At 37.8% G+C, this 144,179-nt stretch overlaps 2 protein-coding genes across 3 annotated transcripts in view; one reads left to right on the top strand and one right to left on the bottom strand.

Moving 5' to 3' along the window:
- The window catches only part of EYS (eyes shut homolog), a 1,642,163-nt gene extending 1,606,425 nt beyond the window's left edge, over nt 1-35,738 (top strand). The window contains exons 40-41 of the mRNA XM_029223300.1: nt 29,301-29,462; nt 34,549-35,738. Coding sequence (XP_029079133.1) covers nt 29,301-29,462; nt 34,549-35,738 — 1,352 coding nt within the window. The remainder of the gene's footprint in view (nt 1-29,300; nt 29,463-34,548) is intronic.
- A 5,194-nt stretch (nt 35,739-40,932) lies between these two features.
- Nucleotides 40,933-133,144, bottom strand: PHF3 (PHD finger protein 3). Of its 2 annotated transcripts, none has more exons than XM_029223615.1 (15): nt 132,804-133,144; nt 92,670-92,831; nt 83,034-84,786; nt 77,097-77,406; nt 74,347-74,527; nt 71,366-71,513; nt 71,127-71,283; nt 69,797-69,913; nt 53,371-53,502; nt 52,346-52,481; nt 50,394-50,589; nt 49,738-49,885; nt 47,473-47,562; nt 45,281-45,476; nt 40,933-45,058 (listed from the first exon to the last, which is right to left on the bottom strand). In XM_029223615.1, exons 1-15 carry the CDS (start codon nt 133,096-133,098, stop codon nt 42,939-42,941), a joined length of 6,141 nt encoding a protein of 2,046 aa, XP_029079448.1. In that variant the 5' UTR covers nt 133,099-133,144; the 3' UTR covers nt 40,933-42,938. The 2 variants fall into 2 exon arrangements, with proteins under 2 accessions (XP_029079448.1, XP_029079447.1); XM_029223614.1 differs by having other exon boundaries at nt 74,347-74,530; nt 132,804-133,142.
- Nucleotides 133,145-144,179: the final 11,035 nt, after the last annotated feature.

Raw genomic sequence — 144,179 nt, 5'->3', positions numbered from 1 at the left:
ATTCAAGCTAATGGCGAAGTTCAATTCTCCAAGTGTTCCCGACACGTGGGATGCCTTCCTGCCGAGTCGTGGTTTTCCTAATAGTAGAGAAATGGGTCCATAGCACTGTAGAGGGCAATTTCAGGGATCATTACTGTTTGCCTTTTTCAGATGCTCATTTTCAGGTGCATTTAACCAGGCAGGTAAATACAGCAGGTAATGTGCAAGCTTTCTTCATAGAAAAAAAAAAAAACCTTAAGTCTTTATTTCCCCACTTTCAATTCCACCATGATAATTAATAAGGATGTAGTTACATGTGTACTAGATCCTCTACAATTTTATAATACTTATAAAAGGTAAAAAATAAATAAGCACTAGCTACGATTTTCAGGAACACACGTTTTAATTCTTTAGTCTTCTGTTTGTGCTCTTCCATACAACCTGATAAATCGTAAGTAAAAGAGTGCATGGGTTATATATAACAATTCTAACTAAGGTTTATGTGAACGTTAAGCTTTTTGAATATCTAAAGGAATAGACTCTACTAGAAACTTAGTAGAAATATACACACACAACTGTCGTTTCCTAACCTTGGACTTTGAGGAAGGAACTTACTTTTCCTGAACATCAAGCTTCTCATGTGTGAAAAGAATATGTTTTTAAGTCTCTGTTTTAGAGGAATTTGGGACCGAAGTCCAGGGAGAGTCCATTCTCCTTTTCAAGCCCTAAGTTAATAATTAAAACTGTTTACAAGGTAGTGAGTGAAAGGTAAAAGCTCTAAGAGACAGATTCAGAGGTTTTTCTTCAACAAAGTCCTTTTTATTTTCTATTCAAGATAACATTAAGTAACAAACAAAAGCCCTCAACACAGTGGATTTTCAGCTCTCGACTGCTAAAGATTTCTCCCTTGAAATGTTTTACATATTGAGCCATGTTCCCCATCTTAGGAAGGCAGACAAAAAAAAAGGTTTGCTTACAATCAATTTCTACAGACAGGACTTGGTGGCTTCTTCCCCTGAGGCAGGTCTGCCCACACCCTCTTTTTATCTGAGGTGATTGACAGTGATGGAATCCAACCACAAACTTTACTTTCTAATTTGAGGAACTGAGAGACAGGCTCCCTCTAGTTTCTAATAGAACCAACTAAAATCCTCATGACCATAGTGGAAGATATAAAGATTGCAAGATATTTCATTATTTCATTCCTTCTTTTGTTAAAAATCTATATAATTTATCCTAAGAAAAATAGGAAAGCAAACTTTCCTGTACCATCCTAACCAAGGAATATCACAAGGCAAATGGTCAAGAAAGCCCTGTGGTCTCAATGACAGAACTGTCTAAGATTCCAAGCCGCCCTTATAAAAGTCATGATGAGGGGTCAGTGACACAAAGAGGCCAGCACAGAACCTGGCACATAACAAGTACTCCTTAAATACGAACCCCTCTTACAGAGGAAGGAAAAGTGTTAGATTAGACTTGTACTAAATGCAAGTTATGTCCACATAGGTATTTTTATCATCTCTTTTTTTTAAATATGGATTTTTTAAAACAGATTCTTAAGCTAAGATATTTTAAACCTCCTATTTTAAAAAGACAATAGTTTTTATTATATAAAGATGTAAAAAATATTTCAAGCTATCATGATCAATGTAGTAGATGTTAACTTTTCCAAATGACCAAATAAGATTTTTTTAAAAACAAAATACACATTATCTATAGAAGTATAGCAGATTATTAAGTTTTTTAAAAAGTATTTATTGAGAAATCACTCAGGCAATATGGACAGATCCAAAACATGATAAGGTAGGGTCCCTCCTTTCAAAGAACTAATAATTTAGATAGAGACCAGACAAAAGTCTGTGAAAATTAAAGTATATAATTTAAATAACAGTTCAGGGAAAAGAGTAAAACATATCCCAGAGTATTGAATTCTTTAACGGCTCGACAAATGACAGTACCTGCGTAACTTCTGGCTAGTGGGGCCTGAAAAGCTCTTAGAAAGTAATGGAATTAATAGCATTGCTGCAGGTTACACATGAGAGCTGTTAAGAGAGTAACTCCTAAGAGTTCTCATCACAAGGAGAAAATAGTTTTTCCTTTTATTTTGTGTCTGTATGAGATGATGCATGTTCACTAACTTTACTGTGGTCATCATCTCATGATGTATGTAAGTCAAATCAACAGGCTGTACACCGTAAAGTTATATACTGCTGTATGTCTGGTATATCTCAATAAAACTGGAAGAAAAAAATCTCAAAAAGAAAAAAGCAGTGAAATTAGATTAGGTGTTAAAAAAATGGGTAAGTTTTGGATAGACTCATACAGGATGGTGAGGTAGCCGTCCTAAGAGTGAAAACTACTTCAGCAAACCATGGGGGAGATGGAAAGGTGCACTTGGAAATGTGAGTAAACATCTTTATCTGAAAAGGAAATGTATGCCAGGTAAGGTGTAAATTATTAAAATACCTCTGAGAATAGAAGAGACCAATGTAAGGCACACTAAATTAAAAACTCATCAGGACTTGCTTACTGGTCTGGGTGTGTCTTTCACATAGATGGTGTTCAGTTAACACTTGTGAAGTAAGTGATGATTATTCAAGGTTTAAAACCTGAATGACACACGCATGTAATCAATGTTGTCTTCCAGACCTGCTGTAAATGAGCCTGAGGGAAGGACAAAGAAGACAAAACAAGGCGAGTCTAAATCATTTCACAACACACAACTGAATGTAAAATTAGCTTTGGGTTTCTTGGAAGTTGAAGTGAATCATAAAATACAACAGACTGCTACTTAATTATTGCCTAATTAAAGAAAGCATACCAGCCCTCACATCAAGGACAGAGAACCGTGCCCTGGCACTGAACTGTAATAAAAATGTATTGAGCATGATCCATTTTTTAGAAAAATAAAATTAAATAGCATAATAAATAATTTGATGACAATCAAATTATAATTTGATGACAATTTTCTAGAAAATGAAATGGCATTATGTATATGGTCATTTTTTATACTGACACAACAAAGGCTATGGGCATAATATTAGGTCATAGCTCTGTAAAGATAATTATGTCAAATTACCTTTGAAAAGTAGATTTCTATTGATCTGACATGTTACTGGGGCAATAGTCAGTTGTCTTGAGAGATAATTATTTATTTTCATTAGACCATTACTCTTGGATATCAGTTGTGTCGGTCAAGTTTCTGATGGTCAAAGCATAGCAAAAAATGAAAATTAAGACCCCTGTAGAAGTCCAGATATCCTGGCTATTAATTGAAAGGATCATTACATGTTTTGTTTTCCCGATTTATAAGTGACAAAATTGATGTTTTACCATGAAAATTAAAAAGTTTAACTTAGCATCTGTTACCTTATATGTGTGCGCTGTTTACTGCCAGAACTCTCACTAATATAATAAGTATCATTTTGCCTACCTGACAGAATTCATATGAGGTAAGTACTCAAAGGAAATTACCAGGGACTTCCCTGGTGGTCCAGTGGTGGAGACACCATGCTTCCATTATAACGGGCACGCGTCCGATCCGTGGTCGGGGAACAAAGATGCTGCATGCTGCCTGGTGCGGCCAAAAATTTAAAAAAAAAGAAAAAGAAAAAATAATTTAAAAAATAGTGTTATCAGTAAATTAACATAATCTACAAAAAAAAAGGAATCACCAAATTTCTTTATCATAAAACAATCATGTGATTTTATAGAACACAATTTTTTTGACAATGATGGCAGATACACTTTATTTTCACTTCAGTACAAAATTATGTTTAAGAATCAATGTATCGTTGTGGTTTTGAACCAATATCAAACCTCTGACCCAATAACAAACAAGACAAACTTCTGGAGGCAGACCTAACCATTTTTTCACTCTGAGTTAAGAACTGGCTAATGTTGACAGGGCAGGTCATGGAAAGAGCTTATATGGTGATAGGAATCTCAGTGGGAGCTGCAGCTCGAAACAACTTATACTGATTCCCAGGAAAATAATACAGGGTTCACTGTAGTTCACTCAGTCTGTAGTTCTCCCCGCAAGTTTCCATTGACTTCCTATATTTCCTCCCCAGCTAACTCACTCTCCAAAAGATTAGGCTGCTACCCTGTCCAATCATCTTCTATCATCTCTACACTGAATTTACTATGTCACTGTTTTAGATGATAACTTCCCCATTTGGGGGCTAGCATTTATGGGGAACTTAATTGGAAGAACACTTAATTTTTAAGCAACACTCTATCTTGATGGGTCTTCAAAGATCATTTGAACAAAATAACCACCCAAATAATTAAATGAGTTAAGTAATTAGAGTTGTTCGGCATTATCCATCTGGGTGCTAAAGAAAGTCTGCCCAAAGGAATGACTTTATTTTTTCAGTAATTGATACTTAGCCATCTCTTCTGTTAGCAACTAGCCAACAGATTCAATTGCTGGATCCCAACCCCCCCCCCCCCAGTAGACTATGATAATAAACCAGCAAAGAGCAAGGATGTTTAGCTTCATTTTTGCTGCATTGACAATGTATGTACTTAGTTAATCTAAAATTTGTCCAACTGTTTAACTTGGAATCGAGAGGTAATCACATAGTTAAGGATGGAAAAAAAAAGTTACGTCTATCCATTAGATTCTCATTAAGTATTTACAAGCTAAGGAGCTACAGTGAAATTATATGCACTATCCATAGACCTGAATGCAAATAACAGATTAATAAATGCCACAAAAAGTCTCAAATTATTCTCATCTCTTTTTCTTGACTGACTGACTAGAACATAACTGTGGTACAGTAGGAGAGCTGTGGCTAAAGTCAAGATTATTGCATTAAAGTCATGAAATCGAGAGCATAGCTGGAGAGCCCTAAACTCAGCACATTTGCTGAGAACAAAGCAGACGTGCATCCATGAGGGCAACAATTTAACCTCATAGGCTTATAACATGTGGAGATAGAGAACTATGTATTTATTGAATAGACTATGCTTTGAGTCCATCATGAGAAACAACACTCTGGAAATTAGTAATCTATTTTAGAAAGCTTGAGTTCTACCACTGAGAACAGAAACATTTGGTAGCAAACCACTTCAATGGGACTTGCTCAACTTAAAGTGATTTAAGAAGTGTGCTGAAATAAGCAGTTACTGCATCCAGGGTAGAGAGGTGATGAAATTTTTAATGCTTGAGGGGAATCTTGCAGAGCTTTAGGTTTTAAGAAAATCTGTGCTTTAAAAGCAGAGATGTGGGTCAGCAAGATGGCAAACTAGGAAGCTACAGGCTGTCCTTCCCCTACAGAGACACCAAGTTAACAACACATGGACAATGATACCTCTGTGAGAACTCCGGAGAGCATTTGAGAAGCTACCGCACCCAGGTCATAATTGTGGAGGGAATTTTGCATCCAAATAAAGACTGATTCAGGCTAGAATAATCAAAGGATGTTAAATCTAGGGACAGTTTTGATGAATGTAGATATACATGGCTTAAAGTGTCTCCCATAAACTGCATATGAATTGCAAGGAAGAAAAAAATGCCATATTTATACAGCAGAATAGCATACAGTGGAAAAAAATAAGTCAACACCTTGACAAAGGTGAGCAAAATTGATTTCACCAGTGAGGGACAGACATGTGCCTCCATGTGTGATGCTCTGAGAAGAACACATCGCCTGTGAAACACCTCAGCCAAGAATGCATACCCTAAATCTGCTTAGAATGAAATATCAGTCAAACCCAAAATGATGAGCATTTCTTTCAAATAAAAAGAGGGAAGAAAAGATCCTTCAAAAACGTCAGTGTCATGAAAGACAATGAAGACTGTGGAAATGTTCTAGGTTAAAATACATTAAAGAAATATGACAACTCAATGCAACATCTGAGTCATATGAGATTTCATACTCTAGGGTAAAATATTATTGGATCAACAGAAAAAATTGAAATATTAATACTAGGTAAGATGAAAGGATGGTATTAATATTAAATTTATTAAAGGTGATAACTGTACTGTGGTTATATATATGAGAATATCTCTAAGTTGTTAGGTGCAAAGAGCCATGATGTATGGAACAAATTATTGAGAAAAAGTATCATGTAGACAGATAGCTAGACAGCACTAGATAAAGGGTAAGAAAATTAACAAAAGATGAATCTGGGTACAATATGCTTTGTACTCATTTTATTTTTTTAATTTTCTATGCATTTTAACTTATTTCCAAATAAAAGGGTAAAATTAACTAATTTTTAAAAGATTGTATGCAATAATTTGATGACTGGTAATTCTATTCTCCTAGATTGGTTTAATACCTTGCCTATAAATACATTTAGGACCCCAGATTCTTTGCAAATAATCATTTAAAAATTTTAGAATATTTTCTCCCAGAGGAAGAAAAGAATGTACAAAATTAAAGATCCTTCATCATAGCTGATGCTACCATGTATCATGGGTTTGTTTTTAATGTTTTTATCCATTTATAGTAAACAAGAATAAGGTACTGTTTGTCTTCAGAATATTGACACTAAATGCATTAGACGTTTTCTTCTTGCTGTTTTTTAGTTTAGCAGAGACTATTGCATTTAATTATAACATGACAGTTTGTACTTTTGAATATGAAATGTTTCTTATTAACACTCTTATTAACTTAACCTTGTAAAAAAAATCTTTTTTTAATTCACTAGGCCCCAAGCTGACCTTTGACATAACTAACCCATAGGCATTAACCAGATGTAAAAACACCATGACCCTTTCTCTTACTACTAGGTTCTACTCTATCTCAGAGAGGCCACCCCAACCGTAGTAGAGAACTCTCTCAGAGTGAAAGAATTCCAAGTCCAACCAATAGCTAGCTTATTTCAAAATACCTTTACTGTATGGAACTTCTATGTATCACTGTACAATTAGGGAAATTGATGGTGCCCCTGTTATCACTGATCAATTAAGAGATTAGAACTACTACTCTAGAAAGACAGTCCTAGAGATATATTTTGTAAACACAACTTTGCCTGAACATGAACAATTGTGATTAAATCAAAAATACTACATGTATTGATATTACATGAAACTTAAGACTATTCTTTTTTTCTGCTGATCTTTGTAAACTCCCTGTATCAATCATGTTAGGCTAGGTTATGATGCAATAACAAACAATCCCCAAATCTCAGTGGTTTAACAAACAAAAATATATTTCTTCCTCATGGAATGTGTCAGCAAGGTGGCTTTTCTCAGACTAGTTACTCAGGGACCCAGGTGGATAGAATCTCTTCCTTGACTGATGCTTCTACTACAATCACTGAGTCTAAGAAAAGGTAATACAGCGACTCATGCCCTGGTTCTGACAGAAGTGATACACGTCACTTCTGCTCACATTTCATTGGTCTGAGCAAATGACAAGGTCACTTCTAACCTCAAAAAGAGCAGGAAAATGCAATCTTATAATGTGATGAAAAGGAGAGGAAAACTGAAATGTTAGATAAGTAGCCTTAATGACTACCCCACTCCCATATCCCAATAATAAAGACCAGGAGATTATCAGACAAGAATATCTTACAAAAGAAATAAGGAAGAGGACTTTTTAGCCCTTTAAGTACCTTTCAAACTTTTTAACCATGGTGGTTAAAAAAGTAAATAAAAACCAAGACCATGTATCCTAAAATGTTTAATGATCTCTTCATAGAAACTGTCTTGAATTTCCTAAGTTTCAACTATGGGGTCCTTAACATAAGTCTTCATGGATCATGAGCATTATGGAGAGTCACTCAGAGACTGTCGATGCCAAACTGCACAGAGAAACACTTAACAGAGACACTGGAAACAAAGTAAAATTGGAACAGAAGCACAGGCCTCCCAAGGACCACACACTCAAACACCACATACAACTAGTGGATTATGTCCTGCATTAGGTTTCCATTCGCTACATCTACGTCTTTATTCCTGTCCTGCCCCTAAGTTCATCAGAACCACTTTTGTTACATTCCATATATATGTGTCAGCATATGGTATTCGTTTTTCTCTTTCTGACTTACTTCACTCTGTATGACAGACTCTAGGTCTCTCCACCTCACTACAAATAACTCAATTTCGTTTCTTTTAATGGCTGAGCAATATTCCATTGTATATACATGCAACATCTTCTTTATCCATTCATCTGTTGGTGGGCATTTAGGTTGCTTCCATGTCCTGGCTATTGTAAATAGAGCTGCAATGAACATTTTGGTACATGACTCTTTTTGAATTTCGGTTTTCTCAGGGAATAAGCCGAGGAGTGGTATTGCTGGGTTATATGGTAGTTCTATTTTTAGATTCTAAGGAACCTCCATACTGTTCTCCATAGTGGCTGTATCAATTTACATTCCCACCAACAGTGCAAGAGAGCTCCCTTTTCTCCACATCCTCCAGCATTTATTATTTGTAGGTTGTTTTTTTTTGGTTACATTGGGTCTTCGTTGCTGCGCACGGGCTTTCTCTAGTTGCAGCAGGTGGGGGTTACTCTTCATTGCAGTGCACAAGCTTCTTATTGCAGTGGCTTCTCTTGTTGTGGAGCACAGGCTCTAGGTGCGTGGGCTTCAGTAGTTGTGGCACGTGGACTCAGTAGTTGTGGCTTGTGGGTTCTAGAGCGCAAGGTCCGTAGTTGTGGCACACGAGCTTAGTTGCGTTGTGGCACGTGGGATCATCCCGGACCAGGGCTCGAACCCGTGTCCCCTGCATTGGAAGGCAGGTTCTTAATCACTGTGCCACCAGAGAAGCCCTATAGATTTTTTGATGATGGCCATTCTGACCAGTATGAGGTGACCTTGTTATAGCTTTGATTTGCATTTCTCTAATGATTAGTGATTTTGAACATCCTTTCCTGTGCTTTGTTTGTTTGTTTGTTGTTTGTTTTTTGTGGTACACGGGCCTCTCACTGCTGTGGCCTCTCCCATTGCAGAGCACAGGCTCCAGATGCGCAGGCTCAGCGGTCATGGCTCACGGGCCCAGCCTCTCCGTGGCATGTGGGATCTTCCCGGACCAGGGCATGAACCCGTGTCCCCTGTATCGGCAGACGGACTCTCAACAACTGCGCCACCAGGGAAGCCCCTTTCCTGTGTTTGATGGCAGTCTGTATATCTTCTTCAGAGAAATGTCTATTCAGGTCTTCTGGCCATTTTTGAATTGGGTTTGTTTTTTTTTTTTGATATTGACCTGCATGACCTGGTTATATATTTGGGAGATTAATCCTTTGTCAGTTGTTCATTAGCAAATACTTTCTCCCATTCTGAGGGTTGTGTTTTAGTCTTGTTTATGGTTTCCTTTGTTGTTCAAAAGATTTTAAGTTTCATTAAGTCCCATTTGTTTATTTTTGTTTTTATTTCCATTTTTCTAGGAGGTGGGTCAAAAAGGATCTTTCTGTGATTGATGGCATAAAGTATTCTGCCTATATTTTCATCTAAGAGTTTTATAGTGTCTGGTCTTAGATTTAGGACTTTAATCCATTTTCAGTTTATTTTTGTGTGTGGTCTTAGGAACTGTTCTAATTTCACTCTTTTACATATAGCTGTCCAGTTTTCCCAGCACCACTTATTGAAGAGACTATCTTTTCTCCATTGTATATTCTTGCTTCCTTTATCAAAGATAAGGTGATGATATGTGTGTGGGTTTATCTCTGGGCTTTCTAACCTGTTCCATTGATCTATATTTCTCTTTTTGTGCCAGTACCATACTGTCTTGATTACTGTACCTTTGTAGTATAGTCTGAAGTCAGGGAGCCTGATTCCTCCAGCTCCATTTTTCTTTCTCAAGATTGCTTTCACTATTCGGGGTATTTTGTGTTTTCATACAAATTGTGACATTTTTTGTTCTAGTTTTGTGAAAAATGCCATTGGTAGTTTGATAGGCATTGCATTGAATCTATAGATTGCTTTGGGTAGTATAATCACTTTCACAGTGTTGATTCTTCCAATCCAAGAACATGGTATATCTCTCCATCTGTTTGTATCATCTTCAATTTCTTTTACCAGTGCCTTATAGTTTTCTGCATACAGGTCTTTTGTCTCCTTAGGTAGGTTTATTCCTAGGTACCTTATTCTTTTTGTTGCAATGGTAAATAGGGAGTGTTTCCATAATTTCTCTTTCAGATATTTCATCATTTGTGTATAGGAATGTGTGAGATTTCTGTGAATTAATTTTGTATTCTGCTACTTTACTAAATTCATTGATTAGCTCTAGCAGTTTTCTGGTAGCATCTTTAGGATTCTCTATGTATAGTATCATGTCATCTGCAAACAGTGAGAGTTTTATTTCTTCTTTTCTAATTTGGATTCCTTTTATTTCTTTTTCTTCTCTGATTACTGTGGCAAAAACTTCCAGAGCTATGTTGAATAATAGTGGTGAGAGTGGACAGACTTTTCTTGTTCCTGATCTTAGAGGAAATGGTTTCAGTTTTTCACCATTGAGAATGATATTGGCTCTGGGTTTGTCATATATTCTTATCTTGAGGTAAGTTTCCTCTATGCCTACTTTCTGGAGAGCTTTTATCATAAATGGGTGTTGAATTTTGTCAAAAGCTTTTTCTGCATCTATTGAGATTATTATATGGTTTTTATCCTTCAATTTTTTAATATGGTGTATCACATTGATTGATTTGGATATATTGAAGAATCCTTGCATTCTTCGGATAAAACCTATTTGATCGTGGTGTATGATCCTTTTAATGTGCTGTTGGATTCTATTTGCTAGTATTTTGTTGAGGATTTTTGCATCTATGTTCATCAGTGATATTGGCCTGTAGTTTTCCCTTTTTGTAACATCTTTGTCTGGTTTTGGTATCAGGGTGATGGTGTCCACGTAGAATGTGTTTGGGACTGTTGCTCCCTCTGCTATATTTTGGAAGAGTTTGAGAAGGATAGGTGTTAGCTCTTCTCTAAATGTTTGATAGAATTCGCCTGTGAAGCCATCTGGTCCTGGGCTTTTGTTTGTTGGAAGATTTTTAATCACAGTTTCAATTTCAGTGCTTGTGATTTGTCTGTTTATATTTCCTATTTCTTCCTGGTTCAGGCTTGGAATGTTGTGATTTTCTAAGAATTTGTCCATTTCTTCCAGGTTGTCCATTTTATTGCCATATATTTGCTTGTAGTAATCCCTCATGATCTTTTGTATTTCTGCAGTGTCAGTTGTTACTTCTCCTCTTTCATTTATAATTCTATTGATTTGAGTCTTCTCCCTTTTTTTCTTGATGAGTCTGGTTGATGGTTTATCAGTTTGGTTTATCTTCTCAAAGAACCAGCTTTTATTTTTATTGATCTTTGCTATTGTTTCCTTCATTTCTTTTTCATTTATTTCTGATCTGATCTTTATGATTTCTTTCCTTCTGATAACTTTGTGGGGTTCTTGTTCTTATTTGTCTAATTGCTTTAGGTTTAAGGTTAGGTTGTTTATTTGAGATGTTTCTTGTTTCTTGAGGTAGGATGGGATTGCTATAAACTTCCCTCTTAGAACTGCTTTTGCTGCATCCCATAGGTTTTGGGCCATCATGTTTTCATTGTCATTTGTTTCTAGGCATTTTTTGATTTCTTCTTTGATTTCTTCAGTGATCTCTTGGTTATTTAGTCACATAATGTTTAGCCTCCATGTGTTTCTAATTTTTACATTTGTTTTCATGTAATTGATATCTAGTCTCATACTGTTGTGGTCAGAAAAGATACTTGATACAATTTCAATTTTCTTAAATTTACTGAGCCTTGATTTGTGACCTAAGATATCATCTATCCTGGAGAATGTTCCACGAGCACTTGAGAATAAAGTGTATTCTGTTGTTTTTGGAAGGAATGTCCTATAAATATCAATTAAGTCCATCATGTCTAATGTGTCATTTAAAGCTTGTGTTTCCTTATTTATTTTCGTTTTGGATGGTCTGTCCATTGGTGAAAGTGCAGTGTTAAAATCCTTTACTATTATTTTGTTACTGTCGATTTCCCCTTTTATGGCTTTAGCATTTGCCTTATGTATTGAGGTTCTCCTATGGTGGGTGTAAATAAATATTTACAATTGTTATATCTTCTTCTTGGATTAATCCTTTGATCATTATGTAGTGTCCTTTTTGTCTCTTGTAATAGTCTTTATATTAAAGCCTATATTGTCTGATATGAGAGTTGCTACTCCAGCTTTCTTTTGATTTCCATTTGCATGGAATATCTTTTTCCTTCCCCTCACTTTCAGCTTATATGTGTCTCTAGGTCTGAAGTGGGTCTCTTATAGACAGCATACATATGGGTCTTGTTTTTGTATCCATTCAGCCAGTCTATGTCTTTTGGTTGGAGCACTAAATCCAGTTACATTTCAGGTAATTATCTATATGTATGTTCCTATTACCATTTTCTTAATTGTTTTGGGGTTTTTTTTGTAGGTCTTTTCCTTCTCTTGTGTTTCCCACCTAGAGAAGTTCCTTTAGCATTTGTTGTAAAGCTGGTTTGGTGGTGCTGAATTCTCTTAACTTTTGCTTGTCTGTAAAGGTCTTAATTTATCTTTCAAATCTGAATGAGATGCTTTCTGGGTAGAGTGATCTTGGTTGTAGGATTTTCCCTTTCATCACTTTAAATATGTCCTGCCACTCCCTCTGGCCTGAAGAGCTTCTGCTGAAAGATCAGCTGTTAACTTTATGGGGATTCCTTTGTATGTTATTTGTTGCTTTTCCCTTGTTGTTTTTAATATTTTTTCTTTGTATTTAATTTCTGATAATTTGATTAATATGTGTCTTGGCATGTTTCTCCTTGGATTTATCCTGTATGGGACTCTCTGTGCTTCCTGGACTTGATTTACTATTTCCTTCCCCAAGTTAGGGAAGTTTTCAACTATAATCTCTTCAAATATTTTCTCAGACCCTTTCTTTCTCTCTTCTTCTTCTGGAATCCCTATAATTCAAATGTTGGTGCATTTAATGTTGTCCCAGAAGTCTCTGAGACTGTGCTCACTTCTTTTCATGCTTTATTCTTTATTCTGCTCTGTGGTAGCTTTTTCCACTATTTTATCTTCCAGGTCACTTATCTGTTCTTCTGCCTCAGTTATTCTGCTATTGATTCCTTCTAGAGAATTTTTAATGTCATCTATTTTGTTGTTTATGATTGTTTGTTTGCTCTTTCGTTCTTCTAGGTCCTTGTTAAATGTTTCTTGTATTTTCTCCGTTCTATTTCCAAGATTTTGGATCATCTTTGCTATCATTACTCCGGATTCTTTTTCAGGTAGACTGCCTATTTCCTCTTCACTTGTTTGGTCTGTTTGTTTTTTACCTTGCTCCTTCATCTGCTGCATATTTCTCTTTCTTCCTGTTTTGTTTAACTTACTGTGTTTGGGGTTTCCTTTTTGCCAGATGCAGATTCGTGCTTCCCATTGTTTTTTGTGTCTGCCCCCTGTGGGTGATGTTGGTTCAGTGGCTTGTGTAGGCTTCCTGGTGGAGGAGATTGGTGCCTGTGTTCTGGTGGGTGGGGCTGGATCTTATTTTTCTGGTGGGCAGGATCACATCCGGTCATGTGTTTTGGGGTGTCTGTGAACTTAGTATGATTTTAGGCAGCCTCTCTGCTAATGGGCTGGGTTGTGTTCCTGTCTTGCTAGTTTTTTGGCATGGGGCATCCCCTACCAGAGCTTGTTGGCTGTTGGACGTAGCTGGGTCTTTGTGTTGAGACAGAGATCTCTGGGAGAGCTCTCACTAATTGATATTACATGGAGTTGGGAGGTCTCTGGTGGTCCAACGTCTTGGACTCAGCTCTCCCACTTCGGAGGTTCAGGGCCAGCACCCGGGCAGAGCACCAAGACCCTGTCAGCCACACAGCTCAGAAGAAAATGTAGAAAAAAAGAAATAAATAAATATATTTTTTTAATTTTAAAAAATTATTAAAATAAATAAAAAAGAAGAGAGCAACAAAACCAATAAACAAATCCACCAGCAATAACAAGTGCTTAGAACTAAACTAAGATAGACATAAAAATTAGAAACAAATCAGTCACAGACAGCAAGTCTACAGTTGCTCCCAAAGTCCACCACCTCAGTTTTGGGACAATTCGTTGTCTATTCAGGTATTCCACCGATGCAGATACATCAGTTGATTGTGGGAATTTAATCCGCTGCTCCTGATGCTGCATGGAGAGATTTCCCTTTCTCTTCATTGTTCGCACAGCTCCTGGGGTTCAGCTTTTGTTTTAGCCCCAGCTCTGCACGTAGGTCACCCTCAGGCATCTGTTCTTCGCTCAGACAGGACGGGGTTAAAGCAGCAGCTAATTAGGGGGCTCTTGCTCCTTCAGGCCAGGGGGAGGGAGGGGTATGGTAGTCATAATTGGAATGGGGGTGAGCCTGCAGTGATAGAGACCAGTGTGACGCTGCAACAGCCTGAGGTGTGCCATGTGCTCTCCCAGGGAAGTTGTCTCTGGATCATGGGACCCTGGCAGTGGCGGGCTGCACAGGCTCCTGGAGGGGTGTGGATAGTGACCTGTGCTTGCACAGAGTCTTCTTGGTGGTGGCAGCAGTAGCGTTAGCATTTCGTGCCCATCTCTGGGGTCCGAGCTGGCAGCTGTGGCTCACTCCCATTTCTGGAGTTCATTTAGGTGGTGCTCTGCCTTCTGTGGGCACATGGGGAAGGAATCCCCTCTTTTCACGCACCTGGAAACAATGGTCTCTTGCCTTTAAGCAGGTCAAGATGTTTTCCTGCACTCCCTCTCGGCTAGCTGTGGTGCACCAACCCCTTCAGGCTGTGTTAGTGCAGCCAACCCCAGTCCTCTCCCTGGGATCCGACCTCCAAAACCCGAGCCTCAGCTCCCAGCCCCGCCTGCCCCAGTGGGTGAGCAGAGAAGCCTCTCGGGCTGGTGAGTGCTGGTCAGCACCGATGCTCTGTGCAGGAATCTCTCCGCTTTGCCCTCCGCACCCCTGTGGCTGCGCTCTCCTCCGCGGCTCCGAAGCTTCCTCCCTCCGCCACCCGCAGTCTCTGCCCACAAAGGGGCTTCCCAGTGTGTGGAAACCCTTCCTCCTTCACAGCTCCCTCCCAGCAGTGCAGGTCCCATCCCTATTCTTTTGTCTCTGTTTTTCCTTTTTTCTTTTTCCCTACCCAGGTACGTGGGGAGTTTCTTTGTCTTTTGGGAAGTCTGAGGTCTTCTGCCAGCGTTCAGTAGGTGTTCTGTAGGAGTTGTTCCACATGTAGATGTATTTCTAATGTATTTTTCGGGAGGAAGCTGATCTCCACATCTTACTCTGCCGTCTTGAAGGTCCCCCGCTACATACTATTTCTTTTTCTTGCCTTATGGTAGTGACTAAAGTCATGTTTAATCCTGAAGAGAAGTGATAACTGTGGGCACACGTCTCGTTCTTCATCTTAAAGAGGATGCTTTTAACATTTCAGGATTAATTATGGTTAACTGTTTGCTATAGGTATTTGGTAGATACCCTTTACTAGGAAACAAAATGCTAGTCCTAATTTGTTAAGAGTTTTCATCATTAATTGGATGTTGAATTTTATCAAGTATTCTTGGATCAAATGAGATAATCATATGATTTTTCTCCTTTAATATGGTCAATTATGTTGGTTGATTTCCTAATGATAAATTAAACTTGGAGCCCTGAGATAAACTCAATTTGGTTATGACATATCTTTTTTACACAGAGTTGGATTCTGTTTGATAGAATTCTATGGCTATGTGTACAAGGGAGATCACTCTATAATTTTCTTTTCTCATACTGATCTTCACAGGGTTGTACATCAATCTTATTCTATACTCAAAATATGAATCATAGAGTATTATCTCTTTCTATATATGTGGAAGAGTTTGTGTAAGATGGTAATTATTTTTTTAAAATAATTTGTAGAACTTGCTAATATAATCATCTTGGCCTGGTGTGTCCTTGTAGGAAATTTTTGATAACTGATACAATTGCTTTTATTCTTATAGGAATATCCATGTATTTTTTTAAATTTCTCCTTAATTCCATTTTTATAAGTTGTAATTCTTTAGGAATTCATTGATTTCTCTTAGATCTTCAAATTTATTGCTACAAAGTTGCCCATTAGAACCTCTGATTATCTTTTTAATATCTGCAGCATTTAATTTATAGTATAATTTATTTTTTCCTTGAAGAGTTGAATGCTGAAGACTGGGTTTAGCAAGTTTGACAAATACCCTGAAGGCAAAATCTGGCTTTATCATCGTATTTATTTAGCTTCTATTTCCCTTTTTTCACTTTGTTTTTTTTTTGTTCGGTCTTGGTTTTGTTTGTTTTGCCTCTGAGTGTTCTTTCTTTCCTGATCATCAATTTATTTAGAAAGATGTTTTAAAATAATTTCTCCAACATTTCTAGTTATTGACTAAAGTCAACAATTAGATTTATTTTAAAGAAACCCTCTGACAGGTATTAGCATAAAGCATTAAAAACTATAGAAGAGGGCTTCCCTGGTGGTGCAGTGGTTGAGAGTCCACCTGTCGATGTAGGGGACACGGGTTCGTGTCCTGGTCTGGGAAGATCCCACATGCCGTGGAGCGGCTGGGCCCGTGAGCCATGGCCTCTGAGCCTGCGTGTGCTGAGCCTGTGCTGCGCAATGGGAGAGGCCACAACAGTGAGAGGCCCGCGTACCGCAAAAAAAAAAAAAAAAAAACTATAAAAGAGAGTTAAGAGTGCTGTGATAGGACACTGCAAATGGGAACACAACTATTTGGGTCCCCAGATTTGAGAAGACAATACTGCTGGAACTTGATCAGAGGTTTTGATGGTGGGGGAGGAACACCGATAAAGGAAAAGGTCTGTCCGCAGCAGTACAAGTGCACCAACTTGTAACCCACCCATCCGCACTCCCATTAGAGGTTAGGAAAAGTCCATGTTTTCCAGTAACTCATACAAACTCTTTCTGACAATGAATCATTTTTAGGAGACTTTACTAATCAATGTAGGTTAATTAAGAGTAAAACACCAACACCCCTCTTTTTGGATAAAGAATTGAGGTTCTCAAACAAAAAAAGGGACTTCCCTGGTGGTCCAGTGGCTCTGTGATTCAAATGCAGGGAGCAGGTGTTTGATCCCTGATTGGGGAACTAATATCCCATGTGCCTGATCCCAGGTGCCGTGTGGTGTGCCCCCCCCCCCCAAAAAAAAGAATTGAGGCTCTGGCCAACGGCCTCAGGGCTGGTCAGTGGGAGGGGCAGTTTCAGAAGGGATAGTTTTCTGAGATAAATAATAGCTAAAAATTCAGATGACTTCCAAATTACACAAGTTTCACTCTTGACCATCACTTTTATGGCCTTATTTATTATAAACAGGACCCCCAAAGAAACGATTAATATTTATATTTACCACTGTTTAACAACCGTGGCATTGAGTGGCACCAGACCAGTGGAATCTTGTGAAAAAGAAAGCAGAATGGGCTGATTAGTGAGGTGGAAACACTTGGACTGTAGTGAGGCACTATCTGATTTAGGGAATCCATAGGTTTCTAAAACAAGCAATATTTTAGTTTTATAAGAAACTGCAAAGCTATTTTCTAGAGTGTCTGTGCCATTTTACCTTCTCATCAGCATGTGTGAGAGATCACGTTTCTCCACATTCTCACCAGCATTTTCTGTTGTCATTATTTTTTTTTAACTTTAGTTTTTCCGGTAGGTGTATAGTGACATTTTATTGTCCATAAACTCTTTTTAGACTTTTGGGTATCCATGACACCTATTGTTTTCAGTTTTGAGGCCTCAGCTGAAACTCTTAGACAGCAGGAAACGTAGCACTGAGAAGTTTCCTGGATTACTTATCTCAAAGAAAGTCAGGCAGACAAGTTTACCTACTAATCAAGCCTCCGAGTTGTCAGATGGAAGGGCAGGGCAGAATCTGTGGGCCGGGTGATATTTTCTAATTGGATTGGTCTGCTAGTTTTGTGCCTATTTGTCTCCCAAGTTGTATATCCCCAAATTCAGCATGGGAAAGTGGAGGAGGCTGCAATTAAAAATACTAGAAGAGTCATTTTTACTAAAGATTTTAGAAGACATTGAGGTTTGAAGAAGTACTGATTGGATACTCTTGAAACAAGCATAGAATAAAAAGGAAGAGACATCTCCAACACTTCTGCAGAAAAGCCAGCAGTTGAGCTCCAGCCATGATGGAGGAGGTCCCCAACAGGAAGGTTTTCTGGAGCAGGTGAAAGCCACTGGCTGCCGGCTGAGGCAGCTCTCATGGGCGGAGGGGGGGGGTGGTGGTGGTGGTATGAACAGATCTGAAAGGCATTAGGAGCAGCAAACTTTGTCAACACGTCACCATTTTCTTACTTCAGGTTTTGAAAGCGGTAAGATGCTCTCAAATAGCACCCATCAAAGAGGGAAATATGAAAATGCCTGAATTATGAATACAGTATATTTCAGCAGCTGCTTTTTTCTTTTTCATTATATTTATTTTCCTTATATCCATACTCTGTGTCTTGCTTAGGTTCAAGCATACTTTAATTTTAATTTGTCAGTTGTCTTTGAATTACCATGGACCTGGGCACATATTACCATTTTTTAATATCAAGTTCAGTTTTAAAGGGAAAAAAAGAACACCATGTCTCTCCTTGTCTTGCTATTCTAATGAGAGTGAACATATTACCCACTGAATCAGAACACTTTGAAGTCCTATTTATGGCTTCTACCTGTCTCCGTGGGCAGACCCACTCACATCTAAAAGGCATCAAAACTTTTAGTACTCTACTTGAGCTGTAAAAATTTAATGTACAAAATCATCGTAATTCAGCACTAAAAGGTATCAACTATCTATTCATGGTTTCAAAAAAGCACAGTCATTTAAAAGTAGATCTTCATCTGTCTTATCTATTTAGATAGATCCATCCCTTATCTAAGAACACAGGGCATTGAAATTCTTGAGCACACAGCTTTCAGTTACAAGAATTTCAAGCCAGTGGGAGAAGTGGGAGGTGCGAGCCTATGTGCAGCACCTCAAGTGAGATATTTTGAAAACAAAAAAGGCAAGGCCTCATATTAACATCCAAAATATGAATTTTAACCTAATTAGGATTATGCTTTATTATAAACACTTATCTTTTTTGGAATTTTTGTGGTTCTGAAAGTGCTGAAAAATTTCCTATAATCTTCAGCACCAATAATCAGTGGGTTAAGAAATTTACTTTCTAATTCTTAAAGTAAACATAGTACCATAAAAAGCCAATGTTAAATACTCTTTAAGTGGATATTATGGTGCAAAATGCAGATTCCCATTCCCCTTTCAAAATGAAGGTACTCACTACCTCAACTGCTGGGAAAATTGCCTGCACGTGGCTTAAAGCTGAGTCCCTCCCCAAGACTGAAGGGAGCTGCCTTGTCCACCCTAGCGACAGCCTGAATCTAATGACTATTTGATGTGTAGGCAATGGGGAGAGAGGTGCCTGAAAGGCCTGGCCACCATGCCTCAATGTGAAGTAACTCTGAAGGGTCATCCCAGCTCCAGAGATCTCATGAAATCAGCTGCCAACTTCTCTCTCCTGCTGCCTTCACCCTCTCACAGGTGTTGTTTCCAAGAGCATTCTCCAATAAAACTCCTGTACACAAATCTCCACCTCGGAGTCTGTTTCCTAGGAAACCCACTCAAGCGAAAATGATGCAGGAACTAGCTTGAAGGGGCCCCAACTGGTCAAATGAGTAAGAGTTTGAGAAACAAATTAATTATAATTAATTAATTATATTAATTATAATATTAATGGATTAATACCCACTGAATAAAAATAATGAGACTATACTAATATAAAGGAAGGAAGGAAGGGGGGAGGAAGGAAGGAGGGGAGGAAGGGAGGAAGGGAGGGGGAAGGAAAGAGAGAAGGAAAGAGGAGAGATCTTCCTTAGACTTACTTATTAGTAGAATTTCAATTAATAACTGCAAAAGGAATGTTACAAATAGAGAATCAACATGTGGCAACAATCTCTGGAATGCTGATTCCAGCTGGAGTTGTCAGTGAAGGTGGTGGTTGGCTGAGGAACAGGGTATTGATAAAATCTTGGAATACCTTCCCACAAAATACAAATTAATTGCAAATGGAAATTGAGAATTTAAAGTGAAGAAACCTGGCAAAGACAAATATGTGCAGGCAATCAAAATTAGCATTACCAGTAAAAAGGGGGGTCTACATTGTGTACCTCTTCATGTGCACAGCATCATTTTTTGTTATTTCTGCAAAGATTACATGATCTGAATCCGGTCATGCAGAAACATCAGATGAATCTAAGTGGACAATTATCCTAAGAATGTAAGACCTTTTAAAATCTAAGGATGCAAGACCTAGAAAACAGATAAGAACAGAGAAACTGTTCCAGATTGAAGGACTCTGAAGAGACATGACAACCAAGTGCAACACATATTCCTGGAGGGTATCCTGGATCAGCACGGAAATAGCCACTGTTGGGACAGTTGATGACATTTGAATTGAGTCTGTAAGTTGGATGGTAGTATTGTACCAATGTTGATTTCCTGGGTTTTTTTTTTTTGGTTTTTTTTTTTTTCAAAGAGTGTGTTTTTTTTTTTTTTTTTAGATGTTGGGGGTAGGAGTTTAGTAATTTATTTATTTATTTTTGCTGCGCTGGGTCTTCATCTCTGTGCGAGGGCTTTCTCCAGTTGTGGCAAGCGGGGGCCACTCTTCATCGCGGTGCGCGGGCCTCTCACTATCGCGGCATCTCCTGTTGTGGAGCACAGGCTCCAGACGCGCAGGCTCAATAGTTGTGGCTCACGGGCCCAGTTGCTCCGCGGCATGTGGGATCCTCCCAGACCAGGGCTCGAACCCGTGTCCCCTGCATCGGCAGGCAGACTCCCAACCACTGCGCCACCAGGGAAGCCCGATTTCCTGGTTTTGAGGTTTGTGTGCTAATTATATGAGAGAATATCCTTGTTTGGGGAAAATAATCACTGGAATATTTAGAAAGGACGGGGCATCACATCTTTAGATTGCTCTTAAAAGTTTCAGAAAAAAGACTAATAATGATAAATGGTGTGTGTGTGTAACAGAGAAGAAAAAAATTCAATAAAATAGAAACAACTGCAGAATATGGGTGAAGGAGATATAGGAGTTCTTTTTATTATGGCCACTTTTCCATAAGTTTACAATTATTTCAAAATAAATTATTAAAAGTTATTTTCCTTTTTGTTTTCATTATATAACTGGGTTTTTTAAAAAAATTCTTTTTTAGCACTTTCAGCACTTTAAGTGTCCTTGTTTCTATTGGACGAAATGATCTTTTAAACACCTCAAAAACAAGCTCAGACACAGCAAATGTGGTATACACTAAAAAAACCCACAAAAACAAAAGCCTCAGAGGTGAAGATTAAACTAATCAGCATAAGGCCTAGTGCCACCTGCTACTGACAGGGTTAGCTTGTTTTTCCTCTGAACCATAGCTTTGTACAAATCTATGCATGTGGATGTAATATCATTCCTTGGATAGTTATTGAGACTTGTCTTATGGCCCAGGGTATAGTAAATAGTTGTAAGCGTTTCACATGTTTTTTTACAAGAACGTGCAGTGGGAAGTGCTGTGTTCTTCCCATTCATTATATCAAACTAGTTGATTGTGCTGTTTAAATCTTCTATATTTCTTACTGATTTCTGTCACTTGACTCATTAACTACTGTTGATTACTGAATTCCAGATCATATCTCAGCCTAGTCAACTACCACCTTGAAAGTTTAAAAGTCATCTCAGCTGTCCTGAGCTCTACATCTTCTCCAAATGATTTGCTCCTCCCACAGTCCCCATCATTTTGGTTAACGGCAACATCATCCTTCCAGTTTCTCAGGGTAAAAAGCTTGCAGTTATCCTTGATTCCTCTTCTTTCTTCCCATGTGTAATCTTTCAGCAAATCTTGTCAACTCTAACCTTAAAAGAGATTTGAAATCTAACCACTTCTCACTACTTCCACTCTACTTCTCTGATCCAAGCCACCATCATCTCATACCAGTATTATTGTAATCACTTCTTTGACAGGGAGACCCCTATTTTCACCCTTGCTTTTGTCACTTTCAGTGCAGCAACCAAAGTGATATGGTTAAACTTAAGTCAAGTCGTGGCACTCCTCTGTTCAAAACTTGCCAGTGATTTCCAATTTCATTCTGTCTAAGCCAAAGTCTTTATGATGGACTTTAGGGCCATCCATGTATAGACAATTTCCTATGGATCTCTCAGGTTTCTGCACAATTTTTGAGCACAGGCACTGCTGCTTTTGTTTCGGATTATCTTTTCCAGTATGTTTATGTAAAAAACATCCTTGGAAGATAGAGATACTGCCTTCCTTCAGAGCACCACAGCATGCTCACTGCCCATTATAAAAAATTTGTGTCTCTGACCTCAGATTTCCTCTCTAAGTAAACAAAATTTCTGACACTCTGGCTATTGCTAATACTGTGAGCAATAAATTGTCCTTTGTTTCTGACCCAGGAGTTTCGTGTTTTCTGCTATCATCCATGAAAATTTGGCACACTAACTTATTAACCTGCCAGCAGATAAAATCTCAGATACTTCACAGTTCTTTACAATGTGATCTGGTCCCCATAACCCCTATGACCTTCTCCCTTAAAACTCTCCTCTTCTTTATTGCCCTTCAGTCACACCGACTCCTTCCTGTTCCTTGATCATGGCAAGAGCCCTCCACGGGGCCTTGCCCTTGTTATTCCCTCCCTCCCCAGTGATCCTCATAGGCCTCTCCTTGAGGCTTTTATTCTAATATCACTTTCCTTGAGCCTACATGCACATCCCCTAATTTTTCTTTCTAGGGTGTATCAACATCTAGCATATTACATATTTATTTAGTTTGCTCAATATCTCTACCCACAAAGATGAAAGCACCAGGAATTTTTGTTTGTTTGTTTTACTGTTAACACCTCTGACAGTCAGCCAAAATCCTTTTAAGTCTACTTCTGGGAACCTAGTGGAAGTCTTAGCACAAACATTTGCCTATGGTGCGATAAGGAGGGTTGTCAGTGGTTAGCAAGTCTAGAAGATGGAAATCAGGAAGTATTACATTTATGGTTCAAAATACATGTGGAATACCTTCACCATAAACTGATGATTTTCAGGAGTTAGTAGGCATACAAGAAATAATTGGAAATTACTCAATGACTCAGCAGCTGGTATGGCCCTGTCAATTTTCCCCTTCGCTCTCTTTTAATCCGTAAAAGAAACAGTTGAGTCATAGAGAACTTAGGTATTTTTCCTGTTCTACTCCCTCCTTGAAGCCTGGTAAATAAAAACATACCTCTTTTTAAATATCTCACACCAATATTTTGAATGTGTGCCATTATTAGAAAATTTACTTCTCCCAGTACTTTCTAAATATGATTGAATACTTAATTAAATAATAAGCTATTAGAGTCAAGCAAGTCTTCTGCATTATATAAAAAAAGAAATAAGTCTGTATTAAGTACCTTTTCAAGACATACAATGCCAGAGCTACTAATAAAATCTATTTCTTTTGATTTTTAGTTCAGTGACCTTTACATATAGTTTCTTACTCGTCACTTTTTTGGAGAAGGGCTGGTGGGGCGGTCAGTTGTCTTATCACGAGCTCACATGTGCACAGAGAATTCCTGGTTCTGGCGCTGACCCAGTATCAACAGCAGTTTCAGGAGAAACCTCCTAAGGTTTAATTTAATTTAATTTCCATAAATCAGAAGGACAGATGAAGGAAAATGCAAGTGTAGCTTACACAGAAGGGAGCCAATATATATGTTCTAAGTTGGTGGAAGGAGAAATTAAATTTAAGAATATAATGTTAATTTTTAAATGTAAATTTTAAGAAAACAGCAACAATAATAATAGTCATTACTTACATAATATTTACTATGTGCTGGGCACAGTTCCTTAAATATATTAACTCATTTAACCTTCACGACAATCCTATGAAGTACTCAGATTTTCTCCATTTGAGAGACAGAAAAACCGAATCACAGAGGGTTAAGTAAGTTGCCCAATTTCACATACCTAGTAATGGTGGATCACAAATGGAAATAAAAAACAACTATTTAATTGGAAGAAGGTGTGGATGAAAAATTAGGCAGTATTAAAAATAATTTGTAGGGCTTCCCTGGTGGCGCAGTGGTTGAGAGTCCGCCTGCCGATGCAGGGGACACGGGTTCGTGCCCCGGTCCGGAAAGATCCCACATGCCGCGGAGCGGCTCAGCCCGTGAGCCATGGCCGCTGAGCCTGCGTGTCCGGAGCCTGTGCTCCGCAACGGGAGAGGCCACAACAAGTGAGAGGCCCGCGTACCGCAAAAAATAAAATAAAATAAAATAAAGGAGACTGTAACTGTGGGATGAGTAAGGCTTTCTAAAACAAGACACGACAAGCAAAAAACATAATTTAAAAAAACAAGTAGTTTGGTGAATAAAAAATAAAACTTTTGAATAACAAAACAAACCATAAGCAAAGTCCAAAGAAAAATGAATGAGATTATGTTTGCAAAATATATAAGAAAGGATTGGTATACAGTATAAATTTTTAAAACTTCACATCCAATAGAAAAACATGCAAAAGACATGAACAGAAAAGTCACAGAAAAACCAAATGTGTGATACTCAAACAAGAAGCTCAACTTCACTTGTAATCAGCAAATTGCTAATTAAATATTAAATCCTGTATGATTGCCCCAAGTTAAAAATGTGAATAATTTCAAGTGTGGGTGGGGATATGGATATGCATACTCTGTCACCCACTGCAGACTGGAGTATAGATTGGTGCAGACAACTTTGGAGGGGACTTTCGTAGCATCTACTAACTCTAAAAATGCACTTGGACTATGACACAGAGATTCTATTTCTCACATATTTACACACGAGAAACGTTCTTACATGTTTACAGGGAGGTATAACCAAGTATGTTCACTACAGAAGTATTAGCAATAACAAAATAATTTTAAGCAACCCAAGTGTCTATCAATATGAGAGTGGTTAAAGTTAACCGGAGATAAATTACGATATATCCAGAAGTAAAAGGAGGCCAGCGTATATGGATTTTAACGAACAAGGAGGAAAGTGGACAGACAGGGCCACCATGTAGGCTGTTCACTGAACATCTCCAGGGAGCACTTTTCACATAGACTGAAATGTGAATGGCACCCCATGGAGTTGTGCAGTGTACCATCTGCATAACAATACCTGGGGGACCTGCAGATGGGGATGATGTCGGGGATTTAACAGGAAACCAAATCATACAAAGCCTCAGAGGCCATGGTAAAGAATCCACATGTTATTCTAAGTAAAATCCCTAAAGATTATAAACAGGGGAATGAATTCATGTTTTTTTTTTTTTTTTTTTTTGCGGTACGCGGGCCTCTCACTGTTGTGGCCTCTCCCGTTGCGGAGCACAGGCTCCGGACGCACAGGCTCAGCGGCCGTGGCTCACGGGTCCAGCCACTCCGCGGCATGCGGGGTCCTCCCGGACCGGGGCACGAACCCGTGTCCCCTGCATCGGCAGGCGGACTCTCGACCACTGCGCCACCAGGGAAGCCCGAATTCATGTTTTTAAAAGATTCCTCTGGCAACTATGTGAAATGAATTAGAGGGGGTTAAGAGAAGTGAAAGGTCAGCTAGGAGTGTATTGCAATGGTCTAATCAAGAGGTGATAGTGACCTCAATCTGGATAGTGGCAATGGAAATGGAAAGTTGTAGACAGACATAAATATATCATCCAGACAGGATCTGCAAGACCTGCTGATGCATTACCCTGGCAAAGGCAGAGGAAACGTTGGAGAGAGTGCAATTAGGATGACTACCAGTTTTCTGTACAGAGCCGTGAATGGATAAGGGATCCATTTACTGATCTGAGGAAGTCTGGGGGAGGAATATTTTCGAGCAGTACAATTTCAAACGTGTTAAACTTGATATGACTGAGATATCCAGGACAAGTTATCAATGAGAATGATGGCTATATGAGATTGAGCTCAGAGAAAATGTTTAGACAGATATAAATTTTAAAGGAGTTGTGATATGTTTTTTGAGCACATGGAACTAGATGAGAGATCACCAAGAGAAAGCAAAAAAGAGGGAGGAAGCTAGGAAAGCACTGAGGAATTATAAAATTTAGAGGACAGAGGCACATGCAGCCAGAGAGATAGGATGGGAAACCAGAAGAAATGGCTGAGATGTCCTTCAGTGAGGGAACTGCTAAGGAAATTATCCTATATCCATTCTATAAAATATCATGCCCACACAAATACAGTCAGTTAATCTTTGACAAAAGAGCAAAAGCAATACAATGGAAAAAAGATAGTCTTTCAAACAAGTGGTGTTGAAAAAGCTAGATATGCATATGCAAAAAATAAAAAGTCTAGATAGACACAGACATTATCCTCTTCTCAAAAATTAACTCAAAATGGATCGTATACCTAAATGTAAAATACAAAACTATAGAACTCCTAGAAGATAGGAGAAAAATCTAAATAACCTTGAGTTTGGTGATGACTTTAGATGCAACACCATAGGCAGGACCCATGAGAGAAAGAATTAAGTTGGACTTCATTAAAATTAACAACTTCTGCTTTGCAAAGGACTTTCAAAATAATGAGAAGACAAGCCACAGACTGGGAGAAAATATTTGCAAAAACATGTCTGAGAGAGGACTGTTATCCAAAATAGGCAAAGAACTTGTAAAACTCACCAACAAGAAAATGAAAAACCCAATTTAAAAGTGGGCAAAGGATCTGAACATACACCTCACTAAAGAAGATATACAGATGGAAAATAAGCATAAGCAAAATGATCCGCATCATATGTCATTAAGGAACTGCAAATTAAAACAACTGTGAGATACCACACCTACTAAAACAGCAAACATCAAAAACACTAACGACACCAAATGCTAGAAGTGGTATAGAGCAACAGGGATGCTCATGCACTGCTGGCAGGAATTCAAAATGATACAGCTACTTTGGAAGACAGTGGGCAATTTTTACAAAACTAAACATACTCTTACCAATGATCCAGCAATGACACTCCTTGGTATTTAACCAAATGAGTTAAAAACTTATCTCCACACAAAAAACCTGTGCACCGTTGTTTATAGCAGCTGTATTCATAATTGCTGAAACTTGGAAGCAATCAGGATGTCCTTAAGTCAGTGAATGGATAAATACGCTGTTGTTCTTACAGACAATGGCATATTACTCATCGCTGAAAAGAAATGAGCTATCAAGCCATGAAGACATGGAGGAACCTTAAATACCTATTACTAATTGAAAAAAGTCAACCTGAAAAGGCTACAGGCTGTATGATTCCAACTCTATGGCATGCTGGAAAAAGCAAAACTATGAGGACAATAAAAATATCAGTGGTTACCAGAGGGAGGGGAGAAGGGAAGGGTACATAAATGAAGCACAGTAGATGTTTAGGACAGTAAAACTATTCTTTATGATACTATAATGGTAGATACACGTCACTATACATTTGTCAAAATCCACAGAATGTACACTAAAGAATGAACACTAAGGTAAACGATGGACTATTTTTAACCAGGTCTATTTTTTAAAATACTGTGCAAGTATTTAAAAGAACCAATAGGCAAAACACGCTAAAGTCAAAGTTTCGTGAAGACAGATTATTGAGTAAAAAAGGCAAGTATATTATGTATAGTTTATATATAATATGGTTTCATTTATGTGAAATAAATCGGGTACTAGATATACACACACATTAATTGTATGTGCACTGAAAAACAAGGCCTGGCTATATAATACTCAATAAACTGTTAATAGTGGTTCCTGGGAATTAAGAGAAGAGAAAGAAGAATGACATTTCATCTTTTTACTTTACACTCTTCCGTATTATTTAAATGACTTATAATAAATAGGTCTTGCTTTAGTAATACTTAAAAAAATAATTTCAAAAGGACACACTTTTAAAACCTTCTCTGTATTCTTAATATAAACTTTAATTCAGTGTTTATGAAAATATGGTTCAAGTGACACCTAAGTCAGAAATACCTGGATGTTTATTAACATGTGTCTACTTCCTAGACCACATCTCAGTTTTAATAATTCAGATGCTCCAGCAATGAGGTACAGGACTTTGCATCCTTAGCAACTACCCCGGGCGATTCTAACCTCTGCCATTCTTACTTGCAATAAGTCAAAATGAATGATGTAGTTGCTTAAAAATCAGCGAATGCCTCTGGGGTAAACACTTACCAGATACCTATCAGCCTAAAAGTGAAAGACAACAGTTAGTACAGGCCTGACCCAGAGGGAGAAAAGGCAAAATAACTAGATTAATGGCTCAAGGTAAGTGGTGAACCAGCACAGACACAAGAAACACTGTCACATTATAAAATGAGAAAGAAGGAATATAGACTCCGTAAAGAGATAAAAACTGCCTAGTGTTCAGAACTTTCCTTCTTCGTCTAATAATTCCCATCTGGTCAGTTATACACAGAAGCAACAAGTAATATCTGAGGGACTATAAACCTGTATAAATGATTCTACTTCAATTCATATTGAAATGAATTTTCTCATGCTTAACCTGAAGTAAAACCCAAGAGTTAGCACCTTCTGCAGAGGTATGGTCCTAAATTAATGCCAAGTAAACTGACATTTATTTCGATTTATATAATCACTTAGGGACTTCCCTGGTGGTCCAGTGGTAAAGAATCCACCTTCCAATTCAGGAGACTCGGGTTTGATCCCTGGTCAGGGAACTAAGATCTCACATGCTGCAGGGCAACTAAGCCCACACGCCACAACTAGTGAGCTCGCGCACCTCAACGAGAGCTCGCATGCCGCAAACTACAGAGTCCATGCACTCTGGACCCCACATGCCCAGGAGTCCGCGCACCACAACTAGAGAAGCCCACAGGCCTCAACAAAGACCCCGCATGCTGCAACTAAGACCAGACGCAGCCCCCAAAAATAATAATAAAGAAAAAATTAATATATATATATAATCACTTAAAATATCTCTTGACTTGATTACACTTTATACTTTAATCAGATATATAGAAACTGAAGAATAATTCATATAGTGATGCCTTCTATCTTCCCCTATTTGAATCTTTTTTAATGTAAGCATTTTTAATGTAAGACATTCCCTAGAATCTCACATTTTTGAGATACGAGTAAGATATTCTCAGAATCTATGCATCTGAAGTCTTTCTATAATGCAACCTGGAGCAGAGGATTTGTGTCACACAGTACCAAACAAAAGGAGCACAGAAGGTTTTTTTAATTGGCCTCTAGTTAGTGGGATTAGAACAGAGTTACCAAGGTTCAATGTGTTCAGTTGGGAGCAACTCTTGGACGGTAAGTTCTTAAATGACAAAACTATGTGAATTTATTGTATTTATGAGCAACACACTTTTGAAATTCAGGTCTTTGTTTTGTTTTGTTTTTTAAGCTTTGTCTATAAGTGATCCATCTTTCAAAAGCCACGAATTATCCTGGATGTCTTTTGCTTCCTTTCCTGTTCGAAAAAAGACACATATTCAGTTGCAGTTCCAGCCTCTTACTGCAGATGGCATCCTATTCTACGTTGCCCAACGCTTAAAAGCAGAGTCAGGTAAAGTTGGCAAGATCTTTGCTGGGGAAAAAAAAAATTCTAATGAATTCCTAATAGGCTCTTAAGTGATGTGTCATAGAGTATTTTTTTAAGTCACTTAGTCTATAAAATATGTAAACATTTGATCTTTTTGTTCTATTGTCCCTGCAAATGTATGCTTTGAATTGACTCCTAAATATGAATGTTAGCAAAATAGCAAGAGCTTTGTTAGAATTACAGTTAGCAAAGTCCAAATATAGCGTATGCACAACTTTATAACAATCCCATCAAAAAAAGAGGTTGAAGCTATGCATAATAGTCCTATGTCAAAATGGACAAAATGTGCATATAAAAGGTAAAGGAAAGAAAGGCATGACTGATATATTCCCAGTAAATCCATCCACATTTATAACTCAGAAAAATTCCTTTAAGTTATTCAGTCATTTAAATAGTAAACCTGGGACCCACGTTCCAAAATAAGTTTATAAAAATGTTTTTTTAACTATAAAAATTGCATAAATTATCATAATATGAAATAAAAATATTTTAGTATGTTTCAGTTTGAAATTTTGATTTTTGAGTTTTTATTGCTAACTCTTGATTTCCATCTTCATAATATCTTTCTCCAGAACTCTGACAAAGACATTTGCCTATATAGTTACATTTCTACTGCCAAATATTTTTAAATGTTTACATTTGGCTTTTCTTTCAACTTGTTTCTCAGAAAATGAAATTTTGGTAATGATAAATAAATCAGTTTATTTTGTTTCAACAGTGAACAAAAATGATGCTCTGATTTTCACAATCTAGTATAAGGAGTTCTTTTAAAGGTGTCTCATTATGCTGCTAAATAATGAGACTCTCAGAGAATTAGACAAAAGTGGTTCCATCTCAAGGCACTGGTAAAATACTTTCAAAATAATTTCAAGGAGAAAAGATGATAATTTCAAAGGAAAAAGATAAATCTCTTAGAAGAGGTTTGTTCTCCTGAGATTTGATATTTGGTTTTAAATGTATGATTGATTTAAATCTCCCCGTGAAAATGCCAAATGGGAGAATCATGTACAAACAGAAAATTTCTATTTTTAAATCAAGAGACATTAAAAGACAATCATATTAAGTTGTATTGCTCATAAAAACTCAAGGTTAACCTTTGTATGATAAGGGCAGAAAATCAAGAGATATTCAGGACTGTGACTGGCCAAGAACGTCGTGCTATCGTTTTATAATCAGTACACTGGATAGTCATATTTATGTGTATAAAATAAAAAGCTCATTTACATTAACACACATAGGAGAGAGGGAGCACACTTTCTTACATCTAAATAGCTTTGTATTTCAGTTCATAACCGTCAAGATTTTCCTTTTTTATGCCCTTAGACACTATTAACAAAGATGAAAATAGATTAGTTTCATGTCATAACTGGTGCTGCATTTGACACTTATGTAAGGAACTCATGAAAACTTTAAAATATTAAATCTATACTCTACATTCTCAGGCTCGGATTAACCTGAAGGTAATTATCAGATGAAAGGCATAAACTTATTTATTAATAATCAGGTGGTAAAGTATGTTTCATTCATTTAAGGTTGCATAAAATACAGGTGACTGCCCCGTACTTTGACCTTCTCTAAGAGCTATGTCTGATATAAACATTAACCAAGCCTTCTAGCTGATCCTCTGCTGAGAGGAGCTATTGGTAAAAATGCCCAAACATTTAATACACAACGTCAAAACCCACAAATTTAGATATCAGCAGCCAGTTAGGTTTTCATATGTAGACAAACAAATTCTCAATTAACAAGGTTTCTGTTTCTCTTTAGAGCTTATTCATTTGAATAATTTCAAATAGTGCAAAATTTAAAACAAAATAACTTAAAAATTATCCTAGTTGATTTTAGATCTCTGATTATGGAAAGAAATTTTAAAGAGATAAACCTCGGCACTTGTTTATCTGTTTCTGCTAAATATTTAATGTCTTAAAATGAGCTTTTTTGATACAAAATCAATTTTATGTTAAGCACCAATTAATCACAGATAGCCTGAATTCATCTTGATGTGGTTACAATCCTCACAGATAAATGTGTATTGAAATAGCCTCGTCACCCACAATGTAAAGTTAAAGCATATTCAAACAACTGAACAATAAAAGAGAAATAAGACAAGAGCATACAAGCAAAGTCACGTTAAGATTAGCCTTCCCTGGCTGAAGCTATTCTCCTTGATCTTTCTTCTAGTTGTCAACTTGGCCAGTAATATTACAGATCACAGCTTCAGCTTTCCTAATCATTTTTTAGATATTTTTTATTCCAACGTAGCTCTTTATTGAGGATTATTTACTATAGAACATGCTACAAGTAGCAGGAGAAACTTCTTCCATGATCCTGTGAAAGAGGTTTGTGCCCATTTGCAGGCCATGAAGTATATTCGGAGTGTTATAAATTTTAAAACTTAATTATATTTCATTGTTCTAGGTTCTGTGGTATAAAAATGTAGATGATTCAATCTGTATTTAATTTTTTCATATATAACCTAAAATCTCATAATGCAGCTTCTCTCTTTCTTTAGGCTTAAAATGGTGTTTATGTTAGAAAATCCATGAATAAACTGAATTTCTTCCTTTTGTTGGGAAAAATTTTAAACTTATGTATATTACAGGGAAAAGATGTTTTTGTTTTTGTTTTGTTTTGCTTTCGGCCTAAAACTAGTTGTTGAGAAATACTGAGTCATCTCACCCCACAAGTATACAAAAGGAATTTCCTAATTGAACAATTAGTTATGAGCATCTTCTGTGCCAGACACTGTGCACGGTGCAGGGGATAAAATGTTGAGCCAAAGCGGCACAGATCCTATTCTCAAGAAACTTACAAGTTGGTGGGTAAGGCAGCTGTTAGTCAAATAATCACGGATGTAATGACGTAGATTATATTCACTAGAAATTCTCTATGAGGAAAATGATTAAAAACAAGACAACCGTATTTTGCATGGTCTCATACAGGTAGAAATGAGAGGTGCGTGACTTTAGAGCTGCTAGGTCTCCCAACCATCCTTGAATAGCCTGGTGTGGACCACAAAGGGGAGGAAAAATAACAGACATTGGGTGCTGGAAGGAGGTGAGACAGCGTGGACAATGCATGTAGGAGGAGAGTACCACTTGTCAAGAAACCGCCCTGGACAAGAAAAGGGAAAATTTTATTGGTTGTGAAATGTTAGGGGGAAGGGAAAATACAGTCTCAAGGAAGATTTCTACATGTTTTGCTATGTTAAACACTTTGCTGCCCTCTGGAAGGAATCTTACCTTGTAGGGCTACATTCTTTTCCCAGGCATGGAGAGTTGCATTTGCTTTTCCTCTGAATGCCTCACTGAAACTTTCATAAACATGCTGGATACTATTTGTTCAGATTTGTTCAGACATGACTATAGAGTTATAAAATGAGATAAATATTGTGAAGGAGAGAAAACTAGTGCTATTAAAGCAATAGTGGAATCAAGGAAGACTTCTCTGAGGAAGTGGCATTTGATCCGAGACCTGAAAGATGGGCAGGAGTTACCTAGAGTACGTGGAGCGGGACGGGGAAGTTTTCCAAGAAAACAACACACGCAAATGGTCTGTAAGAAAAGGGTAAACCCTAACAAGGTCAGTGCTGCTGGAGGAGAGGGGAGAGCACTCCCAGTAAGGCTGCTGGAGAGGGAGTCTCTATACCTTAAAGAATCTAGGTTCTTATCCCAACAGGGAATGCCATTAAAGGATAGCATAATGATCAGACTTTCATTTGCAAAGATCACTTGAGCTTCAGCGTAGATTAGAAAATCAACTGGAAAGCAAGAAGGGTGGAGCGGCTCTCCCAATAGATCAAGCTGGAGATGACAGTAAATTTAACTAAGGTGGCAGGAGAGAAGTGGGCAGAATGAAGGTGTTTACAACGAACCAAAATGCTAGAAAATCTGTTTGATTAGAGACCCAGGATCACACTTAAAATATTGTATCTGATCACTGGATGGATGGAGTGACTTAACTGAGTTTGGAAAGACTGAAGGAGACCAGGTGTATGGAAGGAAGTTCACAAACTGAGAGAAACACCCAAGCAGAGAGCTCATAGAGATTTGCGTACTTGTAGATAGAGCTTGCTGCCAAGAGCATGGCTGAAACTTTGGAAAGCACACCATATGAGATTTTCATAGCACCACCACTAATCGCTCTTACTTCTGTGAAGGAGAAATGTCGCTGCTCTATCAGTAAACAAAGGATGTTGCAGCCATCAAGCCACCACATTGCAGCCTCCCCAGGTGAGCCCTGGGGGGACGCAGGATGGAAACAGGATGCCCCGCATCAAGCAGTCAGCTGCTGCAGCCACACCCGACGGTGCACCCTGAGGGGACTCAGGATGAAAAAGCACAGGGCACTGGCCCCAGGTAGCTGAGGTGCATGTCAAAGGAATGATTTCAGTGAGCCCAGACTCTTGCATCTTCCCATACATAGAAAAGCACTAAATTCCTTAGCTCGAGATGTCTGGTTTTCTTTAATTAACAGTAATCTTTTGATATTCTGACCACCTGGTCTTTGTTGATTATTTCCTGTTGTCATCCGTCTCCCCGCACCCCGGCCCCGCCCCGCCTCTTCAGAGCAGTCCCTCAGAGTGATTTGAGAGTCCTGTCTCCCGGGCTTGAAGTCCTTAGTAAGTCTGCCAAATAAAACATAATTCTCAACTTGTAGGTTGTGCATTTTTTCCAGTCAACACTCCTCTTATCTTCCCCCCACCACCACCGTCTGTCAAAAACAGCATCAGTGGCTCAGAGTCAAACATCCAACTTAATTTTTACACATTCATCCTTAACTTAAACCGTTAAAGAAAAACCTCACTTTAACTTGGTACCACAATACATTCATTCAGTGTGAAATATTTACAACCAGGGAAAACATATGTGGCCAACTCCAGAGCAAAAGAATACAGGATATGTGTATGAATGTATCGATATATTTTGATCTGTAAATGGACACAAAACTCTCTAACATAACTGTGATCAAGATTTGTTATCTTTTTTCTCCAAAAAGGGGCACGTTTTTAATGAAGTGACATTTTACTGTTGCTTTTCTTTCTCCACAGGTGATTTTTTATGTATCTCTTTAGTAAACGGTTCTGTTCAACTCCGCTACAATCTTGGTGACAGAACTATCGTTCTAGAAACTCTCCAAAAAGTAACTATTAATAGAAATACTTGGCATGTGATTAAAGCAGGAAGAGATGGTGCAGGAAGCTACCTGACTTTGGATGGGATAAATGTAACAGAAAAAGCCAACGTTAAAATGAGCTCCCTGGACACAGATACCGACTTCTATATTGGAGGAGTGTCATCCTTAAATCTTGTAAATCCCATGGCAACAGGGAAAGAGCCTGTAGGTTTTCAAGGTTGTGTCCGAGAAGTTATTATAAATAATCAAGAATTACAATTAACCGAATTAGGAGCAAAAGGTGGTTCAAATGTAGGTGACTGTGATGGGACAGCCTGTGGGTACAACGTGTGCAAAAACAGGGGTGAATGTATAGTAAATGGCACAACTTTTTCTTGCAGCTGCTTACCACATTGGGCAGGAAATACATGTGACCAGTCTGTGTACTGTTTGAATAATCTTTGCCTCCACCAATCTCTATGTTTACCTGACCAATCATTTTCTTACAGTTGTTTGTGTACTTTGGGTTGGGTGGGAAGGTATTGTGAAAACAACACTTCATTTTCAACTGCAAAATTTATGGGTAATTCTTACATTAAATACACTGATCCAGATTACAGAATGAGAAATCTTCAGTTCACTACTATATCCTTAAATTTCAGTACTACTGAAACAGAAGGTTTAATCGTATGGGTAGGAAAAGCTCAAAATGAAGACAATGATTTTCTGGCAATTGGTCTCCATAATCAGACCCTGAAAATAGCAGTTAACTTAGGAGAAAGCATCTCTGTACCTATGATTTATAGCAATGGTACATTCTGTTGCAATATGTGGCACCATTTAATTATAATTCAAAATCAGACTCTTATTAAGGCCTACCTAGATGACAACCTAATTCTCTCTGAGGATACTAATCCACACAAAAAGTTTGTTGCTCTCAACTATGATGGTATTTGTTATCTGGGGGGCTTTGAATATGGCCGAAAGGTAAATATTGTTACTCAAGAGATTTTTAAAAGAAGTTTTGTTGGCAAAATTAAAGATGTATTTTTTCAAGATTCAAAAAAAATTGAGTTAATTAAATCAGAAGGATACAATGTTTATAATGGTGATGAACAAGATTAGGCTAACAAACTAGCAATTTAAATATATAAAATATGTATGTAAATATAGTTGATAGTTCTTTCTTTGGCATATTGTTTACTGGAAATCAACTGTTTACTATTACCTGAAATAGTCTAAATGTTAACACTTCTTTTTTTTTATAAGCTTATAAAATATAGCTGGAGAAAAGATTTTGGCCATTTTTCCTACATCCAATTTATCTGAGTCCTGAGTTTTCTCTCCATTAGTTCATTTAGTGTTTATTCATCTGTGAACTGTTTTTTAAATAAAGTTTAGGTGAAAATGAATTAGTGATACATACAAAGAAAAATAAGAAAAAGGCAAAAGTATTAACCAAAGGAAAAATTAAAATTATTAACAAAGGAAATATCATAGCCTATTACATGGCTCAGCTATGAATAGTTATATGATTGAAATAATGTGAAATCTGAATACAGACTTAAACCAAAAATCATTGAATGAATGTGGAGAGGCAGAGATGGGGGAAAGAAGAGTTAGCTGGTGAAAGTTAAATCCCTGTCTTCCACAGTAAGTTATCAATAGATATTATAGTGTTTTTTTTTAACTTAAAAAGATGGCATATACATGTCACTCACAAATATCCTAAGAAATGTCTAAAAGAATTGGATGCGGTTATCTCCAGAGAGCAGTGCAGACACTGTTGGGTTTTGTTTATAAATGTTGTAGAATTTCTTGACTTTTTAAGCCATGTACTTATATAACTGATCAAATTTTAAAATTAAACTGCATTTATATTTAACCATTCAAGGCTACAGGTCTCCAAACTGAGCATAAAACAGGTTCTGAATAATGTTATTGAACATTATTTTCCTGATAATATCTGTGCCATTAAAAGCATAACTTGAGAAAGTACATTTTGCCCAAACACCAGTTACTGGTGTAACTGTGAAGAGCATTTTCACCCTCCCACCGTTCAGACCGGGAGACGGTCATTGCTGCTGTTGTTACTTAACGTTTTCCGAGTTTGGCGTTTATGACAATTTTGCCACCAGGAAAGCAACTGATAACACATGACCGACATAAAGCTCTAACAGGTAGAACTGGACCGTGTGGAGGAAAAAAATCTTGGTAATAGGAGCACGTAAAGTTGAAAAGGAAAAACCTATAATTATCTATTAAATGGAGAAAAGGCTTCACACATAGGACTGATGCACAGTTTAACTTGCCAATGCTATTAACAATCAAAACCTGCCTGTACAGATTCCAGTCTATACAAAGCAGCTAGATGAACAGTTTATCACTGCAGAACTTTACGGATTTTTTTTTTTTTTGACTTGTTATTTTTGCCACTCCACTGCAATCAGAAAGCTACAAACAGTCTTGCAAAGCCCCAAAACCAAAGTTAGGAACTTTGGCATTATTCGACGGGACACAAAGTGTCCCCAGACATACTATTCCTATCAACATTAGAAAGTGTGTGAGCAAAATATAATGTAAGGTAGAACTGCAGAATGTCTATGCATCAATTCAAAGGTTTTGTTTTTTAACAGAAACTACACAAGACAACTCCATGCAAACTATGCTGAAAAACTGTGGCCTAAATTTGCTTTGGTCCATACCATTCCATTTAACTTTGGAGTTGAGATCATAATGTTCTAAAAAAATTCCTTTTGATAGTTGACTTTCAAAGATACACATTTTATGCAAAAAGGCAAGAAAGCTGTTTTAGGAAGGCTACAAAAGCTTCAAGGAAACTTTGCCTATACCACACACCCATCACATTTGGCCACATCTTCTCATAATACAGTGTGCCTTTCTTTAAAGCAGCACTTCCCAAAGTAGAGTCGAAGGACCCGAGGGCCCCTAGATATTTTCAGGGGATCCAGATTCTTCCTTTCCCAACGACAATTCTGTGTGAAGCCAGATCTTCATGTATTTCAAACAAAATGACATATTGCCAAACATTAAATGCAGAAGCAGATAAGAGAATCCAGCTGTGTCTTAAGTCAGACACACTGGAGACGTACATACATGAAAAAGACCTGTCTCTTAACTAAACTGACTTAGCTTGGAAGTTATTTTACATAAAATGTTATTACCATATAATGGGATTACTGTCAAACAAGTATTTTTACAATTAAAAAAATTGTAATTTCTAATACGCTAAATAAGGATAGACACAATCCAAAAAAACAAAAACTCTTTTAGAGGTCTCATTAACTGTTAACAGTGTAAAGGGGTCTTGAAACCAGTAAGTTTGAGAATTGTTGCTTTAAAACTGCTTCTCACAGCTGTAGTCTTACATTCAGATGTGACCACTGGCCTTTCTACACCACACTGCAAGCTCCAAGAGGTTGGAGGGTTAGGGTATTGCTCACCACTGAATTCTAAGAACCCAGCAAATGCCTGAAGAATAGGCACAAAAGAAGAAGTGAACACTGCTACCTAGAGATTCTCCTGTAAGTCAGAATGACTTGGTTAAAATATTTTTTCGCCTTAAAATCCAAAATTTCATGTGGTAAGTTACCAACATTATTTGTTTTTGCTACCCTAGTGATGATGGCGTTGAAGATTTCCTATGTGATATGCTTTTCCATCACAAAATAAAAATTGCTAAGGACCTTTCAGATCATTTTACTATAACGTCATGATGCTTCTGAAACAAAGTGTTGAATGTAAACATGAGAACATTTTTTAAAGTAAGCGGAAATACCTTAGCCAAGAGATAGAAATACTTACCTATAAAACAGTGAACTCATTTTTTTAAGACACTTCTAGCTATTGACCTAATATTTGTGTTTCAACTCACCCATTCAAGTACTCTCTTGCTCTATACATGAATTAAAATTCTTTATGAAACAGAAGCCAAAGAATCAGGGTGTTTGGCACCTTCGTAAGAGCAGTAACCAATTTTATTTGTGATTTGCCTTGGGAGACAAAAGTCAAGTGTTGACTATGTGAACTGCCTTTTGTGGTCATTGCTAAGTGGCAACCTGACCATTGTTTTACAGGGATCTGAGGAGATGGGAATAATGCAACCGGTATGTTCAAACGTTTAAACTATTTGCTTTAATAAGATCCTGTTCACCAGCAAGCTCTCACAATGCACTTAAACTTGATTTATACACAGCCGCTATTAAAAAAAACTGAGAACAGCTGTATGCAAATTCACCAGCTGACAAGTAGTTTTATGTTATCGCACATACATAAACACGTTAATAATATCCAAGTGGCTTAACTTGTCACTCCACTTTCCTATTGTTGGTATTATGTTTCTTAACTTTTAAACATTTACTATGGCCTTAGATGTTTCATAACTCCAAAAAACTTGTAACTAGGATTTGGTTCACCTACAATTTAAGCTACAATTAGCAAGTTAAGAGATATGGTAAATAATGACCCTCAAGGTTGTACATCTCAATCCCTGGAAACTGTAAATATGCTAGGTTACACAGGAAAAGGGGAATTAAGGTCATGGATGAAATTTAGGTTGCTAATCAGTGGACCTTAAGTTTATCCTGGGCTTCCCTGGTGGCGCAGTGGTTGAGACACGGGTTCGTGCCCCAGTCCGGGAAGACCCCACATGCCGCGGAGGGGCTGGGCCCGTGAGCCATGGCCGCTGAGCCTGCGCGTCCGGAGCCTGTGCTCCGCAACAGGAGGGGCCACAACAGTGAGAGGCCCGCGGACCGCAAAAAAAAAAAAAAAAAAAAAAAAAAGTTTATCCTGGATTATCTCTGTGGGTCCACCGTGCTCACAAGGGTCCTTAGAAGTGGAAGAGGAAATCAGAAGGGATGGTCAGAGACGGCAGAAAGACTCAGCCCCATGTTGCTGACTCCGAAGATGGAGGAAGGGGCCATGAGGCATGGAAGGTGGGTGGCCTCCAGAAGATGGAAAACGCACAGAAATGGGTTCTTCCCAGAGCCTCCAGAAAAGGAACGCACCCTCCGACAACACTGAGATCCCCATCAGACTTTGATCCACAGAAGCGTAAGATAAATCTGTGTGATTTCAAGCCACTAAATTTGTAATAATTTGTTACAGCAGCAATAGAAAACTAATAAAAGAGGACCGGAGAATTAGGATTTGAAACGAATATAAACTTTGCAAATCTGTACAGGAGAACCCAGACCTTTGGTTATGTCTTTGTGCTCACTCTGAGGAATGGGTGGCCCAGTGGCGTTTCAGACAGGTTGGTGTGATGGTGAGAGAAAAAGGGCTGTGAAAGGTGTGGGTAATCATCAGGCTTCTGTCCCTCTCCCATTCTCCATTCTCAGAGCACAACCACCACACATTCAGACTTCGGAGAAAAGTAGAACTGAGCTAGGATTCCAGCTCTGACAACAGCAGTCTAACCTTGTATGAGTTTTCCAACTTTTCTAAGCCCCAGTTGCCTCAGCTCTAAGGTGAGTCGTCACCTTGCAGGCTGACCGAGGTTCACATAAAGCGCTCAACATGAGGTCTGACATACGGAGTGTTCATGGAGGCTTTCTTACCGACAAAAGGATTACAAGGGGCGGACTTGGTAAGTACTGAGACACCCTGGTACATTTTACTTAACAGGTGTGTATAAACTGTCTTAAGATGGTTCTAAATATGTGAAAACATCAAACTGTTTTTAAAGAGCAAGCTTTTCTTAAAACAGGATAAACTAAAAGATGACCTTCATATAACTATTAGTTTGTGTAAGGATGGTTGGTAGGTGAAACTGAAAGAATGAGAATGGCTTTGGAGCTACTACTACTCATTTGGGAACTTTTCTCTTTTTTCTCTTTCTTTCCTCACAAGTTAAAAGCCTCAAAATACTCAATATGTCCATACCTACTCTCCACAATATTTCAGTCCCAGCGGTTAGGAAGCCTGGTTCCAGCATTTAGCAGCCTTGTAGTACCAGATGGTCATTACTAACAGAGGGCTGTATGGGATCTACCGTGATTCTACGAGATACGAAGAAAGAATTTTACATTTCCCAACAATATGTATAAAAAACTATTGGCTAAGAGGTAATCAAAAACTGACTTAAAGGCTTTCTTCAGTTGGTTAATCCATTCTTCTTGTACCTTGCAAAAGAAATCTGGTGTCTCATCAACCCTCAACCAGATAGATCAGTGAAAGCAGATTTACTGACATACATACAGTTGACCCTCCGTATCTGTGGGTTCTACATCCTTGAATTCAACCAACAGATAGGAGAAAAGAATTTCAGAAAGTTCCAAAAAGCAAAACTTGAATTTACTGTGCACCGGCAACTATTTACATATCATTTGCATCACATTTACAACTATTTACATCTCATTTACATTGTATTAGGTTTATAAAATTGCAAGTAATCTAGAGATGATTTAAAGCATACAAGAGGATGTGTGTAGGCTATATGCAAATACTATGCCCTTTTATATAAGGGACTTGAGCATCTGCGGATTTTGGTACAGGTGGGGAGTTCCTGGCACCAGTCCCCCAAAGGATACCAAGGGATTACTGTATTTGAAAATAAAAAAGCTAATTTTTATTTTGGTTTGGGGACTTTTTTTGGTAAAACCTTGAGAACAATTTCTTCATAATGGTGCAAAAGCTGACTGACCTTAGGTTTTTTTGTTGGCAGACTGACTTGTTTTCTAACAAGTCAGCTCGCAAAAGAAAAGTAGAGCAAATTTTTTAAAAAACTTTATTTGAATACAAGTCCTCTGTTTTAGAACATATATGATGATAAGTTTCAGAGGATATGGATGACAAAAAAAATGGGGGTCTCAAGTTGCTGCAAGTTAGACAAAATGGTTTGGTTTTGAATTTCCACTCATTTTCTCTCCAGTAAAAACAGCAAGGCTGAATCAGTTTCAAAACCCATTTTTAACTCTAATCTGTAGACTTTTTAGGAAAACAAACTTTATCTTCTTAATTTTGTGAAGTCATGTATATTTTTCTTCATTAATACAGGTAAGTTAAAATACTGGCTTTTCTCTCCCTCCTTTTGGTCTCAAGTGTTAGTATCATTTGGTAGCCACTGCTTTAAATTATAGCAATCAATACAGTATATGTAGTTAAGGGTGTAAATAAATTTAGGTTTGGATTAGCAACAGCCTCCCTGTGCTTTCAAGAAAAACGAGCATATGACACTGTAGTTATTTACCCCCCAAACAAATTACAGTTAATTACACGTTTTACAGAAAGATTCACAATACGTTTCTCTTAAATAAAATTTCTGTGGTCTTACAATGATTAGTCAGTGTACCAAATTTTGACGGTGTACCAGTTTTCAGAAACATACCTGCAAAGTGGGTTATAGCTGCACAGTTTTTCAGTGGCAGTTTCAAATTCTAGCCTCTTTAGAACTACACGATTTATCTCAATAGCCTATAATCTAAGATAAAGAAATCGTTTTTCTCCTCATCTTAGCCTATATGCTCTTGGCTGAGTAAGAGAAGAACAATGTCTGAAGGTATTTAAAGCCTCAAAGAAGAAATTCTTTTACTACTGAATTTCAAATCACACACACAAAATAGGTGAGAAATTCTTTTATCATATTTAGAATCAAAATATCCCTTAAAATATTTACATTGTACAGTAAAAAGGATAGCAAAACACAAGATCATGTACAAGCTTAAGTATTCAAGTTTCTGAAGAGCCAAAAAGGAAAAGGAAAACAATGGACTACCACAAAGCTGTAGTACGGTAACAAACGCCTTCAATGAGTGCAGACTAAAGCAATAAATGTACTCCTTGGGTTTCTGATTCTTGGTCAAAAACTGCTCGACTAAATGATTAATATAATCCAATTACCAAGTTGCTTGGCTTTTTGTTGCTCCTCTACAGTTTCTTTAAAAACAGTGCAATTTAAAACAAACTTACAGAGTACACGTTACTCTCAAATTAGTCATTATATAAAGGACATTCACTAGAGGCAGTAAATATATTCCATGATTAACCATATTTACCAATTAAGGAATAAAACTAAAATTTCTAAGCCTTTATTGCATATTAATAAAACAAATCTTTGAATATACAGCAATGTAAAACTTTTAAAAACATTAAATTCCTAGAACTAGGGGGGGTGGTTGGCGTGAAGAAGGGATGAAGAGCAGTGGCCCGGGGCGCTCTGCACCAACACACAGAATTTACTGTCCTGCAAACCACCAATATTAAAAATGCAAAAGAGGGCACGACCCTAGCAGGCAATCATACAAAGGTCTAAAGACACAACGTTTAACAGCTATTTCAATGTACCCCTGCTGCAGCCTGCCGGCTTCACCTTTTGCCTTTGGCTCTGTCGCTGTGGTCCCTGTCTCTGTGGTGCCTGTCTCGGTCCTTCTCGCCTTCCCTATGCTTACTCTTCTCCCGCTCTCTGTCCTTCTCCTGGTCTTCACCCTTGGGCGTGTCTGCCTTCCTGTCTACAGCCCTGCTGTCTCTGCTCGCTCTTCCGTCCACTCCTCGCTCCCCGTGCGGCGGCCGTGCCCTCTCCTGACCCTTGTGCCCTTCCTCCCTGCTCTTCCTGTCTCTGTCCTTGTCCTGGGCTCTGTCTCTGCGCCTGTGCCTTTCGGATTCCTGCTCCCACCCCTTCTCATGGCGCTCTCTTTTCAGGTGGTGCGAATCACTGTAAAATCTCTGACGATCCCCCTTACCCCTGTTAAACGGTCTATCCAGTTGCTGTTGGTCTTGCCTACCCCAAGGGTCACTATGGCGCCTTTCTGGCCTCCGAACGTCTTTAATCTGGTAAAAATTTTGCGGGCCTAGATACCGTGACGCTTGCGAGAGGGGACCCATCATACGTTGCGGTTGGCCTGTCAGATGCACGACAGGTGGCCAGGGAACCATGGGGTTCTGAGCAAAGCCAAAGCCCGGAGGGGGAAGCAACGGGGGTGGCAGATGTGGCGGGAATGCAAACATGCTTTGTGGGGGGAAGTGTGGAGGCCCCGGAAATGGAAATCCAGGAGGGCTACACTTGAGATGCTGAAGGCTGGGCTGCTGTGGCCTTACGGGTGAACAGTTTGCACTTGCTCTGGGGCTGGCGCTTCTGGAGGGGAAGCTGACGCTCTTAGCAGGAAGTTCAGATCGACGTGTGTTTCCAGCCTCAAAATGCGACGCTGCTGCCACGGATCCTCTTCGAAATGGCTGCACAGTTTCAATATTTTGCATTAGAATCTCCTCCTGTAAGGGTTTTGCTTGTTCCGTTGGAGAGGTGCGTATGTTTTCTACTGATGGCGAGTTCTGTACAGCCCCAGAATCATCACTCTGCTGAATACATGAGTTTCTCTCTACAGAAGGCAACTTGTCCTCAACACTGCTTTGTTCGGTTAACTGCTCCCTGTGTGATAGGCCGGGCAGGGGCTGCTTCTCTCCATGCCGGCAGCTATCTCCGTCCCTGCTTTCTGGAGCGGACGCCTGCTGACTCCGCCCTGCTGCCTGCCTAGGGTCCCTTTTCAGGTTGATAAACTGCGGGGCCCGTGTCGTATTAGCAGCAAGGTTTTCACTGCAACTCACGTTACCATCTACGTTTCCTTTTCCTACATTAGACCTGCAGGGAGAACTAGTATTTGAAGTCCAATTATCTTGCAAGTTATTCTCTTGATCTTGTAGCAGCTGTCTTTTTAGTGCTCTCTCTTTACTCTCCACAGTCTCCTCTTGTTTTGACTGTATCGATAAATTTGTTAGGAATGCTTCTGTAGAAACATCTGGTGGTTTACCTCTGAGACTAAGGCTTGTCAAAGGCCCAGCAGAAACAGAAGAGGCCCCCGTTCCGGACGCCTCTTCTCCTACTGAACTACCTGCCGACTCTGAAGGCTTCTCTCCTTTAACCTTCACTTCCTTGGCTTCACCATCAGTTGCTTCCACTGTATCTATCTTCTCTGCTTTCAGGTCGGCTTGCTCATTTATAAATGGAATTTCTTTAAGAGTGTTTTGTTCTGTCCCTGACTGCGCCTGTTCATATGCTTGAGCAGTAGTGCCCAAAAGGCTCTGAAGGATATCATCTACAGGAAGAGGTTTATTTGCCAATTCCAGAGTAGAAGGTTGATTTTCCCAGCCAATCAAGACCCCAGGAAGGAATCTTAAAGGTTTTGGTGGCTCCTGTTTGGTGACTTCCACTAAAGGTTCAACGACCGTTGGAGGGTCTTCCTGAAGAGTCTGCTGAGGCTTATTTCTTTGCTTGTGCAACACAGTTGTAAAAGAATTAAAAAAGTCATTTTCTTCTTCTGCTGCTTCCTCTGTGGAAACTTCTACCTTACTTTTTTTATCAGGCGGCAATGTTACTGGTACACTTTCAGGCACCTCAGCTGTGTGACCGGCACCAGCAGTGGCACCGTGCTGTCGTTTCAGTTTTTGACGAATAATTAAGCCCAACAATAGATTAGGTCTGTGCAGTTCAAGGCCTGTACAAAATCAAAAACATCAATTAATAGTCATTTTCAATCATTACAATAAAGAGTAAAATTTTGCATCTAGTTTATTACAGCCTCCTCAATGGGTGCCTGTCCGTGTCACGGCAGATCTAAAGGGCTGGGCCCCAAGAAGGAAAGCAGAGTCCGCTCTCCTGCTCCGGCCCTGCCTCTCACCTCACTTCATTCATATTCTATTCTTAAACGAATACCTACCAGGTCCATCAAAGGGCACAAGAGGGTGTGGGATTTTATCCGTGGCACCCAGAGGGATTAGGTACATGTCTTTAACCTGCTTCATGTTGTTAGCGGCCACTCCGTAGCGCTTCCTGCTGCTGAAGTATGCAAACAGCAAAGTGTAAGAAATTTGATCTTCTTCAGTCACAGGTGTGAAGCGAACCACACAAATTTCCTATTCAAGCAAATAACAAATGGTTGTTTAAAACAATAACCTGAACAGCAGCCTGGTTTTAAATACCATTCTCAATTAGTAATAATCTGTTGAATTTTACGACTGTTACCAAGTAATGTGGCTTACTACTTAAATGCAGATATGAATACTAAAAGGAAACAACTCTTAGGAAAAGATCCTGGCTGGTCCACTGGTGGATCTGTTTTATCTGAAACTGTCCCATAGAAACTGAGTCCCAAGGTAATTAATTTGTGCAAGGTGACACACCCGTCAGTGGCAGAGAAGAAATTTAAAGCCACGTCTCCTGATATCTATACTGTGTCCTCATTTCCAATGTTGTGACTTCTACAGAGGGCTGCCTATATTCTCAGCACACTGCAAATTTACAGCAGCCGCCACCAGTGCCCCACCACATACACACACACACAGAGACGCACAAATCCACAGACAATCCAAGTTAGAGGGACTGAATCTAGGGACAAAGGGGGCTGGGTGAAAGACCTCAAATACACACAGCCATAAATTCTGTAAAATCATTCGGCTTACTGAGGAACTTATCTGCTTGCCTCTGGGTTCTTGGCTTTGCTTCAGATAGAAAAGACAGTCCCAATTTGGTGTTAATTTGGTAGTGTGAAAAACGGATGCTTCTTCATGAAAAATGAAATGGGGAGAGCCACATCTACTGCAAAGCCTAAACTGATGCAAGATCCTAGAGAAGACACATGAATGAGCTGAACTATGGCTCTACCTCTTCTAAGGGGTCTGTCATCCCGAGTGTCCTCCTTTGGGGCCGACAAGTCCAGATGGAAGCACACTGGGCAGTACCAGGGGGCAGATCAAGAGCATTCCCCAAACAACCAAGAGGAATACCTCCCAATACTTTCCTATGACTTTTGCTATCATGAGAAAGTGAAACCAAGTAAATGTAGTAACTTTTTTGTACTGCTTCAAAGTTTTATTTGTATTCTAATACAGTATCAGTTTAAATTCTAAAATCTATATTGGAAAAAATATTATTTTCAGCTGAAGATTATCCATTATGGATCACTACTAATCTTACTAAAGACTTCTGATCATAAAAGATAAAAAAGTTAATGTTCGTTTATTCAAAATTTATTTTTTGAATGTCTATAATATGCTGGGTATTACCATCCTTGGAGGGAAAAATGATTTCTTCTAATGATTAAATATTCCTGTGTAGTTATGCTGAGTTAAAGAAATGATAGAAGATATAGAGAGAGAAAAGAAAAAGAGAGATATTGCTATAGAGGCTACTAATTATCTCCCAGTATCCATCCTCCTCATTTCCTCCTATTACAAAGAGAACCCTTAACTTTTAGTTGGGCACATGGCCATCCAATAGAGATCACACTTCCCAGCCTCCATAGTAGCCATATGAAGTTTATGAGTAAGCTCTTGCCAATGGAAGTTAGAAGTGAAAAGATAACTGCAAGTTCTAGGTCTTGCTTCTAGAACAACTGGACAGACATTCTTTTTTTCCCACTTGGTGCTGCTAAGTCAGCTCTGACCCTGCTTGAATGATAAGGACAACAGTCTTGCAAACAGCAAAATAACAAGACAGAGGAGCCTCATCCCTGCTCAATCGAACGGCCTGAAGCCCTGAACTACTGACCCACCTAACATAGCAGGAAAATGAACAACTTTAGGGTCTCTTTGTCCCAACAGCTTAGCCTATGCCCCAACTAAAACAAATGTCTACAATCAAAGCAAGGCAAAATTCCAGGATGAAATCTCAATACTTATTCTAAAACATTTCTTTCAAAACAGTGACAGAAATCACTGAGAGAGCATACCACAAAAGGAATGCTGTGCTTTGAGCTCTAGCAAATGGCTATAGGTCAGCGCTGTCAGGCATATTATGTAGATTTAGTACTTGCACTGGCTCCCTCCCCTGGGGACTCTGCACAAGAACTCTCAGTGGTTTACTTTTCAAATACTGTCTCACATTGGGAGAGTGAAAAAAAGTTCTCCTCACCTTGGTTCCTGAGGCTTTAATTTTTTCCACATAATCCCAAACTGTCTGAGGTGATATTCTACCACCGACTTGAATACTATCTGGTAGATCCTGTGGTAACGACATGAAGGTGATCAATGTATACAGATTATATTTATTATAATGTCTATACTTCATACAAACTTAGCTCTAAGACTAATCTGAAATAGTGATAAAAAAAAACAAGTAAGTAAGATTATAAAATGCATCAGAGAACATAATGAAGTACAGGAAGAGCAATTAGGCTTTACCTCAAATGTCAACTCCAAATGACAGATGGATGCCCAAAATACAGTTAAGAAAGAATCTGAGGTCAAGAAAAAGAAGCAGTGCAAGCATCCCACTTTGACAATCCAGGAAGAGTACAACAGATTCCAAAATATTAGGGGACACTGTTTTTCCCCTTCCACCTCCCCTTCCTTTTTTTTGGTGGTAGTGAGTTGGGGTATGCCTTTATCACTAACAGCTGGATTTCAGAAGTTATCAAGCTTAATTATAGAGTATATTTTTGCACAGAAAAGAATAACATTGTAATAATGCAAGGTTCATTATTTTTAAAGGCATAATCTTTCTGAGAACAGATGACTATACATAAAATCAATCAAGAGCTGTACAATTAAGAATATTTCAAACTTTAATCAGTATATTTGTTTTTTATGGAGAGAAAAATCATAAAAAACATAATTAATCGATATAAATTCAATTAAATTTAAATGATTAATTGCTTTATTTTATTTGGGATTTTAGTCCAAATCAAACTAAGAATAAGTAGAAAGCAGAGGTGGAGTTCTGGAAAGCAATCACACAGAAACTGGCTCAGAAAAGAGAATAATAGTTTTGTTTAAAATCAAAAGGGTCCTGTAGTTTAGGACTTAGTTATCCATTTAAAAGAAGAGTTATCTTCACCATGGACTGATCAAAGACTAAATTTCTAAACAGATTTGTTCAAAAAGAAAAGCACTGAATTTTTTTCTTATAAAATCAATGTATCTAAAATATTACTTGCCAACCAAACTATATGTAAAATGATTAAGTCGTTTATTAATCAAAAACACAACTAGACAAATAAGCTGATGGAGATTAGATAAGCAACATTACATTGAGTCAAACTAATTTCAACCTAATACAAAGAAAAGTTTATATTAGTCTTAAAAAAGAACAGGCATATATATGATTTACGTTTTATAAAATACTGAAAACCATTTTTTAAAAAACTTTTGCCTTTATGGTCAGCAGACTGAGAATGAATGGAAAAAATGATAGATATGAACATAATAGCAAAATATAATCTCAACAAAAATACAGTACACATATACTGATTTATTTTCCTTCTGCAGAAACACCGAGAAATACAAACTTTTTATTCAAAAGAGTTCAGAAAACATTGTACTTTCTCACTTATCCTAATACTATAATACTACAGCTGCTTGTTTCCCATAAATACTGCATAGTAGTCCCTTCCTATTCCCTCAGGTATAAAACCAACCAAGGGCACCACTGCAGCAACCAAGGTCATTGCTCTCAGGACTGTCAACTAACTGGCGAGTCTCAACTAGACAGCTCACTCTTGAACAACACGGGGGTTAATTAAGGGTGCCCACCCTCTGCTCAGTTGATAATCCGAGTATAACCTACAGTTGTCCCTCCGTATACACAGCTCCACACCTGAGGATTCAACCAACTGTGGGCCATGTGGTACTGTGGTTTTCACTATTGAAGAAATCCGTGTATAAGTGGACCATGCAGTTCAAAACTGTGTTGCTCAAGGGTAACTGGATGTGTATCTATATTCACAGAAATGGGCAGGTAAAGGACCCCAGTCATGAAGCTGGGGAAATTTAAGCAGTAGGGGAATTGTAAGACTTGATAACAATGAAAAACTCTCCCTGACAAGCTAACACTGAAGGCCATAAATATGTCCATCTTTTACGTAAGTCTGTACTTAAAGAAAAACTTAGATATCCACGCAGACGCTCATTAATCTTTAATTCTGACAGAGAATACATCTTGGGAAGAGTACAAGACATGTGGATTTAATACATCAGGGCACAATTTTCTACAGTTCTAAAACTCCATTCGTGGACTCATAATTCCATTAATTGAATGGTTTAAGGATCACTGTCAGTAAATATTTTTATCATGAATGAAAATTAAATATTTTAATTTTATTATGTTGTTTCTTTGCCTTGTGGCTTCAGAAACATATATGTCAACCCAGGCATAGAATGGTAGAAAAGTTCACAGTACCTCTGTCAAGTACTCAGGGGAACCAGACACTGGGTAGGCTTTGGTAACAAATTTTGCTACAGATGGCATGTTGATAAAACCTTTCCAGATGAAGTTCAATCGAGCCAGGAAGGTAGACTCAACTTCAACAGTTCCAGGCATCTCTGGACTAAAAAATGACATTAAGAAGTTTTCAGCCTAAAGATCTGCTCATGAATAAATGCATTTTCTGTTTACTCATCAATCATTTCTATTTTAGCATGTCAAGAAAACCAAAATATGTAAAGGCTATGATTAAAGAGTTTATATTTTCACTTTAATGTACTTATATTTACATAGTCATGTTTTTACAAAGTCTTTCTTCTAGGCTGTCTTGTGGACTAATATGGTCCAGAGAAATGCAAGCAATTTTTCTTTAATGACTTATCTCCTGCCTCTTGGAGCTAAAGCAATTAAGGAGAGTTTTAAAGTCAAGTCCCCACACACTCAAGTCTCTAAATTAACTTTTAGAGTCTTTTTAAAAATCTCAATTAGGGTACAGGAAGGTACAGTTACTGTCTCAAAAGAAAGGTTTCTTTCTTAAGAAACATGTCACTTTTCTAAAGTTTTTGAAGACTTCCAAGTATAATATGGCAAAGAGCTATAAAGAATAGAAATTATAACTAACAGAAAATTACCGTGGAGCAGAAGAGAATGTTGACTTCGGAGACTCTTGTTTCTCCTCTTCAAAGAATTCAGAGGCCAAAATATTTGAGGTTGAAGACAAAGCATCTGCTATACTTTCTGCTTCATTGTCTGAATGTTTACGAGATACTCCAACAACAACTTTCACTTTTTTTGGAGAAAGATCATCTACAGGTGGTGCCATTCGACCTGAAGCCAGAAAACACCAATTTATACCACTTTTGTAAACTGAAATTTCTGTAACTTCATCCATTTTCACTTCTAAAGTTATTCAGTTTCCCTGACTGCACTGTTGCATAACCATACATTTACTGGGGTAATTTGTAACTATTATCATTTCTCACAATGAGTTCTAGAACACCTCCCTTACTGATGTGAAAAATTAAAAAAAAAAGAGAATGTTAAACAACTCAGACAAGCTTTTGAAAAGGAAACATTACAACCAGAACCTAAAAATGGTTTCCTGATTCCCTATCAAACATTTTTTAAACTAAACTACAACAAATTCCAACAGTCTTGAGAGGTAACATGAGGAACTAAGTAAAAAAAATCTGTATCCCTACTTCGTGTTACATATAGCAGCAGTCCGTGACATATTCATACTACAATGCTACTTAGTTACTAAGCATGAAAAAACACTAGTAAAAGTTTAGAAAATGACATTGATTTTCTCTATAGAATCAAGAAGGAAAACTCAAACTTTATGAAAATAGGTCAAGTACAGTAGTATTTAACAAATATTTTGTGTGCTACCATTAAATTTATTGAAATATTATATTAAATATTATATTAATTATAAATATAACTTTAATCATGAAAATTAGTAGAAATTAATAGAATTAACAAAAAATTTATTAAGATTTTTCCCAGACAAAAACCTAATGAGTATACTAAAAATACTAGTAAACCATGGATAGCTTTCTTCAGGGATAACAATGTCTAAAAACACCCTGCCCTTTAAGTCTTTACCATTGTACCAACTGTGAACACACAATTTTGAGAAGATATGTCATTTTTATTATAAGAAAGCTGCCTAGTCTCTAAAACAGTGATGGAGGGCAGCATGTTAACTAACCTGAAAAATTTTTCATCTTACTGAACATATCAGTCCTTTAGCATACCACAGTAAAAAAATAAAACTCCAGAGCTACATCTCTAGAGTTTTAAAAAACTCTCGTCCTCCACCTTTACCAATAAACTGAATATAAACTTAAACTCTTGCTCGACACATCCCCATTTCTTATGCCCTAAATCCAGTCTCTAACATCTGTCAATATTACCTGAGTCTCTCAAAGCCTCCCTTTAATTAAAAGCACCTGCATCTCCCTCTTGCACTAGTGCACAAACGCCTGCCACCTAGCCTCGCTCCTTCTTCTCTCGGCTTCTTTCACCATCATCTCTACTCAAAGTCAGAGAAATCTTCATAAAATTCCAAGCTGATCATATCATTCCCCTGCTCAAATCCCTTCAATCACTACCCGCTGCTCTTAGGTAGAAGACTAAAATGTTTCATAGGGCCTACCAAAGCAGGTTTTCAGCAATTTTTATCATAATTTGCAAAGTAACATTTTATATCATGATCCATTACTTACATACACGCACACTCCACATAACCCTGTGTGTCTGTGCACACGTGTGCGTATACATGTATGTATGCACATGTGGGTCTTTTTGTTATACATAAATAACTGGAACTAAAGTCTCTCAAAATCATACTTATCTTTAACAGTGCAATTCACCGTGATACCGTGGTATTTTCTATTCTGTTTTCGTTTGTTTTTGAAATGCTAGTGAACTACTTACTAAATTGATTTCACTACTACTACTAAGTCACAATCTGACTCTGCACCAGTACTGGGAAAACAAAAACCTATTTAAATTACAATTTACAAGTATTCCCCTTTCAAAATGAAAGCAACATTTAGGAAGAAATACATCAAATTACCTATGCAAATTTTGCAGTTAAGATCAAAAAGATGTTGTCTGTGTTGATTAGTGGTATCTTTAGATAAGGAGTCAATCTCTTCTTTCTGTTTGTCAGATCCTTCTGTCTTCTCCAATGACTTATTAGCTGTAGGTTCCTAACAACAGTGAGAGTAAAAATAGGTGAACAGAAAAACTTTGGCCTCAATTATTTAAACCATCTGATATTTCATACTGATATTTTTCCAAAATCAAACTGCTCCATTCATAGGTTGTTTTTCACGATTTCTTTAAAAAATAAATGCTAGATGTTAATTATGACATAAAACAGAGCAAAAACTCAAACATTTCTCATTCTTCAAGGCCTCTAACAAGATTATTTTCTCATTGATATTTGAAAGTAAGAAAAGCTACACCTGCTCTCAAACTAGTCTGTCTTAAGAAGCACCTGCAGATTTCGAGGCCTGTGATGCAGGTGGTCTGCACACTACGTACAGAAAAACAATGCTTTAAACACGCTCAAAACAACATTAAACCAATAATATAGACAACTCTAATAAATACACAGTTTAAAAAATTCTTTTTTCTACTTTAAGAACAAGAGAAGCAGTGGCTTCTCTTGTTGCGGAGCACAGGCTCTAGGCGCGTGGGCTTCAGTAGTTGTGGCTCGTGGGCTCTAGAGCGCAGGCTCAGCACTTGTGGCTCGCAGGCTATAGAGCGCAGGTTCAGTAGTTGTGGCGCACAGGCTGAGCTGCTCTGCGGCATGTGGGATCTTCCCAGACCAGGGCTCAAACCCATGTCCCCTGCACTGGCAGGCGGATTCTTAACCACTGTCCCACCAGGGAAGTCTGCCCCCCTTTATTTTTATATTCCAAGTGAATCATTTAATGTGAGTGAGGCTCAGTTTGATATTACCATAAGTATTAACAGAAGAAAATGGTTAAATATAAACATTTTCCCTTCTATCAAAAACGGTCAAATAAATCTTTTCTGAATCTTCATGTTTTGAGCACTGTAAAACATGTTATTTTTATTATCATAATTTACCTGAATCTCCATGGCTGCTTCCTGTTCTTTCATTGGAGCATCACTCTCAATTTCTATCTCACCTTTATGAGTTATCTTGGTGATTGGTCGTCTTTCCACTTCTCTCTGTTCTTTCTCAATCATTTCTATGGTCTAATAGGACATATTTTAAAGAAAACTTCACAGTTAATCACAGATGATTTTTAACCTTTAGGTAGTCTCTCAAGCAACAAACATATACTGAGTACTTGCAAATGTCAGTTTTAAGTGCTGGCGTTTTAAGAATTAGACCTCATACGTCAGCCTGGGGAAGTTTACATGTACAGTAACTGGAGGCAGCTGAAGTGTAATCTAATTTGCAAAGTGATGAAACATGATATTTACATTTAAAATCTGCTTTCTGATCTAGTATTTCAGCAGGTGCCACAGAGAAATAACAATCAAGTTCCTCTTAGATTCCTAACTTGATGTTCTAACATCTCCCACAGCAGCAGAAATTTAGTCGAACCACAGAAACGGGCAATCCCCCCATCAGAAGGCTCCTGACGGAGCATACTCTGTGACAGGGAACAAGCTCAGCAACAAAGCATAATAAATAAGCAAGAGCAGACAGAACTAGTAAAAGGTAGCTGAGAGTGGAATGGGTTAAGGAAGGTAAAGACGGATCCGGTCATTTGTCTTGTCACTGTTAAGTGCAAATCTTCCTTTAAAGAAAGAAACCAGATACACAGCCCAAAGAAAGAAACAGCTGGTCTCCCATGCAGATGACACCTGCAGCCACAGTTTCAAAGAAGAGAGGCACATGCACATTTGGGATACGAAGCGAAAAAAGAGATGGTGATAATATTTGCAAAATACGAGAAATTATACAAGGGGAAATTAAAGAAATATGTGACTTAGTGTAATGTATCAAATTAAGGCCTCTTGCACATCAAATTAAATTTGGTAGAAGATCAACATGGAGGATTAATACTAAGATTAGGTAAATCATGTAGAGTTCATATATAAGAAACCACTATTTTCCAGAATAAAGGGCTAATACTCTAAGGCCATTGTAATAAAAACAGTGGATAATGTGGCTATCTTGTGTTCACAATAATTTGAAGTCACATAATCACCTCACCTTCAAAGATATTTCAAGTTCACAAACCCCCAATGAAAACTCTCAGGATTGGTAACTTTCAGAAGTTTTTAGTTTTAAATATGCAATACACAGAGAGAGGGGGAAGATGGCGGAAGAGTAAGACGCGGAGATCACCTTCCTCCCCACAGATACACCAGAAATACATCTACACGTGGAACAACTCCTACAGAACACCTACTGAACGCTGGCAAAAGACCTCAGACCTCCCAAAAGGCAAGAAACTCCCCACGTACCTGGATAGGGCAAAAGAAAAAAGAATAAACAGAGACAAAAGAATAGGGACAGGACCAGTACCAGTGGGAGGGAGCTATGAAGGAGGAAAGTTTTCCACACACTAGGAGCCCTTCGCGAGTGGAGACTGCGGGTGGCGGAGTGGGGACGCTGCGGAGGAGAGCGCAGCAACAGGGGTGCGGAGGGCAAAGCGGGGAGATTCCCGCACACAGGATCGGTGCCAACCGGCACTCACCAGCCCGAGAGGCTTGTCTGCTCACCCGCCGGGGTGGGCGGGGCTGGGAGCTGAGGTTCGGGCTTCGGTCGGAGCTCCGGGAGAGGACTGGGGTTGGCGGCGTGAACACAGCCTGAAGGGGGTTAGTGCGCCACGGCTAGCCGGGAGGGAGTGAGGGGAAAAGTTTGGACCTGCCGAAGAGGGAAGAGACTTTTTCTTCCCTCTTTGTTTCCTGGTGCGCGAGGAGAGGGGATGAAGAGCGCTGCTTAAAGGAGCTCCAGAGACGGGTGCGAGCCACGGCTAAAAGCGCGGACCCCAGAGACGGGCATGAGACGCTAAGGCTGCTGCTGCCGCCACCAACAAGCCTGTGTGCGAGCACAGGACACTATCCACACCTCCCTTCCTGGAGCCTGTGCAGCCCGCCACTGCCCCAGGGTCCTGGGATCCAGGGACAACTTCCCTGGAGGAACGCATGGTGCCTCAGGATGGTGCAAAGTCACGCCCACCTCTGCTGCCGCAGGCCCGCCCCGCACTCCGTGCCCCTCCCTCCCCCGGGCCTGAGTGAACCAGAGTCCCCGAATCAGCGGCTCCTTTAACCCCGTCCTGTCTGAGCGAAGAACAGACGCCCTCCGGCGACCTACACGCAGAGGCGGGACCAGATCCAAAGCTGAACTCCGGGAGCTGTGCAAACGAAGAACAGAAAGGGAAATCTCTCCCAGCAGCCTCAGAAGCAGCAGATTAAAGCTCCACAATCAACTTCATGTACCCTGCATCTGTGGAATACCTGAATAGACGAGTCATCCCAAGTTGAGGAGGTGGACTTTAAGAGCATGATTTATGATTTTTTTCCCCTTTTCCTTTTTGTGACTGTGTATGTGTATGCTTCTGTGTGAGATTTTTGTCTGTATAGCTTTGCTTTCACCATTTGTCCTAGGGTTCTATCCGTCCGATTTTTTTTTTTCTTAAAAAAATTTTTTTTTCTTAATAATTATTTTTTATTTTAATAACCTTATTTTATTTTACCTTACTTCATTTTATTTTATTTTATCCTCTTCTTTTTTTCTTCCTCTTTATTTTTACCTTTTCGCCCTTTTAATTCTGAGCCGTGTGGATGAAAGGCTCTTGGTGCTGCAGCCAGGAGTCAGTGCTGTGCCTCTGAGGTGGGAGAGCCAACTTCAGGACACTGGTCCACAAGAGACCTCCCAGCTCCACATAATATAAAATGGCGAAAATATCCCAGAGATCTGCATCTCAACACCAGCACCCAGCTTCACTCAACGACCAGCAAGCTACAGTGCTGGACAACCTATGCCAAACAACTAGCAAGACAGGAACACAACTCCACCCATTAGCAGAGAGGCTGCCTAAAATCATAATAAGTCAACAGACACCCCAAAACACACCACCAGATGTGGACCTGCCCACCAGAAAGACAAGATCCAGCCTCATCCACCAGAACACAGGCACTAGTCCCCTACACCAGGAAGCCCACACAACCCACTGAACCAACCTTAGCCACTGGGGACAGACAACAAAAAAAATGGGAACTATGAACCTGCAGCCTGCAAAAAGGAGACCCCAAACACAGTAAGATAAGCAAAATAAGAAGACAGAAAAACACACCGCAGATAAAGGAGCAAGATAAAAACCCACCAGATGTAACAAATGAAGAGGAAATAGGCAGTCTACCTAAAAAAGAATTCAGAATAATGAGAGTAAAGATGACCCAAAATCTTGGAAATAGAATAGACAAAATACAAGAAACATTTAACAAGGACCTAGAAGAACTAAAGATGAAACAAGCAACGATGAACAACACAATAAATAAAATTAAAAATACTCTAGAACGGATCAATAGCAGAATAACTGAGGCAGAAGAACGGATAAGTGACCTGGAAGATAAAATAGTGGAAATAACTACTGCAGAGCAGAATAAAGAAAAAATAACGAAGAGAACTGAGGACAGTCTCAGATACCTCTGGGACAACATTAAACGCACCAACATTCGAATTATAGGGGTCCCAGAAGAAGAAGAGAAAAAGAAAGGGACTAAGAAAATATTTGAAGAGATTATAGTTGACAACTTCCCTAATAAGAGAAAGAAAATAGTTAATCAAGTCCAGGAAGCACAGGGAGTCCCATACAGGAAAAATCCAAGGAGAAACACGCCAAGACACATATTAATCAAACTATCAAAAATTAAATACAAAGAAAACATATTAAAAGCAGCAAGGGAAAAACAACAAATAACACAGAAGGGAATCCCCATAAGGTTAACAGCTGATCTTTCAGCAGAAACTCTGCAAGCCAGAAGGGACTGGCAGGACATATTTAAAGTGATGAAGAGGAAAAACCTACAACAAAGATTACTCTACCCAGCAAGGATCTCATTCAGATTTGATGGAGAAATTAAAATGTTTACAGACAAGCAAAAGCTGAGAGAATTCAGCACCACCAAACCAGCTTTACAACAAATACTAAAAGAACTTATCTAGGCAAGAAACATAAGAGAAGGAAAAGACCCACAATAAAAAACCCAAAACAATTAAGAAAATGGAAATAGGAACATACATATCAATAATTACTTTAAATGTAAATGGATTAATGCTCCCACCAAAAGACACAGACTGGCTGAATGGATACAAAAACAAGACCCATATATATGCTGTCTATAAGAGACCCACTTCAGACCTAGAGACACATACAGACTGAAAGTAAGGGGACAGAAAAAGATATTCCGTGTAAATGGAAACCAAAAGAAAGCTGGAGTAGCAATTCTCAAATCAGACAAAATAGACTTTAAAATAAGGACTATTAGAAGAGACAAAGAAGGACACCACATAATGATCAAGGGATCGATCCAAGAAGAAGATATAACAATTGTAAATATTTATGCATGCAACATAGGAGCACCTCAATACATAAGGCAAATACAAACAGCAAGAAAAGGGGAAACTGACAGTAACACATTCATAGTAGGGGACTTTAACACCCCATTTTCACCAATGGACAGATCATCCAAAATGAAATTAAATAAGGAAACACAAGCTTTAAATGATACATTAAACAAGATGGACTTAATTGATATTTAGAATACATTCCACCCAAAAACAACAGAATACACATTTTTCACAAGTGCTCATGGAACACTCTCCAGGATAGATCATATCTTGGGGTCACAAGTCAAGCACTGCTAAATTTAAGAAAATTGAAATTGTATCAAGTATCTTTTCCGACCACAAGGCTATGATACTAGATATCAATTACAGGAAGAGATCTGTAAAAAAAACAAATACATGGAGGCTAAACAATACCCTACTTAATAACGAAGTGATCACTGAAGAAATCAAAGAGGAAACCAAAAAATACCAAGAAACAAATGACAATGGAGACCTGATGACCCAAAACCTATGGGATGCAGCAAAAGCAGTTCTATGAGGAAGTTTATAGCAATACAATCCTACCTTAAGAAACAGGAAACGTCTCGAATAAACAACCTAACCTTGCACTTAAAGCAATTAGAGAAAGAACAACAACAAAACCCCAAAGTTAGCAGAAGGAAAGGAATCATAAAGATCAGATCAGGAATAAATGAAAAAGAAGGAAACGATAGCAAAGATAAATAAAACTACAAGCTGGTTCTTTGAGAAGAGAAACAAAATTGATAAACCATTAGCCAGACTCATCAAAAAAAAGGGAGAAGACTCAAATCAATAGAATTAGAAATGAAAAAGGAGAAGTAACAACTGACACTGCAGAAATACAAAGGATCATGAGAGTTTACTACAAGCAACTCTATGCCAATAAAATGGACAACCTGGAAGAAATGGACAAACTCTTAGTAATGCACATCTTTCTGAGACTGAACCAGGAAGAAATAGAAAATATGAACAGACCAATCACAAGCACTGAAATTGAAACTGTGATTAAAAATCTTCCAACAAACAAAAGCCCAGGACCAGATGGCTTCACAGACGAATTCTATCAAACATTTGGTGAAGTGCTAACACCTATCCTTCTCAAACTCTTCCAAAATACAGCAGAGGGAGGAACACTCCCAAACTCATTCTACGAGGCCACCATCACCCTGATACCAAAATCAGACAAAGCTGTCACAAAGAAAGAAAACTACAGGCCAGTATCTATGACGAACATAGACGCAAAAATCCTCAGCAAAATACTAGCAAACATAATCCAACAGCACATTAAAAGGATCATACACCATGATCAAGTAGGGTTTATTGCAGGAATGCAAGGATTCTTCAATATACGCAAATCAATCAACGTGATACACCATATTAACAAATTGAAGGAGAAAAACCATATGATCATCTCAATAGATGCAGAGAAAACTTTCGACAAAATTCAATACCCATTTATGATAAAAACCCTGCAGAAATTAGGCACAGAGGGAACTTACCTCAACATAATAAAGGCCATATATGACTAACCCACAGCCAACATCATCCTCAACGGTGAAAAACTGAAAGCGTTTCCACTAAGATCAGGGACAAGACAAGGTTGCCCACTCTCACCACTCTTACTCAACATAGTTTTGGAATTTTTAGCCACAGCAATCAGCGAAGAAAAGGAAATAAAAGGAATACAAGTCAGAAAAGAAGAAGCAAAGCTGTCACTGTTTGCAGATGACATGATGCTATACATAGAGAATCCTAAAGATGCTACCAGAAAACTACTAGAGCTAATCAATGAATTTGGTAAAGTTGCAGGATACATAATTAATGCACAGAAATCTCTGGCATTCCTATACACTAATGATGAAAAATCTGAAAGTGAAATCAAGAAAACACTCCCCTTTACCACTGCAACAAAAAGAATAAAATATCTAGAAATAAACCAACCTAAGGAGAGAAAAGACGTGTATGCATAAAATTAAGACACTGATGAAGGAAATTAAAGATGATACAAATAGATGGAGAGATATACCATGTTCTTGGATTGGAAGAATCAACATTGTGAAAATGACTCTAGTACCCAAAGCAATCTACACATTCAATGCAATCACTATCAAACTACCACTGGCATTTTCCACAGAACTAGAAAAAAATTTCACAATATGTACGGAAACACAAAAGATCCCGAATAGCCAAAGCAATCTTGAGAACGAAAAACGGAGCTGGAGGAATCAGGCTCCCTGATTTCAGACTATACTACAAAGCTACACTAATCAAGATAGCATGGTACTGACACAAAAACAGAAATATAGATCAATGGAACAGGATAGAAAGCCCAGAGATAAACCCACGCACATATGGTCACCTTATCTTTGATAAAGGAGGCAGGAATGTACAGTGGAGGAAGGACAGCCTCTTCAATAAGTGGTGCTGGGAAAACTGGACAGGTACATGTAAAAGTATGAGATTAGATCACTCCCTAACACCATACACAAAAATAAGCTCAAAATGGATTAAAGACCTAAATGTAAGGCCAGAAACTATCAAACTCTTAGAGGAAAACATAGGCAGAACACTCTATGACATAAACCACCGCAAGGTCCTTTTTGACCCACCTCCTAGAGAAATGGAAATAAAAACAAAAATAAAAAAATGGGACCTAATGAAACTTAAAAGCTTTTGCACCGCAAAGGAAACCATAAACAAGACCAAAAGACAATGCTCAGAATGGGAAAAATATTTGCAAATGAAGCAACTGACAAAGGATTAATCTCCAAAATTTATAAGCAGGTCATGCAGCTCAATAACAAAAAAACAAACAACCCAATCCAAAAATAGGCAGAAGACCTAAATAGACATTTCTCCAAAGAAGATATACAGATTGCCAACAAACACATGAAAGAATGTTCAACATCATTAATCATTAGAGAAAGGCAAATCAAAACTACAATGAGATATCATATCACACCAGTCAGAATGGCCATCATCAAAAAATCTAGAAACAGGGCTTCCCTGGTGGCGCAATGGTTGAGAGTCCGCCTGCCCATGCAGGGTACACAGGTTCGTGCCCCGGTCCGGGAGGATCCCACATGCCACGGAGCGCCTGGGCCTGTGAGCCATGGCCGCTGAGCCTGCGCGTCCGGACCCTGTGCTCCACAACGGGAGAGGCCGCAGCAGTGAGAGGCCCGTGTACCGCAAAAAAAAAAAATGTAGAAACAATAAATGCTGGAGAGGGTGTGGAGAAAAGGGAACACTCTTGCACTGCTGCTGGGAATGTGAATTGGTACAGCCACTATGCAGAACAGTATGGAGGTTCCTGAAAAAACTACAAGTAGAACTACCATATGACCCAGCAATCCCACTACTGGGCATATGCCCTGAGTAAACCATAATTCAAAAAGCGTCATGTTCCAAAATATTCATTGCAGCTCTATTTACAATAGCCCAGAGACGGAAACAACCTAAGTGTCCATCATCGGATGAATGGATAAAGAAGATGTGGCACATATATACAATGGAATATTACTCAGCCGTAAAAAGAAACGAAATCGAGTTATTTGTAGTGAGGTGGATGGACCCAGAGTCTGTCATACAGAGCGAAGCAAGTCAGAAAGAGAAAGACAAATACCGTATGCTAACACATGTATATGGAATCTAAGAAAAAAAAATATGAATAAACTAGGGGTAAGACGGGAATAAAGACACAGACCTACTGGAGAACGGACTTGAGGATATGGGGAGGGGAAAGGGTAAGCTGTGACAAAGCGAGAGAGTGGCATGGACATATATATACACGACTAAACGTAAAATAGATAGCTAGTGGGAAGCAGCCGCATAGCAGAGGGAGATCAACTCGGTGCTTTGTGACCACCTGGATGGGTGGCATAGGGAGGGTGGGAGGGAGAGAGAGGCAAGAGGGAGGAGATATGGGAACAAATGTATATGTATAACTGATTCACTTTGTTATAAAGCAGAAACTAACACACCATTGTAAAGCAATCATACTCCAAATAAGATGTAAAAAAAAAAAAGGCCAGTGTTGAGACTCACACTAATTACAAAGGGGAAGATCACCTCCCAGGGGAAAAAAAAATAAAAAATGCAATACAGGAGACAGCTTCAAGACGGTGCAGGAGTAAGAAGTGGAGATCACCTTCCTCCTGACAAATACATCAGAAATACATCTAAACGTGGAACAAACCCTACAGAACACCTACTGAGCGCTGGCAGAAGACCTCAGACCTCCCAAAAGGCAAGAAACTCCCCACGTACCTGGGTAGGGCAAAAGAAAAAAGAAAAATCAGAGACAAAAGAATAGGGACAGGACCTGCACCAGTGGGAGGGAGCTGTGAAGGAGGAAAGTTTCCACACACTAGGAAGCCCCTTCATGGGCGGAGACTGCGGGTGGCGGAGGGGGGAGCTTCGGAGCCGCGGAGGAGAGCACAGCAACAGGGGTGCGGGGGGCAAAGTGGAGAGATTCCCACACAGAGGAGCGGTGCCGACCGGCACTCACCAGCCCGTGAAGCTTGTCTGCTCCCCTGCCGGGGTGGGCGGGGCTGGGGGCTGAGGCTCCGGCTTCGGTCGGAGCGCAGGGAGAGGACTGGGGCTGGCGGCGTGAACACAGCCTGAAGGGGTTACTGCACCACGGCTGGCCGGGAGGGAGTCCAGGAAAAGGTATGGACCTGCATAAGAGGCCAGAGACCATTATTTTGGGGTGCACGAGGAGAGGGGATACAGAGCACCACCTAAACAAGCTTCATAGACGGGCGCAGGCCGCAGCTATCAGTGCAGAGACCAGAAACGCGCATGAGACGCTAAGGCTGCTGCTGCCGCCACCAAGAAGCCTGTGTGTGAGCACAGGTCACTATCCACACCTCCCTTCCGGGAGCCTGTGCAGCCCGCCACTGCCAGGGTCCTGGGATCCAGGGACAACTACCCCGGGAGAACGCACGGCGCACCTCAGGCTGGTGCAACGTCATGCCGGCCACTGCCGCCGCAGGCTCGCCCCACATCCGTACCCCTCCCTCCCCGCGTCCGGAGTGAGCCAGAGCCCCCTAATCAGCTGTTAATTTAACCCCCTCCTGCCTGAGTGAAGAACAGATGCCCTCAGGCGACCTACACACAGAGGAGGGGCCAGATACAAAGCTGAACCCCAGGAGCTGTGCGAACAAAGAAGAGAAAGGGAAATCTCTCCCAGCAGCCTCCAGAGCAGCGGATTAAATCCCCACAATCAACTTGATGTACCTGCATCTGTGGAATACCTGATTAGACAACGAATCACCCCAAAATTGAGGCGGTGGACTTTGGGAGCAACTGTAGACTTGGGGTTGGCTTTCTGCATCTAATGTGTTACTGCTTTTATGTTTACCTTAGTTTACTATTTAGAGCTTATTATCATTGGTAGATTTAATGATTTGGTTGCTCTCTTCCTTTCTTTTTTTTATATATATATATTTTTCCCTTTTCTCCTTTCTGAGGGTCTATGTGTATGCTTCTTTGTGTGATTTTGTCTATATACCTTCACTTTTACCATTTGTCCTAGGGTTCTGTCTGTCATTTTTTTTTTAAATAAAGTTCTTAATACTTGTTATCATTGATGGATTTGTTTTAACATATGGTTGCTCTCTCTTTCTTTCGTTTTTTATTACATTTTTTTTAATCTTTAATAATATATTTTTTATTTTAATTACTTTATTTTTCTTTGTTTCTTTCTTTTTCTCCCTTTTCTACTGAGCCGTGTGGCTGACAGGTTCTTGGTGCTCCAGCTGGGTGTCAGGCTTGTGCCTCAGAGGTGGGAGAGCTGAGTTCGGGACACTGGTCCACCACAGACCTCCCAGCCCCAGGTAATATCAAACAGTGAAAGGTCTCCTAGAGATCTCCAAATCAACGCTAAGACCCAGCTGCACTCAATGACCAGCAAGCTACAGTGCTGGACACCCTACGCCAAACAACTAGCAAGACAGGAAGAAAACCCCACCCATTAGCAGAGAGGCTGCCTAAAATCATATGAAGTTCACAGACACCCCAAAACACACCACCGGACGTGGTCCGGCCCACGAGAAAGACAAGGTCCAGCCCCACCCACCAGAACATACACACTGATACCCTCCACCAGGAAGCCTACACAAGCCACAGAACCAGCCTTAACTACTGGGGACAGACACCAAAAACAACGGGAACTACGAACCTGCAGCCTGCAAAAAGGAGACCCCAAACACAGTAAGCTAAGCAAAATGAGAAGACAGAGAAACACACAGCAGATGAAGGAGCAAGATAAAAACCCACCAGACGTAACAAATGAAGAGGAAATAGGCAGTCTACCTGAAAAAGAATTCAGAGTAACGACAGTAAACAGGATCCAAAATCTTGGAAATAGAATGGAGAAAATACAAGAAACGTTTTAACAAGGACCTAGAAGAACTAAAGAGTAAACAAACAATGATGAACACCACAATAAATGAAATAGAAAATCCTCTAGAAGGAATCAATAGCAGAATAACTGAGGCAGAAGAACAGATAAGTGACCTGAAAGATAAAATAGTGTAAATAACTACTACAGAGCAGAACAAAGAAAAAAGAATGAAAAGAACTGAGGACACTCTGAGACCTCTGGGACAACATTCAACGCACAAACATTCGACTTACAGGGGTTCCAGAAGAAGAAGAGAAAAAAAACAGGGACCAAGAAAATACCTGAACAGATTACAGTTGAAAACTTCCCTAATATGGGAAAGAAAATAATCAAGATCAGAAAGTGCAGAGAGTCCCATACGGGATAAATCCAAGGAGAAACACGCCAAGACACATATTAATCAAACTATCAAAAATTAAATATAAGGAAAAAATATTAAGAGGAGCAAGGGAAAAGCAACAAATAACATACAGGAGAATCCACATAAGGTTAACAGGTGATCTTTCAGCAGAAACTCTTAAAACCAGAAGAGAATGGCAGGACATATTTAAAGTGATGAAAAAGAAAAACCCACAACCAAAGATTGCTCTACCCAGCAAGGATCTCATTCAGATTCAATGGAGAAATTAAAACCTTTACAGACAAGCAAAAGCTAAGAGAATTCAGCACCACCAAACCAGCTTTATAATAAATGCTAAAGGAACTTCTCTAGGCAGAAAACACAAGAGAAGGAAAACACCTACAATAACAAACCCAAAACTATTTAAAAAATGGTTAATAGGAACACACATATCAATAACTACCTTAAATGTAAATGGATTAAATACTCCAACTAAAAGACATACACTGCCTGAATGGATACAAAAATGAGACCTGTATATATACTGTCTACAAGAGACCCACTTCAGACCCACAGGCACATTCAGACTGAAAGTGAGGGCATGGAAAATAGTATTCCATGCAAATGGAAATCAAAAGAAAGCTGCAGTAGCAATTCTCATATCAGACAAAATAAACCTTAAAATAAAGACTATTACAAGAGACAAAGAAGGACACTACATAATAATCAAGTGATCAATCCAAGAAGATATAACAATTGTCCATATTTATGCACCCAACATAGGAACACCTCAATACATAAGGCGAATGCTAACAACAATAAAATGGGAAACTGACAGTAACACAATCATAGTAGGGGACTTTAACACCCCACTTTCATCAATGGACAGATCATCCAAAATGAAAATAAAAAAAGGAAACACAAGCTTTAAATAATATATTAAACAAGATGGACTTAACTGATATTTATAGGACACTCCATCCAAAAACAACAGAATACACTTTCTTCTCAAGTGATCATGGAACATTCTCCAGGATAGATCATACCTTGGGTCACAAATCAAGCATTGGTAAATTTAAGAAAATTAAAATCGTATCAGGTATCCAATTCGACCACAACGCTATGTGACTAGATATCAATTACAGGAAAAACTCTGTGAAAAATACAAACACATGGAGGCTAAACAATACACTACTTAATAACCAAGAGATCACTTAAGAACTCAGAGGAAATCAAAAAATACCTAGAAACAAATGAAAATGAAAACACGATGACCCAAAACCTACGGGATGCAGCAAAAGCAGTTCTAAGAGGGAAGTTTATAGCAATACAGTCCTACCTCAAGAAACAAGAAACAACTCAAATAAACAACCTAACCTTACACCTAAAGCAATCAGAGAAATACAACAAAAAAAACCCCAAAGTTAGCAGAAGGAAAGAAATCATAATCAGATCAGATATAAATGAACAAGAAATGAAGGAAACAATGGCAAAGATCAATAAAACTAAAAGCTGGTTCTTTGAGAAGATAAACAAAACTGATAAACCACTAGCCAGACTCATCAAGAAAAAAACGGAGAAGACTCACATCAACAGAATTAGAAATGAAAAAGGAGAAGTAACAACTGACACAGCAAAAATACAAAGGATCATGAGAGATTACTACAAGCAACTATATACCAATAAAATGGACAACCTGGAAGAAATGGACAAACTCTTAGTAATGCACATCTTTCTGAGACTGAACCAGGAAGAAATAGAAAATATGAACAGACCAATCACAAGCACTGAAATTGAAACTGTGATTAAATATCTTCCAACAAAGGCCCAGGACCAGATGGATTCACAGGCAAATTCCATCAAACATTTACAGAAGAGCTACCACCTATCCTTCTCAAACTCTTCCAAAATACAGCAGAGGAAGGAACACTCCCAAACTCATTCTACGAGGCCACCATCACCCTGATACCAAAACCAGACAAAGATGTGACAAAAAAAGAAACCTACAGACCAATATCACTGATGAACATAGATGCAAAAGTCCTCAACAAAATACTAGCTAACAGAATCCAGCAGCACATTAAAAAGATCAGACACCGTGATCAAATGGGTTTTATCACAGGAATGCAAAGATTCTTCAATATATGCAAATCAATCAATGTGATACACCATATTGACAAACTGAAGAGAAACCATATGATCATCTCAGTAGATGCAGAGAAAGCTTTCGACAAAATTCAACACCCATTTATGATTAAAACCCTTTAGAAAGTGGGCATAGAGGGAACTTACCTCTATGTAATAAGGGCCATATATGACTAACCCACAGCCAACATCATCCTCAATGGTGAAAAACTGAAACCATTTCCACTAAGATCAGGAACAAGACAAGGTTGCCCACTCTCACCACTATCAGTCAACATGGTTTTGGAAGTTTTAGCCACACCAATCAGAGAAGCAAAAGAAATAAAAGGAATCCAGATGGAAAAGAAGATGTAAAACTGTCACTGTTTGCAGATGGCATGATACTATACATAGACAATCCCAAAGATGCTACCAGAAAACTACGAGAGCCAATCAATGAACCTGGTAAAGTAGCAGGATACAAAATGAATGCACAGAAATCTCTTGCATTCCTGTACACTAATGATGAAAAATCTGAAAGAGAAATTAAGGAAACACTCCTATGTACCACTGCAACAAAAGGAATAATACCTAGGAACAAAAGACCTGTATGCAGAAAACTATAAGACACTGATGAAAGAAATTAAAGATGATACAAACAGATGGAGAGATATACCATATTCTTGGATTGGAAGAATCAACACTGTGAAAATGACTATACTACCAAATCAATCTACAGTTTCAATGCAATCCCTATCAAACTACCAATGGCATTTTTCACAGAACTAAAAACAAAAATTTCACAATTTGTATGGAAACACAAAAGACTCCGAATAGCCAAAGCAATCTTGAAAAAGGAAAATGGAGCTGGAGGAATCAGGCTCCCTGACTTCAGACTATACTACAAAGTAATCAAGATAAAATGGTACTGGCACTAAAACAGAAATATAGATCAATGGAACAGGATAGAAAGCCCAGAGATAAACCCACGCACATATGGTCACCTTATCTTTGATAAAGGAGGCAAGAATATACAACAGAGAAAAGACAGCCTCTTCAATAAGTGGTGCTGGGAAAACCAGACAGCTATATGTTAAAGAGTAAAATTAGAACACTTCCTAACACCGTACACAAAAATAAACTCAAAATGGATTAAAGACCTAAATGTAAGGCCAGAAACTATCAAACTCTTAGAGGAAAACATAGGCAGAACACTCTTTGACATACATCACAGCAAAATCCTTTGTGACCCACCTCCTAGAGAAATGGAAATAAAAACAAAAATAAACAAATGGGATGTAATGAAACTTAAAAGCTTTTGCACAGCAAAGGAAACCATAAACAAGATGAAAAGACAACCCTCAGAATGGGAGAAAATATTTACAAACAAAGCAACTGACAAAGAATTAATCTCCAAAATATACAAACAGCTCATGCAGGTCAATATCAAAAAAACAAACAACCCAATCCAAAAATGGACCAAAGACCTAAATTGACATTTCTCCAAAGAAGATATACAGAACCAACAAGCACATGAAAGAACGCTCAACATCACTAATCATTAGAGAAATGCAAATCAAAACTACAGCGAGGTATCACCTCGCACCAGTCAGAATGGCCATCATCAAGAAATCTAATAAATTCTGGTGAGGGTGTGGAGAAGAGGCAACCCTCTTGCACTGTTGGCAGGAATGTAAATTGATACAGCCACTATGGAGAACAGTATGGAGGTTCCTTAAAAAACTAAAAATAGAAATACCATACGACCCAGCAATCCCACTACTGGGCATATACCCTGAGAAAACCGTAATTTAAAAAGAGTCACATACCACAATGTTCACTGCAGCTCTATTTACAATAGCCAGAACATGGAAGCAACCTAAGTGTCCAAAGACAGATGAATGTAAAGAAGATGTGGCACATATATACAATGAAATATTACTCAGCCATAAAAAGAAATGAAATTGAGTTATTTGCAGTGAGGTGGATGGACCTAGAGTCTGTCATACAGAGTGAAGTAAGTCAGAAAGAGAAAAACATCAATACCATATGCTAACACATATATATGGAATCTAAAAAAAAAAAAAAATGGTTCTGAAGAACCTAGGGGCACGACAGGAATGGAATAAAGACGCAGATGTAGAGAATGGACTTGAGGACACAGGGAAGGGGAAGGGGAAGCTGGGACGAAGTGAGAGAGTGTCATGGACATATATCCACTAGCAAATGTAAAACAGACAGCTAGTGGGAAGCAGCCACATCGCACAAGGAGATCGCTCGGTGCTCTGTGACCACCTAGATGGGTGGGATAGGGAGGGTGGGAGGGAGACGCAAGAGGGAGGACATATGGGGACATATGTGTATTTATAGCTGATTCACTTTGTTATACAGCAGAAACTAACACACCATTGTAAAGCAATTATACTCCAATAAAGATGTTTAAAAAAAATGCAATACGGTGCACGTACTACATATGTTATATAACACATCAGTTAGGTCTGGGACAGCACTACTTAACTATACACAAGGTATTTCTGTGTATATAAACATTCATACGTGATACTTCAGGGTCACATTTTATCAATAAATTGTTAATGAAAAATACCCTTGTTCTTGAAATCTTTTGGCATTTGAAAATGAATATTAAAGGACTATAAACCTATAAAATTTTCATTCTGACTTAACCTGGCTCCACAAATTACCAATATTCATAAAACCTTCAAACTATGCTTTTGAAACGTGCAAATGTAAGAAAAGATACACTTATTTTCCCATCCTTCTGATTTACAAAATATAAGGTAATTATGTAAGTTGATAACTGGAGGAAATGAGAAAAAAGCAGAAGAGATCAGGAAAAATCAACAACAAAAAATTTAAGAATAGGCTAATGGAGGATCAGTAACAAAAAAACACAGAACAAAAAGCCTGTTGCTGTGCACTCTGAGGTGAATTACTACATCTGTGTATAGCGTTTTTCTCTATGGCTAAAAAATATGTTTTGATATAGACAAACACATATTTGTAGATATTTTGATAGAGACAAACACATATTTACAGATAATCTTACATGTCTATTTTCTCTTCGTCTCCAAGCAGCTAACTCTTTAGAAGCTAGTTCTTCTGGACTCATTCTTATAAGGTGATCAGGGGTTACTTCTCCTTTTAGCACTTTTTTAAATAATATCTGGAGGTATTTAAAAATGGGAAGGAAAGGAGAGAAAAACATTTTTAAAAGAACGAGAAGCTGCTGTATAGAAACTTGTAATAAATGAAGATGAAATTTTGAAACCTAATTTACAAATGTTTAATGATTCACGTATTACCTCCTGCAAAGAGAATAAATGACAGCCTTGTGTTCTAGAAACTTACCACACATTCTGTATAAAAACCAAGACACAATGGAGAAGCATGTATGGTGAAGTCATTACAACATCTTTGCAAAGTTGTATTAAGTCTTCCCAGGGACAGACACTGTCACAATAGCCAACCCATGACTATATGAAAGATACTGCATAAAAGAACTTTACTGAATGTGATGTCTTTCATATTTTTAAGATTTCGTATGTTTAAATCCTAACAGGTTTACAGGGGACTCCAGAGCAAAGAACCAACTGTTAAGAAAAAACCTGAAGGAAGTAAATATTTACTTGAAGAAAAGCTTTCAGATTACGTAATTCAAAAAGTATCTGATCCCCTGCACCATGATGGCAGATTGTACAACGTAGATTTTTCTTATGTAGCTGTTAGCATACTTCAAGAAAATACCTCATATCACACACTACGGCAAATACCATTACAGAAACTGACAAACTGATATCACTCGTGTGAAAACGTTGTAAAACTTAAACAAATGTGTAAGGAGTTTGCATCTACACCCACAGCTTTCAGATTTCCTCTAAGTCCCAGGAAAAGATTAAGGATTCAATTAAAGTTTACTCCACTGCTAAGATTCTTAGAACTAGTCATATTTAAATTAATAACAATATTTTAAAACAGCTTTCTTTTTTATCAAAATGTAAATTATTTTCTTAAGCAGTGTAACTCTATTTTCAAATTTACATCAGAAGTATTAAATACATAGTGTTACAAATTTTGGTTTAACAGTGTTTTTGAAGAATACACATGAATGAATTTTTTAATAAACTGGATTAAACAAGGGACATAAAGGAAAGAAAATTCACATCAATCGGGTTAAGATAGATTTAGTATTTTATATTTTAACAGATACTGCATAACACTAGTCACCACTGTTCAGAATTCATAACTCAGTTCAGTAGCAAAAGACTAGGTCTCGCTTCAAGAAATAAATTATAGATCTATTGTATGAAAATCATAAATCTCTATGTATTAGGAATGTTGGAAGCATAAAGATCCAGACATGAACAAAACATACTTACATTGTTTTTAGGATCTTTCAGATTGAACATCAAACTTCTATATTTGTTCTTATATTTAGCATCTGTGTCCCGAAAAAAAGAGAAAAGCTCTTTTTCAATTTTTGTGGCAACTTTTGCTGCCTTCTCCTCTGGTACCTTCAAATTTGAGTCTGTAAGTCTTAAAATGAGAATAATTCAATTATTTTCCAAATACATGAAGCGTATATTATTCAATCTTCTACAATAGCAACGCGTGTTACCTTTTCATAAGAATATCTTTGAGAGAATGCCGGACGCTCTGTCGGATCTGGTCTGTGGAAGGCTTGGAGGCAAGAGCCGCCGGAGGATGTGCACCAGGGGGGCCCTTTTCGGTTTTCTTCTTCTTTGTCTCTTGCTTCTCATGAGCACCTAATTTAAATAAATATCAAAACTCACTAAATTGCTTTTAAAAAGATATTTTCCTTTTTAATGCACAATGTAAGTGGACTGATTAAAAATCACTATTTTAAAATCATAAGATCAGACTCCATATTCCACACTGAAATATTCCTGACATTGAAATTCTAATCTATGCATGATGACAGATGATAACTAAACTTATTGTAGTGGGTCACTGTGCAATATACACATATATCAAATCATTACATTGTACAACTGAAACTAATGTTATATGTCAATTATACCTCAATAAGAAAAAAAAGTTCTAAATGAATTTTAATTAGAAATTAAGTGAGTAAAAAGTGGCCCTAATGCTATAAAATGTATATACCCCTTTCCCATATTAGATAATGGTTTTTAGAGCTACTTTTCATATATATATATAAAATATATATACCTGTAAAAAACTATTTAGAAAAATTGATCTGAACTTATTAGGTGTGCAGATAATGTAATGTCCTTACTAATACCACAAAATTGATGAATCTCCTCTGGTTTTAAAACAATTGTGTTAATTTGAATGTTAAGCTTTTCAAATGATTTTTCATTCCATCATTACTAATTTATGCACATCTTCAGAATCTCAGTGTCCTACAAACTCCTCATTCCAACAATTCTTAAATCGATCATTTTTTTACCATTCATGTCCTCACTTTCCCACACAACCAACTTTGGCCAGGTAGCCCAACACCTGCCATTCTCTTGCAGCCTGAACATCTTAATTCTCTCTCCTTTAAACATAAGCACTGGCAAAAACCACAACCTGGTGAAAGCTAACTTTTATCCTTCACCCAAATAGCCAACAAATAGCTGAAGGTAACTGGAGAAAGTAAGCACTGGTGCTGACAGATCTCACTTTAAATTTACAACCACAAATCTCAAGTAGAGAGCTCAATCTGCCACCCTAATCCTATTAAACTGTCCTAGTAAATTTGCTCTCCCACTTTCCAAAAATGTATTTTATGCTTTTTCTCCTTTCTTCTCAAACCAATGATACCTCAACTTGGACCTCATTTGATTTTCTCACTTCATATTTCACTGAGGAAGCAAAGCAGTGTCAGCTATTTTCCCATCACCAAAGCTACTAACATACCTCATGTGTCCCCGCTCCTTCCACATGCAGCTTTCCCTACTGTTACAATGCATCAGCCGTCCTTTCCTATGACCAACCCCTCCAGGAGAATCCTATTCCCCTCTGATCTCTTCATGGATTTTGAACCTCAACTATCGCCTCTCTCTGTCACTCACATCCTCAAATTCTCTCGCTACTGGATCATTCCCATTAGTCTTACAAACATGCTATAGTATCTCTTTAAAGAGAAATCCTGACCTCATATCCACCTCTAGCCACTACACCATTTCTGTTCCCTTTAACAGCAAAATTCCTTCAAAGAGTTATTCATAATCACTATCTCCAGTTCCTCACCCTCCATCCTTCCACACGCCACTGCAACTGGCTTTTGTCCCCACTGCTCCACCAAAACAACTGTCTAGACAGCATCTGACACAGTCGATCATCACCTCCTTCTTGGAACTTCACCTGACTTCCAGGCCACCATGGTCTCTTAGTTCTCTTACCTCAAAGGCCATCTCTTAGTCTCCTTTGCTGGATCCTCTCTTCCTCCCAAGTTCTAATTGCTGACGCACCCCAAGGCCTCTGCTTCTGCCCCTTCATTATCAAACTCTCTCTGTAGCTCTTTATATCTAAGTGCTTGATTTAAAATAACACCTATGCACTGACAGATCCCAAATTTATATACCATTGCCCAAAGTCCAGACTCATCAGCCAAAAATTTACTCAAAATATCTCCACTTGGATCTCTAATACCCATCTCAAAGTTAAAATACCCATATTTTTCAATTTTCCTCCCCAATCTCTTTCTCATCTCTGCAGACAGCACCAACACTGATCTAATCACCTCCTAAGACTCTTCTTTCCTTCACCTACCTACACCTAATCCAACAGCAAGTTCTGCCAAGTCTACTATAAAATATATATGAATCTGACCACTTCCCTCACTGTACCTCTGTTCCAAGCTACCACTCTTTCTTTCCTAGGATACGGCTAAAGACTCCTAACCAGTCTACTCTCCTTCTCTCCTATCCTACTACAGTCCAGGCTCCACAGGAAACCACAGTGAGCCATCATTCTCTTGTACAAATTCCTCTAAAGGTTCCCCATTATATTGAGAACAAAAAAAAGTAAACTCCTGTCATGGCCTCAAAGTTCCTACATAATTTTGTCTAAACTCACCTTCCACCACCATTCTATCCCTCGTGTATTACATTCTAATCATTCCACAGGGATTTTCTTGCTCCTCAAATGCAGAGGCTATCTCCACCTCAAAGCCTTCAGCTTGGCTGTGCCCTCTATGGATTCCTTCCTCCCAAACAACTCTGCATCCCTTTAGATCCCACAGCACATTACCACCTCCATTCTCTCTGAAACAAACTCCCTCCCACTCTCCTTGACCTTGACTCTCTATCCCATTACTCAACTTTTTCTTTATAGTGCCTAAATTCTCTAAAAATAGCACACCATTTTATCTGTCTACCTGTTATCTGTCATTTCCCATTGGTATTTAAGTGCCATGAGGGCAGGGGCCTTATCTTACTAAGTTCATTAGTACTTTCTCAGAATTTGGACCAATAATTCTTATTTCAAGTAGGGTCAATCGCCTAAACTGTTTTTCTTGCCTTTAAAATGTAAAAGTTTTTAAATTTCCCTAAATATACTAACTGAAAGTATATGAAATAAAATATAAATACATTAGTATATAGTAATTTCTATTATTCTTACTACCTGGTTTTGAAGCTTTTTCTCCTGTGCAAGTAACAGCTGTAGACTCTTTTGTTATTTTTTCACTTTTTTCTTCTGAGGATCTCCGAGGTAAAACTGGTTGTCCCATCTTTCGAAGAGGAGCTAGCTGCCATTTTTTTATTTCACTATCCCTACAGTCTGATGAGTTTTTGCCTTCACCAGACTCCTAGGAAAAATAGTATTTAATTAATTAGAATGAAAACTACTAAACTATCTTTAAATACAAAGCAAGCCTCCTGAGCATGTGGATTGAAAAAATTAGTATGACAAGCTATTAAGATATCAAACATATTCCACTCTTTAGCCCAATAACTGTTTTTTGAAGATATATAAAACTCAATTAACTGCAAAAAGGACCTTCACCGTTTCATCCAAAATCCATTTGTTAAGCACCTATTTTCTGCCGAACACATAACAGTCTGTAATGGGGAACTAAAAAACATTGAGAAATAATGGCATTAGAAAGAAAATTAGGTATAAGATAGTAAGGGTCCTCTTCGTCGGCTGCAGATATGAAAAAAAGAGGGGGGGGATTGTGGAGAAATCAATTATCTGTATTTTTTACTACTTTCTGGAACAAATGAAGTCACATTTACCTATAAATGTATCAAATTCTCAGTGTACCTACTGGCAATTTTAACTCCTATAAGGTAGAACAAACCATCAGGACACCTACTATTTTTGTCCTAATTATAACCCACAAAGAACTACAAATGAAACCAGAATTGTGAGACCCCTGGGAGTTAATTAATCACATCATACCAGTCTTCACTGGTGGGGAAGTGGTCAAAAATCCGCCTGCCAACATGCAGCGGACACGGGTTTGAGCTCTGGTCTGGGAAGATCCCACATGCCGTGGAGCAACTAAGCCCGTGCGCCACAACTACTGGAGTCCGTGAGCCTACAGCCTGTGCCCCACAACAAGAGAAGCCACCGCAATGAGAAGCCCACGCACTGCAATGAAGAGTAGCCCCCGCTCGCCCAAACTAGAGAAAAGCCCGCACACAGCAACGAAGACCCAACTCAGTCAAAAAGTAAATAAAATAAATAAATTTATAAAAACAAAAAATCACATCATACCAGTGAGAAGAATACTTGTGTATAGAAATATAATCATAGTTTTTAAGAAGATAGAGTATATACAAAAAATCGATTTTCTCTAGACTGGGAATCCTATAATTTTTTACTTTACTTGTTTATTTTCTACCTCTCCAACTAGACTTACTTGAGAGCAGGAACATTTTTCAATCAGTCATACATACTCAAATCTGGTACCATGCTTGGCACACAATAGGAACTCAATAAATGGTTCAACATAAAATCTAGGGATAAGAAGTGATATTTAAAAAGCAGATTCCATCAACTAAAATCAGAGTAGTCAAATAAGATTCAACAGTTCAGTATCAAAAAGAAAAGAAAAGAAAAGCAGTAATCACTTGGCTCATGTATTTATTTACAATATCAGACTAACCTCGGTTCCTTTTCTGATACGGGGACTGGATAGAGGGGTTTCTCAAAACATTCACCATGTTAATGTTTTATAATGTCTTTTTAGACAAGATGGAGATAACTCAACTGAATGACTAAACAATGAGCTGTATTTCTGAATGGCCAAGAAATTGTACCCAAGAAATGATGATTAGAAGTTAACAGAACCTTTCCAAAGGCTTGCTATAAACTGTTTTCAATGGCGCTCTCAGTTCTATATTATCAATTACTTTGGTGCTAATCAAATCAACAGAAAAAGTAATAGTAAATATCAGAAGGACATAATCTGATTCTCAGCAAGTCTTGGCAGACAGGAAACGTTGGATGGCACAAGGATTTGGCAAACTGGAACTTAAGCCAGATTTATCACATAAGGAGTGTCTCAAGAACTGAGTTTGTAAATAATGGAAACGGCTTTAGAAAAAACATGCTTATGTTCTTCAATCTGAATGGTCGAATTAAAATATTTCCAAGGTTCCTAATTTATGTTCGTTGTGTTTTGGAATATTATACTTGACCATCCACATATATTTGTTTCAGTGTTTCCTCCCTAGCACTACCTATAAGAATAATAAATCAATGATTAGAAAAATCACAGGAAATAAAAATGTAGACAATGAAAATAAAATTTAATCAGATAAAGTGCTGTGTCCTTTGTACATTTCTCCTGTAATTGACTAATATCTTGAAATTTCTATTTAGAAAATACTTTAACAAGGTAGTTGAAAATGTAAGATGAGGGAAAACTGACAACTTTTTAAAAGGCCACATTTTAAGAGAAACATTATGAGATACGGGTTCCAAGCAAATACTGGAACAAAAATCAAAAGAACTAAGATTACTTTTCCTTACAGAGAACTCCTTCACTTGAAAATAATAATGCCAAATGTGGTTTTATGGATTCGTAGATATTTACGGACTGAAAAGCTTTTTAGAAAAACTTCTCAGCAAGCACAATTTATACCTACCACCACAAAATCTCACACACATTCTACCACAGAAAATGCAAGTACCAAACTAGAGACTAGAAATAGCACAAAAGACTGTAAGAAGTAAGATCTGCGTATTTTGAAGATGTCACTACCTGGTTTCACCAAGCCTGACAAAACATTTTAAGTAAAAACCCATTTTTACTGAAAAATAAATGTGAAAATGTACACAACAGTGAAATCTAAAGAGAAATTTCAAATTCGCAGTCAGCCCGAAGTTCTTAAGTAAAAATAATGCATTAATGAGAGGCTCACCCGTTTCAAAATTTTGACCTTGTGCTTCACTGTATCATCTATATATTTGGTTTTGTCATTTGTTGTAGTGTGCTTTGATAACCCAAGCTTTTCATATTCCATTGCTTTATCTTCACTATGGACTTCAACTTTAGCCTGGTTTCCCAAAATATCTGGATCTACTATTTCAGTCTTTTTATCTTCTTCGGCACAACATTTCACACACACATATTCTTTGTCTTCCTCTCCCATTTGCTGTGCTTGAGAAAGACTTAACCCAACACAATCACCATGAAACCAGTCATCACATCTCCCACAGCCAACCATAAACCTGGAGAGAAAAAAAAAAAAGAACACTTTGATTCGATACATTTTCTTAAAAACCAATGCTGAGTGAGCCTAAACTGAATTTTTAATATTTTTCCAGTATTTTGCATGTTTTCTGTCTTTACCCATTCTATCAGTTCAACATGGAGAGAGTTTTCAAAGAACATTCTATGAAAACGGAACTTTTAAGAAGTCAAACATTTCCCCTCTGAGTGAGAAAATACTGGGAGGGGGCCGGGAGGGGGACACATAAGGATAAAAATATAGGGCAACTGACCTTTGTCAGCATACTGTATAGAATAACAATGTATAGAATAACAGTATTTCTCCACTGAGAAGGGTGATAAACTGATAATCTGATCACAGACAACCCATCAAAGTTACAACTACATTTACCACATAGACTTGAAATCATACATAAAACTGGAGTCACTTATCCAACTAATCATTTTACATAACAAAGAGAAAAACCAGATGCAACAAAAATGCAACTCAAAACTAACAAAGTGGAGCCTCACAAATTGTTATTAACCACCTTAACTATATATATATAACTATTCTTTGAGCTCAAAATATTCTGGTTCATAGTGTCACAATGATTTAGCTAAAGGATCTTTTATGTACTTCTGAGGATGGGCTTCCTTACTACGTGACCTTGTACTTTAGATAATAAACTTGTTTTCCCAAATAATGACCAAATTATATCAACATGAAGATATTACTATTCAGGGTGAATTTTTTTTTAAATTTCCAAACGATCTCCTTATATTTTCCCTTTACTGCATTTTATCTAAGAAATAATTTCACTAACCAATGAAAAAGTCCAAGGACAGATTTATGACTCTAAAGAGTTTGTTTTTCTAACTTAGAAAGAATATCTGGAATTATTTTAGAATAAAATAGCAAAACAGATATATAAACAGCAATTTGAGGGTGAAATTACCTTTTTCACATACTTTTCAACCCATTATTAAGAAAATGACAAAGCTCACTCAATCACGTTTAACATTTTCCTTTTTTCTTCCTCAGGTTAGTAATTCATGGTATGTTTGAAAGATTTAGGAGAATTTAAGTATACTCTTTAATGATCTAAAGACTTTGTGCTGATTTCGATAAGAACAGTGGCACCAGCAACAGTGACCAAAGTCCTTTTAAAAACCTATCGTCCAACAGGAAGATGTTAAAGGTAATTAATATACTGGGTGATATGGCCAACCCTCTCTAAATATACCAGTGGTCCTGTTTTAATGTAGAAACTGTAAGAATCAGAACGCTGAGTTTCAAACCTTACAGGATATCTTGAAAAAGTCACGCCAAATACCCCACCCCCTCAATTGCAGACCACTCTATTCTTCCTCTCTCATGTGCCTTTCCACTGTGCATCAACCACTGCCGTGCACCAAGGAAACCTGACTTCTTCATGTCTACAATTCACCATTCTTTACCCTAACTGGCGATGCCTGTGCTACCTTTTTCAGATAAGTCATCATTTCCTCAATGGTTCATTTTAAAACTTAAAACAAATTCATTAAAAAAAAAACACCTCATGCCTTAAGTAAAAATAAATAAAAATACAGAATATTTTGGATTCAGAGCCCTAGTGAGAAAACTTTCCAACAATGTGGTATTTGTCTGCAAGACAGAAATGATTTCTCTAGGTTTGGGAGACTTTAGATGGGTCCATGCATGTTTCAGTGATACAGATCATACAGCCAACAGAAAAATACGAAGTCTGAAAAATACAGATACTTAAAAGTTCTTCTATTTCAGATTGCAAAGTTGTAAGAACTCCTATTTCTTGAAAGCAACTATCTAGGCTGAATTTCTTTGAATTATTGAAGGAAAGCTAATGTGATTTCCCATCTCAGCTATATTAATAATTCCTTCAAAGCAAGCCTGGAATAGTTTCAATAGGACACATACTATGACCATGGCTATGCTTTTGCCCCAAATCCAAATCTAACAAACCTATTAGGAAACTTCAAATCTTTATTCAACCAGGATAGAGTCATTTTATGATGTGGAATGTATTCATTGTATCACCATGCCCCCAGTTTATTTATGGAAATGTCTCCTCAAACTTGAGAAGCTCTGAAAAACAAATCTCAAAACTACAGTGCCATCCAGACGTATCTTAATAATAAGATTTTATATAAAAAATAATGCAGTTAAAATTTTGAGAAATCAAAACAAAAAATGACATTGATAAAAATAATTACATGTCCTAGGGGAAAATGTAATTGATTCACTTGAAAGTGAAACTGGAAAATTTCAGAAAAGGAAATATTACCAGTACTATGAACTTTATTAAGTGGCCTATCACAAAAAGAGAAGATACACTGTCTTCCCTTTTCATATTACTTCTCATGGCTTAAAAAGGGAGAGGGAGTATGGATCAAATAGCTAACATAATTACCCTCCCATTTTCTGCTCTGTCCTTGAAGTTCTGATTACCAAAAGGCAAAATCACTCAAAGATAAGACTATAACCCAGGTGTTAAATATTTCACTAAAAAAAATTAATGTGTGGTAAAAGATTAACTCTGAATTAACTGGACCAAGTCAGCATGAAATCAGTTAAATGGAAAAGGTCAGAAATATTTATGTTTTGTTCTCCTACTGTTATACATTCATTCACAAAATTTTAAATCCTACTATAATTTAAACCTAATTTAAAATGTAATCTTAATTCTAATCTTCTTGGCACAAACCAAAATATATTCTTAGAAAATTTTCAAGTTTCTTCAAAGTAAACCACAAAAGCAACATTGAGAATTCCTGTTCTTAAAAAGTCATGTCACAAATTCACTAACAATGGAGCTGTTACAAGATGAGCCGTTAAGTTCTGATAAGTGGTTCCTTTAAGTAACAACTAAGACTGTATTACTGTGAATGTATATGTACTCACTCTTTTCTAGGGTAAAATGATTTTATTCCACATAAACATTAAATCATTGTTTTTGTCACTAACAGTCTAGTCTGCAGAGAAAAGTACTTTTCTATCAAACTCTTAAACTCCTGAGAAAAACTAGAATCACTTTCTCTAAGAGAAAATTTCCTTCTCAGAAAAAGGTTTCTTGTTTGAGTATAAAGCTATGACTCCATTATGCTAAGGATATTTTTTTGTTTCTAAATTTCATCCAATGAACTAATCTTCTACAACTGGGCAAGAAAGTGTAATACAAACTGAAGATACAAATGTCATCTGGAGAGGCAGGGAAATACTAGAAACTACAAGGTAGGTACAAGGTAGGTATTAATGAAAAGACTAAGACTTCTTCCTTCCAAAACTGGCTTATGTTTAAAAGACGTTGAAAGATAAGTTTTTTAAAAAGTATTAAATAGTATGGCTTTTAAAGTAATGAATATACCTTAGCTACAAGGCTGAATCAGGAAAATAAATGGAAGCCAAAACAACAGCACGAAGTGTAAACTGTGAGGCAGTCAATGCCTACTGTCTTTAGGATACATACAGAAGTTGCTTATGGTCGGATATTACATTTGGCCATGCCATGAATGAATCCGTATTTAAAAATATAATTTCCAACTGGAAGCACATACAGGAAGCTAACCTCAGTTGCAACACATGTAAAATGCTGAAGAGTTGTAAAATCATCTTTACAGAAGTAAATTTGTCACAAGTGCTAAAAAAATGTATTAAGAAATAGCTTTCAATGAATGTAGCTGGCGCATGAGATCAAAGATATGGATGAAAGTTACTTCCACATATGTCCTTCCTAATAAATTCATATTCTCACACATGGATTAAACTAGGAAAACTACATGCTGCGTGACAGGTGCATTTTTTGAGTAACCTCAATATATACAAGCAGAGTGCATCAAAGAAGTAGTGAAGGCTAGTTAATATGTAAAGAAAAAACCAATCAATTACTTAGGCTTCTTTATTCACAAAATTGAATGTGAAATGCTGCTTCCAAAATTGATAGTTTCCAGTATTATTACATATTATTCATGTCGATTACATAGGGTAAACTCAAAATCCCTACACATCTAATATTCTATGTCATTTTCCAGCCTGGGGCAAAGAAACTCTAGGTTTTATAGGTTAGATCCAAAAGGCAGCCTTAGGTAAAAAACAATCGGACTTAACCATCTTCATTTTAGGAAAATAACTGATATTGGTGAAGTGACAGTCATCATTCAAAAGCCTGGGCAAACTCCTGAGGACCACGTCATCATAACAGAAGTTTATCTCCAAAAAGGTTACATTATAACATGTCTTCCAACTCTAGGCCAAAGTTTCATTTCAGAAACTCATTCAGTTTAAGGCTCCTATTTCATACTCTGACAACATGTCAGTATGATGGTTTTTAGAAGATGCTGGCAAAGAGAAAAGGGCTAACTTAAAAGAGCACTTACAAGGACCATCCAGCCCTTAATTCTCTTAGGCCCACTTGAGAATAATTGAATAAGGCGTTTTAAACAAAAAAGCATAATAAACAGCACAAAAGTGAGGGCAAATGTAGCACTATATTCAAACAAGTCACAAGTTTTAAAAACTGGAACATGCTGTTATAAAGTAACCACTGACACTAAAAACAGGCCATGGGCTGAATCACAAATGAAAAAACCCCTTGACATAAAAGTTATTTTTTACAGAATAGACCCAAGAACTCCCAACCACACCCTCCATACCAAAATAATGTGTTACACCGCACTGCACTAAACTGTCCCTCCCTAAGGAGTTTCATTTTCCTGTAATCTAATTGTGCTGGGAAATCGTTCTAACGTTTACTTTCATGAGTAAAGATAATATTACAATGTGCAAGTTACAATGTTCTTTCATCATATCAATGTTGATAGAAGTTCCAACAGCAATCTCAAAACTTGAACAGGATAATCTTGTAGCTGGAAACTCCACTTCACCTCTTGTTCTCTTTTTCTCAAAAAGCTAGCAAATAAAAAATACATGGGCGGGGAGGGTGGCAGTGTCATAAAACTATAGAATACTAAATCCTAAGGAAAGAATGACAACGGCAGTGCTATAAAATCACTTCCTAAAACATTAGAATTCACAAGAAACCCAAATCACTAGAACATTCAAAAACAAAATACATGTTTCACTCCATTCCATGTTACATACAAAATTCCCTTGAGCCATTTAACAGTTGTTTTAGCTACCAAATTTCATTCTAAGGTCAAGTTTGATAGTTATGAAGTAGTGGTATTAAGTCATAGTAAGTGTGCTTCATTTGAAAGTATATGTAGAATTTCCATTATGCCCTTCACAATTTATTACCAGTTCTTCTCAAGCCAAACAAAATAATATATAACCTCCAGACCCAAAGCACTATAACAATTTTCTGATTTTTTTTTTTAAGATGCAATGACTAAATTACACTAACTGGTCACAATGATAAAACATTTCCATATATACCAGCTTTTGGTCAGACTATGTGTTTTAAAGTTTCTAGGGTGGCATATTTGTAAATTCAGTGGCTCCATCTTACTATCATATATCCAGGATTGATGAGGGGTTTCTGTTTGTGCAAAAGTCTTTGTATGTTAAATAATCTCTTTCTATAAAAAGTTCTCACACTAATCCCACCCTAAAAAAAATGCAATTTCTCTTTAATGTACATATCACATATACATACACACACACACACACCTGTTGCCATGTGGTTTTTTGCAAAACCCACACTGCTTGCTGGGAGTCCAGATATATTTGCTTTCAAATGAAGAGCTATGATCTGAGCCTTCCCGTTTTACAGTAGCTATATTATCTGGAATGAACAACGGTGGCTCATCCAAAGAAAAACTTTTGCTGCTTCTTCTTTGACGGGGTTGTAGGTTCTTCTCAGGTTTTTTTAATTTCAATTTATCCTCTTCCTTAAAATGTTCTACACTACCTGTGTGCTCAAGCTCTTCCTTCACATGACTATTGGTTCTCACTGCTGGAGCCGGCTGCTGGGGCTTATGGCACTGTTTCTGGCTGGAATGCAACAAATGTCCAGTTTGTGCAGGATGATGAGGTTCTTTTGAGCAACCAGGGTGACCGTGAGGCTTTTCACTCAAAGAATGAGTTAAGGGTTTGGAAATCTGTACTAAATTTTGATCTTGTGATATCTTTCTGAATACAGAATGAGCCTGATTTTTCACAGATTTAACCCCAGAATTGCAACTCTGAATCTTTGAATCCTTATCAACTTGTTTCTTTCTCACTTTGACTGGCCTATGAAAATTTTGCTTAGATTCTGATTCATCAGCATTTCGCTTCACACTTTTGACATTAACTTTAGTTACGTTATGCATTAATTCATGCTTTGCTCCAACAACTTTTTTCCGAGTATCTGTGGTCATGGTTTGCTTAGAATGAATTACAGGTTTTGTATGTTTGGGTTTTATGTTTTTTGACTCTAAGCAAGAAACACTATTTGACTGGCTGTCTCTGTCATCTTGAAGGTTTGCTGTTTCATGAGACTCCATTTTAATACTTTCAACAATATTCAACTGTTTTGAATTTTGGTCAGGTGCATCACAAATAGCATTTTCTAAAATGTTACTTTCTGGTTCAAAAGCACTAGTATTAACCACCTCTAAGTTTGATTTATTAAATCTGGTGCCCTCCAACTGCTTATCATTAGACTCTGTGTCTTTACAGTAAGCCATTTCCATTTCACTTCTCTGAAGGGAGTTCTCAGCTTTATCAGCAACTTCCACGCTATCTTTCGATTCCAAACTACATTCATTTACTTCATCCACAGAGCCAGACAAACTGACAAGGTTCTTTTCTTTCTCATTTGGGTTTGTACAAGCAGCATTGCCAGAGAAAGCAACGGAAGATACGGGTTCCTCATTGACACTGTCATCTTCGTGGGGTAATTTCATTGTCTCCTTTGATTCTTGTTCAACTTCTCCTTCTACCTTCATTTCTTCAACAACAGTCCCATCCACTTTACCTGAAATGGAATCGTTCCGTTCATGTTCTTCTTCACCTGAAAACTTAAACAATGGGCTAACAGTCTTGGCTTTACACTCCATCAGAGTTTCATTTTTCTTTTCTTCAATACTAACACAAGTCTCTGAAAGGAGTGGACAGTTTAACTCATGAGATGGCACATTTTCTTCTCCCTGATTATTACACTTCTGCTCAGAATCCAACCCAGCTTCACCCTTCATTTCCAGACAAGATGCAACGGCTGCTTCGATCTGTCCACTGTGTTGGCGGCCCCTCCTGCTCTCTTTCTGGTGCTCGGGTTTCGGCGACGTACCAATTTCTTCTTTCATCTGACACCTTTCTTGTTGTTTCACCCCTGCTTTAGGGGCGGACACAGTCTTCCCTGATGCCTTTTTTGTGCTATTTAAAGGTGCTGCATTTGAACGCTTGGCAATAGTGCTTTGTCGCAAACTTCTTATTTGTTCTATCACAAGGGAAAAAAATAAATAAAAAAAAACTTAGTTATTTTGCCATGTGTTTTTATTTCAACGCAATTTAGAATACATCACTTCTTTATTCTGAGCTATAAAATTTATTTTCCCATTTCAAAGAAAATGTACTGACATCTACTCATGATGATGGTTACATTTTTTATACACTTATCAAAGTTCTATAATTCTGGGGCAGAAAATAACCTGTATAAAATTCAGACTGATATTATACTTTACAATAAGAAATATTTTCATCAAGCTTCTTTTCTATGCAAGTAAGCTGGGGGTAAAATCAATGAGGTTCCTTGATATTACTACCCATCTTAAAGCAAGGCTGTCATACAGTTGTAAACATTAAATACCTTTAAGTATATAAAACCAAACAAATTCAGGTGCCAATAAAATCTGAACTAAACCACCTATCACAAACAGGATCTGTGTGAGTTTCAAAGCACAGCCTCAAAAGAACTCTAATGTCTTTATGAATGTGCTTCCCTTATATCTCCATTTTAGCATTCAAGCTATTCCTTGAATAGCTTGAATATTTTAAGAAATGAAATATACACTAGAGTACTAGACACAGATCAACAAAAAGAGAAATTATAATTAAAGAGATTTAAACCAAGAAAATGTATCATAAGTGAAAATGCTGAAAGTATGAAAATAATTTAATAAAGCTTCCCACTTGTAACAATGCTCCTAACAAAGAATCCACTAACTGAGACTTTCCTCCTTTCCTTATCTGGATACATCCTCCAAGGGAAAAAGAAACACAAAGTGAAAAGAAATTGGAAAGAAAGCTAAATAATTCACTAAGAAAAAAAAATAATAATAATTCACTAAGTTAAAAAACAACCCCAAAACTGAAATACAAAATAAGAAGCTATATCCAAGCCTATGCATATCCAATACCTCTGAATCAACTCTGTATGAAAACTGAACATCACAAATTTTTAAAAAGTCTCCTTCCTTTTTAATGCAAAATGCTACTATGCACCAGTATTTAGAACATTTTCCTAATTTGTCACGTATCACTGAACCTGTGAAACTCTTACAGAAGGTGTCACAGGTCCTCCTCATTTGTCTTTAACAGTCCTAGTTGATGCTTGTAGTCATGACACTCAAAAGTGTCCCCATTTGGACAATAAATTATACGGTTATCCTATCTTGGAGACCCTTTCTAATTCCCCAGGACTTGGCACAATATTTGGTCATCAGGTTAAGTACCCAACAACTTCAAAAACTTACTTAGTGGGGGCTTCCCTGGTGGCGCAGGGGTTAAGAATCTGCCTGCCAATGCAGGGGACACAGGTTCGAGCCCTGGTCCGGGAAGATCCCACATGCCACGGAGCAACTAAGCCCGTGCGCCACAACTACTGAGCCTGCATTCTAGAGCCCACGAGCCACAACTACTGAGCCTGTGTGCTGCAACTACTGAAGCCTGCGCTCCTAGAACCCGTGTTCCGCAACAAGACACTGTGATGAGAAGTCCTCACACCGCAATGAAAAGTAGCCCCTGCTTGCCACAACTAGAGAAAGCCCATATGCAGCAATGAAGACCCAATGCAGCCAAAAATAAAAAATAATTTTTTTTTTTAAAAAAAGGGGGGCTCTTCCCTGGTGGCGCAGTGGTTGAGAGTTTGTCCACCTGCCGATGAAGGGGACACGGGTTTATGCCGCGGAGCGGCTGGGCCCGTGAGCCATGGCCGCCGAGCCTGCGCGTCTGGAGCCTGTGCTCCGTGACGGGAGAGGCCACAACAGTGAGAGGCCCGCGTACCGAAGGAAAAAAAAAAAAAAACTTACTTAGTGGATTATGAACCACTCATGCTCAGATATATAACATTTTAAAATAACTAAAATTTTAATGGTTTGTTATTAATATTTAGATAATTTTTAAAGCTCTGAAGACAGCCTGTAATAATTTATAGCTCTACTATATTTATATGCCCTGAAATAAAATAAATGAAGAACTTTTAACACCCATTACGTAAGTGGTTGATAAATGAATAGCACATTCAACTGTGAAGGTATTCAGAAAAAAAATTGTTTTCCAATAGTAATTGATTAACTGACAAAGGATAAAGTAACTCTTTCTCCTCTAACTATAAACTGCCTTAGTTTGAAGCCGGGCGGTATAGGCCAAACATTACCATTATTTGTCTATAGTGTTCATTCTGCTCTTTTTGCTTCTCAAAGTCACAAATATATACCAAATAACCGATTTTTTAAAAAACTGAGGAAAAGATGATGAAGTAAACATATGCATCTGAGCTAATAATCCACTTCTCAAAACCGCACGTTAGAGCTATGCAAAAGCTATGAACCTAAAAGGAAAGAAAGGACCAATGCCCTAAGAATTTAACGAACCATGCCTCTGTAGTGAAGGCACCATTAAAATCTAAAAGGAGGGGTTTCAGAGAGCTTCTGAATGGTGAAGTAGAACGCCTCCACGCGCCACAGTGCTTGCTGGACTGAAGTTTCTTTGTTCTTGACCTCACCCTATGAATCTCTTCATCTGGCTGTTGGTTCCTGTGCTTTAATATCCTCGGTAATAAACCACTTATCTGAAAGTTTGGGGGACATTAGTTTCTACTGTGACAGTTATTTTCCCTCAGCACGTGACAAATGACAATCAACTGTTTTCCGGCTTCCATTCTTGCTATTAATAAGGCACCTTTCAGTGTAACTGCCGTTCATTTTTTTGCCGTGTGGCTGACAGGATCTCGGTGCTCCAGCCGGGTGTCAGGCCTGTGCCTCTAAGGTGGGAGAGCCAAGTTCAGAACACTGGTCCACCAGAGACCTCCCGGCTCCATGTAATATCAAACGGCGAAAGCTCTCCCAGAGATCTCCATCTCAACGTTAAAACCCAGCTCCACTCAACGACCAGCAAGCTACAGTGCTGGACACCCTACGCCAAACAACTAGCAAGACAGGAACACAACCCCACCCATTAGCAGAGAGGCTGCCTAAAATCATATGAAGTTCACAGGCACCCCAAAACACACCACCAGACGTGGTCGTGTCCAACAGAAAGACAAGATCTAGCCTCATCCACCAGAACACAGGCACGAGTACCCTCCACCAGGAAGCCTACACAACCCACTGAACCAACCTTAGCCACTGGGAACAGACACCAAAAACAACGGGAACGACGAACCTGCAGCCAGTGAAAACAAGACCCCAAACACAGTAAGTTAAGCAAAATGAGAAGACAGAGAAACCCATTGCAGACGAAGGAGCAAGGTAAAAAACAACCAGACCAAACAAATGAAGAGGAAACAGCCACGTTAAGAGGATCAGACCCCAGGATCAAGTGGGGTTTATCCCAGGAATGCAAGGATTCTTCAATATATGCAAATCAATCAATGTGATACACCATATTAACAAACTGAAGAATAAAAACCATATGATCATCTCAATAGATGCAGAAAGAGCATTCAACAAAATTCAACACCCATTTATGATTAACACCCTCCAGAAAGTAGGCATAGAGGGAACTTACCTCAACATAATAAAGGCCATATATGACAAACCCACAGCCAACGTCGTTCTCAATGGTGAAAAACTGAAACCATTTCCGCTAAGATCAGGAACAAGACAAGGTTGCCCACTCTCACCACTATCGTTCAACATAGTTTTGGAAGCTTTAGCCACACCAATGAGAGAAGAAAAAGAAATTAAAGGAATCCAAATCGAAAAATAAGATGTAAAACTGTCACTGTTTGCAGATGACATGATAGTATACATAAAGTATCCCAAAGATGCTACCAGAAAACTACTAATCAATGAATTTCGTAAAGTATCAGGATACAAAACGAATGCACAGAAATCTCTTGCGTTCCTATACACTAAAGATGAGAAATCTGAAAGAGAAGTTAAGGAAACACTCCCATTTACCACTGCAACAAAAGGAATAAAATACCTAGGAATAAACCTACCTAAGGAGACAAAAGACCTGTATGCCGAAAACTATAAGGCACTGATGAAAGAACTTAAAGATGATAACAAACAGATAGAGAGATATACCATGTTCTTGGATTGGAAGATTCAACATTGTGAAAATGACTCTACTACCCAAAGCAATCTACAGATTCAACGCAATCCCTATCAAACTACCGATGGCATTTTCCACAGAACTAGAACAAAAAATTTCAGTTTGTATGGAAACACAAAAGACCCCAAATAGCCAAAGCAATCTTGAGAAAGAAAAACAGAGCTGGAGGAACCAGCCTCCCCGACTTCAGACTATACTAAAAAGGCACAGTAATCAAGACAGAATGGTACTGGCACAAAAACAGAAATACAGATCAATGGAACAGGATGGAAAACCCAGAGATAAACCCATGCACATATGGTCACCTTATCCTTGATAAAGGAAGCAAGAATATACAACAGAGAAAAGACAGCCTCTTCAATAAGTGGTGCTGGGAAAACTGAACAGCTACATGTAAAAGAATGAAATTAGAACACTCCCTAACACCATACACAAAAATAAACTCAAAGTGGATTAAAGACCTAAATGTAAGGCCAGGCACTATAAAACTCTTAGAGCAAAATGTAGGCAGAACGCTCTGTGACATAAATAACAGCAAGATCCTTTTTGACCCACCTCCTAGAGAAATGGAGATAAAAACAAAAATAAACAAATGGGACCTAATGAAACTTAAAAGCTTTTGCACAGCAAAGGAAACCATAAACAAGACAAAAAGACAACCCTCAGAATAGGAGAAAATATTAGCAAATGAAGCAACTGACAAAGGATTAATCTCCAAAATTCACAAGCAACTCATGCAGCTCAATATCAAATAAACAAACAACCCAATCCAAAAATGGGCAGAAGACCTAAACAGACATTTCTTCAAAGAAGATATACAGACTGCCAACAGACACATGAAAGAATGCTCAACATCACTAATCATTACAGGAATGCAAATCAAAACTACAATGAGGTATCACCTCACACCAGTCAGAATGGCCATCATCAAAACATCTACAATAAATGCTGAAGAGGGTGTGGAGAAAAGGGAACCCTCTTGCACTGTTGGTGGGAATGTAAATTGATACAGCCACTATGGAGAACAGTATGGAGGTTCCTTAAAAAACTAAAAATAGAACTACCATACGACCCAGCAACCCCACTACTAAGTATATACCCTGAGAAAACCATAATTCAAAAAGAGCCACGTACCACAATGTTCACTGCAGCATTATTTACAATAGCCAGGACATGGAAGCAACCTAAATGTTCATCGACAGGTGAATAGATAAAGAAGCTGGAATATTACTCAGCCATAAAAAGAAACGAAATTGGGTTAGTTGTAGTGAGGTGGATGGATCTAGAATTTGTCATACAGAGTGAAGTGAGTCAGAAAGAGAAAAACAAATACTGTATGCTAACACATATATATGGAATCTAAAAAGAAAAAAATGAAGAACCTAGATTCAGGGCAGGAATAAAAACGCAGACGTAGAGAACGGACTTGAGGACATGGGGAGAGGGAAGGGTAAGCTGTGAGGAACTGAGAGAGTGGCATGAACTTATATACACTACCAAATGCAACATAGGTAGCTAGTGGGAAGCCGCCACATAGCACAGGGAGATCAGCTCGGTTCTTTGTGACCACCTGGAGGGCTGGGATAGGGAGGGTGGGAAGGAGACACAAAAGGGAGGACATATGTATATGTATAGCTGATTCACTTTGTTATACAGCAGAAACTAACACACCATTGTAAAGCAATTATACTCCAATAAAGACATTAATTTTTTTTTTAATTTAAAAAGTAAAATAAAGGAAAGAAAGGGCAGGAGAAGAGAAAACACTGACAATTTTGGAAGCCAAACAAAAGATGATCAAGAAGTAACTGATGCAGGACATCCATAAAAAGATAAACAGTCATCTGGCACTGCTGGCGGAACCAATACCATTAACACCTCAACAGGCTTAGGAACTGGTGATGCCAGATAATTCTAAAGTAGGGAGGAAGGCAGGCAATTAAAATCAGGATGAGTCGAAAGCTGTTTAAAAAGCAGTGAGACCCCGAGCTCCCTCTCCACTACTCCATCCGTTGGGCAACTGCCCTTCCCAGGTTGGTGCTAATCGAAGACTGGAGGCTTACTCTTTGGGGAGTGTAAAAACAGAGTTTCTAGACTAAGGAACATCCAGAATAGATAAGAGCAGCAGTAAAGTACCCTGAAATCTGTAAGATTATGTGTATTTGTACATACTGAAAGATGAGATGCCCCCATCAGCTTCCCTCAAGGGCTCCCATGATATGCTAACAATCTAACAAGCCTAAAGTCTAACAACAGGAATTCCTCCAAAAAGTAATACAGCCAGATTACCATACAGTGATGCTCATAGTTGACAAAACGTTAAACACTGAGCAAGCTATCAATGATCAGACATTTAGCAAAGTCCCTGAACATGAAAGATAGAACCAAAAAAAGAAAAAAAAGACTAAAAAAACCTTTAAAACACCGTATCTTATGAAAGACAACATAAGATACTGCATGCATGAAACAAGACCAAAATGCTACAAAAAGGACTATTCCCAGAACAAAAAAAGAACATTCAGAATTTGATGAAAAAGTTGAAGGATAAACATGAGAAAATTTCAACAAGTAGAGGAAGAACACAGAGGTGGAAAGATGAAGAAAATGGAAGTGCCAGTCCCTGCTATCTAATACTTGAATAACAGGAGTTCCAGGAAGCAAGAGTTGACAAAATAAAGAGGAAAATAATCAATGAAATAATTCAAGAGATTTTCCCAGAACTGAAAATGGAGCATCACTTTCAAATTTCTGAGGAAAAACAATTTCCAACCTTGAATTCTATGTTCAATCAGACCATAATTCCAATGTGAGACCATATTAAATACATTTGCAAACATACAAGGTTTCAAAAATATATATCCATATTCCTTTTTCTCACAAAAGTACTAGAAGAGGTATGTCACCAAACGAAGGAGCTACTTCAAAGAAAAGTAAACAGAAACTGCAATACAGAACACAATCCTCAGAAGAATAGTAAAGAGCTCTCTGGACAACAGCTATGCATCTGACTTATACAGAACTAACACAACAGTGCACACAGAAGCAGATCAGAAGGGCCCCAGAGACACTTCCTCAATAAGATGAAAATGACAGAACACCTGACATGCACAAATATCTTTAAGAAAGATTCAGACAACTGGCAGAGTAGTTGGGGTGGAATTACTGATACGTACACTGAAAACTGTGTGTGCGAATGCATAAAACTATAAGCAAATGAACAACAAAATCAATTATTAAATCAGAAAGACAAAAAGTTGTATAGGAAAAGCGACTATAATTCACTAAATGGGTCACCACTAACAGCATATTGAGTCACAATAATGTAAGTAATTACTACTGATCTTACAAAATTATATATCAGAAAGATGAGAAAGTGTTCTTTTGTGTGATGGGGGAACAAGAGGAGGAAAGAATGCTAACTTCACCATCCAGAATGGGAAATCAATGAATACATACATCAGAATAATCAAGCAGTAGCAAGATACATATATTACTTAGAGACATGGAAGTAAATACCAAAAAATTAACAAAACCAGATGAAAGCGGTAATAGTAGTTTCCTCTGGGGAAAGGGAAATAAGTAGTAGGATGGCAAGTATTGGAAACTCATAGAACTAGTCAACTCTTTAACTCATGTGAATGTGTAATTTCAATAAAAATTTTTTAAAATCATACCAACAAATTGATACAATCTCAAAGTTGATTATCAAAATGCTCAGATTAGCAAACACCAAGAAACTACTATCACTGCTCAGCAACTTTACAACCTATCACATCTGTCCCTACACTTGATTTTCTAGCTAGTCCTCTCTGGAAGGATTACCTTGTGCCATTAAACGAGGTGATTTTCTTGGTGATCTCACTGAATTTTCTTCTACTTTGTCCCTCAAATTCCTGTTAGGTAAAATCAGTTCTTCTTCATCAATGGTATCATTGCCACTTTCTTTTACAACTCCTTCATCCATAATATCGTCAAGACCAACAACTAGAAAGAAAAACAAAACAAAATTTTTTGAAAATATTGGTGATGTTAAGTATTTAAAGGCAGTACAGAAAACACTGTGAAACAGTTTAATGTAATACCAAGTAGTCCTGAAAATCTAGGTCTATTCCTAAAATGTGATAATGCCACTACCAAGCACGCAGTTCAGTTTTACAAACTTCTACCGTACGAGGCAGCTAGTCAAAGAGAAGATCAGTTGTAATTCTTCTTGATTGACCTCCACTATCACTCACTGTCACCTATCATTCACTGTACCTTTGTGAACATAAGCAGCTATACCTGGATACTTAATTATCCCAGTTGGTTAAAGTAGTACAAAAAAGAGTAAATACCCTGAAAAGCTTATCATTCTAGGTTCATGCTAGAACCAAAAGATTCTAGTTCTAACTGTAATCTATTCCTTGAAGGCTTTACGCTACATGTGTGAGAGTAACGGAGATATACTCTTAAGTTGTAGCAAGCACACACACACGCACACACACAGAAATAAAAAACATAATGTAACTTCCCCTCCCCCAAATGCTAGGGAAAATAGGTGTTTAAATAGAACTATACAATTAAATTACCTTCCCCTAGTCAAAAGAGAGATAGAGTCATTCATTTAACAGCAGGGGAGGGGGCATGGAAAAGGACTGGGGAACACTGTATTTATATTATCAACAGGCTTATTTCTGTATCTAACAGATGTCACTTAACCAGCTGACATACAGCAATTCTAAATGTGCAGTTGTATGAAATCTTGTAAAAAGAATGTGATTATTTAGATCATACGTCCTGGTTTCAAGTCTCTGCTAAAACATTTAAATAAAACCTGACTAAGTCCCTTAACCTCTCTAGTTTATCTCTTAAATGAGAATAACAATACCTGTCCTACCTACCTCACAGGGCTGTTGTGAGGATCAAGTGAGATGATGTATGAGAACTCACTTTGTAAACTTTAGAGCACTACACAAATGTTAGTTATTATCTTCATCCTAGGGGTTAGGAGGAACCTCAAGAAGTTATCTAGTCCTCATCTTTGTATCCAAGTAGAACTTCATTTAAGAGTTCAACAAGATAGTGGTCTATCCTAAAATTTAAAGAGAACAAAATTCTTTATAAATATACTTTCAAATGGTACAATCTTTTCGAAGAGCAATTTGACAACAATCACAAAACTGCTTATATACTTTGACCAATATATTATAAAGTATAGACGAGAGAATAAATTATGGAAAAAAAATTTCTGGCTAGAAAACATAGTGTGATCCTTGTTAGTAACAGACAAATGAAATGTCGTATAGGTACATTTAGACAAAAATGATTAGCAGGAAACAGATGAAAATTTTAACAATAGCTATTCTATAAAAGATAAGTATTCTTTTTTCGTATCTTGCACATTTCCTGCTATATGCATGGAATTACACTCAAAAACAGAGTCCATGCTTTTAATCACTACGCTATAGGCACTAAAAGCTTAGAGAAGAAGAATGTATCTTAGGAAAATTCATCAGGACTCATTTAAGATATAATTAGGGGAAACAGGTGGGGAGTTCGGTTAGCTGGCTACTCCACCATGATGGAATACTTATGCTGCCACACATTCACACACATTCTCAAAGAATTTTTAACATTAGATTAACAGTTCCACCACGCTCATTTTAAAAAGCGGAAGTCAGGCATTATATGCATTACAAGTATGCAGAGACAGAAACGGATGGGGAAAGGCACCACTGTGTTATCAATGACCATCTAGCGGTTAGGTGGGGTAAAGAATTGGGGTTTTTTAAATCACTGTTATACTGTCTCTGTGTTTTCCACATTTTCTACAATAAACATGAGTTTTGTATTGTAATCAGGAGAGAAATAATTCAAAAAACAGTCCAGGAGAAAGGTAATTAAAATCTGATTGACAGTGTTCGTTGGCAGGGAGTAAAAAGGTGTGTTACGAATTTTAGGGCTATATTGCAAAGCAGAATCAACAGGATTCAGCAAAGCCAAATCCAAAGGTCAATTATTAGATTTTATCTTATTCCACTTCCTGGCAGCAGCTGACACAGCTGACCCCTCACCCCTTCCTGAATCCCTTCTCCTCACTTAACCTCTGAAATCACACGCTCCTCCCTCACAAGCTACTTCTGCTCAACACCCTTTATGGAGCTCTTCCTGCAGCGATCACACAGGACAGGACCTGAGGGCTCAGTACTCCCACCTACCCTTTATACGCACTCCACCCTCCCTAAATGATCCCACCCAGTCAATCTATACAAGCGTGACTCCCCAAAGTTACCTTCCGCAGCCCCAAGCTCACACTGGACCTCTGGAAGAGTGTAATTTGACCTGTCCACTAGGTTGTCTACCAGGTATCTCAAGGTTAACAAATAGAAAATAAACACTGATTCCACCCATTCCCCCTCCCCTCAGTAAAACTGTCCTAAGAGAGTCCCAGTAATGGAAACTCCATTCAACCAGCTCCTCTCTCCTCATATCCCACATCCAAGAGGTCTGCTCAAGCTGCTAGTTCTATCTACAGAACACACCACCCGCCTGATCACCACTGATCACCTCCACAGCTCACATTCTACTCCACATCACCATCTTCTCCCACCAAAACTACCTTAAGTCTCCTAGTGTCCCACGTTCCTCTATGGCCACCTCCTACACACACATGCACACACACACACATACACTCATCACACACACAGTTTATTCTCCACACAGCCATAACTATATTTTAGAGTCTTCTAAAATATGAAGTTGTATCACGTTACCATTCTTCTGACAAGACCCTCCAAACCCTTACGAACACACTCAGATGTATGTTAAAATCCTAGCCAGGGTCTCCAGTGACTTCTCTCCTACCACTGACTCACTGTGCTCCAGTCACACTGGTCTCTCCGGAACACCTCAGGGTCATTTCACTTGATCGTCCTCTGCCTGGAGCGCTCTCCTCCCAGACAGCCACATGGCTCACTCTCCCGCTTCGTTCAGGTTTCACTCAAAATCGACCTTCTCACAGAAACCTTTCCTGAGGATCTTATCCAAATCAGCATTCTCCCACCACTGCCTCCTGACCCTTAGCATATTTTATCCTTTAAAATGTGTTTCACTATCCAATGAAACATGTAATTTTCCACTAGAATGTAATCTCTACAATCCAGGGACTCTGTCTCTTATTCACCACTGAAACTCCAGAACCCAGAGTCATAGTGGCTACTCCAGAAACACTTGCTAAATAAAAGAATTAGGGGAAACAAGGGACCTGGAAAATTTAAACTTTGATGATCGAGAGAGAAATGTTTCAATTAACTGAAAGAGAGAAGTTAGAAAGAATAAATTTGAAAGTAAGGTAATGACTTAACTTTTTGAATGTTAGTGACATGAAAAAAAAGAGCAGGCAAAAGAAGTATCAAAGTTAACACACCATCACAAAAGAAGGGTAAGGAGAATTTCAGAGATCGGGAAGGTTAACTGCTACAGAGAGAACAAAGGAAGGAGAAAAATCCACTAATGTGAAACACAGAAGCAGAGGACCAGATGACAAGAGGTTAAAAAGTGAGTAAGTGAAGAATGACAACGGCAGTTTCTCTTTCATTTATTTTCAAGAAATTTAAGGGTAAAAGAAAATGAAGACCATCGGCTGAAGGAAGTTAAAGGGATGAAAGATGATTTTTCTGTGTAAGTAAAAGAAATGGGGGGCGGGGGGGTGGAGGAGGGGAGGTGGTAGAGTCCCCTCCACACAGAACAGGGAGTGAGGGAAGGAGAAGGGCGAGAGAATGGGCAAAGAGGGAAGAGGACAGTGGGAACGGAGGAGGGAAAAAGCAAGAGATCTGAGCATCTTCCACTGCTGGAAATAACTCTGGGAGCTGAGGGATGCCTGAGGCCTCAGTAGCTTAAAACCTATTAAGTCAACAACCTACAATTAGAACACTTAAGACTGCATGTGAGACGCTTCTCAGAAGTGAGGTTTCCGAGAATGGCATCTTCTTTGTATTCCTGCAGCTCCTGGCAATGTTTCCTTCATCTCAAAAAGTCACCCTGACATTAAATCAAGCTTTAATACTGTCTCCAACATTTCCAGGGCTCTCAAGCAGAAGTAGGCCCCCAACAACCAAAGCAACTACTTAACCTAGCTGTGCCTCAAATTCTTCTATAAAATGGAGATCACGCTAGCAGTCAGAGGGGCGCTGTGATGATTAAATCAGTGTGTGTGAAGGGCCTGGAACAGAACCTGGCACTTAGAAAATGCTGACTTCTGTTCACAGTCTCCCCCATCATGGACCCCACCATCAACATTTATGTATTCTTTTTCCCTTACTTTTTTCCCTCAACTCCTCCCAGAACAAATCAACCATTAAAAAAACTACCTGAAATTTCTTTCTTCTAATCCATTTATTTGATTAAAGTAATTCAGAGTACAGAATGAATTATCTCTGGCAAAACCCTCCCAATTAGGTATTTACGTTTTAAATCGTTTAACTTCCACTTAGCTTAACTTTCGTAGCTTCCACTAAGAAAATGAACAGAAAGAAGTGAAGGAGAACCTGTGTTCTTTTCAAAACACTGCTTCTCTCAGGGACCTCCCACATCTGCCCCTCCCACTGCTACAGGCAAACTAAGATTCAGTATTTGATTTCCAGTTTTTAAAAAAGTGGCCAGTCCTACTCAACACATCCACTAAAAAGGGAATTTGGGTTTATCAAAAAATAAAAAAGCAACGGCCTGAATTATGTAGGAGGCAAGCGTGATAATGTGGGAAAACAGTATGTTTTTCCTCCCTCCCACATTTCAGAATTAGGTGTAATTCCCATTTTGAAATTCTGCCACAAAATCTGTAATCATACTCAGAATCTCCTTGAGCCTGAATTTAGATCACATTAAAGCTCCTCCCATCCTCACCTACAAATGGCCCTCCTTAAATCTGCTGAGTCAGGCCTATGTGAAGCCCTCCTGACACAAATACTACTTTATTCAAATCCAGACTATTTAATTCACATCTATCTTCTTGAAGAGAGGAGGTAAATGAGATAGAAAGAATAAAACTGAAATATTTAAAGCTAAATTTATTGAATTTCTCAAAACTGGGATTAGTTTACATCACCTTATACCATACAAAAGGGAGAACCATAGTACAGCAGGGGCTCTTCACATTTGACATGGCTTAACTCACGCTGGCAGCGCAGAGGCCAAACTCAACCACTTCTAGGACACTTATCTCCTCTATTATGAAACGTGGCACTAAATGTCAGACTTGAGAAAAAACTAAAGAGCATGATCTCTTTCCATTGTCAGGACAATAAAGGTTAGGTGTGTACTTTACAGGGCCTGGACTTGAAGGAGAGTAAGAAGCCACACAGACACATCCCCGCAACAGAGTCCCCACAGCTTCCGCCCTGAACACCGCAGGAGACCACCACCCAGCCCCTCCTCGGCCTCCCTTCAGTGAGCGTTCTTTCCTTTATGGATGATTTACACATCCTTCCAAAAAGAGGCCAGTCAGATACACACCATCAAGTTGTGTTATATACAATTAGTCATTTGTGGGTGAATTTATCATTTTAGATATTATGTTTCTAAGTTGAACACCACAAATAATGTTACCTTTTTTCCCTCTTAAATTTCTTCTTTACAATAAACTTTAAAACACAGGTTTACTGAGTCAAAGAAGGCAAATTTATAGATTTTACCTTTTTTAATCTCATCACATGGCTTTCAATAAAGAGTATAAACAATTTACAGTGCAAAAAGCTTCACATTAAGAACTTACTAGCACTGAGTTTCAGATTTTTAAAAGAAACACGGTGACTAAAAAAGCTTGACATATATACCACCTTTCTGTATTTCTTTAGCTTTGCCTACTCGCCTACTCTCCTACTCAGGTCTTAATAAATGTGTTTCTCTCTCAATAATTTATATGAACTCTTCATATAATATCTGTGTTATCTATTTGATGCAAGTATTTTCCCTCTCTTACCTTATTTTAGTATTATCTGGTGTCAATTTTTTTCTTCAGAATGCTGCCTTCAGTTACTCCAACACTATTAAATTATCCATCCTTTCTGCTGAAATTTAACACATTCTAAAGCCTTATATTTAAACATGCACAAACATTTCAACTTTTGTCAAACTCAATTCATACTCTGGGAAAAAACTGATTAGTATTTCACAGAAAGGGGTTTTCTATCAAACAAATCTAAAAGAAAGACACAGTTTCTTCACTGCAGATCTACAGAGCCTTCAATATGCTAAATAAAGGCATCTTATGAGGGAAAAAAACTGCACATGATGAAACTGTTTCCCAAGCCTTACATTCTCACACACACACCAATAAAACACACACCAAAATGCTAATGATGCTTATTTCAGAAAGGATTTTTCCCTTCTTCTTATTCACACTTTCTAATTCATCTCACATTAAAAATATTTTGTCAAAAAGAATTTTCCCCAAAAATGTGTAATACATGCGTGAATGCCTAGAAAAAGAAGCTGGAAAGGTTTTCCATGAGGAGGGAAGTAGTATCGTTGGTGCCACTTTTTAAAGCTTTCCTTTTTAAGGTATACATGCACATGGTTTTAAAGAGTTGTGTCTGGTTCTCAAAAAGACAACCCTCAGAATGGGAGAAAATACTGGCAAATGAAGCAACTGACAAAGGATTAATCTCCAAAATTTACAAGCAGCTCATGCAGCTCAAGATCAAAAAAACAAACAACCCAATCCAAAAATGGGCAGAAGACCTAAATAGACATTTCTCCAAAGAAGACATACAGATGGCCAACAAACACATGAAAGAATGCTCAACATCACTAATCATTAGAGAAATGTAAATCAAAACTACCATGAGGTATCACCTCACACCAGTCAGAATGGCCATCATCAAAACATCTACAAACAATAAATCCTGGAGAGGGTGTGGAGAAAAGGGAACCCTCTTGCACTGTTGGTGGGAATGTAAATTGATACAGCCACTATGGAGAACAGTATGGAGGTTCCTTAGAAAACTAAAAATAGAACTACCACACGACCCAGCAATCCCACTACTGGGCATATACCCTGAGAAAACCATAGTTCAAAAAGAGACGTGTACCGGGCTTCCCTGGTGGCACAGTGGTTGAGAGTCTGCCTGCCGATGCAGGGGACACGGGTTCGTGCCCCGGTCCGGGAAGATCCCACACGCCACAGAGTGGCTGGGTCTGTGAGCCATGGCCGCTGAGCCTGCGCGTCCGGAGCCTGTGCTCCGCAACGGGAGAGGCCACAACAGTGAGAGGCCCGCGTACCGCAAAAAAAAAAAAAAAGAGACGTGTACCACAATGTTCACTGCAGCACTGTTTACGACAGCCAGGACATGGAAGCAACCTAAGTGTCCATCGACAGATGAATGGATAAAGAAGATGTGGCACATATACATAATGGAATATTATTCAGCCATAAAAAGGAACGAAATTGAGTTACTTGTACTGAGGTGGATGGATCTAGAGTCTGTCATACAGAGTGAAGTCAGAAAGAGAAAAACAAATACCGTACGCTAACACATATATATATATATGGAATCTAAAAAAAAATGAAGAACCTAGGGACAGGACAGGAATAAAGACACAGACATAGAGAATGGACCTGAGGACACGGGGAGGGGGAAGGGTAAGCTGGGACAAAGTGAGAGAGTGGCATGGACACATATACACTACCAAATGTAAAATAGATAGCTAGTGGGAAGCAGCCGCATAGCACAGGGAGATCAGCTCAGTGCTTTGTGACCACCTAGAGGGGTGGGATAGGGAGGGTGGGAGGGAGGGAGATGCAAGAGGGAGGGGATATGGGAACATATGTATACATATAGCTGATTCACTTGTTATACAGCAGAAACTAACACAACATTGTAAAGCAATTATACTCCAATAAAGATGTTAAAAAAAGGTAATAAAAAAAAAATTAGAGCACACTGCCAAAAAAAAAGTTGTGCCTGGTTCTATAAAGTTTATTAAGAAAAACATTAACGCTCAGCACACACATCGCCCTCCACTTCCCCCACTGAACCTCAGTTACTTCACTGGGAAAATGCAGACATTACCACCCTTTGCTGAAAGGTTTCTGTGAAAATTGAATAAACTATTGCAGTTTCCTACACAGTGCATGACATGCAAACAATAAAATTGTAGCCATTATTACATCCTGGCAGATTTTTTCAAACAATTTTCTATAGCCCTAAGTGCCCTTCATTTGACCCCTTCCCAACTGTCAAAATAATTTCGCTTATTGCCAACATGACTCTATCAGGCTACTACAAGAGTGAGATGATAATCATTCCCTAAATTTTTAACATTTTAATTCCATTCTAAAATACCATAAGTTATGTACCTTTAAGGTAATTCCTTAAAAAATATTTATTGAGCTCCTACTATGTGTCGCACACTGGCCTAGATTATTCCATATACCAGTGATACAGAATTCTGAAGACAAATGACCTGGTTTCTTTTATATATATATATATATATATATATATACACACACACACACACACACACACACACACACACACAGTAAGAGGGTGGCATTTACACAGACTGAAATATAGTAAAGTTACACAGCAACCAAATGAACAGATTGACCTATTTCACTTCCAATTCAAACTGTAAAAAGAAAACAATGAGTGGGAACTGGGTAAATAACTGAACGCTGACTGCATATCTGGAAATATTAAAAACTATCTTTAATTGTTTTAGGCAGGATATTAGTGTTATTACTTTTTCTAAAATAAAGACTTCTTATATTTTAGAGATACATGCTGAAATATTTACAGATAAATAATATGATTTCTGGGCTATGCTTGAAAATAATCTTGGTTGGGGGGAGGTAAGGAGAAGTGAGTGGGGTACAAATGAAAAAAGACCAACTATTAACTGTATGAGTAACAGGTAGATGAGGGTCATTATACAAGTCTCGCTGCTTTGTTTGATGTTTTCCATAAAATAGAAAAATTTTTAAAAACTGTTCCCATGAAGCTTCATTTTAACAAGGGTGAGACAAATACATAAGATACGCGGCATGTTGGCTGATAAGCCATATGAACAAAAGGAAAGAGTAACAGGGAGTACAAGGAAGGGAACACAGGGTGGTCTGTAATTTTAAACCAAATGGCCAGGGAAAGCCAGGAGTACTGGTTCCAGCTGTCTCCTGCATAAGAGCTCCCAGGCCAAAAGAAAGGAGCTCGCTGTGCAGGCTCAAAGGAGTCTGGGGATGACAACGCTGAGGTGACTTCTCAGCCAAAGCTGAACAAGTTGGGGGAGTAGCTTTCTAGCTAGAAGGCACATCAAGTACCTAGACTCTGAGGCAGGCAGGTCTGTGAGGCCGGATTAGGGAAAAGGGGGAGAAGGGCAGATAAAAAGAGAGAGGTAAGGCAGCAAGCTAAAGTCATCCTTGCAGGCCATGAGGACTTCAGCTTTTTCCTTTGTGTGAAATGGAAAGTTACCAGAGTGCTGTGAACACAAGGGTGATAGGATCTAACTTTTAACAAGATTACTCTTGGTGCTCTTTTTAGAATAGATGGGAGAGAATCCTCAGGGGCAGAAGCAGGGAAGCCACTTCCAAACTAACGCAATAATCCAGATGAGAAATGGTAACCGCTAAAACCACAGTGGCAGTGGAGAAAGTGAGACGTACAAGTTGCCAGATTCTGGATGTATTCTGAAAATAATACCAACAGGATCTGCAGATCAACTGAATACAGAACGTGAAAGAGAGTACGTAAAGAATGACTTCAAAGTTTTCTGCTGAGCAACTCGAAAGAAGGTGCCATTTCTAGAGATGAGGGAGACTGCAGGCGCAAGTGGTACAAGGGGGGCTAGGAGGTGGGGTACCAAGAATTCAGTGTTACATCTACAAGCCCAGGACACCTGAGGTCACGAGAAGCTAGGAGAGAGGCCTGGAGCACACTGTTCCCCACAGCTTTCAGAAGGAACCAAACCTGCCGACACTGTGAACTTGGACTCTGGCCTCCGGACTGTGAGACAACACATTTCTGTTGTTAAGCTGGGGTGATTTGTTAGGGTGGCCCCAGGACACTGACACAGCACTGGTGTCCCTTTTATATTTTTTTAATTTTATTGAAGTATAGTTGCTTTAAAAAATAAAAAAAAATAAAAATTCAGTGTTAGACCTTAAGCTTAAGATGCCCAAGAGACATCCAAAGAAGTAAACGCAGGGGTCTGGAGTGTATATATTTGGGAGCTGAATTATAAAGCGTTTTTTAAGTCATAAAATTGTATAATATCACCATAAAAGTGAGTAGAAATAGAGAAGATGCCTAAAATCTGAACCCTGAGATACTCCAGTACCTAGAGGTCAGGAAGATGAAGAGAAGAATCAGAAGAAACTGAGAGGAAGAAGACAGCAAGGTGAGAGAATAACCGCGAGTGGCGAACCAAAGACTGAACCTGGCAGAGTGACACTGCCTGCAACCCAGTGCAGCTGGTGAGAGCAAACTCAGAATTTGAAGGAGAGATATTGGGGATACAGAGCATTAAAATTTCTTCCAGGAGTTTTCTGTAAATAGAGCAAAAAGAGCAGGGCAAGACAAATACACTGATGAATAAATATAAAAGATGATGTGTGGTTAACACTGAAATTCAACTGTAAGGACTTTGACAGAGACTCTTTCAGACTTCTTTTCAATTCTATCAAGCACAGAAAAGAGTAGATATCACATCATGGTAACTACAAACCATATCCATGAAAAACAGAGAATAGAAAGCTAATCAGAAAACATGAAAATCTAATTTCATAAATATCTATATCTAAATATCTGATTTCATAAATATCTCAATATGTACCTAAATATAGGATATAAGGGCAAAAAATGTACCTAAGTTTTTTTTTAATTACCAGGCAATATTTATTATGAAATTAAGGAAAATATCAAAATGTACATGACAAATTTTCAGTTGAATTAGCTCCGTTCCATATTTCTAAAAACAAGCAGAGAGAGGAGGCACTTGGCCATCCGCCAGCCAATTCTGGAAAACTTACAGTGACCAGGTAAACACCATTAATAAAAACTTGAGTGTTCAGGGGGTACTGTGGATTATTTAGTTGCTTAAGGATTTGCTTCTTGGTTGTTTAAATCCTTTTTTTTTATCTCTTAGGGTTTCTTCTCTTCTGGTGGGATAGTATATGGGGAAATCGTTGTCTTACAGTTCACTTACACAGTCTACCAATTACAGACTCAACTTGGGTGAAAAACTGAACATGAATGTATTCCTATAAATACAACCCGAGTTGATGCTACAGTTGACCCTTGAATAACATGCGCTTGAACTGTGGGGGTCCACTTACACACAGATTTTTTTCCATAGTTAATACTCAGCATCACATGATCCACTGTTGGCTGAATCTGCGGACGTGAAACGGCAGATATGGTGGAACTGTGGACAGGAAGGAACCTCTGATATGGAAGGCAGACTGTAAGTTATACTCAGATTTTTGACTGCGCTGAGGGCCGGCATCCCTAACTCCACACTGCTCAAGGGTCAACTGTATTTATTAACACCGGATTAATTTAATCTGACAAAAGGACTGACTAATCAACACTTAAATTAATGTATACTTTTCATTTGCTATTTCTCTACTGGGAGTGTACTTCCCTTACCCAGGAATCCAGGATCTTCAAAGGGCTGGCCACTACATGGGTCTAAACATGTTGCTACTCTTGTGTCACCTCCACACATAGACTTGCCCTGTTCAGCCCAACTCAAGTAGATGGTCTTGGCCACCAAACAACCAACAAGACAGTCTTTATCACCTTACATTCTACTTGGAAGCTCCAGGAGGACAGGGACTTTGTCTCAAACACAACTGTATCCTCCAGCATTGGCATATGATGGGTACGCAACAAATGTCTGTTAAATGAACAAACACTGCCAACCACTTTTCACCAAAGCAAATCATTATACCTCACAACTGTGGAATCATGCGGTAAGCTGCTGACGCCTGCAATGCTATTTAATGAGAATGTTACCATAAAACAGGAATTGGTTGAAAAAAATGTGACTAACCCTCTTACAATATGGATCTTAACCATTATTTATTGAGTTTCACATTGCAATGAACCAGATCCCAACTAGGCACTTTGTTTCATAACATTTGTTTGCTTTCACCCAAACAAGGCCAAGCAAAAAGTTTTTAGAGGATTACGTATTTTTTAGTAGGTAAGACTGAAACAATTAACAATCTTAATCTTAAGCCCAGGACAAGACTTTTAATGATATTATACACAACATTAAATAGAATATAAACTCCACGAGGGCAGGAATTTGCCATTGCTTTCTGATATATCTGTAACTCCTATAACAGCAGCTGGAAATTACAGTGAGTGTTCAGTCCTAAGCACAGCTTGGATGAAAAATGCGTGGATGTATACAAAAATTCAAGGTTCCCAAATTTTTATCTCAAGAGATTAGAACCACGCTGTTAAACTGGACTCCAATCAGGAAGTTACCATTAGTAAACAAAAGAAACAGAATAACAAACCTCTACTCCATATCACAGTAGTGTTGAGTGATCCCTTGCAGAACTCAGAGTAAGAATGCTAATAGTTTTTAAAAACCACAGATTAGAAGGAAATATCCCAACATGAAACAACCAAACAGAAAAGCTACCCGCTCAGAAAGATACAATTAGTAATGCATCAGAACTAAAGCCTCTTTACAACAGATAAAAGTCTCTACCTAAAAGGAACTTTGATCAAGTACATTAAATAGAGATTGAAAACATAACCTTAATTGTATCAAAAAGAATAAAATACCTAGCAATAAATTTAACAAAGGAGGTGAATGATCTGTACAATGAAAACTTTAAGACATTGATGAAAGAAACTGAAGACACAAGTAACTGGAAGATATTCCATGTTCATGGATTGGAAGAATTAATGTTGTTAAAATATCTAACATACCCAAAGCAACCTGCAGATTCAATGCAGTCCCTAACAAAATTCCAATAGATTTTTCACAGAAATAGAACAAACAATCCTGAAATTTGTATGGAACTGCAAGAGACCCTGAATAGCCAAAGCAATCTTAAGAAAGAAGAACAAAGTTGGAGGCATCACACTCCCTGGTTTCAAACTATACTACAAAGCGATAACCATCAAAACAGACACACTGACCAAAGGAACAGAATAGAGAGCCCAGAGACAAATCCACGCATATATGGTCATTAATTTATGACAACAGAGCCAAGAATATACAATCAGGGTAGTCTCTTTAATAAATGGTGTTGGGAAAACTGGATAACTACATGTAAAAGAATGAAACTAGGGCTTCCTTGGTGGCACAGTGTTTGAGAGTCCACCTGCCAATAATTCAGGGGACACAGGTTTGAGCCCTGGTCTGAGAAGATCCCACATGCCGCAGAGCAACTGGGCCCATGTGCCACAACTGCTGAGCCTGCGCTCTGGAGCCCACACGCCACAACTGCAGAGCCCACGTGGCACAGCTGCTGAGACCCGCACGCCTAGAGCCCGTGCTCCACAGCGGCAGAGGCCACCGCAATGAGAGGCCCGCACACTGCAGCAAGGAGTGGCCACTGCTCACCGCAACTGGAGAGAGCCCACACACAGCAATGAAGACCCAACACAGCCAAAAATTAATTAATTAATTAAAAGAAAAAAAAAATGAAACTAGACCACCATCTTACACCATACACAAAAATCAACACAAAATGAATTAAAGACATGAACATAAGACACGAAACCATAAAACTCCTAGAAGAAAACATAAAGAGTAAGCTCCTTGATATTGGTTTTGGCAATAATTTTTTGGATTTGACACCAAAAGCAAAGGCAACAAAAGCAAAAATAAACAAGTGTGACTACCTCAAACTAAAAAGTTTCTGCACAACAAAGGAAACTATCAACAAAATTAAAAGGCAACCTACAGAACTGGAGGAAACATTTGCATATTATGTAGCTAATATGAGGTTAATTATAGAAAATATATAAAAACTCACACAACTCAACAGCAAGAAAACAAACAATCCAATTAAAAAATGGGCGAGGAATCGAACAGACATTTTTCCAAAGAAGACATACAAATAAATGGCCAACAAGTATATGAAAAGGTGCTCAACAATCCCTAATCATCCAGAAATGCAAATCAAAACCACAATGAAATATCACCTCATGCCTGTCAGAATGGTTATCTTCAAAAAAACAAGAGAAACAAGTGCTGGCAAGGATGTGGAGAAAGAGAGCCCTTGCACACTGCTGGAAGGAATGTAAATTGCTGTAATCGGTATGGAAAACAGTATGGAAGTTCCTCAAAATATTAAAAATAGAACTACCATACAATCCAGCAATTTCACTCCTGGGTGTATATCCAAAGGAGATGAAAACAGGATATTGGAAAGATACCTGCACTCCCATGTTCACTGCAGCATTAGTTACAACAGTCAAGATAAGCAAACAACCTAGTCCATCACTGGCTGACTAGATAAAGATGCGGTATATATAAATGGACTACTACTGTCATGAGAAAGAAAAAATCCTGCCATTTGGGATTACATGGATGGACCCTGAGGGCATTATGGTAAGTGAAATAATCCAGACAAAGAAAGAAACAAATACTACATGGCTATCACTTATATGTGGAATCTAAAAAAAAAGTCAAACTTAGAGAAAAAGAGAGTAAAAAGGTAGTTTACAGGGGGAAATAAGGAGAGGTTGAGGTTGGTAAAAGCTTACAAACTTGCAGCTTTAAAATGAATAAGGTCTGAGGAGCTAATGTAAAAACATGGTGACTATAGTTGACACCACTGTACTGTATAACTGAAATTTGCAACAAGAATAGAACTTAAACGTTCTTACTACACACATACACAAAGATAAATATATGAGATGAGGGATATATTAATTAACTAGATGGGGGGAATCCATTCACAATGTATATCAAATCACCATGATATATACTTTAAATATCGTATAACTTTATATGTCACTTATAACGCAAAACTGAAAATTTTTAAAAATTGATAGAAAAAGCATCAACTCTGCAATAAATTTAGAACACATAAGAGAATTGTAAGAACTTGGAGAATACAAGAATTCTAATAAACAAACATACTGGATAAACTTTGAATATACCTAGGTAAGAGCCTTAATGAGTAAAAAATGAATTAATATTTTATGTATTTAGCCTTTATCAACTATATATAGCAAAATGTATCTTGTTCCATTTCACAATGTAGGCTTAGAAGTCAGTAAATACTTTCTGTTATCTTTAATAGTCTCTCTGGGTTCCTATGAGCAGTAATGGACCAGGTGATCCCTTACCAAGTTCATTTTAGTTAACATTTTAATTCTAGAGCCCTTTCTAACGAAAATCAAGTAAATAGCAGCCCTCAGAGAAAAACTAATTTAATAAAATTTATTTCCGCCATGTGTTACACATGCACACACCATAATTCAAAAGCATGTACAACGTTAATTTTATTTCACGTTTTTCTAATTATCTCAGTTTCCTGGCCTCTCAATTAGATGGATGGAATTATATCAGATGTTTGAGAAAGATACACTATTAGGTCTAAAGATATTATTATTAAAAAGAGAAATAAACCATTTAAAAAAATTTTTCCAAGTGTATTTGTCTCAGGTCCAATTAATGTAGGGACCAAAAGCCCTAATACTAAAACAGTACCTAAGGATATCACTAATAATGAATAATAATTTATTTCCTAAGACAATTCAATCAACAGTTAAAAGTTAAATTATGTTCATTATATTGTTTTTAAAAAGAGCTTTCTAAATTAATATATTTTAGAAAATGACCCATCCAAAATGGTTTTAAAACTATGTGTTCCTTGGAAAATTTTTTTATATGAAGTAACTATTTTCCTAAAATATCACATGAATATTTCCATATTAAAGACAACACTGCTTGTCCATTAGTCAAGGTCATTTGTTTGACAATTTTCCTGTGACCAGTGTGTTATCACACTTGATTTAAAGCACTTCTATCAATATTAAACCTTAAACCCAGAAAAAAATTTTCTACCAAACCAATCAACAGATCAGCTACCAAACTGACATCAGATGTACTTTTTGTGAAGTTGCATATCAGGAAATCTTTCATAAAGAAACTGTACAGGTGACCCTTGAACAACTCAGGGGTTAGGGGTGGCGGCCTTCCATGCAGTCGAAAATCCATGCATAACTTATGGTCAGCCACCCACCATTCTGCATGAGCGAGTCGTGTAGCACTACAGTATTTACTATGGAAAAAAAAAATCCATTTGTAAATGGACCCCCATACTTCAAACCCGTGCTGTTCAAGAGTCAACTGTAATTATACACATAAAATAGGAAATTATGGTTCTGAAGCCAAAATTAAAATATTTAATCTAAGAATGAGGAGAAAGAAAGCAGTAAGTACTTTAAGAAGCACTCTGCCTCTGCAAGAATGGCTGTGTACATAATTCTCCCTATTAGAACTTACACAGTTGGACATCAACACACATTCATTGTATCTGGTATGAAAAATAAAAAGGAGTGTAACAAAACATTTTCAAAATCCAAGAACTCATTATGACAACCTAAAAAGAAAAAAATAATTTGCCACTTCAGGCAATTAATGTGATCATTTTACCAACTCTTACTCTGGAAACTCATAACCAAATGTTAACTCCTTCCCTTTAAGCTGCCTCTTCAGTAGGAACTATAGTCTAGAGCAGGGGTCCCCAACCCCCTGTTCGGAACCGGTCTGCACAGCAAGAGTTGAGCAGCGAGCTAGTGAAGCTTCATCTGTATTTACAGCCGTGCTCCACTGCTCTCATTACCGCCTGACCTCCACCTCCTGTGAGATCAGCAGTGGCATTAGACTCTCACAGGAGCGTGAACCCTACTGTAAACTGCACACGCGAAGGATCTAGGTTGTGCGCTTCTTATGAAAATCTAATGCCTGATGATCTGAGGTGGAGCTGCTAGCGCTGGGGAGCAGCTGCAAATACAGATTATCATTAGCAGAGAGGTTTGACTGCACAGAGACCATAATAAATCAACTGCTTGCAGACTCATATCAAAACCCTATTAAGCTGCATCTTCCAGAGTGGACTGGACATACGCAACACACTTTGGGTATCACTCTCTCCCATCACCCCCAGATGGGACCATCTAGTCGTTACAACTGATTCCACCAAGTATCATCAAGGGATGCACAAAACCATTAAAGGCTAATGAGGAACAAAATATTCCCATGTTGCAGTTATACCCCTACAAATTACCTACTAATAACTCAAGTATTTAGGAAGGACAGCTTTGGCTGCTGCCACCTTAATCCAGCAATCAAATCTAACATCAAAACCAGTGTAAGACTTCTAACATGATATAACATTAACTACACAGCTTCACCCATGGAGTCTTGCCAAAATATGTTTAACCCGAAACTAATCAAGCTTATTTTAAACCTAACTTCCAATTTACAGGAAATTAAAGAAATAGAGGAATAAGCCAACGGACACCAAACACACACAAAAATTAAAATCCAAAACTTGGGACAATCCTAAGAGACATTTGGTTTTATCTCTTCAAAAAGTCAGTATCATTGGGAAAGGGTGTGGGAGGCCTCAGAAATATAACTAAAGACAATACAAGGTCCTTGATTGCATCTTGATTTGAAAAAATCAAGTGAAAATGATATTTTGGGGACAAATGGCAAATTTGAATATGGACAGGTATTAGATTTTAAGAAACTATTTGTTAGGTGTGATTATGGCATTGCTATGTAGAAATCCTTTGTTTGGAGATGTATGATGAAGTTAAACTAACTGGGTAGAAGAACTGGCAAACTGATAAATGGATGCAGCAAATACAGCAAAACATTAACAGGTGAATCTTGGTGATGGGTAAATGTGTGTATACTCTACCCTTCTTTGTTCCAGTATGTTTTAAGTTTTCAAAATACAAAATTAAATTTTTAGCGGAGAAAAAAGGCCAAGATAGAAGTATATCCTTAACCAGGTATCTAAACAGCATATAATATAAATGATTTACAATCTGTTTTATTCCAAAACAGATTTAAAGTGGCCTTTAAAAAGATATACAGGGCTTCCCTGGTGGCGCAGTGGTTGAGAATCTGCCTGCCAATGCAGGGGACATGGGTTCTAGCCCTGGTCTGGGAAGATCCCACATGCCGCGGAGCAACTAGGCCCGTGAGCCACAACTACTGAGCCTGCACGTCTGGAGCCGGTGCTCCCAACAAGAGAGGCCGCGATAGTGAGAGGCCCCCGCTTGCCACAACTAGAGAAAGCCCTCGCACAGAAACGAAGACCCGACACGGTCAAAAATAAATAATTAAAAGAAAAAAAAGATACACAGATTGGTTCAAGATGGTGGAGAAGAAGGACGTGCTCTCACTCTCTCTTGTGAGAGCACCGGTATCACAACTAACTGCTGAAAATCATCAATGGGAAGACACTGGAACTCACCAAAAAAAAATACCCCACGTTCAAAGACAAAGGAGAAGCCACAGTGAGACAGTAGGAGGGGCGCAATCACAATAAAATCAAATCCCATAACTGCTGGGTGGGTGACTCACAAACTGGAGAACACTTATACCACAGAAGTCCACCCACTGGAATGAAGGTTCTGAGCCCCACATCAGGCTTCCCAACCTGGGGTTCCGGCAACAGGAGGAGGAATTCCTAGAGAATCAGACTTTGAAGCCTAGCGGGATTTGACTGCAGGACTTTGACAGGACTGGGGAAAACAGAGATCCACTCCTGGAGGGCACACACAAAGTACTGTGCACACCGGGACCCGGGGAGGGAGCAGTGACCCCATAGGAGACTGAACCAGACCTACCTGCTAGTGTTGGAGGCTCTCCTGCAGAGACAGGGGGTGGCTGTGTCTCACCGTGGGGACACGGACACTGGCAGCAGAAGTTCTGGGTAGTACTCCTTGGTGTGAGCCCTCCCAAAGTCTGCCATTAGCCCCACCAAAAAGCCCGTGTAGGCTCCAGTGTTGGGTGGCCTCAGGCCAAACAACAGGGAGGAAACCCAGCCCCACCCATCAGCAGTCAAGTGGATTAAAGTTTTACTGAGCTCTGCCCACCAGAGCAACACCCAGCTCTACCCACCACCAGTCCCTCCCATCAGGAAACTTGCACAAGCCTCTTAGATAGCCTCATCCACCAGAGGGCAGACAGGAGAAGCAAGAACTACAATCCTGCAGCCTGTAGAACAAAAACCACATTCAAAGAAAGATAGACAAAATGAAAATAGGCAAGATAGACCATATATATGCTGTCTACAAGAGACCCACTTCAGACCTAGGGACACATACAGACTGAAAATGAGGGAATGGAAAAACATATTCCATGCAAATGGAAATCAAAACAAAGGTGGAGTAGCAATACTCATATAAGACAAAATAGACTTTAAAATAAAGAATGTTACAAGAGACAAGGAAGTACACTACATATGATCAAGGGATCAATCCAAGAAGATATAACAATTATAAATATATACAGACCCAACACAGGAGCACCTCAATACATAAGGCAACTGCTAACAGCTATAAAAGAGGAAATCGACAGGAACACAATAGTGGGGGACTTTAACACCTCACTTACACCAATGGACAGATCATCCAAACAGAAAATTAATAAGAAAACACAAGCTTTAAATGACACAATGGACCAGATAGATTTAATTGATATTTATAGGACATTCCATCCAAAAACAGCAGATTACACTTTCTTCTCAAGGGCGTACGGAACATTCTCCAGGATAGATCACATCTTGGGTCACAAATCAAGCCTCAGTAAATTTAAGAAAATTGAAATCATACCAAGCAGCTTTTCTAACCACAACCCCTATGAGGTTAGAAATCAATTACAGGGGAAAAAAACGTAAGAAACACTAACACATGGAGGCTAAACAATACGTTACTAAATAACCAAGAAATCACTGAAGAAATCAGAGGAAATCAAAAAATACCTAGAGACAAATGACAATGAAAACACAATGATCCAAAACCTATGGGATGCAGCAAAAGCAGTTCTAAGAGGGAAGTTTACAGCAATACAATCCTACCACAAGAAACAAGAAAAATCTCAAATAAACAACCTAACCTTACACCTTAAGAAACTAGAGAAAGAAAAACAAACAAAACCCAAAGTTAGAGGAAGGAAAGAAATCATAAAGATCAGAATAGAAATAAATGAAATAGAAACAAAGAAAACAATAGCAAAGATCAATAAAACTAAAAGCTGGTTCTTTGAGAAGATAAACAAAATTAATAAACCATTAGCCACACTCATCAAGAAAAAGAGGGAGATGACTCAAATCAGTAAAATTAGAAATGATAAAGAAGTTACAACAAACACCACAGAAATACAAAGCATCCTAAGAGACTACTACAAGCAACTCTATGCCAATAAAATGGACAACCTGGAAGAAATGGACAAATTCTTAGAAAGGTATAACCTTCCAAGACTGAACCAGGAAAAAATAGAAAATACAAACAGACCAATCACAAGTAATGAAACTGTGATGAAAAATCTTCCAACAAACAAAAGCCCAGGACCAGATGGCTTCACAGGTAAATTATACCAAACATTTAGAGAAGAGCTAACATCCATCCTTCTCAAACTCTTCCAAAAAACTTCAGAGGAAGGAACACTCCCAAACTCATTCTATGAGGCCACCATCACCCTGATACCAAAACCAGACAAAGATACTACAAAAAAAGAAAACTACAGACCAATATCACTGATGAATATAGATGCAAAAATCTTCAACAAAATACGAGCAAACAGAATCCAACAACACATTAAAAGGATCATACACCATGATCAAGTGGGGTTTCGCCCAGCAATGCAAGGAATATTCAATATATGCAAATCAATCAATGTGATACACCATATTAACAAACTGAAGGAGAAAAACCATATGATCATCTCAATAGATGCAGAAAGAGCGTTCAACAAAATTCAACACCCATTTATGATTAAAACCCTCCAGAAATAGGCATAGAAGGAACTTACCTCAACATAATAAAGGTCATATATGACAAACCCACAGCCAACATCATTCTCAATGGTGAAAAACTGAAACCATTTCCACTAAGATCAGGAACAAGACAAGGTTGCCCATTCTCACCACTATTATTCAACATAATTTTGGAAGTTTTAGCCACGGCAATCAGAGAGTAAAAACAAATAAAAGGAATCCAAATTGGAAAAGAAGAAGTAAAGCTGTCACTGTTTGCAGATGACATGATATTATACATAGAGAATCTTAAAGATGCCACCAGAAAACTACTACAGCTAATCAATGAATTTGGTAAAATTGCAGGATACAAAATTAATGCACAGAAATCTCTTGCATTCCTATACACAAATGATGAAAAATCTGAAAGAGAAATTAGGGAAACACTCCCATTTACCATTGCAACAAAAAGAATAAAATACCTAGGAATAAACCTACCTAGGGAGACTAAAGACCTGTATGCAGAAAACTATAAAACACTGATGAAAGAAATTAAAGATGATACAGATAGAGAGGTATACCGTGTTCTTGGATTGGAAGAATCAATATTGTGAAAATGACTATACTACCCAAAGCAATCTACAGATTCAATGCAATCCCTGTTAAATTACCAATGGCATTCTTTACAGAACTAGAACAAAAAAATCTTAAAATTTGTATGGCGACACAAGAGACCCCAAAGAGCCAAAGCAGTCTTGAAGGAAAAAAACTGGAGGAATCAGACTCCCTGACTTCAGACTATACTACAAAGCTACAGCAATCAAGACAATATGGTACTGGCACAAAAACAAATATAGATCAATGGAACAGGACAGAAAGCCCAGAGATAAACCCATGCACCTATGGTCAACTAATCTAGGACAAAGGAGACAAGGATATACAATGGAGAAAAGACAGTCTCTTCAATAAGTGGTGCTGGGAAAACTGGACAGCTACATGTGAAAGAATGAAATTAGAACACTCCCTAACACCATACACAAGAATAAACAAAAATAAACTCAAAATGGATTAGAGACCTAAATGTAAGACCAGACACTATAAAACTCTTAGAGGAAAACATAGGACGAGCGCTCTTTGACATAAATCACAGAAAGATCTTTATTGATTCACCTCCTAGAGTAATGGAAATAAAAGCAAAAATAAAAAGACGGGACCTAATGAAACTTAAAACGTTTTGCAAAGCAAAGGAAACTACAAAGACGAAAAGACAACCCCCTAATGGGAGAAAATATTTGCAAATGAATCAATGGACAAAGGATTAATCTCCAAAACATATAAACAGCTCATGCAGCTCAGTATTAAAAAAACAAACAACCCAATCCAAAAATGGGCAGAAGACCTAAATAGACATTTCTCCAAAGAAGACATACAGATGGCCAAGAAAAGCTGCTCAAGATCACTAATTATTAGAGAAATGCAAATCAAAACTACGATGAGGTATCACCTCACACCAGTTAGAATGGGCATCATCAGAAAATCTACAAACAAATGCTGCAGAGGGTGTGGAGAAAAGGGAACCCTCTTGCACTGTTGGTGGGAATGTAAATTGACACAGCCACTATGGAGAGCAGTATGGACGTTCCTTAAAAAATTAAAAATAGAACTACCATAGGACCCAGCAATCCCACTACTGGGCATATACCCAGAGAAAACCATAATTCAAAAAGACATATGTACCCCAATGTTCACTGCAGCACTATTTACAATAGCCAGGTCATGGAAGCAACCGAAATGCCCATCGACAGACGAATGGATAAGGAACATGTGGCACATATATACAATGGAATATTGCTCAGCCATAAAAAGGAAAGAAATTGGGTCATCTGTAGAGACGTGATGGATCTAGAGACTATCATACAGAGTGAAGTGAGTCAGAAAGAGAAAAACAAGTATCATATATTAACGCATATTATGTGGAACCTAGAAAAATGGTACAGATGAACCAGTTTGCAGGGCAGAAATAGAGACACAGATGTAGAGAACAAACGTATGGACACCAAAGGGGGAAAAGCAGCAGCAGTGGGGGGATGAACTGGTAGACTGGGATTGACATATATACACTAATATGTATAAAATAGATAACTAATAAGAAACTGCTGTATAAAAAAATAAATTAAATTAAATTAAAAAAAAACAAACTGAATACATAACTACCACAGGAACATTAATAGCAAAATGGTTAATGAGAACTGTCAATTGGCAGAGCATTTAAGATGGGTCACTAATACAGTAACTGAGAATTACAGGAAACTTGAAAGGCCTGGAATCTTATAACTCATATAAAAAAAACTTGATAGATGTTTTCCTAGATTTGATAACAATCTTAAATATTTATATCATGTTTCAACAGTGAACTGTACAGCTGCAAGAAGCTTTCTGAACCATCAACAAAAATCCAGATTTTAATACTGCCATGTTCCTGTAACCCTTAACATTGTTAGTGATTAAAAAAAAAAAAATCCTGGGCTTCCCTGGTGGCGCAGTGGTTGAGAGTCCACCTGCTGATGCAGGGGACACGGGTTTGTGCCCCGGTCCGGGAAGACCCCACATGCCGCGGAGCGGCTGGGCCCGTGAGCCATGGCCACTGAGACTGTGCGTCCAGAGCCTGTGCTCCGCAACGGGAGAGGCCACAACAGTGAGAGGTCCGCGTACCAAAGGAAAAAAAAAAAAAAAATCCTCTCTCAAAAGTCTTCTGTTGGTCTAAGTTCAAAGCCATGGCTACCTTTACCATTGAGATTTTATAACACAAAAGTTGTATAAAGGTTAAATTAGTCCATTTTTAATTACTCATCCTTTAATGAGCATTATATTCCACATGGGAGTTATGTTTGATAAACTCCCAGTTATACAGTTACCCTCAGACACACACTGATGCAGCCACACATGTCTTTTTGAGAGTAGGTTCATCATAATGGTTCAGAATAACTTCAGTTTGCTTCAAACACATATGTCTTTAACCTCTGTGATAATATATACCCTGCATTTAAACAGTAGCTCTTAAATAAGCAGTGACAGCACAGTGATTGTAAAACTGAAGAAACAACTTGAATTACTTACTTCAATGCTGTTATTCTTAGTGCAAATCAATCTCTCATCTTTGCAGAGTTTACCCACTGGAACCAATGTTTCATGTGTTTTTCCCACATGTTAAAGAATATAGTAATGTTACTAAAAATATTAATCCATTACTTTTGCCCTTTTTGTACTGTAATGTATATTATGTTTTTGAATAATTTTTGTCATGAGCATATTAAGTCTAATAAAAGAAAATTTCAGTGGAAAAAATGTCAATTTACCATGCTAAAGACAAGATTGAATATTCTCTCTTCTCTGTATAGAAAAATGATTATACAAAATGTAATATGAAGAGGTAATCAAGAGGATGTACCCTCCCCCGCCCCTGAAAAAAGCAGTATAGAGATGTGTCAGGCAATTAACAAAAATAATTTTATTATTTTTCTGGATTTTGTAACGGTTGTGGTATTTGAAAGCTTCTTAAAATTTGTGTTTTATTTCTTTTTTCATTCTAAATAAATATTTACTTTCAAACCAAAAAATAAAATAAAATAAAAAGATATACAATATAAGGTAATATTTTAAAAGAAAAAAAGGAAGAAAAAGCAAAAGAAAAATACAGGTAAGAAACTAAGGTGAAGTCAAGGATGATGTCAGTACCCAGAATGAGTTACAAATATTTACATTTTACTACGAGTTCCCTGATTCTAATGAAGCTTAGAAGTCAAAGTTTGTCAGGCATTTAGCAAAACACTTCAGGGGAAAAAACAGTCATTATATATTTAAAAAGTACTGCCTCTAAATAAAATACTTTACCATTTCAACAGACACCCGCATAGCAGCTTTCATTAGACTTCAAGTATACATTAAGCCAGTGGTCTCCTACGGAAGTGAATATACCTAAAGGGATGCATACACAATCAATCTGTGTCCACGAAGAAATTACTATGTATGTTAAATGTTACCTAAAAACTAAAAAGAAATTAAACTTCACCAACAGTTAATCAAACTGACACTAGTAATCTTTGCTGTATTCATGTTAGTCACAATTATCTAAAGAGAAAGAGCTGAGAGAAGAGTGAGAATTTCATAAAATGGAGGAGTTGACACCTTTAATGGCATTTGTTTGCCTTCAACATTTTACAGTGTTTCAGGACGTCATCAATGTAGCTTTTTATTTATATTTTTAAAAAAACTTTATAAACAGTAGATTGCTTACAGTAATTTTAATGAAATGGGAAATGACTATTAAAATCTTTTTTTTTTTTTTTTTTTTCGGTACGCGGGCCTCTCACTGTTGTGGCCTCTCCATTTGCGGAGCACAGGCTCCAGACGCGCAGGCTCAGCAGCCATGGCTCACGGGGCCTAGCCGCTACGCGGCATGTGGGATCTTCCCGGACCGGGGCACGAACCCGTGTCACCTGCATCGGCAGGCGGACTCTCAACCACTGCGCCACCAGGGAAGCCCTAAAATCTTTATACCACACAGGTTCTCCATTAACTCACAGCAAAGTCCTGAAAAACTGTTTTACCTAAGATTGAGTTATTCATCTTTCTTTCACACAAAATGAGACAAATACTTTACAAATGAGACAAGTGCTACAAATATACTGCCTTTTTTATTATAAAGCAGCTGTAAATGATAAGTCATATGAAAAAATAAGCTCCTTAGTCTGTCCCTTCTAGATAAAAGTGACATTTTAGTAATGAGTAAGAAAAATTGCTTCTCTAAAAGAAACTTTGGCTAAGCAAATGCCCGTTTAAAAATGTTTCCATCATTATATAATTTGTGACTAAAAACGAAATGTGGCACCTATGAAAACTTTTATCTGGACACTTTAATAAACTCAACTTAGAATTTGATGTATAAAAGATTTTATCAGAATGACAAAGTGAAATTCTCAAAAATATATTCAATCATACTGCACTCCAAAAAAGTTCTTGTACAACTGATAATTCTAATAATTTTAAAGTAGAAATATAATTTATGATATCTATAGCTCATTTAAAAGATCTATTGTATGGGTTATATAGTGGACATTAATATATTAGTAAAGTAGGACAAGTATATAAACACACATGCAAGTAGGAATGAGTACTCGAAAATGTCTTATTGATAAACACGTACAGTCAAAAGGTTTGGACACCACTCCCTCAATGAAATGAAGCCTCTGATACACAAATAGTAATTCTGACACCCACCCCCTCTTTGGGGTGAAACAACACAAGGATTTATCCTCCCTGTAAAATTTTTGATATGAGCAGATGATCATGATCTATGAACAAAGACCTAAATTTTACAAACTAAGATCTAAGTTCCATTAGTTAGGAGTGAAAAATAGCCTAGAAAAATCTTTGACAAGTAAAGCAGGCTCACCTCTAAAAACAGGCCAAGTATTCAAACCCAGGTTGACCTGTGAGCTGGGACAGGCCTACCAAGAAAAAGGTCCTGATCTCAGCATCCCCACAGAGTGAACTAAAAAAACTGCCTGAGCCAGCTGGCTAGCAGCTGCCCAATGTCCGTTCAGCCATCCTTCCTCATTCACCAGAATTCCTGTTATTTCACATGGCCATCCAAATTAAGACTACACTTTTCAATCTACCTTACTGCCAGACGTGGCCAATGTCTAAGTAACGACCACCAGAATTAAAGGACGAATGGTACGTGCAACTCTCAGAAGATGAGCATAAAGAAAGGGGACATACCTTCCCCTTCCCTTTTCTCTTGTACTGGCTAGACTCCAACCTGATAGCTGGAAGAGCCATCTGAAACTATGAGGTGAATATGGAGATAGGGATCATACTTGGTAGTGCAACGAAGAGGGAAGTTAGGTCCCTGACATTGTGGAGCCCCATACCAGCTCTCAGTCACTTTCTTCTTAGCTATTATGTGATAACTTTTTTTTTCTCAAACTTCAGAAGATGTATTTATCTTACCAAACACATGTGGAGTGCTTAACTCTATGCCAGTATGCCAGACGGAGGTGGGATCAGAATGCATGCAGATTTATTAGAGTGCTCTTGGGAGGGACATCTGTGGGAGGGAGGGAGCAGAGATGGAGTGAGGAGAAGGTTGGGATGTGGTGCAGCGGCAACAGACGCCTCAACTCGGCCAACCCCTCGGGAGCTCGGAAGCTGGGGTGAATCTTCAGAGTCATCTTGAGTTGTGGTGATGGTACCAGGCTTTTGTACCCCCATGGCAACCAGTCACTGGATGCAGGTTGCCCTGGGAAGAGGGTGTGATTTTGGGTGAGGCAATGCTACCACCAAGGCAATTCTGAAGGGAGTTCTCAGCTGGCAGCATTTCTTTCTTTATACCACTGTTATTTGGAGTTTTCCGTCACTCCCAGCTGAACCTAATCCTAGGCCAAAAGGCCAAAACTTTTTCATTAAGATGACCCAGTGAGTCACAATCCATGAGAACCAAATCCATGACAGCAACAGACTAAGAAAAGAACAGGAAGCCTTGAATAGGTAAAGGATTTCTGGTATCAGCCAGGAGACTGAGGACACCTAGGTCTATGATTTGGGAAAATCCAGGTAACCAGACTTCCCTAATTCTCTTATAACAGGGATCTTCCACTGCCAAGGAATTATGAAATTCAACTCCTCTGGCTGCCAGGTACACCCATCTCTAGGATAGGGAGGGTGGGCCAGGGATAGGGCCCTAAAACAAGCTAATCTCTCTCTTTGGCCACTAAGTCAAACAGGCTCCTCGAGATCTCATAAGAAGATTGCAGATGCAGCTCCTTTATCAGAATTCCTTTTTGGTCAATATCCTCAAAAGATGTCAAAGTACAGAGTTTAGAGATTTTATTATTCATTTTTCTCCCTGATGGGGAAAAAAAATGGTAAGAATAAAAATTATGGCGATTAATTAGACAAAGGAATAGAAAATCAAGATCAAGAAAGCAAGGATCCTTAGTTTTCTTTATATCAAAATTATTTTCAAATTACAAAGTAGAATTCACTACTTTAAAGATTAAAAAGCTGTTCATAAACCATTCATAAATACCAACTGTTCAACCAACTTCTGCACATCTAGTATGTAACAATATTCTATGATTATGAGAAATAAGTATATTTGATCAGTTGGTACCACATTAAACAATTATGAAATTAAGAACCCTAGTCTTTCAAATTGCAAAATCATAGACTATTAGCCTCTCTGCCTGAAGAATACTACCCACTATCCACACATGGTACCATAAAACTTTTTTACTCCACTATGTTAAAATGTACAAACCTCAAATAATTGCGAGATCACTTGCATTAGAAAACATTTAATAATGCAAATAGTTCTGGAACTGTTAGAGAGTTAACAATCATGTTTAAATTAGCTATATACTAATGTGATAAGCCTACTTGCTTAAATTCTGAGCTAAGATCACAGACAAGGTATAAAAATTAATTTTCATTATAGACAGAGTAAGCAGTTAATTCTGGAGGAAAAAAACATTTTGCAGATAAAGAATGAGGTGGAAAGGAATTCAGCTGAAAAGAAAGAAAATAAAAGATGGTCAACAACAAGCATAATACATGTTTTCAAAATGGTGTAGGACAAGGGGTTTAAAAACACTTCTCTTCCATAGCTCTGCACAAAACCAGGACGCACAGGTCAGGCTCACTGTATTATTATTCTAAATTAACAAAGCTATGGGTTTAAAAAGCTTGTGAAAAGCTAATCTGAAAATATGCCCATTCCTAACCTTTTTAAAGAGAAAAGTAAATTCAAATTTATACATCTTCAGAACTGACTCATGTCTGTTATGTTCTTCTTGTATTTTAAATTGTATTTTAATACAATTTAAGATATCTTTAAAATCTGACATGTATTCTCTTCAAAATATTGTACCAGCCATATTTTATGAATTCTACATTTTTAAATAACAAAAAAAGAATATTTCCAGACAGTGACAAAAACAATAAAATTATCAGATTATACTTTGTTCTGACAAGAGAAAAAAATACCGTGCCTTTCTGACTCAAAACACAGGTGACAGTTTTCTCTTTTCTTGTAATTAGAGTACACCACCACCAGGAGGTAGCAGTCCAATAATCACAGAGAGAAATCAAGTTTTAGACTAGGGTTCCAAACCAGTGGTCTTACAGTGAGATTTGTCAGATGTGCTATTTCTCCTATTTAAGAAAACTTAAAACTATTTGAATCACCACAATGTAATCAAATAATTATCAGACATCATTTTAAATTAAAATATCTAAAAATAGGGGCTTCCCTGGTGGCGCAGTGGTTAAGAATCCGCCTGCCAATGCAGGGGACACAGGTTCGAGCCCTAGTCAAGGAAGATCCCACATGCCGCGGAGCAACTAAGCCCGTGCGCCACAACTACTGGGCCTGCGCTCTAAAGCCCGCAAGCCACAACTACTGAGCCCACGTGCTGCAACTACTTAAGCCCGCGCACCTGGAGCCCATGCTCCACAAGAGAAGACACCAGAATGAGAAGCCCGCGCATCGCAACGAAGAGTAGCTCCCACTCGCTGCAACTAGAGAAAGCCCACGCACAGCAACGAAGACCCAACACAGCCAAATAAATAATTTTTTTAAAAAAATCTAAAATACGTAAAAATAAGTTAATGTTCATTCCCTTAAACTATCCTAGGCTGCTATCCACTCAAGGGGGCATGATTCACACTGTATTCTCTGATTGGTACTCACTGGAGTTGTACAAACCAAGCAGTAAAATGCTCTCATCCTAATCTTAAACTGGTTACAGGAAAATATCTTTACCAGACAAAAGGAATAAAATCAGTTGTGTTTGGAACAATGTCATCATTTTGGATTCCTCTGTTTTAGTAAACTTCTAATTAATCATCCCATGACAATTTACCTATTTGCTATGTAATTACACATTGAGTGACTGATTTATCATTCAAGATGGACTTAGAGACATAATCAAAAGTCTATGATAAAAGATCAAAATTAGAGAAAGAAGGTATTTTAGGGAAGAAGAGACCACAGAGGGCAGTACCAACAACAGTAGCTCCAGTTCAGAAATCTTTTCAGAACATTCTCAACTAAAGCAAACAAAATAAATATGAAGAGAGAAAAGCAAAAGGGGTAGAAGTAGAAAGTACAGGCCTAAAGAGTTCTAAAAGAATCTAGGCAATGATTATGGTAAAAATGGCAACAAGGGATTCTGCAGTCCTGCCATGACTGGAAGAAAACTGCAAGAATAATCAGTTGGAACTAAAGGGGATAGAAATCTATGAATTTTATTCAACAAGTTGCCACTTTAACCACGGCTATAAAACAAAAGTTACCTATGCCAGAATGATCTTCATTTATGTCTGAAATTAGGCTTCTCCTGCCTATTCATGCATTACAGAGGGTCCCAAAATCATTTTGTGAGAAAAATCTTGGCTCTACCCAGGGAGGGCAGAGCACCCTCCTATTCACCCAGATGCCCCCATCAATGCCTTTAAATTTTCATATCCCATCACAGCCCTGTTTGTTTATAAAGCTTGTCTATGCACTTAGCTGGCAAAAAAAAAAAAGGGGGGGGGGCGATAATTGCATTCCCAACAGTTCTCAGACAGAACATTATATTTCTCAATATATTTAGAAATCTGGTGTTAAAAAATTATATCAAAGGCGAGTTGTTTGAAAAATAACCTAAAATCTAACAGGGGACTGGGTCAGACCATTCATTATATTAGTTCCTGTAATACTGCTTATACTGGGATACATAATGAGGAATATCATAAGAAAAAGCCCTATGTTCATTGAAAGTATGTAGTTAAGGATTATCTTTTATTATATCACATCACAATAAAACTGTGGATAAAATGTCTTCCTAGTTTTAGTATCAGAAATAGTCTTCCTTTTCCTGGGCACCAGATTTGTTTTTACCTGTTTTCCTCTTCCACAACTGCTAGAAATCTGAGAGCCAAAACTGTACCCCACCTACAGACAGCACTTTATTTACCTTTGGTCCCACTACCCTACTTCTTTCTGTTCCTTGTATTCTTTTCCTTTTACTTTTTTTTTCAGTTAAAAAATTTACTGAATACCTACTATCTCCTTTGTTCTTTTAAAAGAACTTACAAAAAAGAAAGAAAACTTATCCTAATTTTTCTAGAGCCTTGATCTTAAGAGCACTCATGTATGTGAAGGCAAAACTTAAAACTTCCTATCTCCTCCCATTTTAAACAACAAGCAACCAAAAATAATCATTTGGGGAAAGGTTGCAACACTATGGGAAACATCAAAATAAACAAACAGGAAAATAAATTCAGACTGTAAAGAAACTCTTACATATATTTATGACACAGAACACTATTTTAAAATGGTATGAATAAAGAGAACAGAAGACTTCTTAGAAATAGTGACTCTCAAAATTAAATATTCAAAGAGATGGAAAATACGGCAGTGAATCTCTAAAAAGACATTGAGCAAAATGATGGTAAAGATGCAAGAAAGAGACATGAAACATGGGCAATTAATCCAGAAGGGCCAACATCTCCTAGGAGTTTGCAGAGAAAACACAGAAAATTTCCCAGAACTGATCACTCTCCAAAATGAAAAGGCCCACCAAGTGCCAGCAAAAATAAGTCAAAGACTAAACACCAAAAGATAAGAAGATCCTAAAGTGGGGGTGCAGAAAAGGCCACCTGACAAAGCAACAAACCTTATACAAACCCAGGCAACCAACCCATCAGCAATATCAGACACAAAACTTTAAGAAAAGGTGATAATCAATTCTTTTCTCTATAAAGGCAAATTATTAGTCAAGTGTAATAATATTAGAAAGGTACTAAGAATGTCATTAAGAGGGCATAGAGAAAGAGAGGGAGATGAAATCCAGGAAGACAACAGCTCCACTCAAGGAGGGCAGCGACACTAGGGACGACAGACATACGACAGGCCTGGAGAACAGCAAACCCAGATAGGGACAGGACAGCGACAGAGGGCGCTGGGAGGCAGGAAGACTGAGTAACTCCAGAAGCATGCCCAAGACCGTGGATAAAGCGGCCTGCTATACAACAGCACAGAAATGCAAGCTAAAAAATAGTAATACAGAGTGAACTGTAAGTAACAGGTGAAAGGAAGAAACGGAAAGATATTAGGGGCATAGTGATGAAGACATGATTAATTTTATTCCACATTTTTAATTTAAAAGACAGAAAATTAAATTCTCAGTCAATGCAAAGTAAAATTAAAATATGTTCTGCTTTATACCATATCAAGCTAAGGAAAGCAAAAGTCAACTGAATCAAATAGAGGTAAAACAGAGAAAGGCCACAAAATATACAAACTAAAACCATAAACTGGAAAACTCTAGCCTTGGGCCAAAAATTCCCTCTCTCTGCATTTTCTGAATTTAGAAAGTGATATTTAGTGTTGGTATTAAAGGGCTTATTTGTTTTATCTCTGAGTTCAATTCTGTTATTTTGGTAGTAAGGACCACTTGTAGCAGTGATTAATGAAAACTACCTGTTTGAGAAAAATTGACAATCTATTTAAAATGTCTAAATTGAACATAGAGGGAGTAGAAGAAATAAGATGGAACAGAGTGAATTAAGAGCAATGAAAGTTGCTTACATAAATGTAGTTATTACTATGCTTTTAAAGTCATATTTCAAATAATTTAAAGAAGCACTGAAATACATTAAGCCTACAAATGAGATTTAGAATTAAAGCAAACAATCTAATTTCTAATAAAGAAAACAGAGACACTTTACGTTAGAACACACAATGACAGAGGACTCTAGGAGGGCACTGACCATAAGAAGTCACCTAACAGAAACTACATGAGACATGAATCCCCAATGCAATACAACACCTTGGTCAGGGTGGTCATACCCAGCAAAAGTGCAAATGCCACGTGCCCTGGGAACCTATTGCTCTATTTGAGGGAACCCCAAGTTCTTCCTTTTAGCCAATTAAACTCTGTCTTCCTCTAACTGCAACCTACTGGATCTACCTCTTTCCCACTTTCCATAAAAAAAGTCAAATCTCTTATCAATGTGACAAACTTTCAAGGATCTATGGCTGCTGTCATGTCCTACTCTTTCCACTTCCCAGCATTTTCTCTTCTCCGCTAATTCTACAACGTGTTTTTGCCTCTTTTCTGGTTGCTCTCTTCTATACACACCCACTTTCACCAAAACCCCTCTAAGTATAACTCAAAATATATAATATTAATGATCAATCTTACAGAAATAAGGTTCTATTCTTAAAGACTATGAATGTTCTTACAAGGCTAATCAGTTACTCGCCACTAACATTCAACTGAAGAGCACATGCTTTATCTTAACCAATATATGTTCATCTCATTTGCATGACTACTTTACGTGTACTATAAATCTGTATCTTCTTGTTCAAATGCAACTCTCAAAAATAAGATCAACGGCAAAAAGATGTTCATTAGGCACATAAGTTTAAAAAAAATCCATAAATACTACTCAGAGTAATAAAAACAGTGAAAAAAAGACCCCAGTGCAAATGCGTAATGAATGTATATGTGTACTTGGATCGTCAGGTGCAATAAATTTGCACAGAGTTTGCTGCCCCCACAAATAAAGTACAAATAAGGAAAACAATAATTAATATCTGACAACTGAATTTTATTGGACCAGAGGTCCACTGTGTTTAGTTCAATGTTCTGATTTGAAATGTTGTACAAGTGAAGCACGAAGCCATGAAAACTTATAAATACCTTTTAAATAAATTTCAATGATGCAAAAGGACAACAATCATCTTTTCAGAACAAGTACCATAATTTTTAAAATATTACACAGATGAATTCTGCCTCTAATGATGAAGAAGCCCCAAACTACAGAGCTATGATTAAGTTAAAAATCTGTGTGCTAAAAAAAGGACCAAATCACACTACTGCTAAAAAACTTGTAAAACCAGTCTTAACATGTATTAACAATACTTTGCTTAGAAGAAAGGCAGCACAAGCTGAAATTCTTATTAAACAATGCTACTTGATGTTATATATTATCAATGGCATTCTTGATAGGAAACAACTATCACATATGCATGCTAGCAGAAATTTACAACTGAAAAAACTAAACAATATGAATTTCTATACAACTGAAAAAACACTTAAATACACAATATGAATCAACTCTTAACAAATATGTAAGATACTGAATTCACTGTTTGATGTTTTTAATCTCCAAAAATCATGCTACAGGAGGGATTTTTTTTTTTTTTAATTTAGTGAATGATGGTTTTGTAATCCATGATATAGCCTGGAAAGGACATCTTGGTTTCACTGAAAGATGCAGTAGCTACAAGCACTACGTAAATGACAGGCTGCTCTGAATATCCATATTATCTATAGTGCGCCCATCTTCCTGGTCTTAAAGAAATAAATCAAATTACAGCCACTGAACATTTCTACTCAATATACCATGTAAAGAAATGGTTCATAAATACAAGGTTTGTTTCACACTTATGAATCATAGCCGTCTACATAAAAGGGGCATACATTTGTTTGTAAAGTAAGAAAAAATTAACATTTCTTTATGACACTGATAATGCCAGTTTTTCAAACACCACTTCAATGATTTTTAATACATTCCTCACATAGTATATAACCAATATAGTCAGTATCTTGAACCTATTACTTGGGAAAATATTAGTTTTATTTTAAGGATAACAGGAATTTTTAAGAATACAAATAATTGGTTTGATCAAGATCAAACACTTCCCAAACACTTAATGAATTTCCTCACTTACTGGAATTTTTTTTTTAATGTATTACTGGGTAACATGTATGATAAAAACTCTCCAGAAAGTGGGCACAGAGAGAACATAACTCAACATACTAAAGGCCACATGTGACCAACCCACAGCCTCATTCTCAATGTTGAAAAACTGAAAGCATTTCCTCTAAGATCAGGAACAAGACGAGGTTGCCCACTCTCACCACTATTATTCAACATAGTTTTGGAAGCTTTAGCCACGTCAATCAGAGAGGAAACATAAATAAAAGGAATCCAAATCGGAAAAGAAGTAGAACTGTCACTGTTTGCAGATGACATGATACTATACATAGAAAATCCTAAAGATGCCACCAGAAAACTGCTAGAGCTAATCAATGAATTTAGTAAAGTAGCAGGATACTAAATTAATACAGAGAAATCTCTTGTATTCCTATACACTAATGATGAAAAATCTGAAAGAGAAATTAAGGAAACACTCCCATTTACTATTGCAACAAGAAGGATAAAATACCTAGGAATAAACCTACCTAAGGAGACAAAACACCTGTATGCAGAAAACTATAAGGCACTGATGAAAGAAATTAAACATGATACAAACAGATGGAGAGATATACCATGTTTTTGGACTGGAAGACTCAACATTGTGAAAATGACTATACTACCCAAAGCAACCTACAGATTCAATGCAATCCCTATCAAATTACCAATGGCATTTTTCACAGAGAAAACTATTTTACAATTTGTATGGAAAAACAAAACACCCCGAATAGCTAAAGAAATCTTGAGAAAGGAAAAACGGAGCTGGAGAAATCAGGCTCCCTGACTTCAGACTATACTACAGTAATCAAGACAGTAGGGTAGTGGCACAAAAACAGAAATACAGATCAATGAAAGAGGATAGAAAGCCCAGAGATAAGCCCAAGCACATATGGTCACCTTATCTTTGATAAAAGAGGCAAGAATACACAGTGGAGAAAAGACAGCCTCTTCAATAAGTGGTGCTGGGAAAACTGGACAGCTATATGTGAAAGAGTGAAATTACAACACTTCCTAACACCATACACAAAAATAAACTAAAAATGGATTAAAGACCTAAATGTAAGGCCAGACACTATAAAACTCATAGAGGAAAACATAGGTAAAACACTCTGTGACATAAATAACAACAAGATCCTTTTTGACCCACCTCCTAGAGTAATGGAAATAAAATCAAAAATAAACAAATGGGACCTAATGAAACTTAAAAGCTTTTGCACAGCAAAGGAAACCATAAACAAGACAAAAAGACAACCCTCAGAACGGGTGAAAATACTGGCAAATGAAGCAACTGACAAAGGATTAATCTCCAAAATACACAAGCAGCTCATGCAGGTCAATATCAAAAAAAAACCCAAACAACTCAATCCAAAAATGGGCAGAAGACCTAAATAGACATTTCTCCAAAGAAGATATACAGACTGTCAACAAATACATGAAAAGATGCTCAACATCACTAATCGTTAGAGAAATGCAAATCAAAACCACAATGAGGTATCACCTCACGCCGGTCAGAATGGCCATCATCAAAAAATCTACAAACAATAAATGCTAGAGAGGGTGTGGAGAAAAGGGAACCCTCCTGCACTGTTGGTACGAATGTAAATTGATACAGCCACTATGGAGAACAGTACAGAGATTCCTTAAAAAACTAAAAATAGTACTACCGTACGACCCAGCAATCCCACTACTGGGCATATACCCTGACAAAATCATAATTCAAAAAGAGACACGTACCACAGTGTTTACTGCAGCACTATTTACAATAGCCAGGACATGGAAGCGACCTAAATGTCCATCGACAGATGAATGGATAAAGAAGATGTGGCACATATATACAATGGAATATTACTCAGCCATAAAAAGGAACAAAATTGAGTTATTTGTAATGAGGTGGATGGATCCAGAGTCTGTCATACAGAGTGAAGTAAGTCAGAAAGAGAAAAACAAATACTATATGCTAACACATATATATGGAATCTAAAAAAAAACGGTACTGATGAACCTAGTGGCAAGGGCAGGAATAAAGATGCAGACGTAGAGAACGGACTTGAGGACACGGTGGGGGAAGGGGGAAGCTGGGTCGAAGTGAGAGAGTACCACTGACATATATACACTACCAAATGTAAAATGGATGGCTAGTGGGCAGCTGTTGCATAGCACACGGAGATCAGCTCTATGCTTCATGATGACCTAGAGGGGTGGGATAGGGAGGGTGGGAGGGAGGCTCAAGAGGGAGGGGATATTGGGACATATGTATGCATATAGCTGATTCACTTTGTTGTTCAGCAGAAACTAACACAACATTGTAAAGCAATTATACTCCAATAAGGATATTTTAAAAAATAAATAAATAACAAATTTAAAAAATAAAATGTATTGCTGGGTAAATCTAAAAACCATATGCAAACACTGCATTTACATAAAGAAATACTTTATGGAGTCAAAAGCATTCAAAAAGAGGATCAGAAGTCTATTTATTGTCTCTCAAAATGAAACAGTAAGTAAGCATCCTAACTTTTGTGCACCTGCAGAGCACTAAAAGTGATCTACCATTTTCTTTCCTATTTTTATAATTGTTAAAGCTTCTCTATGATTTCTGGAGACAGCTGAAATATAATGCAAGACATTCAACAACTGGTCTTTAACAACTACAGCAAACCAACCTACACCAGAAGCGTAGAGAACAAGGCAGCAGTTATTGTTTGCTACCTTTCGCACTGTTAAGACCAAGGTTACAAAATAACCATAATCTATAGCTTTCAATGGCCTGAGGAATACTGATAGAGCCATTTCCCTGCTATGCTTCAGTCAAGACAAGTAGTAAAAATGTATAGAGCCAGGTACAAACATCTGGGTAAGAACTATGTCATTTTTATTTTATAGCAAAAAGTTGAAGCAGTTTGTGAACAGCTGAAACTTATAGAAGGTGTCCATGTATGGTTTTCACTAAATAGTTTACAACAGAATTTCTATTTCAAAACAAATTTGTTTTAATTTTAATGTTTTCCAGTTTGCTATCATTAGAAAATATACTGGCCTTTTACCAAACCAAATATCCCAAAGGGCAAAAGGAACTTTGAAACAATCAAAATAAATCCCCTGCCTGATGGCACAATGAGATCTAAGCAATCCTATAAAGAGGTTTACAATTTTAAGTTTCCCCCACATATTCCCTTACATATCTTAAAAGCGTATAGATATATATCATATATATTAACACAAGTAGTTCTGTTTTAAAACCAAAATAAATAATTGTAGCAAACAAATTTAAAATAGGAAAATTGAGAAAATATTTCTACTTACAGATTCTTAAATAAAATAGTTTACAATGAAATCGTACACAGTATTAATCAGACCTCAAAAAAATTTAAGTACTTCAATAAAGATGTTCTAAGTCTTCTATTAGCAAAAGAAATGTTCAACCAAAGAGACTTTTCATATGAAAAAAAAAAACTTTTCACATCGACAGAAATTAAAAAAAAAAAAGACTGCAAGTAAGAATACCAGTATTTCTAAGGGGCTGTAATTTTATAACAAAGTCTAAAAGGATGATACATTTGCCAGTTCCAGGCCCAATATAACATCCCTGAAACGGTTACTGTATTTCTAGTAATAAGCACATATGTATTCAATAAACGTTCTTCCTGAATTTAGACTAAACTGTGAAACTTTGTGCATATAACCAGTGTCAAAAGTGCTTCACAATAATTAGATATATTGTACTGACACAGGAACAGTGCAAACATAAAACAAAATTTTAAAAGCTTTAAAACATTTAAGAATACAACAACAAAAACAATGTAAACCTATGAGATAACACAACACAATGTATATAATTCAGAGATATACCATTATTAACAAACAATTCAAAAGACTTCAGTATTACGGAGTTGTTAAAATGAAAAAATTCCTAGAAGCCAAAGTGTTGAGTCTTCAGGCAGAGAAATCTGACAAATCTGATGAATAGCAGGCCACCTAAACCAGACTTTACTATTACATCAAAATATTACGCAGAAAATATTAAAAGGAAATGAAAAATACTGAAAAACTGTAGTGCAGAAAAAGTCTAGAGTTATTGAAAAACTGACCACCACCACGTAAACCTGAGCTACTCTAGGGAACGGAGAGGGGGAAAAAAGCCTAGCTTCTCCATGTGAAGCTGATTTTCCTTCGTCTAATTTTAGCTTACAGAATAGCTAATTGCTCCAAAGTTTGTTTTAATATTTTCTTTGCTTTATAAAGGAACACCTACATATTTTTTCCACATATTAATGTATCTCTGAAGTAATCTCTTATTAAGAATTTGATTAGCCCTACAGAAAGTTATTATCCTCTGAAAGCTACTATCTTTCAGTTACTTCAACTATAGATCCTAAAGCAGTGCTGTCCAATGGAAATATAATGCAAGCCACATAAGTAATTTTAAATGTTCAAGGAGCCACTTTAAAAAAAGAAAAGGGTAAAAACAGGTGAAATTAATTTTAATACAATATTTTATTTAACCAAAAATATCACCTCAATGTGTAATCTACATTTTTAAAACTTGATGAAATATTTTACAATCTCTTTTTCACACTGAAATCAAATGTGCATTTTAGAGCACATCTCCAATTAGGACCAGACTCATTTCATCTCCAATTAGGCCAACAGTTATAAGTGGCTAGTGGTTGCTATGCTGGACAGCAAAGGTCTACAGTTCTTTCTCTGGTTTTTGAAATACAAATACAAAATACTAAAAGATCTGAAATGGGAGCACACAAAGTATTAAATTTGAAGGGCAGGGAGGGGCACTGAAAAAGGTCAATTCAGACATTCCCCTTGACTCCAATAGGCCTGGGATGACATCATGTCCCCATTGGCAAGGCAATCCCTATTTGCTAGAGAGAGTCCCAATCATGACCTGTTGTCATGATGTAATTATTAACAGCACCCCCTATGATTCTCAAAAAAGCATCCCATTCTAGATGACAAATTATATGGTAACCCTATATATCCACAATATCCTTGAAGATAATTCCACATTCCTTAGAAGAAAATTTAAATTTTAAATTCTAATTGTGATGCCTAGAAAAGGAGCTCTAAATTCAAAGAAAAGAACCCTAAATGCACTACCCTCAACTAAAAAAAAAAAAAAATCTTTACTTTAAATTGCAGACTAAAAAAAAAAAAAAAAAAAAAGTAAGAATTACCTGTTGAACAAGGCATCTGGAAATTGGGATCATTGCTATCCAAAACAGGCAAACAGAACTGGTTACTTGCAGATCCTAGCATAGGATCCTTATCGCTGAGCATGTTCTTCAGCGAGTCCTCTAAGACATTTTGACTTGTACTAAAATCCTCACAGACTTCATTCTCCAGGTTGGATCCTAGAAATAGGGCATCATCTAAGTGTTCAGTAGGAATTAAATGATTAAATGTATCAACTATATCCATGAAGACTTCTGTGTGTCTTTCAGCCCTATAGAAAGACAAAAAAAATACCATAAGAAATAAAGCTATCAATTGATAATCACCTAAAACCAAATTATTTTAATAGTTTTGAGTCTAGAACACACTTTGGTATTTCTGAATGGTTTAAAAAAAATCCTCACTGCTTTTAGAATATACATTTGGACATGTAGTATGAATCTTTGCTACACAATGTTTCTTCATCATGCATGTAAAATTTCATTTTACCAGAGATCCTATTAAATGTTTACTTAATTCACTTTTTTAGGGAAAAAAAAAACTTTGTATATATAGTCCATTAATTTGACACATTTGAAAGAATTACATGGCTTAAACCATAAAAACCGTATGTTTTTAACCGTAATCTTTTCATAAATTAAGACTCAGACACTGCTTATTAATAAAAATCCATATAAAAGAACTAAAACCAAATCATTTAAATTATTGTCCCATACCTATTAAAACTGTAAAATAGCCTTGTCTTATTTACAATGCATTTAAATTATTTAAAGAAAGACAAAAAGGTTTTTTTGTAGGAGTAAAGAGAAAAAACGGAAAGAAACTATTAACTAAACCCAACAAATCAAAACTCAAAAAACTACATACACGCAGGCACAGACGTGCACATACACACATTGTGGGGGGGGGACCCCTTTTAAGATAAAATGAGATAAATGACAAACCAATATATCAGAGACTTAAATTTATTTTAGTGAGTTATGTGCTGTTTATAAAGATATGGAGCTGATCTCCTATTTGAACTATACCTACACTCCAGGCATTGCTCAGAAAAGGTCACTTCATGCTCCGGAAGAGCCTCGATTATCAAAAGCTGGTTTCAGAGAATACTGAACCAATGTATTTTGGGTGGTGGGCAAGAGTCAACTAAATAAAATCTAGTAATATTCAGTTAGCTAGAAAATTCCACTAATTAACCCAGAACTTCTTGGATTCCAAAATTCTTAGCTCCAAATCTACCAAAATTTCCTCCAACTGTCCTTGAATTCTTTCCCCTATAAAAATGAGAGAATACGAAGTTCAAAAATATTATACAATTTACCAGGTATATATTATATGCTGCTGAACATTTTACCTACATTTTTAATTCATTTATGCCCAGTGATAATAAATAATACACTCTATTACTATCCTTGTTTTGTAGACAAAATGCATTTAAATAGTTTAAACGTCTTCCCCAAAGTCACAAAACAGAGCCAAAGAATCAAACCCAGGTTTCAAGGCTACATAGCCCAAGGTGCTAACTCTACCCTTTCACACTGAGCTACAAAGCTAGAAATTGACTAGATTTGACTCATTAAAGGATCTTCTTTAAAAACATTTTCCAACAAATCAGTAGTTGCCTGGGGCCTTGGATAAGAGAGGGAACTGACTGCAAAGGAACAGGAATATATTTTGGAAGATGATGAAAATGTCCTAAATCTGGATTGTGGTAGTGGTTTTATGAGTGTATATACCCACCAAAATTCACCAATCCGTTCACTTTAAATGGATGCAGTTCACTGTAACTCAATTTAAAATTTAAAGAAAAGGAAAGAAAATTTCCTCATTCTCACAAAAGTTAATCCTCTGCTAAATATAGGATTTCAGTATCTCTTCTCAAATTTTGCAACTTAGTTATATTGAAATATTAATAAAGCACCGAAATAAAATGTTAACTGTTTGATTGGCTGATTAGCTTACATGCATTCTTTATAACATTTAGAGAAAACTGTGAGCTACAATGGTGATGAAAAGTCAGGAAAAGTTTTAATTCCCTGAAACTATCTGATCTCAGTACCTAAGAAAGGCTCAATTATCATATATCACCAATACTTCCACTAATACATTTTTAGGTTCCAAAGAAATTTTAGTATAATAAATTTCTGGTAATTAAAAATAACTTACAAAAACATTACTAAATATTACATTACTAAATATTAATTACAAAATTAATCAGCTAGAACTATCAACAAATTTGTTTATCTGAATATGCTGGAATCCAAAGTTTACCACAAGCCGAAACAACCTCCTCTTCAGAGTTGCATCCCAGATGAAACAAAGAAAACAAAGGCAATTCCAGCTCTAGAAACAAATGGTTGACTTTCCTTATAAAAACAATATGCTGAATCTACTGACAACACACTCATTCCCATAGCAACACAAGTCTGGGAAATTCTACAAACTTCACCTGAGGTTAGTCTTTCTGTTGCACCAACTTCTGCCTGTGTACATTTAAGTGGTGGGAACATTCACAACATTCAGAAGGTACAGTTACATGGCTCGAAATCACCTAGCTATACCGAAAACCAGCCCATTCTAAAGGGTGATCTAAATGAGCAATATATTGTTTTTTCAATGATACTATTAGTGAATCTTTTACTAAACTCTTTTACTAAAACATGCCTTCAGAGCCTGTGGAATATTTTTTAATCTCAATAGCAGACAATATTTAGTCTTTAAAGATCAATTTTTTTAAAAAAAAGTAAAGCATACTGTAAATAAGATGGGTGAACCTAATTTTCCAGTATGGGGTGGGGTTTTTTCCACCAAAACTAGTATGACTTATATAAAGTGTGTTGCCCTGGATTAAAAAAACAGATTAGCATAAAAGCATCAAATGTCGAGAAAGACTGGTATAACAAAGTTACGTTTCTTTAATACCTTTAATTTATTCAAAAAGTGTTCACTAACCAGGTACCATTGTGGAAGACACCTTTAATATGCCAATGCAACTGGGGATCTTACAAGACAAAATATGGTATAAAGCACCCCAAACTTATGGGTCCAAAGAAAACAATTTCTACAGAACTGTTTTGTGAAATTGTTATAAATTGGTAAGACTGAATTTTCTTAAGTCGTTCCAACAGGCTCTGGAGCCAATTCCAAAGGAAGAATGCCCAAAATCACAGTATACAGCCATATCGCAAGATTATCTTAAAAGTGACAATGAATGGAAATATAAAACAGTCCTTTATTTTAAAAAATCAGTTTTAGATATCAAGTGCTCAATATATCAAAAATAAAATTAAAACTCTCCATGCTAAATTGTAAAACAAATGTTAGCCAATTGTAGAAATATTAACCTTACTTTAACATGAACACACTAATCTACTAAACGCAATGTGGTATCCTGATTTGGGTCATGGAACAGAAAAAGGACCGTAGTGGAAAAACAAAACTGGTGAAATCAGAATAAAGTCTGGAGTTTAGTTAATACTAATGTTACCCTCTAGTTCTGATAAAGACATTAGTATTATGTCAGATGTAACAATCAAGAAACCTAGATAAAGGGTATATGGGAATTCTACACTATGTTTGCAATTTTTCTATATATCTAAAACTACTCCAAAATAAGGTCTCAAAAAAAAAAAAATGAACACTAACCTAAAATACAATGTCCTGAAATACCCAGCCATGTAGACAGACAAAGATAATCGATCTAATTGAGAAATTTAAGAGATGATTCAGTGTCTCTGTTAAACAAATTGCTTGATTTAAACAAATTCCTGGCGGTCCAGTGGTTAAGACTCTGCGCTTTCACTTCTGAGGGCCCAGGTTCAATCCCTGGTTGGGGAACTAAGATCCCACAGGCCGTGCAAAACAGCCAAAAAATAAGTAAATAAATAAACAAATTCCTGACATTTCACTGAAATTTTACACTGAAATTTTACTTAAATGCTTCCTTACATTTGGCATTACAAATTTAATAATTAAAGCAAAGGAACTCATAATCCAAAATCAAGTATGGACATATAAACAAATACAACATATAAACATCACAACAAAATATGAAAGTGTCATACTGAAGGGCTCTCAGTACCACAGAGGAAGGTAAAATCCATGAGGCCAAGAAAGGCTAAGCAGGTGACATGTGAGATTGGTCCTAAAGGTCCAGAGGCTACTCCAGGCAAAAGAACAGCAGGTGCTAATTATGAATGCCAGAGTTTGGTCCTAATGGACCATTTAGAAAGACTCAGAATACAACTAAAAATAAGTATCAGTACTAACACCCTGAATAAAATTTAATCTGAGTCCAGAGGTATTTCCCACTTGCTTCATCTGTCACTCAGAGAATTATACTGCAGCCAAATTTCATTTACACTGATAAAACCAGTGTATATTGTTTTCTAAGTGTTTTGTGTATGAATAGAATGCAAAAAGATTTAGAAAACACCAACAGGGGAAAAAAATTACACTTCTACCAAAATCCCCTTTAAATTAAGAGCAAACTAAAATTGACTACCTCAACTTCTCAAAAACATCCTGAAAGTAAAACTATGCATTTTATCATATCTTCCTTAAAAAACTGCACAGAATAAGCCTACCAATAAGTCACTAAAGCTATCGAAGGTGCACGCGCGCGTGTGTATGAGTATGTTGGTGGGGGGACAAATATATATCAGGAGATTATAAAATCTATGAAGAATAATTAAACACTGTAATAGTGAAGGGAGAAGGAGAGCATTCTATGTAAGACAGTAAATGAAGGCCTTGCTATTAAGGGCAACATGTGAGCCAAAACCTGAAATGAGGGAGTGATCCACGCATAAATGGGGAACAGCTATTCAGGCAAAGACCTAAATGCAAAGGCACTGAGAATGGAACTGCTTGTCGCCTTCCAACCCCTACACCATAGATTAAATTAAGCTGTCAATTCATCAGGCATGCTCACTATTAGCAAATTTCTAACAGGCAGTAGTAGGAGCAGTAGGAAAAAAAAAAGGCACCACTACTAAAACAATGATAATATATAAAACTTAATGTGCTCTAACTTCAGGACAGGCAACGGTCGACATGCTTTACATTAGTTCTCCATCAGAGCATCAGAGGTGATTAAGCCTCTCCAGAGGACATCTGGCTTAATTCGAAAATGGAGATATTTTTGGTCATCAAAACTGGAGGGCATGCTACTGGCATCTAGTAAACATACTACAGTGCACTAGGAAAGCCCCACCACAAAGAGTTAGCCAGCCAAAAAACAGTGTTGAGGTTAAGAAACTCTGCTCTACATTTATTTATTCCTCACAACAATGCTATATTATAATCTTGATTATACAAAAATAAATAAAACTGGAATCAGAGAGGTTAAATTACTTGCTATAGTAAGTGGTGGACCTGAAATCTGAACGCAAAAATTTTCATTCAGAAGTCAATGCAGGGCTTCCCTGGTGGCGTAGTGGTTGGGAGACCGCCTGCCGATGCAGGGGACACGGGTTCCTGCCCCAGTCCGGGAAGATCCCACATGCCGCGGAGTGGCTGGGCCCGTGAGCCATGGCCGCTGAGCCTGCGCGTCTGGAGCCTGTGCTCCACAACGGGAGAGGCCACAACAGTGAGAGGCCCACGTACCGCAAAAAAAAAAGTCAATGCACTTACCACTGCCCTGCATTATCTCCTCACACAGTTAAATTCACTATTTATTATGTGCCAGGCACCGTGCTAACTAAAATGTATAATGTCATTAAACTTCACAGCCACACAATTAAGCAGCTATTATTATTATTCTCAATTTATAAGAGAAAAGCTAAAGCTTAGCAGTTACACCCAATATTACAGAATAAATGACAGAGCTAGAACTCAAATCCGCTGACACAAAGGTCAGTTCTTCACCACCATGATATAACAATGTTAAAGATGAATAAGTTATCCTTCCAAGACAAAGTCAAGGAAAATCACTAAATGGTTAAGACGTGTGGTGTAACACAATTCTAAAAAGTACAATTCTAGAAGCAATGCAACCTCATCACCTGCTCTACACACCCATTTCAAATTCTGGTCCAGTTTCATTGGTTAGGATCTACCAGCAATACTACATAAGAAAAAAACAAGGATCGTTAACTTTGTTTCTGAATTTATCAGGTAAAAAGAATACATAAGAATCCAAGATGACTGCCATACTAAGACCAAAGCAGACCTAAGAACCTAGAAAAAGAACTATGGAGTACAAGTTGAGACTGGCAAAAGCAGAATTACTTAGCTATTAGTAAGAAAATTACCTTCCAAGTTTACAATCATTCCCTATTGTCATTATGAGAGGCTCTAGCAGTTTGGATTAACTACAGAAACAGTACAAGTCATCAACACTATGGCCTAAGTGATAACAGACCAAGCTAACATGTACTGAGCATATACTATGTGCCAGGCTCTGTGCTAACTATGCTGTATGAGAATCTCATTGGTTTCTCACAACAACCCTGTGAGGTAGGTGCAATTATTACCTCTGTTTTGCAGAGGAGCAAACTGAGGCCCAGACCATTGTGTAGGTCACATACCCAGGACAGATGTACCTCAAAGATACTGCAGTGTCGGTTCCAGACCACCACAACAGAGTGAATATTGCACGCAATAAAGCAAGTCACACCAATTTTTTGGTTTCCCAGCGCATATAAAAGCTATGTTTACAATATACTGTAGTCTCTTAAATATGCAATAGCATTATGTCTAAAAAAAAATGTATAAAACTTAGTTAAAAATACTTTATTGCTAAAAAATGCTAACCATCATCTGAGCCTTCGGCAAGCTGTAATCGTCTTGCTGGTGGAGGGTCCTGCCTCGATGCTGGTGGCGCTGACTGACCAGGGTGGTGGCTGCTCAAGGTTGGCGCAGCTGCGGCAATTTCTTGAAACCAGAAGACAATGAGGTCTGCTGCAATGACTGACTCTTCCTTCCACAATGTCTCTACAGCATGACACACTGTTTGATAGCATGCTACCCACCGCAGTACTTCTTTCAAAATTGGAGTCAGTCTTCTCAAACCCTGTAGCTGCTTTATCAATTAAGTTTATGCAATATCTAAATCCTTTGCTGTCATTTCAACAATCTTCACAGCATCTTCACCAGGAGTAGATTTCTTCTCAAGAAACCACTTTCTCTGCTCATCCATCAGAAGCAACTCCTCATCCATTCAAGTTTTATCATGAGATTGCAGCAGTTCAGTCCCATCTTCAGGCTCCACTCCTAATTCTGGTTCTCTTGCTACTGCCACAACTACAATTACTTCTGCCACTGAAGCTTTGAACCCTTCAAAGGACTGGAATCAACTTCTTCCAAACTCCTGTGTATCTTGATATTCTGACCTCTTCCCATGAATCACGATGTTCTTAATGGCATCTAGAATGGTGAATCCTTTCCAGAAGGTTTTCAACTAACTCTTCCCAGGTCCCTCAGAGGAATCAGTATCTATGGCAGCTATAGCCTTACAAAATGTATTTCTTAAAAAGTAAGACTTGAAAGTTGAAGTGACTCCTTGATCCATGGGCTGCAGAATGGATGTTGTGTGAGCAGGCATGAAAACCATTCATCCCACTGTCCATCTCCATCAGGGCTCTTGGGTGACCAGGTGCATTGTCAGTCAGCAGTGACATTTTGAAAGGAATCTTTTTTTCTGACAGTAGGTCAACAGTGAGCTTAAAATATTCAGTAAACCATGTTGTAAAGAGATGTGCTGTCATGCAGGCTTTCTTGTTCCATTTACAGAGCACAGGCAGAGTAGATTTAGCATAATTTTTAAGGGCCCTAGGATTTTCAGAATGGTGAATGAGCACAGGCTTCAACTTGAAGTCACCAGCTGCAACAGCCCCTAACTGGAGAGCCAGCCTGTCCTTTGACACCAGGCACTGACTTCTCCTCTCTAGCTATGAACATCCTAGATGGCATCTTCTTCCAATAGAAGGCTGTTTTGACTAAACTGAAAACCTGTTGTTCAGGGTAGCCACCCTCATGAATTATCTTAGCTAGATCTTCTGGATAACTTGCTGCAGCTTCTACATCAGCACTTGCTGCTTCACCTTGCATTTCTATGTTACGGAAATGACTTCTTTCCTTAGACCTCGTGAACCAACCTCTGCTAATTTCAAGTTTTCCTTCTGTATCTTCCCACCTCTCTCAGCCTTCACAAGATTGAAGAGAGTTAATAAGGCCTTGCTCTGGATTAGACTTTGGGTTAAGAGAATGTTGTGGCTGGTTTGATCTTCTTTCCAGACTACTAAAACTTTCTCCGTAACAGCAGTAAGGCTGTTTCACTCTCTTCATTCATGTGTTCACCGGAATAGCATGTTTAATTTCCTTCAAGAACTTTTCATTTGCATCCACAACTTGGCTGTTTGGCACAAGAGGCCGAGCTTTTGGCCTATCTCGGCTTCCAACATGCCTTCCTCACTAAGCTTAATCATTTCTAACTTTTGATTTAAAGTGAGAGACACGGACTCTTCCTTTCACTTAGACACTTACTGGCCATTGTAGAGTTATTAATTGGCCTAATTTCAATATTGTTGCATCTCAAGGAATAGGGAGGCGCAAGGAGAGGGAGAGAGACAGGAACAGCCAGTCGATGGAAAAGTCAGAACACACACACATTTACAATTAAGTCCACCATCTTACAGAGTTGTGATCTGTGGTGCCCCAAAATAATGACAATAGTAACATCAACACCGATCACAAAACACCATAACAAATATAGTAATAATGCAAAAGTTTGAAATATTGTGAGAATTACCAAAATGTGACAGAGAAGACTCAAAGTGAGCAAATGCTGTTTAAAAAATGGGCGGCGACAATAGATCTGCTCCATGCTTGATTGCCACAAACCTTCAATTTGTAAAAAACGCAGTATCTGCGAAGCACAATACAAGAGGTATGCCCGTATACCCAAACTGGAATCCAGGCAGTGAGAATCCTGAGCCTGCACTTCTAAACTACTATACTTTATGCAGTCTACATTCATAACACATATCAAAATACTGGAAACAAAGTGACATGCCCACTTCCAAAATAAACTGGGAAATATGCACTTAGCCACTCCCTACATATAAAAAATAAAATGGCTGTCCTCAGTGTATATAGAACAAACATCAGTTTGGAAGTGATCGACCACAAACTGCACAATTTATTTTCAAAAACTACAATTTTAGAATGGTTTCATGTGGCCATCTCATACAAATTATGAGTGAATTAAAACTTTAGCTTTTCTGTACAATCTACTAAGCCATTCAAAATTTTCCTAATAAAGTTAGACTGTGCCAAAAGATAAAACTTCAGGATACTATTTTGAAGTTTTTGCTTAATTATTTCTCTCCATCCTCTCTCCATTATACAAACGATCATAAAAATTTTAATCCCGACCACTAAAAAATGATCTATATTAAATACACGATGCATGGCCATAATTGTCCAGTCTATACATTTGGCAATTCCTCACACAACGTGTTTTGTAACTCTTGAAATATCTTCCTCTTTTAACTCTTAATACAGTGAGTTAACATCTCATGTCTGAATCTGGTTTCTCAACCTAGATTATGATGTTCCTTGAGTGTACAAACAGCACCTGGGTCTCAAATATTTTGAATCAAATCAATACTGTCAATATCATTTGCTGTGTAATCAAAGGGCAACATTAAGAGAGAAGTTTTTTTACTGTTCTTAAAAATGCAACAGCATCAGAAATGTGTAACTACTTGCCAAGTCATTTTTTGTAGTTAAAAAATAAATTGTCTATGCCTCTGAAAAGATACCCCAGGATTCTCAGAGGGTGCTCAAAGAAGAAATGAAAGAAATAGAGCCCAAGATGTACTGTTGCAGAAAAGAAATCCAGCAACCACGTGTCCAAAAGAATTGATGAGATGTAGATGAACAAAAACATTTAGAAGTCAGCTCTCCAAGAACCTTGCACTCCCTGACACTGTGTGGTGGTAAGCCACAAACCTGAAATGCTAATCAATAAACCTCATTTCTTCATTAAATATAATAAAGATCTTACCTCCAGACAAAAATTATTAAGTAAAAAAGATTTCGTGAGAAATCTGTGTAAAGAAAAAAATAATAAAAATAGCACATTTAAGAAAGCAAACTGGGCCTTCCCTGGTGGCACAGTGGTTGAGAGTCCGCCTGCCGATGCAGGGGATACGGGTTCGTGCCCCGGTCCGGGAAGATCCCACATGCTGCAGAGCGGCTGGGCCCGTGAGCCATGGCCGCTGAGCCTGCGCGTCCGGAGCCTGTGCTCCGCAACGGGAGAGGCCACAACAATGAGAGGCCCGCGTACCGCAAAAAAAAAAAAAAAAAAAAAAAAGCAGAATGTATCACAAAGGCAAGCACCAAGTTACCATGTCAAGGAAGATAACCATTATCTATATTTTAGTACCCCAAAACTAACTTTTATCAAAAACAGTTTTATTAGCATGCTATTATATGTCAAAAATTATCAACCTTCCCTGATTTCAATACTCAATACAATTCAAATTTTAATATTATGGTCTTAAATGATTAATATAAAGACAACTTCCTTTCCATTTTTCTATCCTGAAAGTTGCTTCAGACCAAAGCTATTTTTCACATACATTTACACAAACCACTTCTCATAGATTTGACTTATCTGAACATGCAACAGATGAGTATATCACAGGATAAGCTAGACAGTTATCTGAGGTCTATCCCAACAGCACAGAATGCATAACTAATTCAGTGTGATCGATAAGGAAGTTCACTACCCTCCCAAAGTATGCAAAAGCAGTATAATAAATTATATTTTCAAGCTCTTCAGTAAATGGACCTACAAAACATGCACGGAACAGGGGAAAACTTGTCCCATCACTAACTCATGTGTTATCCTTCTCACAAATCTCCCATACAGCTACCAAATAAAGCTTAAACTCTAAGGCTGTAGTTCTGCATACTTAACAACTGGCTCACTTCAGTTGAGTGTCTGTCTTTCTGCTGCTAAGGAACTGACTGAGCTGTGTGTGGCTTCATCAGCGCAATGATAGCTATTAAAAGTACTTCCCTAAATTCTGTTACTATCATGGGGAAATGGAGTATATATTTTAAAATAGTGATGATGAAAATGCTGACGGAGAGAAAATTCATTATCGTAATATATGGCCAGTAAAGAGAACTGGGGAAAAATAATAAGAAAGGTCTAAGTGGTAATTAATGACGGTTAAGTAATCACTATCTGAAACAATAATCTTCACAACACAACACCTTTTATGCTCTGGAATGAAGAGACAAATTCAAAAACAAGAATGCTGCAAAGATTTCCTGGTTCTTTGACTAGTGTCTCTACCAGAGAAACACATCTACCAACATTTTCACAATCCCAAACACTTCATTCAGTAATCAAAAAATGG

The sequence above is a fragment of the Monodon monoceros genome, unplaced genomic scaffold (assembly GCF_005190385.1).
Source record: "Monodon monoceros isolate NGI ecotype Baffin Bay Population unplaced genomic scaffold, NGI_Narwhal_1 Super_Scaffold_15, whole genome shotgun sequence".
Lineage (NCBI taxonomy): Eukaryota > Metazoa > Chordata > Mammalia > Artiodactyla > Monodontidae > Monodon > Monodon monoceros.
The sequence above is the reverse complement of the archived record's forward strand: the minus strand, read 5'-3'. Positions and strand labels throughout refer to the sequence as shown.

Excerpts from the sequence above, each read along its gene's own strand:
- PHF3 (XM_029223614.1), bottom strand. The coding sequence starts at position 133,098 with ATGGTATTTTTTTTGTCTTTCTATAGGGCTGAAAGACACACAGAAGTC. Across the intron at positions 84,787-92,669 it reads ACCTCGTTTAATGGCACAAG|AACAAATAAGAAGTTTGCGA; the intron begins GTAATCCTTCCA and ends CCCTTGTGATAG. Across the intron at positions 47,563-49,737 it reads CCCCTGAGTACTTGACAGAG|GATCTACCAGATAGTATTCA; the intron begins GTACTGTGAACT and ends TCGTTACCACAG.